Source organism: Elephas maximus, chromosome 3, assembly GCF_024166365.1.
Source record: "Elephas maximus indicus isolate mEleMax1 chromosome 3, mEleMax1 primary haplotype, whole genome shotgun sequence".
NCBI classification, from domain to species: domain Eukaryota; kingdom Metazoa; phylum Chordata; class Mammalia; order Proboscidea; family Elephantidae; genus Elephas; species Elephas maximus.
In genome coordinates this window covers 185984298-186128476 of record NC_064821.1, presented here as the reverse complement: position 1 = coordinate 186128476, position 144179 = coordinate 185984298, and the positions used below count along the sequence as shown (strand labels likewise).

Here is a 144179-nt window from a genome sequence, read left to right as displayed (position 1 = left end):
GAGTGCACCGTCCCAGTAGGGGAGCCTTGACGCTGGGCGTGGGGCTGGAAGCGGAGGATCTGACTGTGACTCCAGCGGGCCAGACCCCCCGGGGGCAATCTCCACACAGCCAGCACACATAGGCGACGCGCCCCGTGGGAATCTCAGATATAATAGTCATTCCAAGCAAGACAAGCAACTCTGGCTATATTCTGAGGTGCTACTCTCCTATCTCTCTGTTCCCTCCCCCACCTTTCCCAGGCGGCTTCATTAACATCTGAATAGCCTGAGCCAGAGGGAGAACTCTGATAGGGATCTGACTGCATTTTTTTTTAGCGGATTTTCTGGAAAAACTAGTTTTCCAGTGATGGCGCGGAGACAACAATCCATATCAAACCACTTAAAGAAGCAGACCATGACAGCTTCTCCAACCCCCCAAACAAAAGAATCAAAATCTTTCCCAAATGAAGATACAATCTTGGAATTATCAGATACAGAATATAAAAAACTAATTTACAGAATGCTTAATGATATCACAAATGAAATTAGGATAACTGCAGAAAAAGCCAAGGAACACACTGATAAAACTGTTAAAGAACTCAAAGATTATTCAAGAACATACTGGAAAAATTAATAAGTTGCAAGAATCCATAGAGAGACAACATGTAGAAATCTAAAAGATTAACAATAAAATTACAGAATTAGACAACGCACTAGGAAGTCAGAGGAGCAGACTCGAGCAATTAGAATGCAGACTGGGACATCTGGAGGACCAGGGAATCAACACCAACATAGCTGAAAAAAAATCAGATAAAAGAATTAAAAAAAATGAAGAAACCCTAAGAATTATGTGGGACTCTATCAAGAAGGATAACCTGCGGGTGATTGGAGTCCCAGAACAGGGAGGGGGGACAGAAAACACAGAGAAAATAGTTGAAGAACTCCTGACACAAAACTTCCCTGACATCATGAAAGACGAAAGGATATCTATCCAAGATGCTCATCGAACCCCATTTAAGATTGATACAAAAAGAAAAACACCAAGACACATTATCATCAAACTCACCAAAACCAAAGATAAACAGAAAATTTTAAAAGCAGCCAGGGAGAAAAGAAAGGTTTCCTTCAAGGGAGAATCAATAAGAGTATGTTCTGACTACTCAGCAGAAACCATGCAGGCAAGAAGGGAATGGGACGACATATACAGAACACTGAAGGAGAAAAACTGCCAGCCAAGGATCATATATCCAGCAAAACTCTCTCTCAAATATGAAGGCGAAATTAAGATATTTACAGACAAACACAAGTTTAGAGAATTTGCAAAAACCAAACCAAAGCTACAAGAAATACTAAAGGATATTGTTTGGTCAGAGAACCAATAATATCAGATATCAGCACAACACAAGGTCACAAAACAGAACGTCCTGATATCAACTCAAATAGGGAAATCACAAAAACAAACAAATTAAGATTAATTAAAAAAAAAAATACACATAACGGAATCATGGAAGTCAATAGGTAAAAGATCACAATAATCAAAAAGAGGGACTAAATACAGGAGGCATTGAACTGCCAGATGGAGAGTGATACAAGGCGATATAGAACAATACAAGTTAGGTTTTTACTTAGAAAAATAGGGGTAAATAATAAGGTAACCACAAAAAGGTATAACAACTCTATAACTCAAGATAAAAACCAAGAAAAACGTAACGACTCAACTAACATAAAGTCAAGCACTATGAAAATGAGGATCTCACAATTTACTAAGAAAAACGCCTCAGCACAAAAAAGTATGTGGAAAAATGAAATTGTCAACAACACACATAAGAAGGCATCAAAATGACAGCACTAAAAACTTATTTATCTATAATTACCCTGAATGTAAATGGACTAAATGCACCAATAAAGAGACAGAGAGTCACAGACTGGATAAAGAAACACAATCCATCTATATGCTGCCTACAAGAGACACACCTTAGACTTAGAGACACAAACAAACTAAAACTCAAAGGATGGAAAAAAGTATATCAAGCAAACAATAAGCAAAAAAGAAGAGGAGTAGCAATATTAATTTCTGACAAAATAGACTTTAGACTTAAATCCACCACAAAGGATAAAGAAGGACACTATATAATGATAAAAGGGACAATTGATCAGGAAGACATAACCATATTAAATATTTATGCACCCAATGACAGGGCTGCAAGATACATAAATCAAATTTTAACAGAATTGAAAAGCGAGATAGATACCTCCACAATTATAGTAGGAGACTTCAACACACCACTTTCGGAGAAGGACAGGACATCCAGTAAGAAGCTCAACAGAGACACAGAAGATCTAATTACAACAATCAACCAACTTGACCTCATTGACTTATACAGAACTCTCCACCCAACTGCTGCAAAATATACTTTTTTTTCTAGCGCACATGGAACATTCTCTAGAATAGACCACATATTAGGTCATAAAACAAACCTTTGCAGAGTCCAAAACATCGAAATATTACAAAGCATCTTCTCAGACCACAAGGCAATAAAACTAGAGATCAATAACAGAAAAACTAGGGAAAAGAAATCAAATACTTGGAAAATGAACAATACCCTCCTGAAAAAAGACTGGGTTATAGAAGACATCAAGGAGGGAATAAGGAAATTCATAGAAAGCAACGAGAATGAAAATACTTCCTATCAAAACCTCTGGGACACAGCAAAAGCAGTGCTCAGAGGCCAATTTATATCAATAAATGCACACATACAAAAAGAAGAAAGAGCCAAAATCAGAGAACTGTCCCGACAACTTGAACAAATAGAAACTGAGCAACAAAAGAAGCCATCAGGCACCAGAAGAAAACAAATAATAAAAATTAGAGCTGAACTAAATGAATTAGAGAACAGAAAAACAATTGAAAGAATTAACAAAGCCAAAAGCTGGTTCTTTGAAAAAATTAACAAAATTGATAAACCATTGGCTAGACTGACTAAAGAAATACAGGAAAGGAAACAAATAACCCGAATAAGAAATGAGAAGGACCACATCACAACAGAACCAAATGAAATTAAAAGAATCATTTCAGATTATTATGAAAAATTGTACTCTAACAAATTTGAAAACCTAGAAGAAATGGATGAATTCCTGGAAAAACACTACCTACCTAAACTAACACATTCAGAAGTAGAACAACTAAATAGACCCATAACAAAAAAAGAGATTGAAATGGTAATCAAAAAACTCCCAACAAAAAAAAGCCCTGGCCCGGACGGCTTCACTGCAGAGTTCTACCAAACTTTCAGAGAAGAGTTAACACCACTACTACTAAAGGTATTCCAAAGCATAGAAAATGACGGAATACTACCCAACTCATTCTATGAAGCCACCATCTCCCTGATACCAAAACCAGGTAAAGACATTACAAAAAAAGAAAATTATAGACCTATATCCCTCATGAACATTGATGCAAAAATCCTCAACAAAATTCTAGCCAATAGAATCCAACAACACATCAAAAAAATAATTCACCCTGATCACGTGGGATTTATACCAGCTGGTTTAATATCAGAAAAACCATTAATGTAATCCACCACATAAATAAAACAAAAGACAAAAACCACATGATCTTATCAATTGATGCAGAAAAGGCATTTGACAAAGTCCAACACCCATTCATGATAAAAACTCTTACCAAAATAGGAATTGAAGGAAAATTCCTCAACATAATCAAGGGCATCTATGCAAAGCCAACAGCCAATATCACTCTAAATGGAGAGAACCTGAAAGCATTTCCCTTGAGAACGGGAACCAGACAAGGATGCCCTTTATCACCGCTCTTATTCAACATCGTGTTGGAAGTCTTAGCCAGGGCAATTAGGCTAGACAAAGAAATAAAAGGTATCCGGATTGGCAAGGAAGAAGTAAAGTTATCACTATTTGCAGATGACATGATTATATACACAGAAAACCCTAAGGAATCCTCCAGAAAACTACTGAAACTAATAGAAGAGTTTGGCAGAGTCTCAGGTTATAAAATAAACATACAAAAATCACTTGGATTCCTCTACATCAACAAAAAGAACACCGAAGAGGAAATAACCAAATCAATACCATTCACAGTAGCCCCCAAGAAGATAAGATACTTAGGAATAAATCTTACCAAGGATGTAAAAGACCTATACAAAGAAAACTACAAAGCTCTACTACAAGAAATTCAAAAGGACATACTTAAGTGGAAAAACATACCCTGCTCATGGATAGGAAGACTTAACATAGTAAAAATGTCTATTCTACCAAAAGCCATCTATACATTTAACGCACTTCCGATCCAAATTCCAATGTCATATTTTAAGGGGAAAGAGAAACAAATCACCAAGTTCATATGGAAGGGAAAGAAGCCCTGGATAAGCAAAGCACTACTGAAAAAGAAGAAGAAAGTGGGAGGCCTCACCTTACCTGACTTCAGAACCTATTATACAGCCACAGTAGTCAAAACAGCCTGGTACTGGTACAACAACAGACACATAGACCAATGGAACAGAATTGAGAACCCAGACATAGATCCATCCACATATGAGCAGCTGATATTTGACAAAGGACCAGTGTCAATTAACTGGGGAAAAGATAGCCTTTTTAACAAATGGTGCTGGCATAACTGGATATCCATTTGCAAAAAAATGAAACAGGACCCATACCTCACACCATGCACAAAAACTAACTCCAAGTGGATCAAAGACCTAAACATAAAGACTAAAACGATAAAGATCATGGAAGAAAAAATTGGGACAACCCTAGGAGCCCTAATACAAGGTATAAACAGAATACAAAACATTACCAAAAATGATGAAGAGAAACCCGATAACTGGGAGCTCCTAAAAATCAAACACCTATGCTCATCTAGAGACTTCTCCAAAAGAGTAAAAAGACCACCTACAGACTGGGAAAGAATTTTCAGCTATGACATCTCCGACCAGCGCCTGATCTCTAAAATCTACATGATTCTGTCAAAACTCAACCACAAAAAGACAAACAACCCAATCAAGAAGTGGGCAAAGGATATGAACACACATTTCACTAAAGAAGATATTCAGGCAGCCAACAGATACATGAGAAAATGCTCTCGATCATTAGCCATTAGAGAAATGCAAATTAAAACTACAATGAGATTCCATCTCACACCAGCAAGGCTGGCATTAATCCAAAAAACACAAAATAATAAATGTTGGAGAGGCTGCGGAGAGATTGGAACTCTCATACACTGCTGGTGGGAATGTAAAATGGTACAACCACTTTGGAAATCTATCTGGCGTTATCTTAAAAAGTTAGAAATAGAACTACCATACAACCCAGAAATCCCACTCCTAGGAATATACCCTAGAGATACAAGAGCCTTCATACAAACGGATATATGCACACCCATGTTTATTGCAGCTCTGTTTACAATACCAAAAAGCTGGAAGCAACCAAGGTGTCCATCAACGGATGAATGGGTAAATAAATTGTGGTATATTCACACAATGGAATACTACACATCGATAAAGAACAGTGACGAATCTCTGAAACATTTCATAACATGGAGGAACCTGGAAGGCATTATGCTGAGCGAAATTAGTCAGAGGCAAAAGGACAAATATTGTATAAGACCACTATTATAAGATCTTGAGAAATAGTAAACCTGAGAAGAACACATACTTTTGTGGTTACGAGGGGGGGAGGGAGGGAGGGTGGGAGAGGGTTTTTTATTGATTAATCAGTAGATAAGAACTGCTTTAGGTGAAGGGAAAGACAACACTCAATACATGGAAGGTCAGCTCAATTGGACTGGACCAAAAGCAAAGAAGTTTCCGGGATAAAATGAATGCTTCAAAGGTCAGGGGAGCAAGTGCGGGGGTCTGGGGAACATGGTTTGCGGGGACTTCTAAGTCAATTGGCAAAATAATTCTATTATGAAATCATTCTGCATCCCACTTTGAAATGTGGCCTCTGGGGTCTTAAATGCTAACAAGCGGCCATCTAAGATGCATCAATTGGTCTCAACCCACCTGGAGCAAAGGAAAATGAAGAACACCAAGGCCACACGAGAACTAAGAGCCCAAGAGACAGAAAGGGCCACATGAACCAGAGACCTACATCATCCTGAGACCAGAAGAACTAGTTGGTGCCCGGGCACAATCGATGACTGCCCTGACAGGGAGCACAACAGAGGACCCCTGAGGGAGCAGGAGATCAGTGGGATACAGACCCCAAATTCTCATAAAAAGACCAAACTTAATGGTCTGACTGAGACTGGAGGAATCCCGGCGGTCATGCTCCCCAGACCTTCAGTTGACACAGGACAGGAACCATCCCCGAAGACAACTCATCAGAAATGGAAGGGACTGGTCAGCGGGTGGGAGAGAGAAGCTGATGAAGAGTGAGCTAATTATATCAGGTGGACACTTGAGATTGTGTTGGCAACTCTTGTCTGGAGGGGGGATGGGAGGATAGAGAGAGAGGGAAGCCGGCAAAATTGTCAAGAAAGGAGAGACTGAAAGGGCTGACTCAAGAGGGGGAGAGCAAGTGGGAGTAGGGAGTGAGATGTATGTAAACTTATATGTGACAGACTGATTGGATTTGTAAACGTTCACTTGAAGCTTAATAAAAGTTATTAAAAAAAAAGAAAAAACTAAACCCAGTGCCGTTGAGTCGATTCCAACTCATAGCAACCCTATAGGACAGAGTAGAACTGCCCCATAGAGTTTCCAAGGAGCGCCTGGCAGATTCGAACTGCCGATCCTTTGGTTAGCAGCAGTAGCACTTAACCACTACACCACCAGGGTTTCCATTTCTTAGGCTAAAGATATTCATATCTGATACCTGCGCTCCAATTCTCCTGTGGGGTTGTATGCCACAGGTGGTCAGACATGACAAAAGGTTATTTGCCTCAGTTTAAAACAAAGAACGAAGTCATTAACATTTGGTCAAAACAAAGTTATTAACAGAGTTATGTGGAGGAGGCTGGCAGAGGAACAACAACTTACAGGTTTATCATGGCCTTAGTTGTGTTAAGCTCTCAGTTGCCCTTTTTGAAGAAGGAGAAAACATGCTAGGGGTTATTGGGGTCACATATATCTATGTGTATATTTGGGTCTGCTAATGACTGAGTTCATTTTTGCCATTTAAATGGATTCACTGTAAGAGGTATGCAAGAAAGACAACATTTAAGAGGTTTATTAAAAAGAAATTTATTTAATATGGTCAAAAGTTTATGTCTGAATAAAGTTCAATGGTTTAATTTATGAGATTTCAGGCGCTTTAACATTAAATAAAGTATAAAACAAAGAATTGGGTTTCTTGATGTTAAAATAGCAAAATTTCCTTTGATTTCTGAGTTGAAGGGTTAATTTACTCTTCATGTAATTTTCCTAGAAGACAAAGGTTCAGTCTCAATAGAATAAGATTCCTGAGTTGAAAACCAAGGCACAGGGCCTTAGGAAAAAAAAAAGTAAGGTTTTTACTCTAAGATCTTTGGTTAAATAACTCAAGTATTGTTTCACCGTGACCTATAATAAACTCCTGATGAGTCTGAAACTTCATGGAAAGCCACAAACAGCTTTTATAAAGGAAAAGTGCTCAACAGTTTTATTTAATAAATTACATGGAACGTATTGTCAAAATCAAGAGAAATGTCTGATTCTCTTTGGTCAAAATTTATATGTTAGAATTTCCTCTTGTGTTTTTGCCTAATATTAGAGAGCAAACGCATACTATTATGTCATAATTTTATGATTATTTCTTAATCACTAATTTGGTCGCAACTTTATCAAAGCCAGTGGTTTGACTGGGGAATTCACGTCATTTACCCATGAATTTTTTTTTTTTATTACTATTCAGATATCCTTGATATATCCTGACTGTATTTTTTATGGTATTATACCTCAAGATTATTATGTATTATATCTGAAGCTCTTCAAAAATACAGTTAATAGTTATATTTAGAAATATTCTTATCTAAAGTTTTTTTTATAAACTGATTTTATTTGGCCTTATGTTATGCTTGTAATTAATTTCTATCAGGTCTTTCACTATAAGAATATTATTTTTATAAGTTAATCATAGCCATATTAAGTTTTGTCATCTGGAGATAAGTTTTTACTTTTACAGGAGAGATTTTACAGTTTTAGTTTTACAGGAGAGGTCCATCTGTATTATCTTGTTAAGTTGTGTATTCTCTAATGAAAATCTGGTTGTCACATGTGAATTTTCCTATACCTTCTGTTTCCTCTAGACAAATTTTGTGTGTGGTGGATCCAACTGTGCTGGTTTTAAATGATCCCTTTCCAACTGACACGTGGGCAATCTCTTATTTAGATTCTTGGTGAATGCATGGGCAGCCCATTCTGGAAATTTTAAGATTACCTTTAGATATTCACAGTAATGATACTAGTAAATATGGAAAAGGTAATGTTAAATTGTTACACACTAGTTTATAAAACGAGAGTCAAAAAGAAACCCATTGGTCCAACACTCAAGGTATGGTTGGTAGCTTTAATTCCTATTTATGGTATGGTTGGAGAAATCTTTCACAAACTTATCAATCATCATGGGACAAATAACAGATGAAGTTGCTAATGAGATAAAAACACAACAGTAATCTCTGACCTCAATAGCCAAGGTGACATGAGGTAACAAAATAGCCTTAAGATTTTTTTTATAAGCCCAAGAAAGTATAGTCTATGCTGCAGCAAACATGTCTTGTTGCATCTGGATAAATAACACAGGAGAAGTAGAACAGGATATACACAGAATTAGACAGCAAGCTACATGGTTACACACTGTAACACCCTTACGAACACCAGATTTATTTGGCTGGTGACCATCAGGAATAAGTACGCAGCCTAGATCACTACTGCAAGGGATAGTAACGTTCTTAGTGTGTATCCCCATAGTATTAGGCATAATAGAGCTTATCTTCTATTGTCTTACACATCTAAAAGGGGAAAAGGCGGCCTCGCGCTAAAATGTTGGCGTACTTTGAGTCTGCTCACTTTAGCAAGGCAATTGACATCGCTCTTAAGATCCTGGTGAAGAACTGTTGCCGGAATTGAATAAGATTCTTACCTCTCACTGGTCAAGAATGAACAGGTAAGATGTAAACCTACATGTGACAGACTGATTGCAATGGTAAATGTTCGCTTGAAGCTTAATAAAAATTAATTAAAAAAAAAAAAAAAAGAATGAACAGGTAAGGTACTTGGGAGAATGGCTTTGTTTCTGCACCCTGGCCCATTTCCTGTTACTTTGTTTATGTGAATTGCAGATTTGGGGGCCCCTCTGTTCCCTGTCTTAGAACCAGATGGTATCCAGTGGAAAACCAGCACCATGAGTTTAAAGAGTCTGCCATGGCCACCACCTAAGGGCTCGACTAAGTCCAGGTATTAATATCTCCAATATCTGATCAAAAGAAAAGAATGATTTAGGAGATAATATCACAGCCATTATTCCCAGTCCTTGAGCATAAAGAATGTGGCCCAGCTGGAGCTGGACACACAACGACTCATAAAGACACAACAACTGGGCCCTGAGGTATAAAGACAACAGCTAAGACAACCCAGAAAAGAACAGAGAGAACCTTTTAGGTAGACATTTATATAATCAGGGCATAAAAGCCATTCTTTTTCTTTTAATATTTAGTAAATAGTTATAAACCAACAAGAGGTCAGTAGCCACAATGAAAGGCCTAGGTCCAATATTTCCTCCTCCCCCCAAAATATGCCAAACAATTTCAAGCTGGGCTGTAGTTCAAAATGGACACTGGTCATTCAAGATGGGGAATGACCAGTGTCCAAAAAGGAATGGGAGGAGTCAGACAGAGTCCCCACAGCGCTGTAGTCTTTACCTGGCTTCCTCCTCTACAGCATTGTATTGAAAAATCCTTTTCTTTGCTGGGCCTCCCCCACTCCCAGCTTTGCATTTGAATCCTGCTTTTGCTTGAAGGTTATATGTAAACCCCATTACACCAGCTTAGTATGTATAAACTCCCAACTTGTAAACCCCTTTAAAAGTAACTGGCCTGCCCTTGGTGAGCAGCCGTGGTGGCAGTGGCAGCTCCAACTGACTCCATTTCCTTGTACAATGAAATAAAGGTGCATTTCCTGTTCTCCCACCTCAGTTTCTCGTTTACTGGCCAATATGAATCATACTGGGTAAGAACCAGGGGTTTCCACCCAGTAACATTTCCAAGGCTGTAGATCTTTACAGAAGCAGACTGCCAAATCTTCTTCCTGCAGAGCAGCTTGTGGGTTCGAACTACCGACCTTTGGGTTAGCAGCCAAGCTTAACCACTGCACCACCAGGACACCTCTTCTGATGAATAAAAGTTTTTATTTGTAATTAAGTTCAATTTATCAACTTTTGTCCTTTATGGTTAGTGATTTTCATATACTGTTAAGAAATAGTGTTTCTTATCTGAATATCTTCTTCCATGTTATCTTCTGGAAGTTTTATTGTTTTACTTTTCATGTTTATACCTACGGTCTCTCTAGAATTGATCTTTGTGTATGGCATGAGATATGGTCAAGATTTATTCTTTTCCATCTGATAGCCAATTGATCCAGCACCATTTATACAGAAGACCATATCTTCCCTGCCGCATTGCAAAGATACCTTTGTTGTAAACCAGGTGCTTGTACATGTGTGGGTCTGTGTCTGTCTTAGTCACAGTTCTCTAAAGAAACAGAACTAGTAAGATCCAGTCAGATATATATAGACAGAGATTTACTTTGAGGAATAGGCTCACGTGGTTCTGGAGGCGGGCAAGTCCAAATCCCATAGATCATGCGACAGGCTGAAAATTCTGGCAGTCCTGTGTCCCAAAATTGGCAGGTCAAGGCAGTGGGAGAGAGGGGGGAGCTCTGGCAGGATGTCTATTTATAGTCTGGAAGCTTAGCCATTATCAAACAAAGCCTTAAGTGACAGCACTGGGTATGGTACAATTGGGAGCTGCTCAGACCAACCTGTCTCTCCTGTCCATTATCCTCAAAGTGCTGGCTGTGGCTCAAGCCAGTCAAACCCAGTTTACTAGTCTACGTGCTAAAGGAAAAAATGCAACTTGTCTTACTGTGCCTGCGCACCATAGTAACGTATGTAGACCATCATGTTTGTATGTACTTCCTTGGGAGAGACGGTATAACAGGTTCTGCCTCCCTTTGTTCAGGGAGCTTGATTTGAGGTATATGCCTCCTTGTTTCTTGCCCGCATGCTTGCAATGAACACTCTTCCTCCCTCCTCACCTCTGTGTGTCTTTACTGATGAGAAACCACACTCAGCCAGACCTGCTTTCGGTAACAAAGCCACTGTCGTCTCTCACCTAGATTACTACAGTAGCCTCCCAACTGGTCTCCCTGAGAGAAGGAAGAGTTAGGGTGTCATTTAGGTTTCTGGGCTTGGATGGTGGAAGCTGCTGTCCTGTGCAAGAAATAAGAAGAAAAACCTCTTTCAGTCCCTTCTTTATCTAGCAGCCAGGATAATACCGTTAGATTAGTCCACATAAGTTAGATCATGGCCCTCCTCTGCTCAAAACCCTCCAATGGCTCCCCATCTTACTAAGAGTAAGAGCCAAAGTCTTTACAAGGCCCTATATAATGTGGCCTTCATTAGCCCTTTTCATACTAGCCTTTCCTTCACTCACTCTGATCTAGTCACAGTGGCCTCTTTGCTGTTCCTTGAAAAATCGGCATGCTCCTACCTCAGGGCCTTTGCACTACCCATTTTCTCAGATACTCAAGTGGCTAGCTAGCTCCCTCATTTTCTCCAAGTCTTTGCTCAAATGTCATCCTTTCAGCCCTCATGCATTACTGGTGGGACTGTAAAATTGTACAGCTGCTGTGGAAAACTGTCTGGTAGTTCCTCAAAAAGTTAAACATAGGACTGCCATATGATCCAGCTATTCCGGCTTCTCTCAGCTATGTAAGCAAAAGAATGGATACATGCACACCGAAGTTCATAGCAGCACTATTTCACAATAGCCAAAATGTCCATCAACAAATGAATGGATCAACAAAATGTGGAACATACATGTCATCCTTTCAGTAAGGCCTTACCCCGACTATCCTATTTAGACTATAATGCAATCCCCACTTTAGCGCTCCTTATCTGCTTCTCCTGCTTTGTTTCTTTAAGTTCTGATTACTGTTAGTGATTACATAGTAGAATTAAAAAAAGAATTTTTTTTGTATATCATTTTCAGTGCTATATCCCCAGTACCTAAATGAAAACCTGATATATAGTAGATGACCAATAAAGATTTTATTGAGTAACTGAATGAATGAATGAACCAAGTCTTTAAGACTTCTAACATTTAATGGCTGTAAAGTTGAGGAACAGTCTACAAGACCACCCTCACTTCTGACACCAACTGCAAGTTTAGGAGTCTCCAAGACTACTCTCATTTCTGACACCAATTGCAAGTGCAGGGGTCCCTAGGACCACACTCAGATTCAATTATTTGCTAGAAGGACTCACAGAACTGACTGGAAGCTATTGCACTCATGGTTATGGTTCATTACAGCAAAAGGATACAGATTAAAATCAGCCAATGGAAGGTACATGGGGCAGAGTCCAGGAGAGTTCCAAGAGTGGAGCTTCTTAGTTGTCTTCCCCCAGGGGAGTCCTGAACAGTGCTAAACTCCCTTAGTAACCATGTGTGGCAATATGCAGGGAGTATTGACAATCAAGAACACTCACCAGTTCTTTGATGTCCAGAGTTTTTATTGGATTGGCACTCACTCACATAGACATGGTTGGCCACTCACATAGCTGACCTTTCTCCAGCCCTTCCAGAGGTCAAGTGACACTGTATAACCCAAAGCCCCTACCATAAATCACATTGTTAGACAATCTGGCATGGCCCAGGGCCCACAAGCAGACAAAAATATTCTTATCAGGCAAGACCTTCCAAGGGCTTAAAGATCACCCCCAGGAGCCAGGGCAAAGGCCAGACCTTTCTCTGGCCAAGGCTAAATCATTTATTGTACAGTTGTCTTGTAAGGAAGGATGAACCTCCAAAGAAGAACTGAGAAGAGATAGCCAAAAAAGTAGAAAAAGAACCAAGAGAGTCTGATGCCCCAGATACAGAGGAAAGGGAGGGTTTCCAGAACGAGAGAGAGGTCAACCCTGCCAGATGTTGCCCAGAGGTCAAGTAAGGTGAGGACTGAAAAATGACCCTTGCTTAACTATATAGAGTTCATTGGGGATCTCAGCAGGAGCTGTTTTGGTGCAGATGAAGCTGGTAGCCAAATGGAGAAGGCTGAAAGGTGTGAGCTGAATAAATGATGATATACAAGTACTGACTACTCTTTCAAAAATCTGGTTGTGAAGAGGAGAGAAGGCAGTAGTCAGAGGTAAAGAAAGGATAGTCTAAAATAACCCAATTAAAAAATGGGCAAAGGATATGAACAGGCACTTCACTAAAGAAGACATTCAGGTAGCTAACAGATATATGAGGAAATGCTCACGATCATTAGCCATTAGAGAAATACAAATCAGAACTACAATGAGATTCCATCTCACTCCAACAAGGCTGGCATTAATGCAAAAAACTCAAAATAATAAATTTTGGAGAGGTTGTGGAGAGACTGAAACACTTATACACTGCTGATCGGAATGTAAAATGGTACAACCATTTGGAAATCAATTTGGTGCTTCCTTAAAAAACTAGAAATAGAATTACCATACAATCGAGCAATCCCACTCCTTGGAATATATCCTAGAGAAATAAGAGCCTTTACACGAACAGATATATGCACACCCGTGTTCACTGCAGCACAGTTTACAATAGCAAAAAGATGGAAGCAACCAAGGTGCCCACCAACAGATGAATAGAGAAATAAATTATGGTATATTCACTCAATGGGATACTACACATCGATAAAGAACAGTGAGGAATCTGTGAAACGTTTCATAACATGGAGGAATCTGGAAGGGATTATGCTGAGTGAAATTAGTCAGTTGCAAAAGGACAAATATTGTATGAGCCCACTATTGCAAGAGCTCAAGAAATAGTTTAAACACAGAAGAAAATATTCTTTGATGGTTATGAGAGTGGGGAGGGAAGGATGAAGAGGGGTTTTCACTAATTAGATAGTAGATAACTATTTTAGGTGAAGGGAAAGACAACACACAATACAGGAGAGGTCAACACAACTGAACTAAACCAAAAGCAAATAAGTTTCCTGAATAAACTGAATGCTTCAAAGGCCAGCATAGTAAGGGCGGGGGTTTGGAGACCATGGTTTCAGGGGACATCTAAGTCAATTGGCATAATAAAATCTATTAAGAAAACATTCTGCATCCTACTTTGGAGACTGGCGTCTGGGGTCTTAAACGCTAGCAAGCGGCCATCTGAGATGCATCCATTGGTTTCAACCCACCTGGATCAAAGGAGAATGAAGAACACCAAGGACACAAGGTAATTATGAGCCCAGGAGACAGAAAGGGCCACACAAATCAAAGACTACATCAACCTGAGACCAAAAGAACTAGATGGTGCCCGGCTACAACAGATGACTGCCATGACAGGGAACACAACAGAGAACCCCTGAGGGAGCAGGTGAGCAGTGGGATGCAGACCCCAAATTCTCATAAAAGGACCAGATTTAATGGTCTGACTGAGACTAGAAGGACCCTGGTGGTCTGGTCCCCAGACCTTCTGTTAGCCCAAGACAGGAACTGTTCCCAAAGCCAAGTCCTCAGACAAGGATTGGACTGGACAATGGGATAGAAAATGATACTGGTGAAGAAAGAGCTTCTTGGATCAAGTAGACACATGAGACTATGTTTGTATCTCCTGTCTGGAGGGGAGATGAGAGGGCAGAGGGGTCAGAAGCTGGCCAAATGGACACGAAAATAGAGAGTGGAGGGAAGGAGTGTGCTGCCTCATTAGAGGGAGAGCAACTAGGAGTATATAGCAAGGTGTATATAAATTTTTGTATGAGAGACTGACTTGATTTGTAAACTTTTACTTAAAGCACAAAATTAAAAAAAGAAAAAGGATAATTTTTTTTATTGTTTTAGTAAGTTTTTGAGAGTCAGTGACAGATTGGTAATAGTTATAGTGATTATAATAATAATAAGAAAAAACCAACCAACCAAACAAACAAAAAACAGCTGCCATCGAGTCAGTTCCAACTGATGGCAGCTCCATGAGGGTCTTCAATGGCTACGATAATTTAGAAGCAGATCATCAGGTCTTTCTTCAGAGGCACTGCTGGCTGGATTCAAACCACCAATCTTTTGGTTAGTAACCAAGAGCTAACCATTCGTGCTATCCAGGGACTCCTAATAACAATAATAATGGATAACATTTATGCAGTGTGTACTGTGGACTTTGCATATGTTAACACATCTGACCCTCACAACAACCCTATGAGGTGATACTACTATTACTCTCATTTTACAAATGAAGAAATGGAATGTGTAAGTAATTTGGCCAAAGGCACTCAGCCAGAAAGGGACAGAGCCCAATTTGTACCCAAGCTCTTTACCAGTATGTAGTTAAAGTGTTGCTAAGGTTGCCAGAAAACCATATAACATAAAAAGAAGAAAGGACAGAGGAGGGCAGAAGACAGACTTCTGAGATGTTTCTTTCTTTTTTTTTTTTTTAATTGTATTTTAGATGAAGTTTTACAGCTAGCTTCTCATTAACAATTAGTACACATATTGTTTTGTGGCATTGCTTGCCAACACCATGATATGTCAATATTCTCCCCTTCTCAGCTTTGGATTCTCTATTACCAGTTTTGCTGTCCTCTCCTGCCTTCTCATCCTTGTCCCTGGGCTGGCGTGCCCATTTAGTCTTGCTTTGTTTTATGAGCCTGTCTAATCTTTGGATGAATGGTGAACCTCAGGAGTGACTTCATTACTGAGCTAAAGGTGTGTCCGGGGCCATACTCTCAGGATTCTCCAGTCTCTATCAGACCCGTAAATCTGGTCTTTATTTGTGTGTGTGTGAATTCCAATTTTGTTCTACATTTTTCTCTAGCTCTGTCCAGGACCCTCTACTGTGATGCCTGTCAGAGCAGTCGGTGGTGGTAGCTGGGCACCATCCAGTTGTGCTGCACTCAGCCTGGTAGACACCTGAGATTTAAAAAGTAGATGATCCCACAAAGAAGCAAATTTCCAGAAACATTAGAAGTAAACTGGGATGGGCTAGCGTTTTGGAAGCCAAGAGAAAAGGAAGTTTTTTTAAAAAAATAACCAATAATATTAAGTGCTACAAAGAGACCAAATAAGATGAGGCTTGACAAGTATCCACTGAGCTTGGCAGATGTGAATGACAATTCAATCATATATGGGGCTAGAATATAAGGGCTTAAAGACTGTTTTTTCAAGAAGTTCAGCTGTGGTAGAAAGAGTGGGTAGCAGTGCATATTACAGTCAATGTTGTTTTTGTTTTGGGTGAAAGAGACTTGAGCATGTTTAAACAGGCAGGAGTCAGAAGCAGAAGGAAGTGCTTAATGGGGAGGTTCAGGCCCCACAACTCAGGAGTCTGGTCAAGAGGCAGGCTAAGAAGTTTCTCCTTTTATTTTTATAACTTCTGTGTTGTTCAAATTTTCCTAGCAGGTACAGATGACATTTTGATTGTAAAAATTAGGCTGGGGTCAATAAAAAAGCTTTATGCATGTATGTGGAAACCCTAGTAATGTAGTGGTTAAAACCTACGGCTGCTAACCAAAAGTTCAGCAGTTTGAATCCACCAGGCGCTCCACGGAAACCCTAGGGGGCAATTCTACTCCTATAGGGTTGCTGTGAGTTGGAATCGACTCGACAGCAACGGGTATTTTGTATACATTTTTTTTTTCTTTCTGTATTGAAAAAAGAACCTTATTTAAAAAAAAACAAACAGTCCTCTCTTCACCTGGTTGCTGTCCTCTCATCTCCTACAGCAAGGTTTCTGAAGGAGTAGTCAGTCCTTTCTTGTTTATGTTCATTTATTCACCTCCAATCATTCCTTGGGCCCCTCCATTCCAGCCTCCAGCCTCACCTCTCCACCAAAACAGCTCTTGCCAAGGTCTCTTGTATGTTCTGTGTTGTTGAATCAAGGAACATTTTCAGATCTTTCTCTCCAGTTCCAGATTTTTACAGGTAGTCCCCAACTTAGGACAGGGTTCCGTTCTGACGATTCCCTCATAAATCGGTTCTGACTTAAGTCGAATAGCTCACTTTTTTTTTTAGTTATTATTATTGCCTTTTGTTATCAGTATCTCTACAAATCGTAACATTGAACATCTGAGAATAACAACATCAGCAAATTACGCACTGCAACACTGAATGTAGTACATATTATTAACAATAAGGGTACAAAAAAAAAGACTTACCGCAAATTGCGGATTCATGCCGCCTGCCGCAAAGCCAATACTGACACAGGAGGAGGTAAGCAGTAAGAGGGCTTTATTGAATACCCCTATTCAAGAGACAGAGAGGGTTAAATTGCTCTCAAATTCTGTCTAAACCTAGAGGACTAATTGGAGAGCTTTTATAGGGGGAAGGTCAGGGTTTAGAGGTTTTCAGGAATGTTGGTTTTTCTTTGAGGTAGACACAATGATAAAGTGATCTATTATTGAAGTCCTGCAAGTCTCTTCATGCCATCCTGGAGTCCTGCAAGTCTCTTCATGCCATTCTGGTTTCTGTCACAAGATGGCTCTAAGCTTTGTTCAGCTACCTCAGTTTTGTGTATTTTTTTCCTTGGGAGAGGAACATAGTTTAATCAGCAGCTAAAAATTGATTACCTTATTTTTCTTTAAAGGAACGATCGTGGGACAGATTCCAGAGCAAGTAATTACGTTTCGAAGAGTAGCTTATGCAGTTATACTAAAACATTAGAAAATATATTCTCTCTACTTCAATACTAAAACACTAAAGAAAATTTGTTTTCTCTACTTCAAGATGATTCTAAGTGTGGTTCGTGGTAACTCAAAGTCCGTTGCAAGTTGAGGACTACCTGTATATCTACTTGCCCACTGGACACCTCTACAGATACCTCCAAATCAACAGAGCTGAAGCAGAAGTCCTCTTTCTTCCCTCCACACCCAAATGCATTCCTCCTTTTCCCACCTTGGAGAGCAGCTTCCACCTTTGCCCATTCAAGCTCAGAAATCTGGATGATATCCTGAAGACTCCTTCTCTTCCATGCCCCAGGATTCACCAATTACCAAGTCCCCTTACTCCTACCCACCACTCAAACAGCTCTCAAATGTATCCCCAATTCCAGTGTATTCTCCACACAGTCTCCATTCAACTTTCTACATATCAATGAACAAGGTCACTCCTCTGCTGACAGTTCCTGTGGTTCCCACTGCCTACAGAGTAAACACTGAGTGTATTAGTATGGGTATATAAGGACTTTCAGGGTCTTGAAGGCCCTGTCTGCTTCTCCAGCCTCATCTGTCACCACCTTCCCTTTTTAACAGATGCTCAAACCTCATAGAAACCATTTTGTTGTTTCCCGAACTTGCCGAGCAACTCCACGCTGTTCTTGTTCTTTAGCATGGAGAATTATTCCCAGACTCCCCACACCTACTGTGTCCTCTGTTATGGATTAAATTCTGTTCACCAAAAATAGGTGGTGGAAATCCTAACCCTTAGGCCTTTTTTATGTTAATGAGGCCATATAAGTGTAGGGTGTGTTTTAAGCCAATCACTTTTAAGATATAAAAGGAGCAGCTTAGGCTCAGAAGCAACAAGCACACATGGGGAAGACAGATGCCTTGCTAACCTAAAGATCAACAAGGAACTAAGGAACAGAAGTTGATAAGGGTCAAGGACTTTCCCCAGAGCCAACAGAGAGAGAAAGCCTTCGCCTAGAGCCCGTGTTCTGAATTCGGACTTTTAGCCTCCTAAACTGTGAGATCTGCTGCAAAAGACCTCTTTTTTTTTTTTTTTTTAGTTTTTATAATTATTGCCTTTTGTTATCAGTATCTTTATCAATCATAACATTGAACATCTGAGAATAACAACATCGGCAAATATGTACTGCAACACTGAATGTAGTACATATTATCAACAAAAGAATAAAAAAAAAGATGATTGTTTAAGTGTGGTTTGTGGTAACTCAAGTCCGTTGCAAGTGTTAAAAAGCAAAGATGTCACTTTAGGGACTAAGGTGCACCTGGCTCAAGCCATGGTGTTTTCAATCGCCTCATATGCATGCAAAAGCTGGACAATCATTAAAGAACACCGAAGTAGAATTGATGCCTTTGAATTATGGTGTTGGTGAAGAATATTGAATATACTATTTTAAAAAAACCATATATGAATATACTATGGACCGCCAGAAAAACAAACATTTGTCTTGGAAGAAGTACAGCCAGAATGCGCATTAGAAGCAAGGATGGTGAGACTCTGTCTCACGTGTTGCCAGACGAAAACCCCAGGTTTTGCTCGGCGTGACTCGTTACAGCCAATAAACAAGAGGTCGAGGTAGGAGATCAGAAAGACACCTTTATTTTGTTGTACAAGGAAAGGAGCAATCAGGGCAGCTGCCTCCAAGACTGCTTGCAGGCAGCTTGGGGAGGTAGGCTTTTACAGAGAGCAGACAAGGAAATATAAATTCATCATGAATGTTCAGGTTGACCTTCACGTAGGCACTAAGAGCTTGGGGATGACTACGGATTTTCTTTAGACAAGGGTTTGATACGCCAGGATGGAGGAAGGGATGAATTTTTCTTCATTAGGGTGTTAAGCCTCCACCCAGAGGTGCGTTGAGGCCATCTATGGCCCGTTCTGTGGTTATCTTGTCAAGGACAATTTCAGAAGCAAGGGTAGCTGGTTTTCCTCAGTGTAGGAGGATAAATCAGAGCAGGTGTCTCTTAGAATGGTTGGACTCTGAGGCTGCCTGCCTTATATACATTTTTTTTTTCTTTTTTTATTGTGCTTTAAGTGAAAGTTTACAATTCAAGTCAGTTTCTCATACAAAAATTTATACACACATTGTTATATGACCCTAGTTGCTCTCCCTACAATGTGACAGCACACTCCTTCTCTCCACCCTGTATCCTCCATGTCCATTCAACCAGTTACTCTCCCACTCTGCCTTTTCATCTTGCCTCCAGACAGGAGCTGACCACTTAGTCTCATGTGTCTACTTGAGCCAAGAAGCACACTCCTCACCAGTATCATTTTATGTCTCATAGTCCAGTCTAATCTTTGTCTGAAGAGTTGCCTTTGGGAATGGTTTTAGTTCTGGGCTAACAGGGAGTCTGGGGGCCATGTCCTCTGGGGTCCCTCCAGTCTCAGTCACAGACCATTAAGTCTGGTCTTTTACTAGTATTTGAAGTCTGCACCCCACTTTTCTCCTGCTCCATCAGGGATTCTCTGTTGTGTTCCCTGTCAGGGCAGCCATTAGTAGTAGCTGGGCACCACATAGTTCTTCCAGTTTCAGGTTGATGGAGTCTCTGGTTTATGTGGCCCTTTCTGTCTCTTAGGCTCATATTTTCCTAGTGTCTTTGGTGTTCTTCATTCTCCTTTGTCCCAGGTGGGTTGAAACCAATTGATGCATCTTAGATGGCCACTTGCTAGCTATTAAGACCCCAGACGCCACTCACCAAAGTCATCTCACATAATTCGGACATATTATCAGGAGGGACCAGTCCCTGGATAAGGACATCATGCTTGGTAAAGTAGAGGGTCAGTGAAAAAGAGGAAGACCATCAATGAGATCGACTGACACAGTGGCTGCAACAATGGGCTCAAGCATGACAACAACTGTGAGGATGGCACAGGACCAGGTAATGTTTCATTCTATTGTACAGAGGGTTGCTGAGTCAGAACTGACTCAACACCACCTAACAACAACAAAACTGTGGGAAAATAAATTTCTGTTCTTTAAAGCCACCCACTTGTGGTATTTCTGTTACAATAGCACTAAGAAACTAATATACCCTCTCTAGTCTCATTTCCTGAACTAAACTACTATTTGTTTCTCAAGACATAGCTCAGACTTCACCTCCTCAGGGGATTTAGTAACTCACATAGGGACAGTTTCACTATTAATCTATTGTAGCATTTCTTTTTGAGACTCTTAAGGCATTTGGATTAGTGTCTAATCCTAAATAGTTTTACACAATAGTAAAGAAGTGTGGCTTGTGGCAATCCCACAACTACAGAAGTGGATTTGTTTTCTCAAGTCACATGTTGTGCCTCAAAATCTGTATTGAGCATTTGAAAGTATTTATAAATGGTGCATTTTACTACACATGGCATACCAAGACAAAAATAAGCCTTCCTAAATCAGAATTCTGTAAAAAATGCTGCTTATCCAGTTCAACCCACCCCACTCATTCCCTGAATTTTCATCTACAGCTTGGTTGGGTCCACCAATCCAGGCATCTTCACAGGACTCTGAACTCAACAAAAGCAATGCTGAGAAAGACTGAGCCAGCACTCTGTAATGAAAACCATGAAGCAGAATCTTAATATCCACAAACCCTACATTTAATGATGCCACTGGAACATATAATCTTCCCCAGGTGTTTCATCTGTAAAACTGGGATAATGATAGTTGTCCCACACGATTACTATGATGAATAAGTGAAAAGAATTTTGAGTTGGAGATAAAAGATTGGGAGTCAGTAGCTCAGCAACATATAGATGGTATTGAAACTCATGGGAAGAGAGAGAGGGGGCAGAAAGAGAAAAGAAGGCCTAGCCCTCCTTCCAAGGGTTTCCTACTCATTTGTTCATTCAACAACTATTTTTTGAGTGCCTATAATCCGCCAGTTATTGTGCTAGTCACGGAAGGATGGAGGGATGAGCCAAAGAGACATGGCTGCCATTCTCATGTAGAAAGCTTATGATCTCCTGTGGCAAACAGCACACAAGTACATATTTTATTACAAACTATGATAAATGCTTTGGAAAAAAGAAAGTATCAAGTGGTATGGGAGAACTTTATGAGGACCTAGTTCAGATTCAGTGAGATAATATATGCAAAGCACTTAGCAAAGTGTCCCACACATAGTAAGCACTTTGCCCTGAAAGGCCTCGCTAAGTGACAGTTAGGGTGACACTAAAGGATTAGTAGGAATGGGCCAGGTAAAGTGTGGGAGAAAAGCATTTCAAGCAGAGGAACATAAAGAGAAGCCCTGAGACAGGAAAGAGCCAGGAGTATTCCAGAAGCTGAAAGGGAACATGTGTTTAGAGCACATAACAGTTAATAAATGACAATACCACCTCTCTGGCCACCCAAGGCAGGACTCTCCCTGTTCCCTGTGTGATTAAAATGACCTTAAGAGTCATACAATAGCTCTAATTACTAGATCAAGAGCACAGTAATGATGCCAATTAATTGCACACACCTGAAAATGGTCCTGTAGCCTGCAGGTCCCCCTTTCCAACCTCTCCTTTCTCAGTCACCCTCTTCCACTGTCAAGGAAAGGCCTGCCCCTCGTCCACCCAGAATCTCGCTTTGGTACATTGTCCTGGGAATAACAATTCCAGAAGGCATCCTCCCTGACAGAGTCCTGTGACAAATCCAATGGAGATTCAGTAAGAAATATTAAAGGGGGCAGCATCCTATCGTCGTCCAGGTTACATATAAATGCAAGGCCTGGAATTTAGCTGAAAATTCAGAAGTGTAATGGTTATCACGGGGAGACACATTAATACTATTGTTTGAAGTGAAAAATGACAAGGAGTTTTTCTAACAGAAAGTCAGTTCGATTTGGCTGACTGATTTTCCAGTGAAGACTGGATTCTTTGCCAATTAGTTCATACGGCAAACATCTTCCAAAGTGTGAATGAGTCAAAGCTGCAGCCCCAATGTTTTGATACAAATATAACATCTTCATTATACATTAAAAAAAATATGAATTTTGCAACTATCTAAATTTATGAGGAAAAAATTTAGATATCATCTTTAAAATGAGTGCGAGAGTATATAGTTTTTCAAAATTATTTTAAGGTTACACTAGCGAAAAACAAAAATGTAAAGACCACTGGCTTGCAAGGTACACTCAAGAGTACCTGGTGGATATATGCACAACCATGTTCACTGCAGCACAGTTTACAATAGCAAAAAGATGGAAGCAACCAAGGTGCCCACCAACAGATGAATGGAGAAATAAATTATGGTATATTCACTCAATGGAATACTATGCATCAAGAAAGAACAGTGATGAATCTGTGAAACATTTCATAACACGCAGGAATCTGGAAGGCATTATGCTGAGTGAAATTAGTCAGTTGCAAAAGGACAAATACTGTACAAGACCACTATTATAAGAACTCGAGAAACAGCTTAAACAGAGAAGAAAATATTCTTTGATGGTTACGAGAGGGGGGAGGCAGGAAGGGAGGAAGAGGTATATTCACTACCTAGATAGTAGATAAAACTATTTTAGGTGAAGGGAAAGATAACACACAATACGGAGAGGTCAGCACAACTGGACTAAACCAAAAGCAAGGAAGTTTCCTGAATAAACTGAACACTTCAAAGGCCAGTGTAGCAAGGGAGAGGGTTTGGGGACCACGGTTTCAATGGACATCTAAGTCAATTGGCATAATAAAATCTATTAAGAAAACATTCTGCATCCTACTTTGGAGAGTGGTGCTTGGGGTATTAAATGCTAGCAAGCGGCTATATAAGATGCATTCATTGGTCTCAACCCACCTGGATCAAAGGAGAATGAAGAACACCAAAGACATAAAGTAATTATGAGCCCAAGAGATAGAATGGGCCACATAAATCAGAGACTACATCAGCCTGAGACCAGAAGAACTAGATGGTGCCCAGCTGCAACAGATGACTGCCATGACAGGGAACACAACAGAGAACCCCTGAGGGAGCAGGAGAGCAGTGGGATGCAGACCCCAAATTCTCATAAAAGGACCAGACTTAATGGTCTGACTAAGACTAGAAGGACCCTGGTGGTCTGGTCCCCAGACCTTCTGTTAGCCCAAGACAGGAACCGTTCCCAAAGCCAAGTCCTCAGACAGGGATTGGACTAGATAATGGGATAGAAAATGATATTGGTGAAGAATGAGCTTCTTGGATCAAGTAGACACATGAGACTATGTTGGTATCTCCTGTCTGGAGGGGAGATGAGAGGGCAGGGGGGGGTCAGACGCTGGCTGAATGGACACGAAAATAGAGAGTGGAGGGAAGGAGAGTTCTGTCTCATTGAGGGGAAAGCAACTAGGAGTATATAGTTGCTTGATTTATAAACTTTCACTTAAAGCACAGTAAAAACTAAAAAAAAAAAAAGAGTACCTGGTGACTGAAGGTGCGGGAGGAGCAAAGAGAGGTCAAGGGTGAGGCCCACATTTCTAAGAAGAAAACATAAGTTTAGGATCCACTCAAAATTCCTGTATGTTCACAGTTCATTTTTTTCAGTTATACTTTATTACATTTGGGTCGGGGGGGGATGATATATTATGGCAACACTGGAAAACTTGGAGATTTGTGAAGGTCTTGGAACTTAACCTTCAAGAATATATAAGGTCTACTGTTCCTGATATTCATTTCCATTTTGGATTTTTTTTTTTTAAATAGAGAGAGACCTAAGTTCACAATTAAAAAAAAAGAAAGAAAGAAAGAAAAATGATGTAAAAGCTTAACAGGAAATTAGGACTTCGGTCCAAGACTCAAAATGAGAGGGTCTGCTCGTGGCCAAGATGAAATAACATGGACTGGATTTGCCCTCCCTCTTGAAACAAACAAAATTTTTAAAAAAAAGAGAGAGAAAATATATGAAAAAACAATTTCCAAGACACTGCAGACATCAGGCAACAAAGGGCAGTGATCCCTAAGGGACAGGGAACAAATGAGGAGAGCCCTATTATTAACTCAAGAGAGTTTCCAGGCTGGGGCACAGGAATGCAAACTGAAGTCAACCCAGTGAACTTTCTGAATTTAGGAAATGTAGTTGAAAGTCTGGGGAGACCAAGGTGGCTAGAGTTTGCCTGACAGAGTATGGGATAGGAGAAACCTACAGAGAGAAGGAACTCTGGAGATCTGCAGAGGATACTGAGCAGAGTATGGATCAGCTGAGAGGACTGCTGAGAACATTGCCCAGCATTCACATAATTGCAGAACAGTACCTGTTCCCAATAGCCAAACCCCATGAGTCACAGAACATTGGGTAAGGTATTCAAAAAAGGCCTTGACTCGGCAAAAAAAAATAAATAAATTTTTTTTTCTTTTTTTGGTAGTGGGAAATAATAAGCCCTAGACCAATGGATCAAGAGGCAGTCATTCAAACAAAACAAGGGGATACTGCATGGTTTTAAAGTCAGGAAAGGTGTACAGCAGAGTTGTATCCTTTCACCACACCTATTCAATCTGTATGCTGAGCAAATAATCCAAGATGCTGGACTATATGAAAACAACATGACATCAAGATTGGAAGAAGGCTCATTAACAACCTGTGTTAAGCGGACGACACAACCTTGCTTGCTGAAAGTGAAGAGGACTTGAAGCACTTACTGATGAAGATCAAAGATCATGACCTTCAGTATGGATTACACCTCAACATAAAGAAAACAAAAATCCTTACAACTAGACCAATAAGCAACATCATGATAAATGGAGAAAAGACTGAGGTTGTCAAGGATTTAATTTTACTTGGATTCACAATCAATACCCATGGAAGCAGCAGTCAAGAAATCAAAAGACAAACTGCACTGGGCAAATTGGCTACAAAAGATCTCTTTAAAGTGTTGAAAAGCAAAGATGTCACCTTGTGGACTAAGGTGCGCCTGACCCAAGCCATGGTGCTTTCAATTGCCTCCCATGCATGAGAAAGCTGGATAATGAATAAGGAAGACAGAAGAAGAATTGATGCCTTTGAACTGCAGTGTTTGCGAAGAATATTGAATATACCATGGACTGCCAAAAGAATGAACAAGGAGTCGGGGCCAAGATGGCGGAGTAGTCAGATGCTTCTGGTATCCCTCTTACAACAAAGGCCTGACAAAACAAACCCACCCAGTGCTGTCGAGTCGATTCCGACTCAGAGCGACCCTATAGGACAGAGTAGAACTGCCCCATAAACAAGTGAATCAATTATATATATGACAAGCTAGGAACCCTGAGCATCAAAGGCAAAGTTAAGAAATTGGACTGAGTGATGGGGGAGGAAGAGATGGTACAGAAGCAGCGAGGAGTTGCTGAGCCCAAGGCAGCATCTCAGCCCCAATTCCTTGGTGTGACTGCGGTGGGGACGATGGTAGTTTTCTGGGACATGGCCGCTTCAGTGAAAGAACCAAGCAAAGTGGTGCACCCCTGACCCTGTGGCATGACTGCAGTGGGGCTGGCCATGGCATTTAGGATGCGGCTGCTTCAGCGAAAGAAGGCAACCGAAGTGCCAGTACCCCTGACCCCCTGGTGTGATGGCCGTGGGGCTGGCAGTGGAGTTTAGGAAGCGGCTGCTTCAGCGAAAGAAGGCAAGTGTGGAACGCAGCACTAACTCCCTGGGGCAATCTCAGCGGGGACCCGGCCAATGCACACAGGCTACACACACCTCTGGAATCTGAGATAAAACAGCTCTCTTGGCACAAGATAAATGATTTTGTCTAATTGACTGCCCAGGTCTAATAGCTCCTTCTTTTGAAAGAACTCTCTCCTATCTATCTGATCCCTCCTCTCTCTACCCTAGCTGGCTTCATTAACAATTGATTTCTCTGGGCGTAAGATAAGTCCTGCTGTGCACCCTGAGCCATTCCCCTGGACTTGGAGACAGAACAAATTAACAAACAGGGGAAAATCCTCTGCCGACTCCCCTAATCTGGAAACTCAGAGCGGAAGTGGCTCCAGTCCAGGCACAAGCGACCCATAGGCTTTGTCTTCCACCCCTGCATGGGTCCAGGTGGCTCCACTAAGATCTGGCTGTTACATTGCAAAGGTGAATCTGTTTCAGGCCTGACTGTGTTCCAGATGTGCAGTGGAGAGGGAGATTTTGGACATTTGATATCACTCTGCCTATTAATCAGGGCCTTCACCTACACACAGCAGGGGCCTGAAGACTGGAGGTTCCAACCACGCCACCTAGCCACCTGCATAAGGGGTCCAAAGATAAGTGGTGCCTACCAGTTGTTACAGGTAAAAACACTGGGTGCCTAAGGTATGTCTGCAGAGCTCACCAACCAGAGCACTCTAGAGAACAAGGACGTGCCTTCCTCACAGACACTCAGCCCCACGCCTTCCTCAGAGTGTGACACCTGCTGCTACCAGAAACCTGTGTATACACCCATCACCACTACTCTAAGATAGTAGGTCAGAGCCTATACCACACGCTAGGTGAGCGACTGTCAGGACACATGAGCTGAATGGACTCCTAGGCTCATATACCTAGTAATGACTCTAGCCATCTGGTAATACGACATTAGTGCTTCAAAACATCCAATAATCAAGTTAGCTCACTCTAGTAGCCTATTTGGGTACATCAAAACAAAACAAAGCGAGGAACTAGGACACAGTGAGCAAACAAAATAAATTAATACAATTATAGATGGCTTGGAGAAAACAGTCGATATCAAATCACATAAAGAAGCGGACCATGATGTCTTCAACAAACTCCCAAAGCAAAGAATCAAGGACTCTCCCGGATGAAGCTGTATTCCTGGAATTACCACATGTAGAATACAAAAGATTAATATACAGTACTCTTCAAGACATTAGGAACGACATCTGGAATGTGATCAGGCAAAACGCGGAACAAGCCAAGGAACACACAGATAAAGCAGTTGAAGAAATTAAAAAGATTATTCAAGAACATAATGAAAATTTAATAAGCTGCAAGAATCCATAGAGAGACAGCAATCAGAAATTCAGAACATTAACAATAAAATTACAAAATTAGACAACTCAATACAAAGTCAGAGGGGTAGAATTGAGGAAATGGAAGGAACAATTAGTGAGATTCATGATAAAACACTTGGCAACAATACATTCAAAGAAAAATCAGATAAAACAATTTTTTAAAAATGAAGAAAACCTAAGAATCATGTGGGACTCTATCAAGAAGAATAACGTGTGAGTGATTGGAATACCAGAACAGGGAGGGATAACAGAAAATACGAGAGAATTGTTAAAGATTTGTTGGCAGAAAGCTTCCCTGACATGGTGAAAGATGAAAGGATATCTATCCAAGATACTAATCAAACACCATACAAAGTAGATCCCAAAAGAAAGTCACCAAGACATATTATAATCAAACTTGCCAAAACCAAAGATAAAGAGCAAATTTTAAGAGTGGCCAGGGATAAGCGAAAAGTGACCGACAAAGGAGAATCAATAAGGATAAGTTTGGACTACTCGGCAGAAACCATGCAGGCAAAAAGGCAATGGGATGACATACATAAAGCATTGAAGGAAAAAAACTGCCAGCCAAGAATCATATATCCAGCAAAACTGTCTCTCAAATATGAAGGCAAAATTAAGACATTTCCAGATAAACAGAAGCTTAGAGAATTTGCAAAAACCAAACCAAAACTACAAGAAATAATAAAGAGAATACTCTGGTTAGAAAATCAATAATCTCAAATATCGACCCAACACTAGAACACAGGACAGAACAACCAGATATCAACCCAGATAGGGAAATCACAAAAATAAATCAAGATAAAAAAAAAAATGCTCAAAACAGGGAATCAGTTGTGTCATTTTGTAAAAGATGACAACATTAAATCAGTAAAGCAGGACTAAATAAAGTAGACATAGATCTTCCATATGGAGAGGAAATCAAGGCGATATAGGCAGATACAGGTTAGGTTTAAACTTAGAAAAATAGGGGTAAATATTAAGGCAAACACAAAGAAGACTAACAATCCTACACATCAAAATAAAAAACAAGAAAAACAAGACTCAGCAAAAACAAAATCAACTATAATGAAATAGAGGAACACACAATTTACAAAGAAAAACTACTCACCAGAAAAAATCAGTGGAAAATGAAACTGTCAACAACACACAAAAAAAGGCATCAAAATGACAGCACTAAACTCATACCTATCTATAATCACACTGAATGTAAATGGACTAAATGCACCAATAAAGAGACAGAGAGTTGCAGAATGGTTAAAAAAAAAAAAAAACCAAAAAACCACAATCCGTCTATATGCTGCCTACAGGACACACACCTTAAAGACACACACTAAAACTCAAAGGATGGAAAAAATATATCAAGCAAACAACAATGAAAAAAGAGGAGGAGTGGCTATACTAATTTCTAACAAAACAGACTTCAAATACAAATCTAGCACAAAGGACAAGGAAGGAAACTATATAATGATTAAAGGGACAATATACCAGGAGGATATTACCATATTAAATATTTATGCACCCAACAACAGGGCCTCATAAAACAAACTCTAACAGTATTGAAAAGTGAGACAGATAGTGCCACAATAATAGTAGGAGTCTTCAACACACCACTTTCAGTAGAGGACAGAACATCCAGAAAGAAGTTCAGTAAAGACAAAGAAGAGCTAAATGCCACACTTAACCAACTTGACCTCATAGACATATAGAGAACACTCCACCCAACAGCAGCCAAGTATACTTTCTTTTCCAACATACATGTAACATTCTCTAGAACAGACCACATATTAGGCCATAAATCAAGTCTTAACAGAATCCAAAACATCGATATACTACAAAGCATCTTCTCTGACCATAAAGCCTAGAAGTCTTAAAACTAGAAGTCAATAACAGAAAAATCAGGGAAAAGAAATCAAACACATGGAAACTGAACCACACGTTCCTCAAAAGTGATTGGGTTATAGAACAAATTAAGGATGGAATAAAGAAATTCACTGAATCCAACGAGAATGAAAACACTTCCTATATGAACCTTTGGGACACACCGAAAGCAGTGCTCAGAGGTAAATTTATATCAATAAATGCCCATATACAAAAAGAAGACAGGGCCAAAATCCAGGAAGTATCACTACAACTTGAACAAATAGAAAGAGAGCAACAAAAGAAACCCTCAGTCACCAGAAGAAAGCAAATAATAAAAATGAGAGCAGAATTAAATGAAATGGAGAACAGAAAAACAATTCAAAGAGTTAACAAGACCAAAAGCTGATTCTTTGAAAGGATTACAAAATCAATAAACCATTGGCCAGACTGACAAAAGAAAAACAGAAGACGAAGCAAATAAATTGAATAAGAAATAAGATGGGCAATATCACAACAGACCCAACTGAAATTAAAAGAATCATAACAGAGTACTATGAACATTGTACTCTAACAAATTTGAAAATCTAGAGGAAATGGACAAATTTCTAGAAACACACTACCTACCTAAACTAACAGAAACAGAGGCACAACAACTAAACAAACCTATAACAAAAGAAGAGATTGAAAAAGTAATTTAAAAACTCCAAACAAAGAAAAGCCCTAGCCCAACGGATTCACTGGAGAATTCTACAAAATTTTCAGAGAAGAGTTAACACCACTACTACTAAAGGTACTTCAGAGCATAGAAAAGGAATACTTCCAAACTGATTCTATGAAGCCAGAATAACCCTTATACCAAAAACAGGTAAAATAAGATACACAAAAAAAGAAAATTACTGATCTATATCCCTCATGAACTTAGACACAGAAGTCCTCAACAAAATTCTAGCCAATAGAATTCAACAACATATAAAAAAAATAATTCACCACAACCAAGTAGGATTCATACCAGGTATGCAGGGATGGTTCAACATTAGAAAAACAATTAATGTAATCCATCGCATAAATAGAACAAAAGACAAGAACCACATGATATTATCAATTGATGCAGAAAAGGCATTTCACAAAGTCCAACATCCATTCATGATAAAAACTCTCAGGAAAATAGGAATAGAAGGAAAATTCCTCAACATTACAAAGGGCATTTATACAAAGCCAACAGCCAACATCATCCTAAACGGAGAGGGTCTGAAAGCATTCCCCTTGAGAACCAGAACCAAACAAGAATGCCCTTTATCACCACTCTTATTCAACATTGTGCTGGAGGTCCTAGCTAGAGCTATTAGGCTAGATAAAGAAATAAAGGGCATTCAAATTGACAAAGAAGTAGTAAAAGTATCTCTGTTTGGGAGGCGGGGCCAAGATGGCTGACTAGGGAGAAACTACCGCAGATCCGTCTTGCAACAAAGACTTGGAAAAACAAGTGAATCAATCACATACGTGACAATCTACAAACCCTGACCATCGAACACAGAACTAAGAAGTTGACCTGAGTGACAGGGGAGTGAAAAGCCTCATGGTGAAGCAGTGACTGCTTCTGGAAGTGGCGTCCCCCGCCACAGCCTTGAGCCCTTGTGGTTCCCTGGTACCGCAGTGGTTGGGCTGATTGTGGCTTACTGAGACGGGGCAAGCACAGGATGTAGCCTATCCCCTAACGCCCTGGAGTAACCTCGGCAGAGACTCGGCCAGTTCAAGTAGGCTGCACACTGACGTGGCTGACAGGAGAACAAAAACCCACGAGGAAGTAGCGACTGTTTTTGGAGCCTGGAGCCAGCATCCCACTCAGAAAACCTTGGTGCTGGGCTTTGGACTAAGTGCTCAGGAGCAGATCATGGCTTCCTGAGATGACACAAGCACAGGACGCAGCCCTAAACCCCTGGAGTAACCTTGGCCAGAAACCCAGCCAGCACACGCAGGCTGTACACCGACGCAGCTGACACAAGAACGAGAAATCACAGGGAAGCAGGCGACTGGTTTTGGAGCCTAGAGCACAGCATCCCAGCCAGAAAACCTTGGTGCTGGGCTTTGGACTAGGAGCAGAGGACCTGATCACAGCTACTTGAGATGGCACAAGGACGAGATGCAGGCCTGACCCTTTGGGGCAATCTCGACCCAGCCAGTGCACACAGGCTATAGGCCCCTCTGGAATCTCAGATAAAACAGTTTTCACCAAACAAGATAAGTAAATTTATCTATATTGCTGCACTACTCTCTCCTATCTATCTGATCCCTCCCCTCCCTACCCCAGGCGGCTTCGTTAACATTGGAATTTCCTGGGCCAGGGAGTGAAGAGCTCTGTGGGGTTTTTTTTTTTTCTAAACCATTCTCCTGGCCTGAGAGAAGCAGCAATTAACAATCCAGGAGAGAAAAATCCTTCCCTGACTTCCCTAAACTGGAATAATAATACACAACCAGCTCCAGCCAAGCAAAAGATATCCACAGTCCCTGGCTTCCATCCCTACAGGGAACCAGGTGGCTATTATAATGCAAAGGCAATTCTGATACAGATCTGACTGTAATTGTTTTAGTGAAGCAGCAAAAAGACAAGTTTTGGAGGTCTGAAACCTCTCTACCTATTAAACAGAGCCCTCACTGATCCACAGCAGGGAAATGAGGGCTAAAGCTCCACCCATACCACCTAGCCACCTCCTAAAGGGGTCTGAGGATAGTGACACCTACAAATCTTTGGGTGCCTAAGGTACAGCAGCAGAGTATTGGGTGCCTAAGGTACAGCAGCAGAGCCCACTCACCAAAGTGCTCTGGGAATAGAGACACTCCTACCTCACTGGCACATGGGGGAAGGCTGTCAGCATCCTGCCCTCCTCGGAGTGTGACTCCCTGCCGCTACTAGAATCGGGTGAATACAACCATCCCCACTACTCCTCTAAGTTAATAGGTGACAGCCTACACCACATACTAGGTGACCCACGATCAGCACACCTAAGCTGATTCTATTCAAGAATAGTGAATGGACTCATAGGCCCATATATCTGGTAACAGCTCAAACCAGCTGGTAATAGGACTTAAGTGATTCAAAACCTACAGCAATCAAGATAGCACAATCCAGTAGCCCATCTGGGTATACTGAAACAAAACAAAACAAGAAGATAAGATTCAGTGAGCAAATATAAATCATTACAATATGTTATAGATGGCTCGGAGACAGCAATCGATATCAAATCAAATAAAGAAGCAGACCATGATTGCTTCTACAAATCCCCAAATTAAAGAATTAAAATCTTAGATACAATCCTGGAATTGCCACACATAGACTATAAAAAACTAATATACAGAATGTTTCATGACATCAGGGATGACCTCAGAAATGAAATAACGCAATCTACAGAAAAAGCCAATGAACACATCGATAAAGCAGTTGAAGAAATAAAAAAGATTATTCAAGAACATAGTGGAAAAATCAATAAGCTACAAGAATCCATAGAGAGATAGCATTCAGAAATCCAAAAGATTAACAATAAAATTACAGAATTAGACAACTCGAAAGGAAGTCAAAGGAGCAGGATCAAGGAATGGGAATGCAGAGTGGGGGAGTTAGAGGATAAGGCAACTGACACCAATATAGTTGAAGAAAAATCAGATAAAAGAATTTGAAAAAATGAAGAAACCCTAAGAATCATGTGAGATTCTATCAAGAAGAACAACTTGTGTGTGATTAGAGTTCCAGAACAGGGATGGATGACAGAAAATACAGAGAGAATAGTTTAAGATTTGTTGGCAGAAAACTTCCCTGGCATCATGGAAGATGAAATCGAACACCATACAAGATAGATCTTAAAAGAAAATCACCAAGGCATATTATCATCAAACTTGCCAAAACCATACATAAAGAGAAAATTTTAAAAGCAGTCAGGGATAAACGAAAAGTCACCTACAAAGGAGAATCAATAAGAATAGGTTCAGACTACTCGGCAGAAACCATGCAAGCAAGAAGGCAATGGGACGACATATATAGAGCACTGAAGGAGAAAAACTGCCACCCAAGTATCATATATCCAGCAAAACTCTCTGAAATATGAAGGTGAAATTAAAACACTTATAGATAGACACAAGCTTAGAGAATTTGCAAAAACCAAACCAAAGCTACAAGAACTGCTAAATGAAATTCTTTTGTCAGAAAATCAATAAAATCAGATATCAACACAACACAAGGTCAAAGAAAAGAGCATCCTGATATCAACTCAAATAGGGAAATCACAAAAACAAAATAAGATTAATTTTAAAAAGAGAAAAATGCTCAAAACAGGGAATCATTGAAGTCATTATGTAAAAGATTACAATAATCAAAAAAGAGGGACTAAATACAGAAGGCATAGATCTTCCATATGGAAAGGAAACCAAGGCGATATAGGACGATACAAGTTAGGTTTTTACTTAAAAAAATAGGGGTAAATATTAACGTAACCACGAAGATGTCCAACAATTCCATACTTCAAAATAGAAACCAAGATAAACACAATGAGTCAGCAAAAATAAATTCAACTACTCTGAAAATGAGGAACACACAATTTACAAAGAAAAACTTCTCAGCATAAAAAAGGGGAAAAATGAAACTGTCAACAACACACAAAAAAAGGCATCAAAATGGCAGCACTAAACTCATACTTATCTATAATTACGCTGAATGTAAATGGACTAAATGCACCAATAAACAGACAGAAAGTCTCAGCCTGGATAAAAAAAACACGATGTGTCTATATGCTGCCTACAAGAGACACACCTTAGACTTAGAGACACAAATAAACAAAAACTCAAAGGATGGAAAAAAATATATCAAGCAAACAACAATCAAAAAAGAGCTGGAGTGGCAAAATTAATTTCTGTCAAAATAGACTTTAAAGTTAAATCCACCAAAAAGGATAAAGAAGGACACTACATAATTATTAAAGGGACAATTGACCAGGAAGATATAACCATACTAAATATTTCTGCACTCAATAACATGGCTGCAAGATACACAAAACAAACTTTAACAGAATTGAAAAGTAAGATAGACACCTCCACAATTATAGTAGGAGACTTCAACACACCACTTTTGGTGAAGGACAGGACTTCCAGTAAGAAGCTCGATAGAGACACGGAAGACCTAATTGCTACAATCAATGAACTTGACCTCAAAGACTTATACAGAACACTCCATCCAACAGCTGCAAAGTATACTTTTTTTTCTAGTGCACAGGGAACATTCTCTACGATAGACCACATATTAGGTCATAAAACAAGCCTATGCAGAATCCAAAACATCGAAATATTACAAACCATCTTCTCAGACCACAAGGCCATAAAAGTAGAAATCAGTAACAGAAAAATCAGGGAAATGAAATCACATGCTTGGAAACTGAACAATACCCTGCTCAAAAAACACTGGGTTATGGAAGACATTAAGGAGGGAATACAGAAATTCATAGAATGCAACGAGAATGAAAACACTTCTTATCAAAACCTCTGGGGCACAGCGAAAGCAGTGCTAAGAGGTCAATTTATATCGATAAATGCACACATACAAAAAGAAGAAAGAGCCAAAATCAGAGAACTGTCCCTACAACTTGAACAAATAGAAAGCGAGCAAAAAAAGAATCCATCAGGCACCAGAAGAAAACAAATAATAAAAATTAGAGCAGGATTAAATGAATTAAAAAAAAAGAGAACAGAAAAACAATTCAAAGAATTAACAAAGCCAAAAGTAGGTTCTCTGAAAAAATTAACAAAATTGATAAATCATTGGCCAGACTGACTAAAGAAATACAGGAAAGGAAACAAATAACCCGAATAAGAAATGAGATGGACCATATCACAACAGACCCAACTGAAAAAGAATCATATCAGATTATTACGAAAAATTGTACTCTAACAAAGTTGAAAACCTAGAAGATATGGATGAATTTTTAGAAACACATTACCTACCTAAACCAACACAATCAGAAATAGAACAACTAAATAGACTCACAAGAAGAAGAGATTGAAAAGGTAATCAGAAAACTCCCAACAAAAAAAAGGCCTGGCCCAGATGGCTTCACTGCAGAGTTATCCCAAACTTTCAGAGAAGAGTTAACACCACTACTACTAAAGGTATTTCAAAGCGTAGAACAGGATGGAATACTACCTAACTCATTCTATAAAGCCAGCATATTCCTGATACCAAAACCAGCTAAAGACAACACAAAAAAAGAAAATTACAGACCTATATCCCTCATGAACATAGACGCAAAAGTCCTCAACAAAATTCTAGCCAATAGAATTCAGGAACATATCAAAAAAATAATCCACCATGACCAAGTGGGATTTATACCAGGTATGCAAGGTTGGTTCGATATTAGAAAAACAATTAATGTAATCCACCATATAAATAAAACAAAAGACAAAAACCACATGATCCTATCAATTGATGCAGAAAAAGCATTTGGCAAAGTCCAACACCCATTCATGATAAAAACTCTCAGCCAGCTAGGAACACAAGGAAAATTCCTCAACATAATAAAGGGCAACTATACAAAGCCAGGAAATCCTGGTTGCATAGTGGTTAAGCGCTACAACTGCTAACTTAAAGGTTGGCAGTTCAAATCCACCAGGCGTTCCTTGGAAACTCCATGGGGTGTTTCTACTCTGTCCTGTAGGGTCGCTATGGGTCGGAATTGACTCGAAGGCAAGAGGTTTGGTATTTTGATATAAAAAGCCAATTGGAAACACTGGTGGCATAGTGGTTAAGTGCTACAGCTGCTAACCAAGAGGTCGGCAGTTCAAATTCACCAGGTGCTCCTTGGAAACTCTATGGGGCAGTTCTACTCTGTCTTATAGGGTCGTTATGAGTCGGAATTGACTCGACGGCAGTGGGTATACAAAGCCAACAGTGAACATCATCCTAAATGGACAGAGCCTGAAAGCATTTCCCTTGAGAACGGGAACCAGACAAGGATGCCCTTTATCACCGCTCTTATTCAACATAGTACTGGAAGTCCTAGCCAGAGCAATTAGGCTAGACAAAGAAATAAAGGACATCCGGATTGGCAAGGAAGAAGTAAAAATATCTCTATTTGCAGACAACATGATCTTATACACAGAAAACCCTAAGGAATCCTCCAGAAAACTACTGAAACTAATAGAAGAGTTCAGCAGAGTATCAGGTTACAAGATAAACATACAAAAATCAGTTGTATTCCTCTACATCAACAAAAAGAACATTGAAGAGGAAATCACCAAATCAATACCATTCACAGTAGCCCCCAAGAAGATAAAATACTTAGGAATAAATCTTACCAAAGACGTAAAAGACCTGTACAAAGAAAACTACAAGGTACTAATGCAGGAAACTAAAAGGGACCTACATAAGTGGAAAAACATACCTCGCTCATGGATAGGAAGACTTAATATTATAAAAATGTCTATTCTACCAAAAGCCATGTATATATACAATGCACTTCTGATCCAAACTCAAAGTACATTTTTTAATGTGACGCAGAAACAAATCACCAACTTCATATGTAAGGGAAAGAAGCCCCAGATAAGTAAAGCATCATTGAAAAAGAACACAGTGCGAGGCCTCACTCTACCTGATTTTAGAAAATATTATATAGCCACAGTAGTCAAAACAGCCTGGTACTGGTACAACAACAGACACACAGACCAATGGAAAAGGAGAGACTGAAAGGGCTGACTCAAGAAGGGGAGAGCAAGTGGGAGTAGGGAGTGAGATGTATGTAAACTTATATGTGACAGACTGATTGGATTTGTAAACGTTCACTTGAAGCTTAATAAAAGTTAATAAAAAAAAAGAATTGAGAACTCAGATATAAATCCAACCACATATGAGCACCTGATATTTGAAAAAGGCCCACTGTCGGTTAATTGGGGAAAAGATAGTCTTTTTAACAAATGGTGCTGGCATAACTGGATATCCATCTGCAAAAAAATGAAACAGGACCCATACCTCACACCGTGCACAAAAACTAACTCCAAATGGATCAAAGATCTAACCATAAAGTCTAAAATGATAAAGATCATGGGACAAAAAATAGGGACAACATTAGAAGCGCTAATACAAGGCATAAACAAATATACAAAACATTACTAAAAATGATGAAGAGAAACCTAAAAATCAAACACCTATGCTCATCTAAAGACTTCACCAAAAGAGTAAAAAGACCACCTACAGACCGGGAAAAAATTTTTAGCAACAACATCTCCGACCAGCGCCTTATCTCTAAAATCTACATGATTCTGCTAAAACTCAACCACAAAAAGACAAACAACCCAATTAAAAATTGGGCAGAGGATATGAACAAGCACTTCACTAAAGAAGACTTTCAGGCAGCTAACAGGTACATGAGGAAATGCTCTCGATCATTAGCCATTAAAGAAATGCAAATTAAAACTACAATGAGATTCCATCTCACTCCAACAAGGCTGGCATTAATCCAAAAAACACAAAATAATAAATGTTGGAGAGGATGTGGAGAGATTGGAACACTTCTACACTGCTGGTGGGAATGTAAAATGGTACAACCACTTTGGAAATCGATTTGGTGTTTCCTTAAAAAACTAGAAATAGAACTACCATACAAACCAGCAATCCCACTCCTTGGAATATATCCTAGAGAAATAAGAGCCTTTACAGGAACAGATATATGCACACCCATGTTTATTGAGGTTTACAATAGCAAAAAGATGGAAGCAACCAAGGTGTCCATCAATGGATGAATGGAAAAATAAATTATGGTATATTCACAAGATGGAATACTATGCATTGATAAAGAACAATCATGAATCTGTGAAACATTTTATAACATGGAGGAACCTGGAAGGCATTATGCTGAGTGAAATTAGTCAGTTGCAAAAGGACAAATATTGTACAAGACCACTATTATAAGAACTTGAGAAATAGTTTAAACTGAGAAGAACATATTCTTTTGTGGTTACGAGAGAGGGAGGGAGAGAAAGTGGGAGAGTGTTATTTACTGATTAGGTAGTAGATAAGACCTACTTTAGGTGAAGGGAAAGACAACACTCAATACAGGGGAGGTCAACACAACTGGACTAAACAAAAAGCAAAGAAGTTTCCTGAATAAACTGAATGCTTCAAAGGTCAGCAAAGCAGGGGCAGAGGTTTGGGGACTATGTCTTCAGGGGACATCTAAGTCAATTGGCAAAATAAAATCTATTAAGAAAACATTCTGCATCCCACTTTGAAGTGTGCTGACTGGGGTCTTAAACACTAGCAAGCGGCCATCTAAGATGCATCAATGATTCTCAACCCACCTGGATCAAAGGAGAATGAAGAACACGAAGCTCACAAGGTAATTATGAGCCCAAGAGACAGAAAGTGCTACTTGAACTAGAGACTACATCATCCTGAGACCAGAACTAGATGGTGCCCAGCCACACCGATGACTGCCCAGACAGGCAACACAACAGAGAACTCCTGAGGGAGCAGGAGAACAGTGGGACGCAGACCCTAAATTCTCATAAAAAGACCAGACTTAATGGTCTGACTGAGACTAGAAGGACCTCAGCGGTCAGGGTCCCCAAACCTTCTGTTGGCCCAGGACAGGAACCATTCCCGAAGCTAACTCGTCAGACATGGATTGGACTGGACAATGGGTTGGAGAGAGATGCTGATGAGGAGTGAGCTATTTGCATCAGGTGGACACTTGAGACTGTGTTGGTATCTCCTGTCTGGAGGGGAGATGGGAGGGTAGAGGGGGTTAGAAACTGGCAAAATGGTTATGAAAGGAGAGATTGGAAGGAGGGAGCGGACTGACTCATTAGGGGGAGAGTAAATGGGAGTATGTAGTAAGGTTTATATAAGTTTATATGTGAGAGACTGACTTGATTTGTAAACTTTCACTTAAAGCCCAATAAAAATTATTTAAAAAAAGAGAAAATATCTCTGTTTGCAGATGACATGATCTCATACACAGAAAAACCCAAAGAACCTGCAAGAAAACTACTAATAGTAATAGAAAAGTTTAACAGAGTATCACGATACAAGATAAACATACATAAATCAGTTGGATTCCTCTATACCAACAGAGAGCATTGAAGAGGAAATCACCAAATCAATACTATTTAAAATAGACCCTAAGAAGATAAAATACATAGGAATAGATCTAACCAGAGACATAAAAGACCTATACAAAGAAAACTAGAAGACACTACTGTAAGAAACCAAAACAGACCTACGTAAGCAGAAAAACATACCTTGCTCGTGGACAGGAAGACTCAACATTGTAAAAATGTCTATTCCACCCAAAGCGATCTATAGATACAATGCAATCCCGAACCAAATACCAGTGATGTTTTTTAATGAGATGGAGAAAGAAATCACCAACTTCATATGGAAGGGAAAGAGGCCCTGGATAAGTAAAGCATTACTCAAAAAGAACAAAGTGGGAGGCCTCATACTACCTGATTTTAGAGCATGTTATACCGCCACAGTAGTCAAAACAGCGTGGTACTGGTACAACAACAGATACATAGATGAATGGAACAGAATTGAGAATCCAGACAAAAATCCATCCACATATGAGCAGCTGATATTTGACAAAGGCTCAAAGTCTGTTAAATGGGGAAAAGACAGTCTCTTTAACAAATGGTGCTGGCATAACTGGATTTTTGTTGTTGTTGTTAGCTGCCGTTGAGTCAGTTCCCGCTCATAGTGACCCTATGCACAACAGAACGAAACACTGCCCTGTCCTGCGCCATCCTCACAATTGTTGTTATGCTTGACCTCATTGTTGCAGCCACTGTGTCAATCCACCTCGTCGAGGGTCTTCCTCTTTTCCGCTGACCCTGTACTCTGCCACACATGATGTCCTTCTCCAGGGACTGATCCCTCCTGACAACATGTCCAAAGTATGTAAGACGCAGTCTCACCATCCTTGCTTTTAAGGAGCATTCTGACTGTACTTCTTCCATAACTGGATATCCATCTGCAAAAAATTAAAAAATGAAATAAGACCCATACCTCGCACAATGCACAAAAATTAACTCAAAATGGATCAAAGAGCTAAATATAAAATCTAAAACGATAAACATCATGGAAGAAAAAAATAGGGACAACACTAGGAGCCCTAATATATGGCATAAACAGTATAGAAAACATTACTGGAACTGTACAAGCACCAGAAGAGAAATTAGATAACTAAGAGCTCCTAAAAAGTCAAACACCTGTGCTCTTCCAAAGACTTCACCAAAAGAGTAAAAAGATTACCTACAGACTGGGAAAAAGTTTTTAGCTATGACACTTCCAATCGGCGGCTGATCTCTAAAATCTACATGTTACTGCAAAAACTCAACTACAAAAAGAGAAATAACCCAATTGAAAAATGGGCAAAGGATATGAACAGGCACTTCACTAAAGAAGACATTCAGGTAGCTAACAGATACATGAAGAAATGCTCACAATCATTAGCCATTAAAGAAATGCAAATTAAAACTACAATGAGATTCCATCTCACTCCAACAAGGCTGGCATTAATCCAAAAAGCACAAAATAATAAATGTTGGAGAGGTGGTGGAGAGAATGGAACACTTCTACACTGCTGGTGGGAATGTCAATCGGTACGACTTTTGAAATCGATTTGGCGCTTCCTTAGAAAGCTAGAAATAGAACTACCATAAAAAAAATAGAATCCAGCAATCCCACTCCTTGGAATATATCCTAGAGAAATAAGAGCCTTTACATGAACAGATACATGCACACCCATGTTCACTGTAGCACTGTTTACAATAGCAAAAAGATGGAAGCAACCGAGGTGCCCATCAACAGAAGAATGGAGAAATAAATTATGGTATATTCACACAATGTAATACTATGGATCCATAAAGAACAATGACGAATCTGTGAAACGTTTCAAAACATGGGATAACCTGGAAGACGTTATGCTGAGTGAAATTAGTCAGTTGCAAAAGGGCAAATATTGTATGAGACCACTATTATAAGAACTCAAGAAATAGTTCAAACAGAGAAGAAAATATTCTTTGATAGGAGAGTGGGGATGGAGGGAGGGTGGAAGAGGAGTATTCACTAATTAGATTGTAGACAAGAACTACTGTAGGTGATGGGAAACGCAACACACAATACAGGCGTGGTCAGCATAACTGGACTAAACCAAAAGCAAAGAAGTTCCCAGAATAAACAGAATGCTTCGAAGGCCAACGTAGCAGAGGCGGGGGCTTAGGGACCATGGTTTCAGGAGACAACTAAGTCAATTGGCATAATAAAATCTATTAAGAAAACATTCTGCATCCCACCTTGGAGGTAGGCGTCTGGGGTCTTAAACACTAGGAAGCGGCCATGTAGGATGCAACAATTGGTCTCAACCCACCTGGATCAAAGGAGAATGAAGAACACCAAAGACACAAGGTAATTACAAGGCCAAGAGACAGAAAGGGCCACATAAACCAGAGACTACATCATCCTGAGACCAGAAGAACTACATGGTGCCTGGCTACAAGAGATGACTGCCCTGACAGGGAGCACAACAGAGAACCCCTGAGGGAGCAGGAGAACAGTGGGATGGAGGCCCCAAATTCTTGTAAAAAGACCAGACTTAATGGTCTGAGACTAGAAGATCCCTGGTGGTCATGGCCCCCAGAACTTCTGCTGGGCCAGGACAGGAATCATTCCCAAAGCAAACTCTTCAGACAAGGATTGGACTGGACAATGGGCTGGAGAGAGATGCTGGTGAGGAGTGAGCTTCTTGGATCAGGTGGACACTAGAGGCTATGTTAGCATCTTCTCCCTGGAGGGGAGATGAGAGGGTAGAGCCGGTTAGAAGCTGGCGAAATGGACAGGAAAAGAGAGTGGAGGGAAGGAGCGGGCTGTCTCATTAGGGGGAGAGCAATTGGGAGTATGTAGCAAGGTGTATATATGTTTTTGTGTGAGAGGCTGACTTGATTTGGAAACTTTCACTTAAAGCACAATAAAAATAAGAAAAGAATTTCATATTCTCATGGACTCTAGACTTCTTGGAGCCATGGAGGTTAGATGAACCCCTAAAACCATTACCCTGAGATAATCTTTAAACCTTAAACCAAAAATATCCCATTAAGTCTTCTTAAAACCAAACAATAGTTTAGCTTAACTAGCAAAAAAAAGTCTGCCTTGAGCATTACGCTCTTACAATCCATTGCCATCGAGTCGAATTCTGACTCATAGTAACCCAATAAGACAGAATAAAACTGTCCCATAGGGTTTCCACGGTTATAAACCTTCACAGAAGCAGACTGCTGCATCTTTCTGGCACAGAGCAATTGGTGGGTTCGAACCCCTGACCTTTTGGTTAGCAGGGGAGAACTTGACCACTGCATCACCAGGGCTCCTTATGCTCCTACAAGAACTATCTATATGGGATCAAATTGATAACAAAAACTTGAAAGATTAGATAGGAGACTTAGGGGGCAGTGAATTTATGTTAATGGAGGAGTAACAACTCAAAAGAAGGGGGAGAATGGTTGCACAACTCATAGAATGTAATCAGTGTCACTAAATGATACATGTAGAAACTGCTGAACTGGTGTATGTTTTGCGGTGTATATTCTCAACAACAAAATAAATAATTTTTTTTTTTTTAAAGTAAAACATACACCTACCATATAATCCATCCATTCCACTTTTAGGTATTTACCCAAGAGAAAAAATAAGTATACATTCATACAAAGACTTGCACACAAATGTACACAGCAGCTTTATTTGTAATAGACAAAAAATGGAAACAACCCAAATGGCTTTCAACAGATGAATGGATAAACAAATTATGGTATATTCATACAATAGAACATTAAAACCAAACTCATTGCTGTAGTCAATTCATGCTCCAGGCAACCCTATGTGTTACAGAGGAGAACTGCTCAACCTATGTGTTACAGAGGAGAGCTGCTCCATAGGGTTTTCTTGGCTGTAATCTTAACAGAAGCAGATCACCAGGCCTTTCTTCCACAGTACTACTGAGTGGGTTTGAACTGCCAACCTTTCGGTTAGCTCAAACCATTTCAGCCACCTAGGGGCCTGAATGGAAGAACCAAACCCACTGCCATAGAGACAATTTCAACTCATAGTGACCCCATAGGGTTTCCGAGGCTATTAATCTCTACGGAAACAGATTGCCACATCTTTCTCCTGCAGAGCTGCTGGTGGTTTCGAACCGCTGACCTTTTGGTTAGCAGTCAATCACTTCAACCATTGTGCCATCACAGCTCCTTAAGGCCAGACAAAAAGAGTACATACAGTGTGATTTCATTTATATAAAACTCTAGAAAATGTAAACTAATCCACAGTGACAGAAAGCAGATCAGTGGTTGCCTGGAGGGTAGGGGGGAATATTTACCCAAGGCAGGAGGATACTTCCGTGGGTGACAGATAACGTCCATTATCTTAATTGTGATGATAGCTTCACATGTGACACATATGTCAAAATTTATCAAGTTGTACATTTTAAATATGTGCTGTTTATTCTGTCCATTATCCCTCAATAAAGTTGTTTACAAAATTAAGAGAGAATGGTGAGGGCACTATTAGATTTCATACAGTTCACTTATATAATTAAAGCGTAGTTCTATCAAGGGCAAAGTTGAAAATTTATTCCTTGCCTAAGCTGCACACGCTTTAAAGGAAAACTCTCCCACTTCCATAGACTAGGCTTAACCAGCTCTTCTCATCACCACCACACCCTCACCTGGACTTCCAACTTGGGCCAGACATTTCACACATGGTGTCAACACAAATGACCCATACTAATGCCTGGTGAGGAAGGCCAAGTCAGAGTGTTGTAACTCAGCATTACCACTAGCTGAAAAACATGAAAATTATACTGAGTATAACTGACCTAGAATTGCCCTTCCAAAGTCCAAGTTCTTTTGAGACTAAACATGAGCTGTTGGTTATAGTAGACTTTCTTAGCAAAGGCTGAAGTCTATAGGTTTTGATCAACACTGTGTATATTATAAACTGTAAATATATACAACGTAAGGGATCTGTATGAACTATTTTCTATTCACAACCAAAAGCCGTCTTCATTTTACGGGTTTATTTCATACTTGTGTCTTTTTCTATACCACAAGGTAAGTAAGACAAGAGACACCAAAGACACTTTGGGCTCTTGCTGCTAAAAATTAGTTCACTATTATGTGAGCTATTATTAAGAAATACTACAATTAATAAGACAATATGACTTCGCCCCTGTCCCCAGGAAAATGAAATTGAAAACTATATTGAAGAGGAAAAAAAAAAAAAACCAGTTGCCATTGAGCCAATTCTGACTCACAGTGACACTAAAGGACAGAGTAGGACTGCCCCATAGGTTTTCCATGGCTGTAAATCTTTACAGAAGCAGACTGCTAAATCTTTCTACCACAGAACAGCTAGTGGGTTTGAACCAACCACCTTCCAGTTAGCAGTGGAGCGCTTAACCCACTGTGCTACCAGGGCTCCTCGTATTAAAGAAAAAAAAAAAAAACTCATTGCCACCAAGTCAATTCCAGTTCATGGCAGCCCTATAGGACAGAGTAGAGCTGCCCCATAGGGTTCCCAAGGAACAGCTGGTGGATTTGCACCACTGACCTTTTGATTAGCAGTCATAGCTCTCAATCACTGCACCACCAGGGCTCCCACTGAGAAGACAACTAAAATAAAGTGGGGGGTGGAGGGTTGGGGAAGGACATGAGAGAACAGCCTCTTAAAATAGAATCTCAACAGCTGCCCTTTATGACTGATGATCTTCAGTCCCAGCTGCTCTGGGACTTAAGTGCCGCTCTTGCCAGCACTGCCTGCTCTCTAAAACTCTGTCTCAAAATGCTCTTCCTTTCCGCAGTTAATATTACAGACTTAAAATGTGTCTGGTGTTATTTCCAGCTGACAAACTGATGGAGAGGTTAACGGGAAAGGACTCAAGGCCAAAATCTCTAACACATCCTGGTTCTTGGAATTTCAGATACTAAGAGCTCACAAAAAGGTAGAAGCGGGCTCTCGGGACATAGAGTCAAGCCGCAAAGAGATAAATCTCTACTGATAATGGTTTCTTCAGTCCACACCAGCCCCACCTTTACTATGTGGATGGTTACAGCACTATGTTGGTGAAAAAAGTTTATAAAGAGGTGTGCTGGGTATAAGCAATTCTAGTAACCCGATAGATTTTTAAAGCTTCATCTCAAAATGTACTAGGGCAGTGGTGTGATGGTAAATCGTTCCTAAAAGGAGAAAGGGGTGAGAGCCCTGATGGTGTGAATACACTCCCATAGTGTCCAACTGCAACCTATCAAGGTAATGGCATTGCATGCGGAATTGGAAAGAGATGTGCAATGGCATATGCATGGGAGTATTCCCACCAAACACAACAGATGTCAATAGCCTCAAGGGCATAAGTAATAATAAAATGTGGCAGAAAAGAAGTGATAGTTTTTAGTATCTGTTACCTTTGTTTTTAATACAATTTAATTGTAAGTTTATACAATTTAGTTTTTTCAGAATGCTAGTGTATAAGAACTGGATAACAAAATTCCTAACATTTTAACAACTGGATCCCATGAGACCATATAAGCCAATATCAACACATCCCTGGCTTAGGGGCACTTTCCTTGGAAGGTGTCTTAGGCTGGGTTCACTACAGAAGCTAAACCAGTAAAGCATATAAATATATAGAGAGAAATTTACATCAAAGAAATGGCTCACAGGACTGTAGAGGCTGGAACATCTCAAGTCTGTGGATCAGGATAAAGGCTTCTCGTGATTCACATAGCCGTCGGCAGGTCAGAAAGCAGGGCTCTTACTCACAAGCTGTGAATATTGACGAATCCCTCCCAAGACTGGCAGACAAGACTGCAAGGCTTCTGATTCACGTAGCTGCAGGGGCTGGCAAACCCAAGAATGGCAGGTCGGATTCCGGGGCTCCGCTCACAGGCTGTAAAGATCAAGGAATTCCAAGATCAGCAGATAAAACTAACAGCTCACTTCATAAGAACTGGAGGTCAGACGAACAGGAGGCAGCGCCAGGACCCAGAGCAAGCAAAAAGCCAGAACGTCTGCTTATATTCGGATGCAGACCACACCCCAAGGCAACTCCCTTTCAACTGACTGGCTACTCACAACAGATCCCATCATGGGAGTGATCACATATAAACACTGAGAATCACAGCCCAGCCAAGTTGACAGATATTTTGGGGGGACACAATCCAATCCATGACAGAGGGGGTAACATTTCTCACATAACTTCTAACTGCATGAGTCCGTAACTGAAAGAGAGCAGTAAAACTATATACATTCTCTTTAGTACTTACAACAACCCTGCTATTTCACAGATGAAGAAACAGAAGCCAGCAGAGATTAAAGAGTTTATAAAAGATAGACATGTTGTCAGGAGGCATAAGTCCCTGGAGAAAGACATGAGGCTTGGTAAAGTACAAGGTCAGCAGGAACGAGGAAGGCCCTCAACAAGATGAACTGACACAGTGGCTTCAACAATGGGCTCAAGCATAACAATTGTGAGCATCGCGCAGGACCAGGCAGTGGTTTGTTCGGTGGTATATAGGGTTGCTATTAATGGGAGCCTACCCGAGAGCACCTAACAACAAAAGATGCTAGTAAGTGGTGGAGGGGGAGTTTAAGCTCAGGTCTGACCTCCAACCCAGGGATGAACCCAGAGAAGTCAACCCACATACCCTACAAATGTTCCTGCCATTCCTATTTGAAAAAAGTCTGGCTTAGGGGCTTTTAGTCTGCCTGGAGTCTTAAGGTCCTGCCTAATAAGCTGAGTCCCTGAGTGGCACAAACGGTTAAGCACCCGGCTACTAAACGAAAAGGCTGGTGGCTCACACTCACCCTAGAGGCACCTCAGAAAAAAAGCCTAGCGATCACTTCTGTACTGACACACATGGGGTCTCCGTGAGTTTGAATGGACTAGATGGCAACAGTTTTTTTGTGTGTGTTTTTGTTTTTGGCCCAATATGCGTGTTGGGGGTGTGTGAGGAGGCCGACGAGAAAGTGGCATGTTAATTGTATAAAAGCTCTTTGCACCAATAAGACACTCAATCCGATCCCAAGGGCTTGTCCATGGCCTACAAGAACACTCTATTCATGCAATTACGTTTTTTGCGCTCCTACCCGCACAAGGAGCTTTTGTCTTCTGCAGGAGGAAAAAGCACTTGAGAACAAAAAAAGCATTGAATCCCGCCTGCTCGAGAGGAGAAGAGTGAACCTCTTTCACTCACAGCGCGCAGGCTCAAGGGCGTAGGGGGGCGTCTGCATCCGGGGCTGTAACCGATGGCAGGGCGGGCGGCGGGGGTGTGTCCCGGGCCTCCCGCTCCCCCAGACTGTTCTGGGACGCCACTGCCCGCAGGTCCTGCTCGCCCTGCACTAGCCGCCCTCTCCTGGCTTTTGCTATTTCGGAAGCGGTCCCGGGCGCTCAACGACGGCCGAAGGTCCCGAGAAGGTCTAAACCAAAAAAGCCAAAACCAAACCCACTGCTCTTGCGTCATTCCGACGCATAGCGAGCAACCTATAGGGCAGAGTTGAACTGCCCCATAGGGTTTCCACAACTGTAAACTTTACGGCACTGGGGTGGTGGTGGGTTTAACCTTTACGGAAGCACAGTGCCACATCTTTCTCCCGCACAGCAGCTAGGGAATTCGAACCACGGACCTTAACGGTTAGCAGCTCAGCAGCCGAGCTCTTTAACCACTGCGCGACCAGGCCTCCTTGGAGAAGGTCTAAGGGAACGAGCAAGCCGAGGCCAGAGGTTAGTCGGCCGTGGGCGGCGACCCTTCCGGCTCGAGGCCCAGCCAGCCTTCTCACTTCCCGACCCGCCGCCTGACTCCGGCCCCCGCCTGGCTCCAGGTTGACGGAGTCTCCACGATTAATGTGGGCGAGGAGGCGGGTGAGTGGGTGAACGGAATTGTCGTTTCGCGGCGCGGGCGAGAGGCGGCCGCAAGTCCGCCACCGACTGGGATTCCGGATTCCCGCGCTGTTCTCGGAGCCATGCTGAGGAGTTGCGCCGCGCGCTTGCGCACGCTCCGCGTTCTGCGCCGCCAGCCCGGAGATGCGCGCCTGCCTGGGAGTCACCCGGGAAGCGGGGTGCGTACCGGGGTACCCAGCGTCCGCCTGTGGGTGACCGGGGGGAAGCGGGGCGGGTACCGGCCTGGGGTGCCGGGCGGCGCTATTTGGTGAGAGGAGCGAGCCTTCGCCAATCAGAAACAAGTCAACGATGACAAGTTTATCCATTAATTCGACCAGGATTTTATTGTCAGAATAAAAGCTAACGTCAACTCCAAAAAGCATCGGTATTAACAGGATCTTTTCCAGAGTATGAACAGATAGCTTTCAGTCCTTAGATTCAAACCAAAAGAAACTGGGTGGGAAGGTGACTCAATTTTTAATCAGGGTGCTGACTCTGGCCAGCAGAAGGTCCTTTACTACTATGTGTAAAGGTTAAGAGATTTGACAGAGGTCACGCAGAAATTACATAGCAGAGCTGGAATCTTAATCTAGGTAATCAGGCTCCAGAGTCCAGGCTCATAACTCTTATATTATCCCCTCCAGTGAAGGGCACTGCCTCTTCAATGGTTTAATCCTGATTGTCTCTGACTTATTTCTGAGAAGGACAGCCAACTCTGGAAGTGAGTAGAAGACAGAAGATGCTTCTTAGTTAATCATATTCTCCCTAAACCATTTTCTTCACGATTAGAAATTGTTTTAAGATTTAAATGAGATAATGGCACATAGGAGACCCTGGTGGCTAGTGGTTAAATGCTAACCAAAAGGTCTGCAGTTTGAATCCACCAGGGGCTCCTTGGAAACTCTATGGGCCAGTTCTACTCTGTCCTGTAGGGTCACTGTGAGTTGGAATCTACTCAACAGCAACAGGTTTGGTTTGGTGTTTAATGGCATATAACTAAACAACAACAACAAAAAAAAACCAAACCCATTGCTGTCAAGTAGATCCTGACTCATAGTGACCCTGTAGGACAGAGTAGAACTGCCCCATAGAGTTTCCAAAGAGTGCCTGGTGGATTCGAACTGCTGACCTTTTGGTTAGCAACCATAGCTCTTACCACTTGCCACCAGGGTTTCCAGTGGCACATGCCCAAACCACACCCATTGCGGTCGAGTTGATTCCGACTCATAACGACCCTATGGTGGCACATAATATTATATAAATATTGCCTGTTTTTATAGCTCTATTCAGCTGATTACTGTAAGCCCCAAGAATATGGCAGACATCATTTAAAGATGAGGAAGAAACAATCTTTTCGCTCAAAGAGCTCACAATCTAAATTAGGAGAAAGGAGTGAAATTGCAAAATTAAAGTATATATGTACTATGTGCTGTATGGTGGCGTAGTGGTTAAGTGCTATGAATGCTAACCAAGATGTCAGCAGTGTGAATCCGCCAGGCGCTCCTTGGAAACTCTATGGGGCAGTTCTACTCTGTCCTATAGGGTCGCTATGAGTCCGAATTGACGGCATTCGGTTTTTTTGGTTGTGCTGTAATAAAACACTGAGGGCATGTAGAGGGGGGAACAGCTGTATTTGAGCAAGAACTGAAAGGACTTTAGTAATTTAAGTAAGCATAGTTTCTCTATTAAACTACCGTAGCTTTCTTTTAAACAATAAGGAGTGCGGGTTGGTTACTAATCTAGTACCATCTTGCACATTGATAAAGAAAAGGTACTAACCCAATCTCACAACAACAAAGATGAATTATGTTACTTTAATTATATGTTGGTGGCCTGTAATCTGTGTTACAAATATTTAAGTATTAGTGTTTATAGGCTTTACAAGTCACGCTTTCAGTAACTTAATCTTAAAAGAAGATCCATTTAAAAAAAAGTCATAAATGTAGCAAGTTCCACTTTATAAATGTATAACTAAAGATCAACAAGACCTTTCTTCTATTCAGGGTAACAAAAGGCAATAATTATTTCCTAACATCCGTCATGTATACAGTCTATGCTTTGAATTTACAGGTGCCTTTAAAATGGGTTTCAAGTATCAATTAGTTCTCACCTTTCATAATTTTTATTTCCCACAACATCATAATGTCCACTTGGGGTCTCAAACTCAACACGTCCCACACTAAAATTAATAACTTCCAGCACGTGCACACACACACACAACCCCTCCTCTTTTTCTTCTGTCCACCCCCAACCTTCAAAGCCACTGCTCTGGAATCATTCAAGACTCTTCTACTTTCTCTTCCCCTACAGACACTCCCCACATCCTTGATTCCAGTATCCTAAATATCTCTTAAATATTTTTCTTCTTATTCCTCTGTACCTAGTTTAGGTCCCAACCATATCTCGTCTGGCCCATTGGAACAGTCTTTTTAACTGGTTTTCCTACCATTCCTTCTCACCGTTTTAATTCATCTTTTATACCAGAGAGAGCCTACGCCCATGTTACTGCCTTGCTGGAAATTCCTTAAGGCTCCCCATAACTGAAAAAAGTATTTTCTAAGTATCATTCATCTACCACCTTCATGATTTCTGTCATATCTGCATTTTGTCTGTATTATTTTTCTTTAAAGACCCCTTTCTTTAACATCGTCCTAAGTAATAACATTTGTGAGATCATGAGGACGATGTGCTATTTATGTCCTTTTATGATATGCATTTAAAAATATATATATCTTTGTCCTTGTGCCACCTAAAATCATCTCTAATCTTAGCCTTTGAAAACATTGACCTAGATGATAAAATCTAAGCCTCCGTCAAGGCCAGAGAGCCTCTGTGGTCTGATTGCTCTTGTACTTTGCCCACCACATCTTGCTGCCATTCTCTTGGCACCTTACATCCATGATGACTGAGGTCTTAGCATTTCCCCAGCATGTCATAAGGTTGTTCCATTCCTCTATGGCTTTGCTTGGAGCTGCCCTCCTCATTCTGTCCTTTTTGTTGTTGTTAATTGCTGTCACCTCCAACTCCCGGCAACCTTAGCATAACAGAACAAAGCATTTTCCAGATCTGTACCATTTCGATGATCATTGGTATGTTTGAGTCCGTTGTTGCAGTTATTGTGTCAATCCATATGTCTTAGGCTGGGTTCTGTAGAGAAGGAACACCATTAAAGTGTATAAATACATAGAGAGAAAGATTTATATCAAGGAAGTGGCTCTAGCAGTTGTATAGGCTGGAATGTCCTAACTCCGTGGGTCAGCCTGGAGGCCTCTCCTGATTCACATAGCTGTAGGGGCTGGTGAACCCGAGAACAACAAATCAGACAGCAGGGCTCTGGCTCGCAGGCTGCGAAGACTGACGAATCCCAAGATGAGCAGGGGCAGGTAAACTGCTAGCTTGAGTCCCAAGAACCAGATGTCAGACAATTAGGAGCCAGCTGCAGGATCCAGAGTGAGCAAAAGCCGGAAAGCCTTGCCAGAAAGCCCACTTATATTCGATTCAGGCCACACCCCTTAGGAAACCCCCTTTCAACTGATTGGCTACTGATAGATCCCATCATGGAGGTGATCACATTATATCAAATTTCATCATGGAAGTGATCACAGTATCATACAACTACCACACTACATCATAACTGCCAAACCACAGACTCATGGCTGAGCCAAGTTGACACACAACCTTAATGATCACACCATCTCATTGAGGGTTTCCCTCATTTTCGTTGGCCCTCTACTTTACCAAACAATTTATTCTTAAGAAATAAGCTCCATCAGTCCTCACCTTTGTGAAGTTTTCCTGGAAAGTCACTCCTGGGTTTGTGTCTACTTCTGATGTGACTTTTTTCACATTAGTGACTGTAAGCACTGAGGGCAGATCTAAGTCTTCTCTCTCTGTCTCACCTGTCCCTGGCACAGAGCCAGAACATATAGTTGTTGTTACATATAGTAGATGCTCAAAAAGGCTTGTTGGGTTTAGCTGAATCCCAGACTTTGAATTTTAAAATCAGGTAGGAGAGTACACAGTTGGGGGAGTCATTCTAATTCGTAAAAGTCTTCAATTAACTCTACTTTGCTGATCTAAAAACGGACTCTGGAACTCAGAGATCCTAGGGTTGTCTATTTAAGACGAGATCCATGGAAGAGTAACAGGAGTCAAATTCACAGCTCCAAAGCCCGCTCACACTGTTCTGCCTTTCAATTGACATGTATTGGTCAATACATATTAATTTGTGACTAATTGTGTCTGTTAGATCATTTCTAGAATTTGTATATTTTAAAAGCTGCATGACTGGGACTGAATTCTAAGGGAACCCTGAAATCATCCAGAAATAGAGAAAAAGCCGTATTCATGACGTTCTTATAAACATTTTCATTTAGAACAACAAAGGATTGGAAAAAATTTAAACATTTAACTTAAATGGTTAAGTAAATTGTAGGCCGTCAGTTTAAAGCACTATTTTTCTGCTGTTGAAAATGACAATAACTGAGATTAAGGACATGAGAAAGTGAACGCTAAAGAATTCTTAAGTGGCAAAAGAGCAGAAAGTACAATTATATTTCTTACTGAGATTGTGTTGTTGTTAGCTGTCCTTCAGTCGGTTCCGACTCATAGCTACCTTATGCATAATAGAATGAAACACTGTCCCGTCCTGTGCCATCCTCACAATCATTGTTATGCTTGAGCCCGTTGTCGACGCCACTGTTGCAGTCCATCTCATTGAGGGTCTTCCTCCTTTTCATTGACCCTCTACTTTACCAAGCATGATGTCCTTCTTCAGGGACTGGTCCCTCCTCATAACATGTCCAAGTATGTGAGATGAAGTCTCGCCATCCTTGCTTCTAATGAGCATCCTGGCTGTACTTTTTCCAAGACAGATTTGTTTGTTCTTCTGGCAGTCTGTGGTATGTTCAGTATTCTTCAAAGGCATCAATTCTTCTTTGGTCTTCCTTATTCCTTCTTACTGAGATTACAGGTATATTAAGAAAAATTATATTTAAAAAGACTTGGAGGAAATATAACAAAAAATTGTTTTTGGTTGTATTAAGATCGAGAGAGATAATGATTGGGTTTTTGTTTGTTTTTCTTTTCTTTCCCATATTTTCTGATTTGGGTTCTGAAAAGATGATCTAATCCAAAGACTACAGGGGAAAAAAGGTTAAAATCCTGGACTAGGGGTAGAGTGGTCTTGAACCTGCTCACATTTCCCTTTTCTTGTGTTCCTGGGTGGTACAGACGGTTATGTGCTTGGCTACTAACCAAAAGAAAGGTTGGCAGTTTGAAACTAACCAGTGGCACCATGGAAGAAAGGTCTGGCAATCTGCTTTCATAAATATTACCACTGAGAAAACCCTATGGGGCAGTTCTGCTCTAACACATGGGGTCTCCATGAGTTGGAATGAACTTGACAGAATAGCTTTTTTTTTTTTCAGTTCTGGTAACACAAAGTCAGGACTTCTTTTGGCCTAGCCGAGTTTTACTTTTTAAATTTGAAATTTTTAATTCCATAGAATTCTTGATGCAGGTCCTCTTTATTCTTCCCATTGTGCCAGGATCAGAGTCAGCCCAGGCATCAGCAGAGGGCTGCTGCTCCCATCACCATAAGTGCAACCTCCCTGTTTCAGTTTCAGATGTATGGTTCAGGTGTTGCAGGTACACTGAATCTGAATGAGTTCATAAGGGTGACTGAAAGTAGAATGCCACAGAGTCAGTAGCTTCTGTGAGCTTCAGTGTTCCAAGATTTCTGCAGAGGTCAGAACACTGATCGTCCTTTCCGGTGCTGTTGGCGTTCACTGTTCTGCTCCTTGGTGGGTCATCTCCTGACTCCTCTGGGGCCTCTGCAATGTTCCAGTTACTCCCTGGGCCCTGGGTGTAGTGGTGCTGGCTGCTGCAGAGAAATAGGATGGGAGCTGTGGTTACCATGACACCAAAGCACTTGTCCTCTGAACCGCTTCCTCTTCCTTCTCTTCTGTAACTGGCCCTGTCACCTACCCAGGTGCACAGTTCAGAATCCTGGGACTGGTCCTTGTATTTCTCTTCTTCCCTCGTTCTCCTCGTCCAAATAATTACCAGGTTCTGCTTCATGCTCTCATAATTTCTCAGCTGGGTTACCCAGCCTCTGACTCCAGTCTTGAACATCCCCACCCTCTTATATACTATGGCCAGATCTGATCACTGTCGCTCCCCTGCTTAAAATCCCTCCAAGGACACTGAAGATCAAATTCAAACCAGCTAGCTTAGTATGGAGGCTCATCCCCATACTCAGGCCCTTGCTTACCTCTCTGCGGCCACCTCCTTCTCCCTTTGAACCATCACAATGCTCAACCTCTTTGAGGCCTTGGTTTCATCATCTGTAAAATGGTGACAGTAATTAGTACCTACTTCATACAGTTGTAGAAAGGCTTCTCAAAACTGATGCCTCCTCGCTTTTGCACACAGTGTTCATTACTACAGTACTATTTCCAACTGGCTAATTCCTACTTGTCTATCAAGATTCGAGTCAAAGAACCCCTTCCTGAACCCCCAATCTAAGATAGATGTTACTCCCCTGTGCTCCAGCTTCCTGTTCATACCACACTGGTGTCACATTTTATGTAAAGGATAATGTCTGTCCATCTCTCTTTATCTCCAGGACCTGGCTCACGTATGCTTGATTAATGTTTGAAAGAGAAGGGAACCACACTGTGCCAATTGCTAGCTAGGTGACATTAGGCAAGTCATTTGCCCTCCCTCAACCTCCCATTTCTCCCAAGGAGGTTGGACCAGGTGATCCCTGAAATTCCCTTCCCTCCAAAATGATAAGCTTCTGGGAAGAGGAAAAACAGCAAGTTAGTCTGGGAAACTAGGAGAGTATATTGTGAAATGGGATACACCTACCATTACTCTTCTCCTCTTTGTTTTTAGAGGTCATTTTCTTTTGAAGATGTCACTGAGAAGGACCAGGCTCTTCCCAAACCCAGCTGGAGCAAGGACCTTAGGCTCCTCTTTGACAAGTTCATGAAGAAATGCGAAGATGGCTCCTGGAAACGTTTGCCTTCATATAAGACCTCTTATACCACATCAACAATTCAAGACATCAGAGCCTTTTTTTCTGGTAGGAAGAACCATTCTCTCATCAAGAATATTTATTGAACTTTAGATGAAGGTTTACGGAACAATCTAGTTTCTCATCAAACACTACACACATTGTTGTATGACATTGGTTAACAACCTCACGACATGTCATCACTCTCCCTTCTCAACCCTGGGTTCCCTCTTACCAGCCATCCTGTTCCCTTCTGCCTTGCAGTCCCTGTCCCAGGGTTGGTGAGCTCCTTCAGTCTTGTTCTGTTCCATGGGCCTGTTCAATCTTTGGCTGAAGGGTGAACCTCAGGAGTGGCCTCATTACTGAGCTGAAAGGGTGTCGGAGGCCGTACTCTCAGAGTTTCTCCAGTCTCTGTCAGGCCAGCAAGTCTGGTGTTTCTGAGTGAGAATTTTGTTCTACATTTTTCTCCAGCTCTGTCTGGGACCCTCTATTGTCATCACTGTCAGAGCAGTCAGTGGTGGTAGCCAGGCACCATCTCGTTGTACTGGACTCAGTCCGGTGAAGGTGGTGGTAGATGTGGTCCATTACTTCTTTGGACTAATCTTTGCATTATGTCTTTAGTTTTCTTCATTCTTCCTTGCTCCCAAAGGGGTGAGACCAGTGGAGTATCCTAGATGGCCGCTCACAGGCTTTCAAGACCCCAGACACTACTGACCAAAGTAGAGTGTGGAACATATTCTTTATAAACTCTGTTATGCCAATTGAGCTAGATGTTCCCTGAGACCATGGTCCCCACAGCCCTCAGCCCAGCAATTCAGTCCCTCAGGGAATTTGGATGTGTCTATGGAGCTTTTTTTTTTATTTCTTTTTTTTTGTGGAGCTACCTTGGCCTTGCCTTATATAGGTTGTGCTGGCTTCCCCAGTATTGTGTACTGTCTTACCCTTCACGAAAGTTACCACTTACCTATTGTCTATTAAGTTTTTGTCCATCCCCACCCCTCCCCTCCCTTGTAACCATCAAATATTGTTTCTTTTTGTATGTAAACCTTTTCATCAATTTTTATAGTAGTGGTCTCATATGATATTTGTCCTTTTGTGACTGACTTATTTCACTTAGCATAATGTAGTGTAATTATTGATAGGTGTGAGTTTATTGCTGTCATTTTGTAGTGCTTTTTTTCTGTGGTGCTAACATTTTCTTTGTTCCTCTTACTCTCCTGTGCTGAGTTCCTTTTGTTTGTGGATTTCTTTTTCGTTTCTTTTGTTTTTGTAGATTTTGTTATGTTTTTCTTCTTTATTTTGATGAGTAGGTTTGTTAACTCTCTTTGTGGTTACATTGAAATTTACCCTTATCTTCCTAGATTTGAACCAGTCTATTACTACTTTTTTTTTATTATTATTGCTTGGTAATGCCTTGCCTTCCTCTCCATTAGAAAGTTCTATACCTGTGCCGTTTATTCCCTCTTTTATTGTTCTGACATTGTTGTCATTTACAGATTAACCTCTCTGGTTCCCTGTTGCAATTCTTTTGGTTATGGATAGTCCTTGAGAGTTCATTTCCTAGGTTGGTATCTGGCTGGTACAATCTCGTGTCCTAGATTCAGGCTGTGGTCTGATGATGTTTATTCTCAGACCTAATGACTCCCTTTAATAATTCTTGTAAATTTGGTTTGGTTTTTACATATTCCCTTAATTTCTGTTTATCTGGAAATGTCCTAATTTCGCCATCTTACTTGAGTGAGAGATGTGCAGGATATATTATTCTTTTTTTTTTTTTTAACTTTTATTGAGCTTCAAGTGAACGGTTACAAATAAGTCAAACTGTCACATATAAGTTTATATACACCTTACTCCGCACTCCCACTTGCTCTCCCCCTAATGAGTCAGCCCTTCCAGTCTCTGGTGACAATTTTGCCAGCTTCCAACTCTCTCTATCCTCCCATCCCCCCCTCCAGACAGGAGATGCCAACACAGTCTCAAGTGTCCACCTGATACAAATAGCTTACTCTTCATCAGCATCTCTCTCCTACCCACTACCCAGTCCCTTTCATGTCTGATGAGTTGTCTTCGGGAATGGTTCCTGTCCTGGGCCAACAGAAGGTTTGGGGACCATGACCGCTGGGATTCCTCTAGTCTCAGTCAGACCATTAAGTATGGTCTTTCTGTGAGAATTTGGGGTCTGCATTCCACTGATCTCCTGCTCCCTTAGGGGTTCTCTGTTGTGCTCCCTGTCAGGGCAGTCACCGGTTGTGGCCGGGCACCAACTAGTTCTTTTGGTCTCAGGATGATGTAGGTCTCTGGTTCATGTGCCCCTTTCTGTCTCTTGGGCTCTTAGTTATCGTGTGACCTTGGTGTTCTTCATTCTCCTTTGATCCAGGTGGGTTGAGACCAATTGATGCATCTTAGATGGCTGCTTGTTAGCATTTAAGACCCCAGACACCACATTTCAAAGTGGGATGCAGAATGTTTTCATAGTAGAATTATTTTGCCAATTGACTTAGAAGTCCCCTTAAACCATGGTCCCCAAACCCCTGCCCTTGCTCCACTGACCTTTGAAGCATTCAGTTTATCCCGGAAACTTCTTTGCTTTTGGTCTAGTCCAGTTGAGCTGACCTTCCATGTATTGAGTATTATCCTTCCCTTCACCTAAAGCAGTACTTATCTACTAACTAATCAGTAAAAAACCCTCTCCCACCCTCCCTCCCTCCCGACCTCGTAACCACAAAAGTATGTGTTCTTCTCAGTTTATACTATTTCATAAGATCTTATAATAGTGGTCTTATACAATATTTGTCCTTTTGCCTCTGACTAATTTCGCTCAGCATAATGCCTTCCAGGTTCCTCCATGTTATGAAATGTTTCACAGATTCGTAACTGTTCTTTATTGGTGCGTAGTATTCCATTGTGTGAATATACCACAATTTATTTAACCATTCATCCATTGATGGACACCTTGGTTGCTTCCAGCTTTTTGCTATTGTAAACAGAGCTGCAATAAACATGGGGGTGCATATATCTGTTTGTGTGAAGGCTCTTATTTCTCTAGGGTATATTCCGAGGAGTGGGATTTCTGGGTTGTGTGGTAGTTCTATTTCTAACTGTTTAGAATAACGCCATATAGATTTCCAAAGTGGTTGTACCATTTTACATTCCCACCAGCAGTGTATAAGAGTTCCAATCTCTCCGCAGCCTCTCCAACATTTATTATTTTGTGTTTTTTGGATTAATGCCAGCCTTGTTGGAGTGAGATGGAATCTCATCGTAGTTTTAATTTGCATTTCTCTAATGGCTAATGATCGAGAGCATTTTCTCATGTATCTGTCAGCTGCCTGAATATCTTCTTTAGTGAAGTGCGTGTTCATATCCTTTGCCCACTTCTTGATTGGGTTGTTTGTCTTTTTGTGGTTGAGTTTTAACAGAATCATATAGATTTTAGAGATCAGGTGCTGGTCGGAGATGTCATAGCTGAAAATTCTTTCCCAGTCTGTAGGTGGTCTTTTTATTCTTTTGGTAAAGACTTTAGATGAGCATAGGTGTTTGATTTTTAGGAGCTCCCAGTTATCTGGTTTCTCTTCATCATTTTTGGTAACGTTTTGTATTCTGTTTATGCCTTGTATTAGGGCTCCTAAGGTTGTCCCTATTTTTTCCTCCATGATCTTTATCGTTTTAGTCTTTATGTTTAGGTCTTTGATCCACTTGGAGTTAGTTTTTGTGCACGGTGTGAGGTATGGGTCCTGTTTCATTTTTTTGCAAATGGATATCCAGTTATGCCAGCACCATTTGTTAAAAAGACTATCTTTTCCCCAATTAACTGACACTGGTCCTTTGTCAAATATCAGCTGCTCATATGTGGATGCATTTATATCTGGGTTCTCAATTCTGTTCCGTTAGTCTGTGTGTCTGTTGTTGTACCAGTACCAGGCTGTTTTGACTACTGTGGCTGTATAATAGGTTCTGAAATCAGGTAGAGTGAGGCCTCCCACTTTCTTCTTCTTTTTCAGTAATGCTTTACTTATCCGAGACTTCTTTCCCTTCCATATGAAGTTGGTGATTTGTTTCTCCATCACATTAAAAAATGACATTGGAATTTGGATCGGAAGTGCATTGTATGTATAGATGGCTTTTGGTAGAATAGACATTTTTACTATGTTAAGTCTTCCTATCCATGAGCAAGGTATGTTTTTCCACTTAAGTAGGTCCTTTTTAGTTCTTGTAGTAGTACTTTGTAGTTTTCTTTGTATAGGTCTTTTACATCTTTGGTAAGATTTATTCCTAAGTATTTTATCTTCTTGGGGGCTACTGTGAATGGTATTGATTTGGTGATTTCCTCTTCGATGTTCTTTTTGTTGATGTAGAGGAATCCAAGTGAGTTTTGTATGTTTATCTTATAACCTGAGACTCTGCCAAAGTCTTCTATTAGTTTCAGTAGTTCTGGAGGATTCCTTAGGGTTTTCTGTGTATAAGATCATGTCATCTGCAAATAGAGATAATTTTACTTCCTCCTTACCAATCCGGATGCCCTTTATTTCTTTGTCTAGCCTAATTGCTCTGGCTAGGACCTCTAGCACAATGTTGAATAAGAGCGGTGATAAAGGGCATCCTTGTCTGGTTCCCGTTCTCAAGGGAAACGCTTTCAGGCTCTCTCCATTTAGAGTGGTGTTGGCTGTTGGCTTTGTATAGATGCCCTTTATTATGTTGAGGAATTTTCCTTCAATTCCTATTTTGCTGAGAGTTTTTATCATAAATGGGTGTTGGACTTTGTCAAATGCCTTTTCTGCATCAATTGATAAGATCATGTGGTTTTTGTCTTTTGTTTTATTTATATGGTGGATTACGTTAATGGTTTTTCTAATATTAAACCAGCCTTGCATACCTGGTATAAATCCCACTTGGTCATGGTGGATTAATTTTTTGATAAGCTGTTGAATTCTATTAGCTAGAATTTTGTTGAAGATTTTTGCATCTATGTTCATGAGGGATATAGGTCTGTAATTTTCTTTTTTTGTGATGTCTTTAGCTGGTTTTGGTATCAGGGTTATGCTGGCTTCATAGAATGAGTTACGTAGTATTCCGTCATTTTCTATGCTTTGAAATACCTTTAGTGGTAGTGGTGTTAACTCTTCTCTGAAAGTTTGGTAGAACTCTGCAGTAAAGCCATCCGGGCCAGGGCTTTTTTTTGTTGGGAGTTTTTTGATTACTGTTTCAATCTCTTTTTGTTATGGGTCTATTTAGTTGTTCTACCTCTGATTGTGTTAGTTTAGGTAGGTAGTGTTTTTCCAGGAATTCATCCATCTCTTCTAGGTTTGTAAATTTGTTAGAGTACAATTTTTCGTAATAATCTGATATGATTCTTTTAATTTCAGTTGGGTCTGTTGTGATGTGGCCCATCTCGTTTCTTATTCGGGTTATTTGTTTCCTTTCCTGTATTTCTTTAGTCAGTCTGGCCAGTGGTTTATCAATTTTGTTAGTTTTTTTGAAGAACCAGCTTTTGGCTTTGTTAATTCTTTCAATTGTTTTTCTGTTCTCTAATTCATTTAGTTCAGCTCTAATTTTTATTATTTGTTTTCTTCTGGTGCCTAATGGATTCTTTAGTTGCTCACTTTCTATTTGTTCAAGTTGTAGGGACAGTTCTCTGGTTTTGGCTCTTCTTTTTGTGTGTGTACATTTATCGATATAAATTGGCCTCTGAGCACTGTTTTTGCTGTGTCCCAGAGGTTTTGGTAGGAAGTATTTTCATTCTCGTTGCATTCTATGAATTTCCTTATTCCCTCCTTAATGTCTTCTATAACCCAGTCTTTTTTCAGGAGGGTGTTGTTCAGTTCCCAAGTGTTTGATTTCTTTTCCCTAATTTTTCTGTTATTGATTTCCACTGTCATGGCCTTGTGGTCTGAGAAGATGCTTTGTAATATTCTGATGTTTTGGATTCTGCAAAGGTTTGTTTTATGACCTAATATGTGGTCTATTCTAGAGAATGTTCCATGTGCGCTAGAAAAAAAAGTATACTTTGCAGCAGTTGGGTGGAGAGTTCTGTGTAAGTCAATGAGGTCAAGTTGGTTGATTGTTGTAATTAGGTCTTCCGCGTCTCTATTGAGCTTCTTACTGGAAGTCCTGTCCTTCTCTGAAAGTGGTGTGTTGAAGTCTCCTACTATGATTGTGGAGGTGTCTGTCTCACTTTTCAGTTCTGTTAAAATTTGATTTATGTATCTTGCAGCCCTGTCATTGGGTGCATAAATATTTAATAGGGTTATATCTTCTGGTCAATTGTCCCTTTTATCATTATGTAGTGTCCTTCTTTAACCTTTGTGGTGGATTTAAGTTTAAAGTCTATTTTGTCAGAAATTAATATTGCTACTCCTGCTCTTTTTTGCCTATTGTTTGCTTGATATATTTTTTCCATCCTTTGAGTGTTAGTTTGTTTGTGTCTCTAAGTCTAAGGTGTGTCTCTCGTAGGCAGCATATAGATGGATCGTGTTTCTTTATCCAGTCTGAGACTCTCTGTCTCTTTATTGGTGCATTTAGTCCATTTACATTCAGCATAATTATAGATAAGTATGTGTTTAGTGTTGTCATTTTGATGCCTTTTTATGTGTGTTGTTGACAATTTCAATTTTCCACTTACTTTTTTGTGCTGAGGCGTTTTTCTTTGTAAATTGTGTGTTCCTCATTTTCATAGTATTTGACTTTATGTTTGCTGAGTCATTACGTTTTTCTTGGTTTTTATTTTGAGTTATGGAGTTGTTATAGCTCTTTGTGGTTACCTTAATATTTACCCCTATTTTTCTAAGTAAAAACCTAAGTTGTATTGTCCTATATCGCCTTGTATCCCTCTCCATATGGCAGTTCTATGCCACCTGTATTTAGTCCCTCTTTTTGATTATTGTGATCTTTTACATATTGACTTCAATGATTCCCTGTTTTGAGCATTTTTTTGTTTTAATTAATCTTAAATTGTTTTTGTGATTTCCCTATTTGAGTTGATATCAGGATGTTCTGTTCTGTGACCTTGTGTTGTGCTGGTATCTGATATTATTGGTTTTCTGACCAAACAATTTCTGTTACTATTTCTTGTAGCTTTGGTTTGGTTTTTTGCAAATTCTCTAAGCTTGTGTTTATCTGTAAATATCTTAATTTCACCTTCATATTTGAGAGAGAGTTTTGCTGGATATATGATCCTTGGCTGGCAGTTTTTCTCCTTCAGTGCTCTATATATGTCATCCCATTGCCTTCTTGCCTGCATGGTTTCTGCTGAGTAGTCTGAACTTATTGGTTCTCCCTTGTAGGAGACCTTTGTTTTATCCCTGGCTGCTTTTAAAATTTTCTCTTTGTCTTTGGTTTTGGCAAGTTTGATGATAATATGTCTTGGTGTTTTTCTTTTTGGATCAATCTTAAACGGGGTTCGATGAGCATCTTGGATAGATATCCTTTCGTCTTTCATGATGTCAGGGAAGTTTTCTGTCAGCAGATCTTCAGCTATTCTCTCTGTGTTTTCTGTCCTCCCTCCCTGTTCTGGGACTCCAGTCACACGGAAGTTATCCTTCTTGATAGGGTCCCACATGATTCTTACGGTTTCTTCATTTTTTTTAATTCTTTTATCTGATTTTTTTTCAGCTATGTTGGTGTTAATTCCCTGGTCCTCCAGATTTCCCAGTCTGCATTCTAATTGCTCGAGTCTGCTCCTCTGACTTCCTATTGCGTTGTCTAATTCTGTAATTTTATTGTTAATCTTTTCGATTTCTGAATGCTGTCTCTCTATGGATTCTTGCAACTTACTAATTTTTCCACTATGTTCTTGAATAATCGTTTTGAGTTGTTCAACTGCTTTATCAGTGTGTTCCTTGGCTTTTTCTGCAGATTGCCTTATTTCACTTTTGAGGTCATCCCTGATGTCTTGAAGCATTCTGTAAATTAGTTTTTTATATTCTGTATCTGATAATTCCAGGATTGTATCTTCATTTGGGAAAGATTTTGATTCTTTTGTTTGGGGGGTTGTAGAAGCAGTCATGGTCTGCTTCTTTATGTGGTTTGATATCGACTGCTGTCTCCCAGCCATCACTAAAATATTGTAGTGATTTAGTCTACATTTGCTCACTGAGTCTTATCTTGTTTTGTTTTCTTTCAATATACGTGGATGGACTACTAGATTGTGCTGTCTTGATTGTTGTAGCCCTTGACTTACTTATGACCTATTACCAGCTGGTTTGGGCTGTTACCAGATATGTATGCCTGAGTCCATTCACTGTTGTTGGGTATAATCTGATTTTGGGTCATCAAGTGTGTGATACAGCCTATCACCTATCCACCTTGAGAAGTAGTGGTGATAGTTGTGTGCACCAGATTCTAGTAGCAGCTGGGGTTCACACTCCAGAGGGGGCAGGATGCTGACAGGCTACCCCAAGTGTCAGTGAGGTAGGTGTGTCTCTATTCCTAAAGCACCTTGGTGGGTGGGTTCTGCAGCTGTACCTTAGGCCCCCAATGCAAGTACCTCTACAGATTGGTAGGTGTCACTCTCCTTAGACCCCTAAGGCAGGAGGCTAGGTGGTCTGGGGGGAGCTTCAGCCCTCAGTTCCCTGTTGTGGGTCAGTGAGGGCTCTGTTGAATACACAGAGATATCAGACCTGGGAAACTTGTCTTTCCAGTAAGTCTGCTAAAAAAAATGTTGTCAGATCCCTATCAGAAATGCCTTTGCATTATAATAGCCACCTTGTTCCCTGTAGGGATGAAAGCCGGAGACTGTGGATCACATGTGCTTGGCTGGAGCTGGTTCTGTGTTTTTAGTCCAATTAGGGAAGGATTTTTGGTCCCTGGGTTTTTTGTGGTTGCTTCTCTCAGGCCAGAAGAATGGGTTAGGAAAAGACCAAAAAAAAAAAGGGGGGAAAGAAAAACCGTGGAGCAGTTCTCCCTCTGGCTCAGGAAATTCCAATGTTAATGGAGCCGCCTGGGAAGGGGAGGGGAGGGTTCAGAGAAACAGGAGAGAGTAGCACCCTGGAATATAGACAAAGTTATTTATCTTGCTTGGGATGACTATTTTATCTGAGATTCCCGAGGGGCGTGTTACCTATGTATGCTGGCTGGGTAGAGATTGCCCCCCTCCGAGGGTCAGGCCCACAGAAGCCACGGTCAGTTCCTCCACTGCCAGTCCAAAGCCCAGTGTCAAGGTTTCCCGGCTGGGACGCTGCACTCCCGGCTCCAAAAACAGTTGCTGCCTCCCGGGGACTTCTCCTCCCACCAGCTGCGTCGCCGCGCTGCCTACGCGAACCGGCTGGGCCCCCTCCTGGGGTCAGTTCAGGGGTGTAGGGCAACGCCCCGTGTTTACATCGTCACAGGGTGTGGTGCTCAGCTCCCATGCGCCCAGCCCAAAGCCCGGTGCCAAGGTTCCCTGCCTGGGATGCTGCACTCCCAACTCCCAAACCAGTCGCTGCCTCCCGGGGACTTCTCCCGCCAGCCGTGTCGCTGCGCCACCTGCGCGGACCAACTGGGCCCCCTCCCGGGGTCAGTTCAGGGGGGTAGGGCTGCCCCCCATGTTTGCACCTTCACAGGATGTCCTGCTCAGCTCCCCTGCGCCCAGTCCAAAGCTCTGCGCCAAGGTTCCCTGGCTGGGACGCTGCACTCCCGTCTCCAAAACCAGTCGCTGCCTCCCGGGGACTTCTCCTCCCGCCAGCTGTGTTGCCGCGCCACCGGCGCTGACCGGCTGGGTCCCCTCCCAAGGTCAGTTCAGGGGGGTAGGGCTGCTCCCTGTGTTTGCGCTGACACAGGATGTTGTGTTCAGCTCCCCTGCGCCCAGTCCTAAGCCCGGCACCAAGGTTACCTGACTGGGACGCTGGCTCCAGGCTCCGAAAACAGTCTCTGCTTCCCCGTAGTTCGTTCTCTGTCTCTGTCAGTCAGGTCAACTCTTTAAATCTGTGTTTGTTGGTCAGGGTTCGTAGATTGTGACGTATGTGATCGATTCCCTTGTTTTTCCGAGTCTGTTGCAAGAGGGATCCGAGGTAGCGTCTACCTAGTCAGCCATCTTGGCCGGAAAAAAAAAAAAAGGATATATTATTCTTGATCAGCAGTTTTTTTCTTTCAAGGTTTTATATACGTCATCCCATTTCCTTCTTGCCTGCGTGGTTTCTGCCAGATAATCAAAACTTAATCTTATTGTTTCTCCTCTGTATGTGACTTTTTGTTTTTCTTGAGCTGCTCACAGGATTTTTTCTTTGTCTTTGGTTTTAGTGAGTGTGATTATGATATGCCTTGGTGTTTTTCTTTTGCGGTCTAGCCTATATGGAGTTCGTTGAGCTTCTTGGATAGTCTGCTCTTCATCATTATGATATTAGGGAAGTTTTCTGTCAGCAGTTCTTCAGTGATCCTGTGTTGTCTGTTTTCTCTCCCCGTTCTGGAACTCTGATCACATGAAACTTTTTGCTTTTGATTGTATTGCACATGATTCTCAGGGTATCTTCATTTTTCTTCACTCTTTTTTCTGATTTTTCCTCAAACAGTTGTATCCAAGTGTTTGTCTTCAATTTCACTGATGCTGACTTCCAGCATTTCAGACTTGCTCCTCAGCACTTTTATGACACAGTCCATTTCTGAAATCTTGTTGTTTATCTTTTGAATTTCTAATTGTTGTTTTTGAATGATTTCTAGTTGTGAATTTATTTTGGCATTTTGTTCCTGTATTATTTTTTCTGAATTGTTCCATTTTTCTGTCTGCATTTTCCATGAATTTGTCTGCCTTTTCCATAAATTTGTCTATTTTTTCCTCATTTTCAACTCTTGCGTTGCTCTGAGTATTAGAGGTTTGAATTCCCTATCAGGTAGTTCTAGTGCCTTTTCTTCTACTAGAAAGTCGTCTGGTGTTTTATTTTAGATGACTACTGGAACCAGCCTGTCCTGTTTTTTAATATGTTTTGATATTGTCTGCTCTCTTCGGGACAGTCAGTAGTTATTTTTGTTTCTTGGTTGTAGATTTGTTTTGTCCTGCTTTTTTGTTTTATTTGGTTATGTCTGAGCAGGCAGGCTCTGTGTTTTTGTTGTTTGCTCATCTGTAGCCACAGTACTTTGCACCTCCTTGTCCAATGGGCAGGGCCAGTCATTCAGCTGTGGTGCAGCAGGGCAGATCCAGCTGAAGGGGAAGGGCTGGAATGGGTTGTTTGTGGCACGTACTAGGGCCAGCAGGGCAGGCCAGGAATTAGTGCTGGGCAGGTTCCGGTAGGCCCTGCCTGTGCTGCTTGCAGGTATGACGTTCAGTGCCTCAGCAGCCTGAGGCCAAAGCAGTTGCCTCCCAGGCAAGAGACTGCTGCTGGTGGGAAGCAGAGGAGGCCGAGGGGGGGGGGGGATGAATGAGGGAGGGGTTAGGAAAGGTATATTGCCCCTTACCGGGTGCTCTGTCTTCCTGCTGGGAACTTCATGAAGCTGCTTTCTCACTCTCCCTGTCTGCCAATCTCTGACATGGGTGGGGTTAATCCAACGGCACAGATGCTGCACTTCCTGGCAGGCCGAGCCACTGCAGCCAGCCAGGAATCTTGGAGGTAGAGCAGCGGGTAGAGAACGGGGTGGGAAAGCATGTATTGCTAGTTACTGGGTGCTCTGTCTCCTGCTGGGAATTCCACGAAGCTGCTTTCCTGTGCTCTCTGTCTGCCCTGTCCAAGATGGCAGACCCGTGCTGCATTAGCTGATGGGGCCTTCAGCACTTATCTCTCCTCACTCTCTGTCCTCTGTCAGTTTCTTATTCCATTCGGTGCTTGGCTGAGTTCTTTATCCTTTATCTCTTCATTTGACACTCCAGGTTCCAGGAATTACATTTGCCTCTGTTTTACTTAGTTTTTTGGGTCTTTGCTGTGGAGGGATGGCATAGTGCTTCTGTCTCTGGTGCCATGTTGGCCGGAAGTTGAGGCTCTGGAATATCAAGACTATTTAAACATCAAATCTTAAAATTAGGGACAGATTGAAGCATTAGTTACCACTTAAAAACATAAGGGGTGGGGGCGGAGCCAAGATGGCGGACTAGGCAGACGCTACCTCGGATCCCTCTTACAACAAAGACACGGAAAAACAAGTGAATCGATCACATACATAACAATCTACGAACCCTGAACAACAAACACAGATTTAGAGACGGAGAACGAACTAATACGGGGAAGCAGCGATTGTTTCCAGAGCCTGGAGCCAGCGTACCAGTCAGGTACGGCACAAGCACAGAGACCTGCTCCACCCCCTTGAACTAACCCCGGGAGGGGGACCAGCTGGTTCCACGGGCGGCGTGGGACGCAGCCGGTAGGAGAAGTCCCCGGGAGGCAGTGACTGATCTTGGAGCAGAAAGAGCAGCATCCGAGCCGGGGAACCGTCCCGCAGGGATTAGGACTGCACGCAGGTACGCCATAAACACGGAGAGTTGCTCCACCCCCTGAACTAACCCCGGGAAGGGGACCAGCCGGGTCGCGCGGGCAGCGTGGGACGCAGCCGGTAGGAGAAGTCCCTGGGAGGCAGCGACTGGTATTGGAGTGGGGAGAACAGCGTTCCAGCCAGGACACTCGGTCGCGGCACAAGCACAGGGAGCTACTCCACCCATCTGAACTAACCCCGGGAGGGGGCCCACCTAGTTCACGGGGGCGGCACGGCCACGCGGCTGGAGAGACGAGAAGTCCCCGGGAGGCAGCGACTGATTTTGGAGTTGAGAGTGCACCGTCCCAGTAGGGGAGCCTTGACGCTGGGCGTGGGGCTGGAAGCGGAGGATCTGACCGTGACTCCAGCGGGCCAGACCCCCCGGGGGCAATCTCCACACAGCCAGCACACATAGGCGACGCGCCCGCGGGAATCTCAGATATAACAGTCATTCCAAGCAAGACAAGCAACTCTGGCTATATTCTGAGGTGCTACTCTCCTATCTCTCTGTTCCCTCCCCCACCCTTCCCAGGCGGCTTCATTAACATCTGAATAGCCTGAGCCAAAGGGAGAACTCTGATAGGGATCTGACTGCAGTTTTTTTTTTAGCGGATTTTCTGGAAAAACTAGTTTCCCAGTGATGGCTCGGAGACAACAATCCATATCAAACCACTTAAAGAAGCAGACCGGGACAGCTTCTCCAACCCCCCAAACAAAAGAATCAAAATCTTTCCCAAATGAAGATACAATTTTGGAATTATCAGATACAGAATATAAAAAACTAATTTACAGAATGCTTAATGATATCACAAATGAAATTAGGATATCTGCAGAAAAAGCCAAGGAACACACTGATAAAACTGTTGAAGAACTCAAAAAGATTATTCAAGAACATACTGGAAAAATTAATAAGTTGCAAGAATCCATAGAGAGACAACATGTAGAAATCCAAAAGATTAACAATAAAATAACAGAATTAGACAACGTAATAGGAAGTCAGAGGAGCAGACTCGAGCAATTAGAATGCAGACTGGGACATCTGGAGGACCAGGGAATTAACACCAACATAGCTGAAAAAAAATCAGATAAAAGAATTAAAAAAAATGAAGAAACCCTAAGAATTATGTGGGACTCTATCAAGAAGGATAACCTGCGGGTGATTGGAGTCCCAGAACAGGGAGGAGGGACAGAAAACACAGAGAAAATAGTTGAAGAACTTCTGACAGAAAACTTCCCTGACATCATGAAAGACGAAAGGATATCTATCCAAGATGCTCATCGAACCCCATTTAAGATTGATCCAAAAAGAAAAACACCAAGACATATTATCATCAAACTCACCAAAACCAAAGATAAACAGAAAATTTTAAAAGCAGCCAGGGAGAAAAGAAAGGTTTCCTTCAAGGGAGAATCAATAAGAATATGTTCTGACTACTCAGCAGAAACCATGCAGGCAAGAAGGGAATGGGACGACATATACAGAACACTGAAGGAGAAAAACTGCCAGCCAAGGATCATATATCCAGCAAAACTCTCTCTGAAATATGAAGGCGAAATTAAGATATTTACAGACAAACACAAGTTTAGAGAATTTGCAAAAACCAAACCAAAGCTACAAGAAATACTAAAGGATATTGTTTGGTCAGAGAACCAATAATATCAGATATCAGCACAACACAAGGTCACAAAACAGAACGTCCTGATATCAACTCAAATAGGGAAATCACAAAAACAAACAAATTAAGATTAATTAAAAAAAAAAAATACACATAACAGGGAATCATGGAAGTCAATAGGTAAAAGATCACAATAATCAAAAAGAGGGACTAAATACAGGAGGCATTGAACTGCCATATGGAGAGTGATACAAGGCGATATAGAACAATACAAGTTAGGTTTTTACTTAGAAAAATAGGGGTATATAATGAGGTAACCACAAAAAGGTATAACAACTCTATAACTCAAGACAAAAACCAAGAAAAACGTAACGACTCAACTAACATAAAGTCAAACACTATGAAAATGAGGATCTCACAATTTACTAAGAAAAACGCCTCAGCACAAAAAAGTATGTGGAAAAATGAAATTGTCAACAACACACATAAAAAGGCATCAAAATGACAGCACTAAAAACTTATTTATCTATAATTACCCTGAATGTAAATGGACTAAATGCACCAATAAAGAGACAGAGAGTCACAGACTGGATAAAGAAACACGATCCATCTATATGCTGCCTACAAGAGACACACCTTAGACTTAGAGACTCAAATAAACTAAAACTCAAAGGATGGAAAAAAGTATATCAAGCAAACAATAAGCAAAAAAGAAGAGGAGTAGCAATATTAATTTCTGACAAAATAGACTTTAGACTTAAATCCACCACAAAGGATAAAGAAGGACACTATATAATGATAAAAGGGACAATTGATCAGGAAGACATAACCATATTAAATATTTACGCACCCAATGACAGGGCTGCAAGATACATAAATCAAATTTTAACAGAACTGAAAAGCGAGATAGATACCTCCACAATTATAGTAGGAGACTTCAACACACCACTTTCGGAGAAGGACAGGACATCCAGCAAGAAGCTCAACAGAGACACGGAAGATCTAATTACAACAATCAACCAACTTGACCTCATTGACTTATACAGAACTCTCCACCCAACTGCTGCAAAATATACTTTTTTTTCCAGCGCACATGGAACATTCTCTAGAATAGACCACATATTAGGACATAAAACAAACCTTTGCAGAGTCCAAAACATCGAAATATTACAAAGCATCTTCTCAGATCACAAGGCAATAAAACTAGAGATCAATAACAGAAAAACGAGGGAAAAGAAATCAAATACTTGGAAAATGAACAATACCCTCCTGAAAAAAGACTGGGTTATAGAAGACATCAAGGAGGGAATAAGGAAATTCATAGAAAGCAACGAGAATGAAAATACTTCCTATCAAAACCTCTGGGACACAGCAAAAGCAGTGCTCAGAGGCCAATTTATATCAATAAATGCACACATACAAAAAGAAGAAAGAGCCAAAATCAGAGAACTGTCCCTACAACTTGAACAAATAGAAAGTGAGCAACAAAAGAATCCATCAGGCACCAGAAGAAAACAAATAATAAAAATTAGAGCTGAACTAAATGAATTAGAGAACAGAAAAACAATTGAAAGAATTAACAAAGCCAAAAGCTGGTTCTTTGAAAAAATTAACAAAATTGATAAACCATTGGCTAGACTGACTAAAGAAATACAGGAAAGGAAACAAATAACCCGAATAAGAAATGAGAAGGACCACATCACAACAGAACCAAATGAAATTAAAAGAATCATTTCAGATTATTATGAAAAATTGTACTCTAACAAATTTGAAAACCTAGAAGAAATGGATGAATTCCTGGAAAAACACTACCTACCTAAACTAACACATTCAGAAGTAGAACAACTAAATAGACCCATAACAAAAAAAGAGATTGAAACGGTAATCAAAAAACTCCCAACAAAAAAAAGTCCCGGCCCGGACGGCTTCACTGCAGAGTTCTACCAAATTTTCAGAGAAGAGTTAACACCACTACTACTAAAGGTATTCCAAAGCATAGAAAATGACGGAATACTACCCAACTCATTCTATGAAGCCACCATCTCCCTGATACCAAAACCAGGTAAAGACATTACAAAAAAGGAAAATTATAGACCTATATCCCTCATGAACATTGATGCAAAAATCCTCAACAAAATTCTAGCCAATAGAATCCAACAACACATCAAAAAAATAATTCACCCTGATCAAGTGGGATTTATACCAGGTATGCAAGGCTGGTTTAATATCAGAAAAACCATTAATGTAATCCATCACATAAATAAAACAAAAGACAAAAACCACATGATCTTATCAATTGATGCAGAAAAGGCATTTGACAAAGTCCAACACCCATTCATGATAAAAACTCTTACCAAAATAGGAATTGAAGGAAAATTCCTCAACATAATAAAGGGCATCTATGCAAAGCCAACAGCCAATGTCACTCTAAATGGAGAGAACCTGAAAGCATTTCTCTTGAGAACGGGAACCAGACAAGGATGCCCTTTATCACCGCTCTTATTCAACATCGTGTTGGAAGTCTTAGCCAGGGCAATCAGGCTAGACAAAGAAATAAAAGGTATCCGGATTGGCAAGGAAGAAGTAAAGTTATCACTATTTGCAGATGACATGATTATATACACAGAAAACCCTAAGGAATCCTCCAGAAAACTACTGAAACTAATAGAAGAGTTTGGCAGAGTCTCAGGTTATAAAATAAACATACAAAAATCACTTGGATTCCTCTACATCAACAAAAAGAACACCGAAGAGGAAATAACCAAATCAATACCATTCACAATAGCCCCCAAGAAGATAAGATACTTAGGAATAAATCTTACCAAGGATGTAAAAGACCTATACAAAGAAAACTACAAAGCTCTACTACAAGAAATTCAAAAGGACATACTTAAGTGGAAAAACATACCTTGCTCATGGATAGGAAGACTTAACATAGTAAAAATGTCTATTCTACCAAAAGCCATCTACACATTTAACGCACTTCCGATCCAAATTCCAATGTCATATTTTAAGGGGATAGAGAAACAAATCACCAATTTCATATGGAACGGAAAGAAGCCCCGGATAAGCAAAGCACTACTGAAAAAGAAGAAGAAAGTGGGAGGCCTCACCTTACCTGACTTCAGAAACTATTATACAGCCACAGTAGTCAAAACAGCCTGGTATTGGTACAACAACAGACACATAGACCAATGGAACAGAATTGAGAACCCAGACATAGATCCATCCACGTATGAGCAGCTGATATTTGACAAAGGACCAGTGTCAATTAACTGGGGAAAAGATAGCCTTTTTAACAAATGGTGCTGGCATAACTGGATATCCATTTGCAAAAAAATGAAACAGGACCCATACCTCACACCATGCACAAAAACTAACTCCAAGTGGATCAAAGACCTAAACATAAAGACTAAAACGATAAAGATCATGGAAGAAAAAATTGGGACAACCCTAGGAGCCCTAATACAAGGTATAAACAGAATACAAAACATTACCAAAAATGATGAAGAGAAACCCGATAACTGGGAGCTCCTAAAAATCAAACACCTATGCTCATCTAAAGACTTCACCAAAAGAGTAAAAAGACCACCTACAGATTGGGAAAGAATTTTCAGCTATGACATCTCCGACCAGCGCCTGATCTCTAAAATCTACATGATTCTGTCAAAACTCAACCACAAAAAGACAAACAACCCAATCAAGAAGTGGGCAAAGGATATGAACACACATTTCACTAAAGAAGATATTCAGGCAGCCAACAGATACATGAGAAAATGCTCTCGATCATTAGCCATTAGAGAAATGCAAATTAAAACTATGATGAGATTCCATCTCACACCAGCAAGGCTGGCATTAATCCAAAAAACACAAAATAATAAATGTTGGAGAGGCTGCGGAGAGATTGGAACTCTCATACACTGCTGGTGGGAATGTAAAATGGTACAACCACTTTGGAAATCTATCTGGCGTTATCTTAAACAGTTAGAAATAGAACTACCATACAACCCAGAAATCCCACTCCTAGGAATATACCCTAGAGATACAAGAGCCTTCATACAAACAGATATATGCACACCCATGTTTATTGCAGCTCTGTTTACAATAGCAAAAAGTTGGAAGCAACCAAGGTGTCCATCAACGGATGAATGGGTAAATAAATTGTGGTATATTCACACAATGGAATACTACGCATCGATAAAGAACAGTGACGAATCTCTGAAACATTTCATAACATGGAGGAACCTGGAAGGCATTATGCTGAGCAAAATTAGTCAGAGGCAAAAGGACAAATATTGTATAAGACCACTATTATAAGATCTTGAGAAATAGTAAACCTGAGAAGAACACATACTTTTGTGGTTACGAGGGGGGGAGGGAGGGAGGGTGGGAGAGGGTTTTTTATTGATTAATCAGTAGATAAGAACTGCTTTAGGTGAAGGGAAAGACAACACTCAATACATGGAAGGTCAGCTCAATTGGACTGGACCAAAAGCAAAGAAGTTTCCAGGATAAAATGAATGCTTCAAAGGTCAGCGGAGCAAGCGCGGGGGTCTGGGGAACATGGTTTGCGGGGACTTCTAAGTCAATTGGCAAAATAATTCTATTATGAAATCATTCTGCATCCCACTTCGAAATGTGGCGTCTGGGGTCTTAAATGCTAACAAGCAGCCATCTAAGATGCAGCAATTGGTCTCAACCCACCTGGAGCAAAGGAAAATGAAGAACACCAAGCCCACATGACAACTAAGAGCCCAAGAGACAGAAAGGGCCACATGAACCAGAGACCTACATCATCCTGAGACCAGAAGAACTAGTTGGTGCCCGGCCACAATCGATGACTGCCCTGACAGGGAGCTCAGCAGAGGACCCCTGAGGGAGCAGGAGATCAGTGGGATGCAGACCCCAAATTCTCATAACAAGACCAAACTTAATGGTCTGACTGAGACTGGAGGAATCCCGGCGGCCATGCTCCCCAGACCTTCAGCTGACACTGGACAGGAACCATCCCCGAAGACAACTCATCAGAAATGAAAGGGACTGGTCAGCGGGTGGGAGAGAGATGCTGATGAAGAGTGAGCTAATTATATCAGGTGGACACTTGAGATTGTGTTGGCAACTCTTGCCTGGAGGGGGGATGGGAGGATAGAGAGAGAGGGAAGCCGGCAAAATTGTCAAGAAAGGAGAGACTGAAAGGGCTGACTCAAGACGGGGAGAGTAAGTGGGAGTAGGGAGTGAGATGTATGTAAACTTATATGTGACAGACTGATTGGATTTGTAAACGTTCACTTGAAGCTTAATAAAAGTTATTATAAAAAAAAAAAAAAAAAAAAAAAAAACATAAGGGGTGTATTTCAGGGATTTCTATAGCCCCCGTTTTTTTTCCCCAGTGTTACATAATTTTGCTTTAGATGAAGGTTTACAGAGCAAATTAGTTTCTCATTAAGCAATTAGTACACGTATTGTTTTCTGACATTGGTTGCCAGCCCATGACATATCAACACTCCCCACTTCTTGACGTTGGGTTCCCCATTACCAGCTTTCCTGTCCCCTCCTGCCTTCATGTCCTTGCTCCTAGTCTTGTTTTTTTCATGGGCCTATCTAATCTTTGGCTGAAGGGTGAACCTCAGGAGTGACTTTAGTATTGAGTTAAAAGGGTGTCAGGGTTTCTCCAGTCTGTCAGAACAGTAAGTCTGGTCTTTTTTTTTTTTTTTGTGAGTTAGAATTTTGTTCTACATTTTTCTCCAGCTCTGTCCAGGACTCTCTAATGTGACCCTTTATGTGTTAGAGCAGTCGGTGGTGGTAGCCAGGCACCATCTAGTTTTGCTGGACTCAGTCTGGTAGAGGCTGTGGTAGTTGTAGTCCATTAGTCCTTTGGACTTATCTTTCCCTTGTGTCTTTGGTTTTCTTCATTCTCCCTTGCTCCAGACAGGAGTATCTTACATAGATGGCCACTTTAAGACCCCAGGCGTTACTCACCCAAGTAGGATGTAGAACATTTTCTTTATAAACTATGTTATGCCAGTTGAGCTAGATGTCCCCTGAGACCATGGTCCCCAACCCTCAGCCCAGTAATTCAGTCCCTCAGTGAGTTTGGATGTGTCTGTGAAGCCTCCATGACCTTTCCTTGGTCAAGTTGTGCTGCCTTCCCTGTATTGTGTACTGTCTTACCCTTAATGTTACCACTTCTCTATTGTCTAGTTAGTATTCTTCCCTCCCCAGCTCTCCCTTCCCTCATAACCATCAAAGATCATTTCTTTCTGTGTGGAAACATTTTGATGAGTTTTTATAATAGTGATGTCATACAATATTTGTCCTTTTATGATTGATTTATTTCACTCAGCATAATGCCCTCCAGATTAATCCATGTTGTGAGAAGTCTCACAGATTGATCATTGTTCTTTATCATTGCGTAGTATTCCATTGTGTGTGTGTACCATAGTTGGTTTATCCATTCATCTGTTGATGGGCACCTAGGTTGTTTCCATCTTTTTGCTTTTGTGAATAATGCTGCAGTGAACATGGGTGTGCATATGTCTACTCGTGTGATGGCTCTTATTTTTCTAGGATATATTCCTAGGAGTGGGATAGCTGGATCATATGGTATTTCTATTTCTAGCTTTTTAAGACAGTGCCATATCATTTTCCAAGATGACTGTATCATTTTAGGTTCCCGCCAGCAGTCTCCCCACAGCCTCTCCAACATGTGTTATTTTCTGTTTTTTTTTTTTTTTTTTTGATTCGTGCCAGTAGTGTCAGGGTGAGATGGTATCTCATTGTGGTTTTGATTTGCATTTCTCTAAATGGCTAGTAATCTCGAGCATTTCCTCATGTATCTGTTAGCTGCTTGAATGTCTTCTTTGGTGAAGTGTCTGTTCATATCCTTTGCCCAACTGGATTATTTGTCTTTTTGTTGTAGAGGTGTCAGATTTACCTATAGATTTTAGAGCTTAGACCTTTGTCAAATTCTTCATAGCCCCAAATTTTTTGCTAGCCTGTAGTCTCTCTTTTTACTCTTTTGGTGAAGTCTTTTGATGAGCACAGTGTTTAATTTTTAGAAGATTCCAATTATCTAGCTTATCTTCTGGTATTTGTGTATTGTTAATTATGGTTTGTATCCTATGTATGCCATGTATTAGGGTCTCTGGCATTGACCCTATTTTTTCTTCTATGATCTTTATAGTTTTTGGTTTTATATTTAGCTCTTTGATCCATTTTGAATTCATTTTTGAGTATGGTGTGAGGTATGGGCCCTGTTTAATTTTTTTACAGATGGACATCGAATTTTGCCAGCACCATTTGTTAAAAAGACTGCCTTTTCCCCATTTAATGGACTTTGGGCTCTTGTAAAAGATCAGGAGACCATAGGTGAATGGATTTACATATGGGTTCTCAATTCTGTTGCATTGGTCAACGTATTTGTCGTTGTACCAGTGCCAGGCTGTTTTGACTACCGTAGCTGTATAGAAGGTTCTGAGGTCAGGTAGTACAAGTCCTCCTACTTTATTCTTCTTCCACAATAGTGCTTTACTTATCCAGGACCTCTTTCTTTTCCATATAAAGTAAATGATTACTTTTTCCATTTCGTTAAAGAATGCTGTTGGTATTTTGATTGGGATTCCATTTTATTTGTAGATTGCTTTGGGTAAAATTAACATTTTCACTATGTTGAGTCTACATATCCATGAGCATGGTATGTTTTTCCATTACGTAGGTCTCTCTTGGTTTTTTGTAGTGTTTTGTAGTTTTATTTCTATCTTTTATATCCCTGGTCAGATTTTTTTCCTAAGTATTTTATTTTTTAGGGGCTATTTATTATAAGTGATACTGCTTTCTTGATTTCCTTTTCATAGTTCTCTTTATTGGTGTAGGTGTACAGGAATCCAACTGATATTTGTATGTTTATCTTGTATTCTACTACTTTGCTGAATCCTTCTATTCAGTAGTTTTCTTGTGGAGTCTTTTGGGTTCTTCATGTATAGCATCATATCATCCACAAATAGGGACAGTTTTATTTCTTCCTTACCAATTTGGATGCCTTGTATCTCTTTTTCTTGCCTTATTGCTCTAGCTAAGACTTCCAACATAATGTTAAATATGAGTGGTGATAAAGGGCATCCTTGTCTTGTTCCTGTTCTCAAGGGGAATGTTTTCAGCCTCTCTCCATTAAGAATTGTGTTTGCTATGGGTTGGAGAGGGATGCTGGTGAGGAGTGAGCTTCTTGGATCAGGTGGACACTTGAGACTGTGTTGGCATCTCCTGTCTGGAGGGGAGATGAGAGAGTGGAGGGGGTTAGAAGCTGGTGAAAAGGACATGAAAAGAGAGAGTGGAGGGAGAGAGCAGGCTGTCTCATTAGGGGGAGAGTAATTGGGAGTGCGTAGCAAGGGGTATATGGGTTTTTGTGTGAAAGACTGACTTGATTTGTAAACTTTCACTTAAAGCACAATAAAAATTATTTAAAAAAAAAAGAATGGTGTTTGCTGTTGGTTTTATATAGATGCCCTTTATTATGTTGAGAAATTTCCCTTGTATACTTATTAAGAGTTTTTATCAGGAATGGGTGTTGGACTTTATCAAATGCCTTTTCTGCATCAATTGAGATGATCATGTGATTCTTTTCTTTTGTTTTATTTATGTAGTGGATTACATTGATTGGTTTTTCTAATGTCAAACCATCCTTGCATACCTGGTATGAATCCCACTTGCTTGTGGTGTATTTTTTTTTTTTAATATGGTGCTGAATTCTATTGGCTAGAATATTGTTGAGAATTTTTTCATCTGTATTCATGAGAGATTAAAAAAAGGGAGATATTGGTGTGTAATTTTCTTTTTTTGTGGTGTCTTTGCCTGGTTTTGGTATTAGGATTATGCTGGCTTCATAGAATGAATTAGGGAGTTTTCCTTCCTCTTCTAGTCTCTGAAATTTTTTGAGTAGTATTGGTGTGAGCTTTTCTCTGAATGTTTGGTGGAATTCTCCTGTGAGACCTTTCAGGCCAGGGCTTTTTTTGAAGAGAGTCTTTTAAATTACCTTTTCAATGTCTTCTCTTGTTATGGGTCTGTTCAGAAATTCTACCTCAGTTCGTGTTAGTTTAGGTAGGTAGTGTGTTTCTAGAAATTCGTCCATTTCTTCTAAGTTTTCAAATTTGTTGGGAGTATCATTTTCCATAGTACTCTGTTATGATCCTTTTTTATTTCAGTTGGATCTGTTGTAATGTCCCCCATTTCTTAATTTGGGTTATTTGCATCCTCTCCTGTTTTTCTTTTGTCAGTTTGGCCGATGGTTTGTCGATTTTGTTGATCTTTCAAAGAACCAACTTTTGATTTTGTTGATTCTATTGTTTTTCTGTTCTCTATTTCATTTATTTCTGCTCTGATCTTTATGATTGCCTTTCTTTTGGCAGCTGTGGGTTTCTTTTGCTGTTCTGTTTGTTCTAGTTGTATAGCTAATGTTTTGATTTTGTCCCTTTCTTCTTTTTGATGTGTGTATCGATTGCTGTAAATTGACCTCTGAGTACTGCCTTCACTTGTTCCAAAGATATTGGTATGATGGGTTTTCATTCTCATTTGGTTCTAGGGATTTTTTTATTCCATCTTTGATTTCTTCTATTACCAAGTAGTTTTAAAAAGCAGGGTGTTAATCACTTTCCATATATTTGATTTTTTTTCCTTGCTCTTCCTGTTATTAATTTCTACTTTTATGGCCTTATGATCAGAGAAGATGCTTTGTTTTATCTCAGTGTTTTCAGTTTTGTTGAGGGTTGCTTTGTGGCCTAAGATGTGGTCTATTCTGGAGAACAGTCCATGTGTGTTGGGAAAAAAATGTGTACTTTGCTGCTGTTGCATGGAGTATCCTGTATATGTCTATGAGGTGAAGTTGGTTGATTGTGGCCTTTAGATCGGCTGTATTTCTGTTGAGTTTCTTTCTAGATGTTTTGTCCTTTATCAAAAGTGGTGTGTTGAAGTCTCTTACATTATTGTGGAACTGTCAATTTCTCTTTTCAGTGCTGTTAGCGTTTGTTTTGTGTATCTTGAAGCCCTTTCATTGGGTGTGTAGATATTTATTATGGTTGTGTCCTTATGGTGGATTGTCCCTTTAATCATTATATAATGTCCTTCCTTGTCTTTTATGGTGATTTTGTGTTAAAGCATATTTTATTTCAGGTTAGTATTGCCACTCCTGTTCTTTTTTGGTTGCTCTTTGCTTATATATTTTTTTCCATCCTTGATTTTTAATATATTTATGTCTTTGTTTTTAAGGTATGTCCCTTATAGACAGCATATTGATGGGTCCTGTTTTTTTATCCATTCTGTCACTCTGTCTCTGTATGGGTGCATTTAAGCCATTTACGTTCAGTGTGATTATTGATAGATGTGACTTTATTGCTGTCATTTTGTAGTGCTTTTTTTGTAGCGCTAACATTTTCTTTGTTTTTCTTATCTCTTGTGCTGAATTCCTTTTGTTTGTGGATTTTTTTGTTTCTTTCATTTTTGTGGATTTTATGTTTACTGAGATTTTGTGTTTTTCTTCTTTATTTTGATGAGAAGGTTTGTTAACTTTCTTTGTGGTTACCTTGAAATTTACCCCTGTCTTTTTTTTTTTCTGGGTTTAAAGCAGTGTTTTATTACTTGATATCTTCTTGGCTTCCTGTCCAGTTGAAATTTCTATGCCTATACTGTTTATTACCTCCTTTATTGATCTGATGGTGTCATTTACAGATTGACCTCTCTGGTTCCCTGTTGTAAATCTTTTAGTTTTGTTTTATCCTTGAGAGTTCATTACCTAGGTTGGTATCTGACTGATGCTGGCCTGCGTCCTAGATTCAGATTGTTGTCTGATGTTGGTTCTCTACCAAAGGGACTCCCTTTAATAATTCTTGTAAGTTTAGTTTGGTTTTTACATATTCTCTTAATTTCTGTTTATCTGGAAATGTCCTAATTTCGCCATCATACTTGAGTGAGAGTTTTGCAGGATATATTATTCTTGGTTGGCAGTTTTTTTCTTTCAGGGTTTTATATATGTCATCCCATTGCCTTCTTACCTGCATGGTTTTTGCCGAGTAATCAGAGCTTAGTCTTACTGTTCCCCCTTTGTATATGACTTTTTATCTATCCTGTGTGGAGTTCGTTGAGCTTCTTGGATGGTCAGCTTTTCATTTTTCATGATATTAGGGAAGTTTTCAGTCAACAAATCTTCAGTGACCCTCTATTTTCTGTTTATTCCCCCTGTTCTGGAACTCCAATCACATGCAGATATTTGCTTTTGATTGTACCTCACCTTGTTCTCAGGGTTTCTTCATTTTTCTCTTTCATTTTTCCTCAAACAAATTGATTCTGTCTTCCATTGTTTCAGCTTTGCTCCTAAAAACTTCTGTTGCACTGTCCATTTCTTAAATCTTGTTGTTTCTCTTTTGGATTTCTAATTGCTGTTTTTGTATGATTTCTAGTTGTTTGTTTATTCTCACATTTTTTTCCTGAATTTTTTCATTGTTTTGTGTGTGTTTTCCTTGATTTTGTCTGTATTTTCCAAAATTTTGTCCAGTTTTTCCTTATTTTTGTCTCTGTTTTCCTTCATTTTTTGGAGAGCCCTGAATATTAGTTTTGAATTACCGATCAGGTAGTTCCAGCGCCTTTTCTTCCACTGGAAGTTCATCTGGTGTTTTATTTTGGTTGCTTTCTGGAGCCATCCTGTCATTTTTTTTTTTTATATGTTTGATATTGCCTGCTCTCTTCAGGACATTCAGGATTTGTTTTATCCCTTTATTCATTGTAGATTTGATTGTTTCATCCTGTTTTTTTGGTTATGTGTAGGCAGGCAGGCTGGGCATGCTTTGTTGCTGGCTCATCTGCGGGCACGATACTTCTCACCACCTTGTCAGCATGGGCAGGGCCAGTCACTGAGCTATGGTTCAGCAGGGGGAGAGGCAGGAACGGGTTGTTTGCCACACATTCTGGGCCCAACGGGGTGGGGCTGGGGTCATCGCAGGGCACGGTCTGGTGTTCCACACCAGTGTTGCTCAGGGGCACCACGTTCAGGAGGGAAGGGAGAGGATGTGATGTGTGGAGCTAAGTGGGTGAGAGAAAGTAGAGAAACAGAAGCAAAAAAAAAAAAAAGGCAAAAAGAAATGAGGGAAAAAGTAAATAAAATGGCAGTGCAATAGGATTCAACGGCTGGGTGCGGTACAGACCTGGGGAGGCCATGTGCCAGTGGCTCTCTAGCCCAGCAGTATAGCTCAGCCTATCAGGAAGGGGTGGAGGCAGCACAGGGCCTACATGGGAGGGAGAAGGGAAAAGGTAAAAATAAAAAATATAGCACTAAGGGAGCTGGCCTGTGAAAGCAGTGCAGACCTGGGGAGGCCACGTGCCAGAGGCTGTCTAGCCCAGCAGTACAACACAGCCTGTCAAGAAGAGGGGGCAGCGAACAGGGCTGGGTGAGTGGGAGACAGGAAAGGAAGGAAGGGAGTGAGAAAGAAGAAACAACAACGACAAAAGAAAGACAAACAAAAATGGTGCTGAGAGAGTCGGCCAGTGGGGGCAGCTTGGACCCAGGGAGGCCGTGTGCCAGTGGCTCTCTAGCCAAGTGGTGTGGCACAGCCCATCAAGAAGGGGTGGGGACAGCACACGGGGCTAGGTGGGCACGAGAAGGGACAGGAAGGAAGGGAGAGAGAGAGAAGAAACTGAAAAGAAAAAAAAAATGGTACTTACGGAGCCTGCGGTGGGGGCAGTGTGGATCTGGGGAAGCCATGTGCCAGTGGCTCTTTAGCTGAGTGGTGTGGCACAGCTCATCAAGAATGGGCAAGGACAGCACATGGTGGCTAGGTGGGCAGGAGAAGGGAGAGGAAGAGAAGAAACTGAAAAGGGGAAAAATGATGCTGAAGGAGCCTGCCTCTGGGGTGGCGCAGACGTAGGGAAGCTGTGTGCTGGTGGCTGTCTATCTGAGTGATATGGCACAGACTATCAAGAAGGGGCTAGCTGGGTGGGAGAAAGGAAAGGAAGCAAGGGAGAGAAAAAGAAGGAACAACAACAACAACAAAAAAAAGCCAAAAAAACAGTAACAACAAAAAAAAATGGCACTGAAGGAGCCAGCTGGTGGGGGCGGGGCAGACCCAGGCATAAGTTAGCTGGTATCTCTCTGGTCCAGTGACTGTGGCCTGTTGGAAAGGGGTGGAGGCTGTGTGGAGAGAAGAAGAGTAGAGGGCGGAAAGCACGTATCCCTCGTTACCGAGTGCTCTGTCTCCTGTTGGGAGCTCTGTGAAGTTGCCTTCCTGTACTCCCTGTCCACCATTCTTGGTGGCTGAGATCCAAGGTGGCAAATCCGTGCCGTGTTAGCTAGTAGGGGACTCCACTCCATAGCTCTCCTCGTTCTCTGTTCTTATTCCATTTGGTGCTTGATCAAGTTCTTTATCCCTTTATTTGGCACCTTGGGTTCCAGGATTGACATTAATATCGTTTTACTTAGTTTTTTGGGTCTTTGCATTAGAGGGACAGCATGGTGCTTCTGTCTATAGCACCATCCTGGCTCTGCCTCCCTCCCCCAGTTTTATGTGCCGAAATCTCAATGAAATTTTCAGATTGCGGGTGTCTTAGTCATCTAGTACTGCTATAACAGAAATACCACAAGTGGATGGCTTTAACAAAGAGAAGTTTATTCTCTCACAGTTTAGTAGCTTACAAGCCCCAATCCACGGTGTCAGCTCCAGGGGAAGGCTTGCCCTGTCGCCTCGGAGGAAGATTCCTTGTCATCAATCTTCCCCTGGTTGAGGAGCTTCTTAGGCACAGGGACCCCAGATCCAAAGGATGCGCTCTGCTCCTGGTGCTTCTTTCTTGGTAGTATGAGGACCCCAACACTCTGCTTGCTTCCCTTTCCTTTTATCTCTTGAGAGATAAAAGGTGGTACAGGCCACACCCCAGGGAAACCCCTTTTACCTTGGATCAGGGAGGTGACCTGAGTAAGGGTGGTGTTACAATCCTACCTTAATCCTCTTAACATAAAATTACAATCACAAAATGGACAACCACACAATACTGGGAATCATGGCCTAACCGGGTTGACAGATATTTTTGGGGGGACACAATTCAATCCATGACAGTGGGAAAGCATAAAATCTATTGTTAAGAATAAGACTACCTTCCTCTGGCCTCCTTACCACCGTTGGCAGAAGGGAAGAAGGGGTTCTACCCACCCACAACCTCATTACCTCTATCTTGCTGTCACCACTAATCTCATTTTGCCCTTTATTCCTGCATATGGGATATATGCCCTTGTATATGCCCTATATTCTGTCACCCGAAGAAGCTCAGGATGCTCAGATTACTCCTTCATCTCCCAGACCAAACCCCCGAGACAACCCACCTCATTCCCAACACATACACACTACACTTCCTATCCTAAAGTGGTTTATTTTTTCCACAGCACTTACCACTATCTGACACACTTTGTGTTTTACTTATTTAATGGTTTGTCTCTCATTTCCCACTAGAGTACACGCTCAATGAGGGTAGGAATTTTTGTGTGTTTTGTTCTTTACTGTATTTTCAGTGCCTAGAACAGTACCTGATACATAGTAAGCACCTTATAAATATTTGTGGGAAGAAGCAAGGAAGGAAGTTAGAAATTCATCAGCGGTCCTGCTCAGGATGCTATACTTCCAGTTCAGTTCCCTAGTATAAAAAAAAAAAATAGGAATTGGGAAAAATAGTGAACCACTGTTTTTCCTACCCATTGCTTTCTTCATCTCCTTCCTTAGGTCTGGTAGGAATAAAAACCATAATCAGCGCAGCTGTTGTGATTTAAAAAGGGCACATCTGGAAGATAGGAGGCCTGTTTCCAAGTCTGCCACTGGCTTATTGATTTTTCTTTAGCCAAAGAGTTAAACTGCTGTTTATAGTGTTTTTGAAATCCGACTCTTGGTCTGAATCACCTGGACCCTTTGGCCTAGAACCTGAGAATCTGTTTTTTTAACAAGCTTCCAGATGATTCAAATACAGTTGGTCCTGGAATTTGGGGACCACGGTTTTCTGTGATGATGTTAATGACTGATTAGAAATTGAAAGTTCTATAAACTGGTTTTGGTCTTCACACTGCAACAGGCAATCTTATTAAATTTGTCTTTGGTTTTATCTCCCTTTAAATGGAGATAATAATGCCCACTTTATCCACCATTTTAGAAGATACAGTAGGGCCGCTATGATTCGCAACTGACTCGACAGCAATGGGTTTGGTTTGGTGGTTTATAATGTCTAATTAGGCTCTGTGCATTTAAAAGACAAAACAAAATCGGTTTGCAACATCCTGCCCTTATGAGAATGCAAAAATTCTCAGATTCTTTCAGAGAAGCACTCAGAGATTATAGTCTCCCCTTCCTGAAGGAATGTCCATTTTTCCAGGGAGAGATCAGTAGCTTTCGTAAGATTCTCAGGAGAGGTTATGGCCTAAAAGTATTAGGAACCACTGGTTTATGGACAGTTGCACAAATGTGGATAGTTATTAAAACAAGTAGCTTAGTGAGATAAATCAAATAAAGATAACTAAACAAACAGAACCTGAGAGTTGGGACCCAGAAGATCATGTATTGTGGGGATGTAAGAGGGCCACCAGAATCACTTAAGGGGACTTCCCAGTCTCCACTGCTTCTTTCTGCTCTTCCCCCTTGAGAATAACTAGTCTTCTTCCACTGAGCACCTGTTGTGTGGCATACAGTGTGCGAGGCATTTGGGTAGAGCAGTGGAGAAAACAGATGAGGTGCACCACCTTGCTGGAGTTCAGGATCCAGCGCTCGCCTTATTAAGCATTTTTTATTGAAGAGAGGACATGGGCTCCCTCACTTGTTTTGGGATGGAAGAAAGTTGGGCACCACTACCACAGTCTCACTCTTTCTGTTTTCTCTTGCTTTCTGCAGCAACGCTTAAAAGCAGTCATCCAGACTTAGCTTGAACCCCTCCAGTCGTGTGGTACTTGGTACAAAGGGGCTTTTTCCATTTTGGACAGCTCTAAGTGATTTCTTCCATATACTGTACTGAACTCTAATCTCTCTCATGGCTTTCATTTAGTCATTGAGCTCCACAACCTTAGAAGACACAGAATAAGTATAACCCTTTTACTTGGCTTCCCTTTTCATACAGGAATTAGATGTTTGCATCTCACACCTGTACTCCTGCCAATTCTCTTTGCCAGGCCAGTCTTCTCTGTTGTTTTCAGGTATTTCTCCCAGGAAAAGGTGTTTCAGTCTCCTCACACTCCTGGTTGCTTTTCCCAGGACATGTTTTTCAGAATCCTGCTTAGTGTCTACCTCCCAGAACTAATCTTGAAACTCAAATTATGATCTGTCCAGGCAGAATAAGACATTAACTCTTGGGTAGGTAGCCACATCACACTGTTGACTTACAGTCATCTAAAAGCCTGTATCTTTCATGTGGTCTAGTTGTCACCCCTGTCCTGTACCTATGTGGCCAACTTACTGAACCTAAGTGATGAACTTTATATGTATATATATGTACGCCTAATACATTCTTCATAGTTAGAGTCAGCCTGTAAAGACTCTTTTGGTTTCTTATTTGCAGCATCCAGCATTTATTCATTCAACAAATATCTGTTGAGCATCTGTGCTGTGCCAAGCATTGTGTTCCTGTAATAGGTCTGGGCCCACAGATATGGTCCCTTCCCTCATGGAGCTTATACAGATGTTTCCTCATTTGCTTATTATCTTTTAATCATCTAAACACAGTCTTTAGGTAGTTGTTTGGAGAGTGTGGTGGTTTTGAAAAAGTGACTTCAATGGGTCCTTACGGTTGCCTGACAACCCCACTATGTTTTTCTAGTCTGTTCACTTCCTAGATGATTATTTTCTACCTTCTATTTTCTCCTCAAGCCTCTAGTACGTCCTGTCTGTGGTACAATGAATTACTTAATATGGCCCTTCTAGCCATGGTCTTTGTGACTAACGCAGTGATTGAGTGGGACTCTGCAAATATGGAACTTGTGATTTCCAGTATTGTGTGGTTGTCCTTCATTTTATGTGTTGGGGACCCTGACCTCTGCATGTTGATGAAGCAGGATTGGTATAAGGTGTGTCTCGGGTTGCAGACTTGCAGAAGGGTGTGATCTAGTTGTCACCCATGTTCTGCACCTATGTGGCCATCTTGCTGGCCTAGCCAGAGGCCCAAGGCCATATGCATATGAATGGGAAGATAGTTAAGGAGCGAGGAGAGAAGAGGAGTGTTTTAAAAAGGGTTATGTGTTTAGGATTATGTGTTTAATTGAATATACTATGGATATTGAATGCTCCTATATAGGGTTATTAAAAACAAACAAACCCATTGCCATTGAGTCGATTCTGACTCATAGTGACCCTATAGGACAGAGTAGAACTTCCCCACAGGGTTTCCAAGAAGTGGCAGGTGGATTTAAACTGCCGACCTTTTGGTTAGCTGCCAAGCTCTTAACCACTGCCCCACCAGGGCTCCCGTGTTGTAAAAATAATACAAACCCATTGGCGTCAAGTCAATTCCGACTCATAGCGACCCTATAGGACAGAGTAGAACTGCCCCATAGTGTTTCCAAGGAGCACCTGGTGGATTCGAACTGCCGACCTTTTGGTGAGCAGACATAGCTCTTAACCATTACACCACCAGGGTTTCCAAGCAGACCTAAATGTATGATAGAAATGAATATCGGGTTTTATAGATTACAGCCTTCAGCCAGTACTTGATTAGATATTCTAAAAGGGGAACTAGACTATTGGTTTGAATGCAGTAGTCCTGAGCCCCACTCAGATTTTGCATCTGAAAAGACGTGCACAACCACCCAGAACTGCTGTGAGAACTGGAGATTTGCCTTTAAAGGCAGGACCTGTAGAAGGGAGAAAAAAAAAAATGACTTTTTTTTTTTTTTTTTTTTTAATTTCAAGCAAGTGGTTTGCTGTTGGATGCATTGAGGCAGGAAAAGTCAGTGCCCATCAGATGGAACCCCTTTCCAGGACTAGAGTAGATAGCTTAGTATGCTCACTTGTGATCACCACCTGGGTCCACTCACTGAGTGGAAGTGGGGGAGGTGCAGCAATGAAGAGACAGGCTGATTTGGGACATGTTCCATTGGCGCCTGTTGACCCAGCCCACAGGGGCAAGGGATGAGAGTGAGAGGAAGGGCTGGCTGATCAGAAGTAAAGGGAGTTATGTGTGAACTCTTTAGTTTATGGGTGGTGCTCGTTGACCTAGACCAAGGGGGCTAGGGATGAGAGTGTGTGAAGGGGCTGGGAAGTGTGTATGAACTCTGGAGCCTAAGGCTGCTACCTGTTGTGACCTAGCTTGGATGGCTACGGATGAGCTGACCAGAGCTGAACTGAATGAAGAGGAAGATGTTTGACCCCATGAGCTGGTGTGATTGCTGCGGTTTGATGGCTTGCTCTGGACTGGACTTTGCTTATGGATGCAGATGCTTAAAGTTCCAACCAGAACAAAAGATTCTTCAAGACCAAGGAACATGCGTGTCTCCTCAGAGTACTGGTTTGATAGGGACAAGCAGTTTAAACACTGGCTTTCTAAAATGGGGGGACGGGGGCAATAAAGACATGAAGTGGTTGATTTACACACTTTTTTTAGTGTGCTTACATAAAATGAGGGGGACAAGGGAGTATCCCCACTGAATAGATTCCTCTTTTCCTGATGGGTCTGGAAAAGAAAGGGTGGGGGAAGATGTTGCTAGGATTATAATATTCAGCTGTGCATGTTGATTGTTAACAGGGTTAATTGTGATTGTAAAAACCGTAACTGTAGAAGCGGTAACTATGGAAGTGTGGACTGAGGGGGAGGCACTGCTGGACTAGGGTACAGTGGCCAAACCTAAAGTTCCTTGAAGTTTTTGCTCTGCTAATACCTCCTGAGGCTCAGAGCAAGGGAATAATCTTCTCTCAGTTAAATATTATCAGACACCAGAAACGGTGAAGCAGAAATGACTTTTGGAGGACCTGACCAGATCAAATGGACACCTGCAGCAAACCTGAATGGCTGGTACCTGAGTAACCTCATCCTTAGAACTCTTTGTCCTATTAAAAAAAAAAAAAAAAAACCATTGCCGCTGAGTTGATTCTGACTCATAGTGACCCTGTAGAACTGTGATGGAGTAGACCTGCTCCATAGGGTTTCCAAGGTGCAGCTGGTAGATTTGAACTGCAAACCTTTTGGTTAGTAGACAAGCTCTTAACCACTAAGCTACCAGGGATCCCTTGTGCTGTGGAAGGACTAATTGTTAATGACTGGTTTGTACTGGTAAAATGACTGGGAGGGGGAAGTTATCCTCCAAGTAGGAAAGAACCACGGCTAGAAAGGCCACACAAAAGTAATCAATTGCACGGCACTGTCCCATTCTCACTGTCAGTTGATCTAACTTCCTGTTTCACTGAGAGAAAATAAAAGCAATCAGAAGAGAACTTCCAAGCTCCTCATTTAGCCTCCTCCCCGCATCTGTGCCTGATGTTCTTTCTGCTTCTTCTGTTGTGAATGAACTGCCCACAATCTGAGCACATTCCGCACCTTCTAGTTGTGCACTGTATTCCATCTGTTTTGAATCTTCCTTTGCTAGAACTTCCCCCAGTAAAAACCCAGTGCCATCGAGTCGATTCTAACTCATAGCGACCCTATGGACAGAGTAGAACTTGCCCCATAGAGTTAGCTTTCCCATCAGCATGCAAATATGCCACCACTGCATTTCCCAGTTTCTCTTGAACCCACTCCAATCGGACACTCCCAACGCTCCATCAAAACCATTCTTGCCCCCCATGAGGGAGCAGGAGAGCAGTGGGATGCAGACCTCAAATTCTCATAAAAAGACCAGACTTAACGGTCTGACTGAGACTAGAAGGACCCCCGAGGTCACAGTCCTCAGACATTCTGTTAGCCCAAGACAGGAACCATTCCCAAAGCCAACTCTTCAGACAGGGATTGGACTGGACTATGGGATAGAAAATGATACTGGTGAGGAATGAGCTTCTTGGATCAAGTAGACACATGACACTATGTGGGCAGCTCCTGTCTGGAGGGTATATGAGAAGGCAGAGGGGGTCAGAGGCTGGCTGAATGGACACGAAAACAGAGAGTAGAGGGAAGGAGTGTGCTGTCTCATTAGGGGGAGAGCAACTAGGAGTATATAGCAAGGTGTATATAAATTTTTGTATGACAGACTGACTTGATTCGTAAACTTTCACTTAAAGCACAATAAAAATTAAAAAAAAGAAAAACTGCTCTTGCGAAGAATACCAATGGCATTCACACTGCCAAATCCAATGACCTGCCTCAGTTTTTGACACAGATGGTATCTTAGTCATCTAGTGCTGCTGTAACGGAGATACCGCTAGTGGATGGCTTTAACAAAGAGAAATTTATTTTCTTACAGTCGATAGTAGGCTAGAAGTCCAAACTCAGGGTGTCAGCTCCAGGGAAAGGCTTTCTCTCTCTCTATTGGCTCTGGAGGAAGGTCGTTGTCCTCAATCTTCCCATGGTCAAGGAGCTTCTCAGGTACAGGGACCCTGGGTCCAAAGGATGCCCTGTGCTCCTAGTGTTGCTTTCTTGGTGGTATGAGGTCCCCAACTCTCTGCTTGCTTCCCTTTCCTTTTATCTCTTGAGAGTAAAAAGGTGATACAGGCCACACCCCGGGGAAACTCTCTTCACACTGGATCATGGAGGTGACCTGAGTAACAAAATTACAATCACAAAATGGAGGACAACCACTCAATACTGGGAATCATGGCCTAATCAAGTTCATACACACATTTTTGGGGAAACATAATTCAATCTATGACATTTCTGTGGTGGCTCACCACCCCCTCACCCTTCATCTCTCCTTCTTCCACCACCTGCTTCCTTCCTGCTCACCTTGCAAAGGTTGTTGGCTTGTTCTGGATCCAGCAGCTGTTTCTTGTCTGACCTCTGGTTCTTGGGACTTGAGCTAGCAGTTTACCTGTCCATCTTGGGATTTGCGGATCTTCACAGCCTGCAAGCAAGAGTCCTGCTCCCTGACCTGCCTATCTTGGGTTCACCAGCCCCTGCAGCTAAGTGACTCAGGAGAAACCTTGCAGTCTTGCCTGCCGACCTTGGGGATTCCTGGACCACCACAACCTGTGAGCAGGATCCCTGCTCTCCAGCCTGCTCATCTTGGGTTCACCAGCTTCTGCGGCTCCATGAATTGGGAAAGGACTCTCTCCTGGTCCAAGGACTTGCAATGTTCCAACCCCAATTGTGTGAGCTGTTTTCTTTATATAAATCCCTCTATACATATTTATACACATTACTGGTTTTGCTTCTCTAGAGAACCCGGCCTAAGACAGATGGGGATTCCATTCTCCTTGAACTTGGCTTCCAGGACAACATTCTCCTTCTTCACTGGTCTCTCCTTTCCAGTTTCTTTTGCCAGTTCTTCCTCATCCTTTCAAACTCTTAATGTTAGGGTGCCCCCAACTCTCAATCCTTAGTACTCCTTTTTTCTCTATACTCGTTGGTAATCTCATGCAGTCTTGTGGCTTTAGAGAACACCCAAAAGCTGATTACTTCTGAATTTAATGGTTGGAAATTTGAATTTAGACTCCAGTTTTGGCTTCACAACTGACAAACTGTGGGACCTTGGACAAGTTACTTAACCTTTCTGTGCCTCAGTTTCCTCATAGTAAAAACCAGTTGCTGTCGAATTGATTCCAGTTCATGGTGAACCCATGTGTGTCAGAGTAGAACTGTGTTCCATAGGGTTTTCAATGGCTGATTTTTTTGGAGGTAGTTTGCCAGGCTTTTCTTCTGAGGCACCTCTGCGTAATCTTGAACCTCCAACCTTTTGGTTAGCAGCCTAGCGTGTTAACCATTTGCACCACCCATACTCGAATACTTGTTGAAGGAGTAACTGAAACAAAAATAAAATTACCTTATCCAAGAAACGTGATAGAGTTTATGAGTTTCTTTATAGAATATAAAGAAATAGAGATAAGACTTACTGTTTTTCAAGTGAAGGGAAAAAATAGTAATTTGCATGTCATTACTAATTCCATTCTCACTAATTACCATATCACACAATTAATTGAATGAGTTTAACCCAGTACAGTCTGGCATCTAACAACTCTCTGAAATTTCTTTACTTAAGCTACCAGTGACCTAAGTGCCAGATTTCTTTGGCATTTTCAGCCCATCCTTTGCTGGACTTCACTGTTGATCTCATTCTCCTTGAAACTTTCTTCTTCCTTGGCTTTCATAAACCCCTCTGACCCATTTTCCCTTTTTCCTTCTTCCACCTGCTCCTTAAATGTCAATAGTTACCAGGCTCCCATTCCCACTTGGTTCTGTTTATTCCCTCATCTGATCTACCTACCTCCACTTTACTGAAACTTGTCCCCTGAGAATTGGAAGGAGCTTGAGGTCCTCCTTGCTACAGCCATTTGCTTCCAAACCATTACTTGCCCCTCTTCTTAGGTCACACCCCCTGTTCCTTTGAGGTTTATACTGTCTGACTTGATCACCCTCCTCTTCCCCCCGTTTGTTGCTGTATCGACCAGTGTCTTCCTCATGTGTCGAGTGCATCAACACCTGATTAACTGCCTTCCCCTCTACCCAACTCCGTTCACCATTTTCAGCCGTTCCAGCATCGCACACCCTGGCTCCTTAGTTCATTTGCCTCCTCGTGACCTATGAACTTTTCTTTTGCCTCACTCCAGCCACATACACCCTTGGACATTTTGAGCCTTATTATCATTAGAAACTGCACAACCTCCAAATCTACAAATTTAGAAATCTGTTTTCTGACCACAGTCTTTTATCCTTCCAGCTCACTTGCTCAAGGGCCCCTCAGAAACAATTCTTTGGCCTTATTAAGACTTCAGTCGATTTGAGTTGTGTACTTTCTCTTTGTCCCATCTTCCTCTTCTATCTGAATTTCTCTAGCCCGCTTACCAAAAACCCCAACCCTGGGTAAATCCAACCATCTGCCATCTCTTCTTTGCATAGGCCCTTATGTAGTTGAACATTGCTGGAGAGACTCATCCCACCCAGCAGACAAGTTTGGTGATTGATCATGATAGATTTTATAGTGTTATTGTGGTCTTCTAATTCATCTCCTGCCTCCATTCTGATCCCCCTGAGATCCCTCCTTGCGCCCAGCTGGCAGAGTGATTCCAAATGCCAATCTGATCCTGTTACTCCCTTGTTACCTTCAGTGTCAGCCCATGTCTGAAAAGACCAGTGCCTCTCAGACTTTAACAAGAATCTGAAGCTCCTGGCAGTCTTGCTAAAATGCAGGTTCTGCTCAGTAGGTCAGGGGCGGAGTCTGAGATTCTGCATTCCTGACAAGCTGCCCTGGTGCTGATGCCACTGGTCGCTGGTCGGTGGACTACAGTCTCAGTAGCAAGTCACCGTGCTGTACTAAAACTTCAAGTGCTTTAACGTGGCAAGTGGTCCGGAACCTGGGCCCTGCCTCCTCCCTGAGCCTCATTGTTCACTTTTAGCTTTGCGTTTACATAGCTTCCCTAGCTTGCATCCACTGTGTTATTTCCTCCTCTCTAACTCTGCTTATACTGTCCCCTTTGCCAGAAATGTCTTTTTCCCAAGGAGCCCTGGTGGTGCAGTGGTTAAGCACTCAGCCGCCAACCAAAAGGTCGGCAGTTTGAACCCACCAGCCTCTCCATGGGAGAAAGATACGGCAGTCTGGTTCTGTAAAGATTTACAGCCCTGGAAACCCTATGTGGGGAGGGGGCAGTTCTGCTCTGTGCTGTAGGACCGCTGTGAATCGAAATCGACTTGGCAGTAGTAGGTTTGGGTTTTTTGTTTTGTTTTGGTCCTTTTCCCATTTCCCTCCAAAACCTGACTGACTTTTACTCAATTATTAACCTGTCAGTTCTTAAAGGGTTCTGTTAAGGTAACAATGTTCCCAAGGCCTCAGGCTAGTCCTGCCTACTCCCTCAGTGTCCTGTTCTATGTCTTCTAGTCTTTCACCTACGGCTTTGTATTAGGTTTATCTGTTTAAGTCTCTGGGCCCCATCAGACTATAAGCTCCTTAAAGACTAAGATCTTTTATTCACTTTTGAATTCCCCAGTGCCTAACACAATGCCTGATATCTTAGATTTGCATTGTAGGTTTACTAACGTAAAGAATATTTACTCAGAATAGCTGACACTTCTTCAGTGCTTAACCATATGTCAGTCTCAACGTTCACAGCAACTCCACAGAATAGCTTCTATGATTATTCCCTCTTATGGATGAGGAAGCTGAGGCACAAAGAGGTTACACAGTTTTTAAAAAAGAAAATTATAATGAAGATGATGAAAGAAGAGGCAAAATCAGTTCTGTTTTTTGGCTAGACTTAGGGTCATGGAATATAGTCAGGTAAAATCACACTTTCCCTGCCCCCTTCAGGACCTGAGAAGAAAACCTAAATAATCTATTTTCATTGCTTCACCACTGGAGAGATGTAAAAGTGTCAGATGAAGGGGGAGCATTCAGACTTGCCAAAAAGGGAAGTGAGAGATGAAAAATAAGAAGGAAAACTCAAATTGATCGGCTTTTGGAAGAGAAGAGGAAACCAAGTTGCTTAAACTGTTAAAAAAGTTCTTTGAATGCCAAAGAACATGTAGAAAGGAATCAGCAGATGTATTAATGGCTATAATTCTCTTGAAATCCTCTAGCAGAGACAGTGTGATGGCATGGGTAAGCCAGTTACTTTAAGCTTCAGCTCTCAGGGCAGTCAGTTGACCTAAGGAAGAATCCATATTCCAGGGCGGTCAGCCGACTTTCTATCAGAAAGCCCCATTTTGAGGTATCTTGGGTTACTACATGCATGTCAACACTCTGTCTCTCAGTCAGCAACTGAGGTTTTGCTAATTTGCAGAGTGAATGTCAGAAATAGGTTTGCGTTTATGTATAAAATTAGTGGCTTGTTAATTAGCATGATGAATTAAGAAATGGGTTGTCATTAATATTAAAGTTATTTAAGCTGTTTAGATTAGCTAAAATTTTTAGAGACGCCTCCTACCCATGCCTGAAGGATATAAGAATCTAAGAGGGCATGTAGCCTGCCCCCCTAAGAGATGGTGTGAGGCTTGATCCCTAAAAGGGCCTCTGTTGTTAAGCCATTGATTATGAGGGTTTCTGGTTTCCTGATGTCACACTAGGGGTGATGAAATTCTGCCTCTGTAATCTTGACTTTTGCCTCAACTCTTTATGCCCAAAAGGCCAGAGTCTAAAAGGAAAAATAACTGACAGCCCGTTGAGCTTACTGAGCAGGTTTTATGTACCACTTTGTACTTAATTGCTAATTTTTTTTTTTTTCTTTTACTTCTGTTTCAATAAATGACTATGTGTAGCAGAATCTGGTCTGAGACTTGCTTTAAGGAGCAGCTTCTGTGGGATAATAGTTAACCTTTACCCTCTTCAAGCTTTCTTCTGAACTTTTATCATCTACCAAAAGAATTTAAGAGTTGCACCTGACCAAATTTAGAACTCCTGAGTAAAAACTTTGGTTTGGTGCTTACCTTATCCTGAAGTCCCAGAATGTCAGATTTAGAAGAGATCTTAGAGGTCATTTAGATTTATCTCCTTATTTTGTGGGTCAAGTATGGAGCAAGGAGCAAGTTCTAGGCCAGGCTAGACCAAGAACTTAATTTTTCCAACGTCCAGGCCAAGATTCTTTCCACTATACCATAATACTGACCCCAATTTTACAGTTGTTTGAATGCATATAGTATGTTCATATCTGTGCCAGCTACTAGACATGCAGAGTTTAAAAGACAGGGTGCCTGCCCCCAGGATATTCATGGCCTTGAAAGATATCCTCCTGTTCCCTCTCCTCATTTTCCCCAAATCCACTCATCTATTTTTCCAAGTTTGTAAATATAAATTCTATGACAATAAAATAAACAGTATTATGCAAGGCAAATCATGATGAGCTAAAAAAAAAAAAGGCTGAGAGTTTTGGGAATTAAATCTTAAAATAAATATGAAAGGACAAATATGCCCTTCCTTTGGAGCAGTAGGTTTCAGTCTTTATTTTGAAGAAACCTGTATTTTGAATCATAACCCAGTACACACATACTTGTATACAGATGTATAATAGAAAGCATCTGAGTGAGTACACTAGCACTTACCCTGGATTTACGTGATGTATTCTGTTTCTTTTTAAAGGCTGCTTACAAACCACTAATTTGATTTCACGACTGCTAATGTTCTAAAGGATTCTTGGTGCAGTGGTTAAGCGCCAGGCTGCTAACCGAAAGGTTGGCAGTTCAAACCCACTAGACGCTCTGTGGGAGAAAAGACCTGGTGATCTGCTGCCGTAAAGATTGCCCGTTGCCATTGAGTGGATTCCAACTCCTAGTGACCCTATAGCAACCCTATAGGACAAAGTAGAACTGCCCCATAGGGTTTCTAAGGCTGTCATCTTTACAGAAGCAGATTGTCAGGTCTTTCTCCCATGGAGCAGCTGGTGGGTTCAAACTGTTGACCTTTTGGTTAGCAGCTAAACACTTAACCACTGTGCCACCAAAGCTTCTTCCATAAGTGTTACAGCCTGGGAAACCCTGTGGAGTTCTGCTCTGTCATAATAGAGTTGCTTTGAGTCAGAATTGACTCAGTGGCACCCAACAAGAACAACAATGGTTCTGACCCCCATTTTGTGGTCTTAGAATCACAATCACATGGAACATCGAGCTGAACTTGCACAGTTTCTATTCAGTATGATAACTGTCTTCTGCTGAGGCTAACCTCATGTCCATCAGGAAAAACCTTCTCCCTACTGTGACATTATTCATTTTCTTGAAATCCTGTTTAAACCACACTTATTCCAAGATGGGAACCCTGGTGGCGCAGTGGTTAAGCCGTCAGCTGCTAACCAAAAGGTGGACAGTTCAAATAGACCAGCTGCTCCTTGGAAACCCTCTGGGGCAGTTCTCTTCTATCATACAGGATCACTATGAGTCGAAATTGACTCCACAGCAACAAGTTTGGTTCGGTTTTGTTCCAAGGTGAGTTTCTGTCTGCACCTTGCCATTTCATTAGTGTACCCTCAGCATTTATGTACTAGGTTTTCTGATGGCCATGTCTGAGTAAGTCCTTGATTTGATTTCATTGATGTTTACCATGCCCCCAGTTAGATTATGAATTCCCAAGGGCAAAGGTCCTGTATTCTGTTCCTTTGGGACCTTCCTATTCCCTTCCATTTTGCAACCAGTTGACATTTTAATCAACAACCCATTGGCCTGTGATTCTAGCAGGTGCAGATACTTCGTTCTGTTGTGACATTTCTCTAAAACCTGTTTCTCATGTGCTGTTGCCCATCTCTTATTTCCCTACAGGCTCGATACCTCTGAAAGAAGAGCTGATATCACAGGCCAGGGTCTTCACCAGAAGCTTTGAGGATGGCCTGGGCTTTGAATATGTGATGTTCTATAATGATGATGAGAAAAGAGTGGTTTGCATATGTCAAGGAGGTCTTTATCTACAAGGACCACCCGGGTAAGAACTATAGCCTAGAAATGTGGGATCTAAGATATTTTTGTCATATAGTACTCTCTCTCCATATCCTTCAACTACAGTGAAGACAATAAAGTGATGATGTAAATGTGTATTTATTGACATGGGAAGTGTTTATATTGTTCAATGAAAAAAGCATAGGACATAGGGCAATAGAGTATAATTTGAGAGAATACCAGTAAAATGTTAACAGTGGGTATCGTTAGGTGGTAGGATTATGGACCTTAAAATTTTTTTTTCCTTTTGTTTTCTGCTGTCTGCATTTCCTAAATTTTTAAACAATAAATGTATATAGTACACATTTGTTTGTTTAATTAAAACAGAATGTATGTTTTCAACTTCAAAGGACTGAGTAGCAGGGTCAGGGGTCTGGGGACCATGGTTTCAAGGAACATGTAGGTCAATTGACATAAGAAAGTTTATGAAGAAAATGTTCTGCATCCCACTTTGGTGAGTGGTGTCTGGGGTCTTAAAAGCTAGTGAGTGGCCATCTAAGATGCATCAATTCGTCCTAACCCACCTGGAGCAAAGGATAATGAAGGACACCAAAGACACAAGGAAAATATTAGCCCAAGTGACAGAAAGGGCCACATAAACCAGAGACTTCATCAGCCTGAGACCAGAAGAACTACATGGTGCCCAGCTATCACCATTGACTGTCCTGACAAGGAACACAACAGAGAGTCCCTGACAGAGCAGGAGAAAAGTGGGGTGCAGAACTCAAATCCTAGTAAAAAGACCAGATGTAGTGGTCTGACTGAGACAAGACTGGAGGGACCCCAGAAGATATGGCCCCTGCACTCTCTGTTAGCCCAAAACTGAAACCAGTCCCGAAGCCAACTCTTCAGACAAAGATTAGACTGGACTATAAGACATAAGGTTTTCACTGGCTAATGCTTTTCAGAAGTAGACTGCCAGGTCCTTCTTCCTAGTCTGTCTTAGTCTGGAAGCTCAGCTGAAACCTGTCCTCCATGGGTAACCCTGCTGGTATCTGAATACTGGTGGCATAGCTTCCAGCATCACAGCAACACACAAGCCCCCACAGTACGACAAACTGACAGACACGTGGGGGCATTAGCCAGTGAAAACCTTATGAATAGCAGCGGAACATTGTCTGATATAGTGCTGGAAGATGAGTCCCCCTGGTTGGAAGGCACTGAAAAGATGACTGGGGAAGAGCTGCCTCCTCAAAGTAGAGTTGACCTTAATGACGTGGATGGAGTAAAGCTTTCGGGACCTTCGTTTGCTGATGTGGCACGACTCAAAATGAGAAGAAATAGCTGCAAACGTCCATTAATAATTGGAACCTGGAATGTACGAAGTATGAATCTAGGAAAATTGGAAATCGTCAAAAATGAAATGGAACGTATAAACATCGATATCCTAGGCATTAGTGAGCTGAAATGGACTGGTATTGGCCATTTTGAATTGGACAATCATTTAGTCTACTATGCTGGGAATGACAACTCGAAGAGGAATGGTGTTGCATTCATCATTAAAAAGAACGTTTCAAGATCTATCCTGAAGTACAATGCTGAGAGTGATAGGATAATGTCCATACGCCTACAAGGAAGACCAGTTAATAAGACTATTATTCAGATTTACCCACCAACCACTAGGGCCAAAAATGAAGAAATAGAAGATTTTTATCGGCTGCTACAGTCTGAAATTGATCAAACATGCAATCAAGATGCATTGATAATTACTGGCGATTGGAATGCAAAAGTTGGAAACAAAGAAGAAGGATTGGTAACTGGAAAATATGGCCTTGGTGATAGAAACAATGCCGGAGATCGAAAGATAGAATTTTGCAAGACCAACGACTTCTTCATTGCAAATACCTTCTTTCACCAACATAAACGGCGACTGTACACATGGACCTCGCCAGATGGAACACACAGAAATCAAATTGACTACATCTGTGGAAAGAAACGATGGAAAAGCTCAGTATCATCAGTCAGAACAAGGCCAGGGGCCGACTGTGGAACAGACCATCAATTGCTCATATGCAAGTTCAAGCTGAAACTGAAGAATATCAGAGCAAGTCCACGAGAGCCAAAATATGGCCTTGAATATATCCCACCTGAATTTAGAGGCCATCTCAAGAATAGATTTGACGCATTGAACACTAATGACCAAAGACCAGACGAGTTGTGGAATGATATCAAGGACATCATACAGGAAGAAAGCAAGTGGTCACTGAAAAGACAGGAAAGAAGGAAAAGACCAAGATGGATATCAGAGGAGACTCTGAAACTTGCTCTTGAGCATCGAGCAGCTAAAGCAAAAGGAAGAATCGATGAAGTAAAAGAACTGAACAGAAGATTTCAAAGGGCCTCTTGAGAAGACAAAGTAAAGTATTACAATGACATGTGCAAAGAGCTGGAGATGGAAAACCAAAAAGGAAGAACATGCTCGGCGTTTCTCAAGCTGAACTGAAGAAAAAATTCAAGCCTCGAGTTGCAATAGTGAAGGATTCTATGGGGAAAATAGTAAACAACGCAGGAAGCATCAAAAGAAGATGGAAGGAATACAGAGTCATTATACCAAAAAAAAAAAATGAGTCGATATTCAACCATTTCAAGAGGTGGGATATGATCAGGAACCGATGGTATTGAAGGAAGAAGTCCAAGCTGCTCTGAAGCACTGGTGAAAAACAAGGCTCCAGGAATTGATGGAATATCAATTGAGATGTTTCAACAAACAAATGCAGTGCTGGAGGGGCTCACTCGTCTATGCCAAGAAATATGGAAGACAGCTTCCTGGCCAACTGATTGGAAGAGATCCATATTTATGCCTATTCCCAAGAAAGGTGATCCAACCGAATGTGGAAATTATAGAACAATATCATTAATATCACGTGCAAGCAAAATTTTGCTGCAGATCATTCAAAAACAGCTGCAGCAGTATATCGACAGCGAACTGCCAGAAATTCAGGCCGGATTCAGAAGAGGACGTGGAACCAGGGGTATCATTGCTGATGTCAGATGGATCCTGGCTGAAAGCAGAGAATACCGGAAGGATGTTTACCTGTGTTTTATTGATTATGCAAAGGCATTCAACTGTGTGAATCATAACAAACTATGGATAACACTGCAAAGAACACTTAATTGTGCTCATGAGGAACCCTTACATAGATCAAGAGGCAGTTGTTCAGACAGAACAAGGGGATACTGATTGGTTTAAAGTCAGGAAAGGCATGCCTCAGGGTTGTATTCTTTCACCATACCTATTTAATCTGTATGCTGAACAAATAATACGAGAAGCTGGACTGTATGAAGAAGAACGGGGCATCAGGATTGGAGGAAGACTCATTAACAGTCTGCGTTATGCCGATGACACAACCTTGCTTGCTGAAAGTGAAGAGGACTTGAAGCACTTTTAATGAAGATCAAAGACCACAGCCTTCAGTATGGATTACACCTCAACATAAAGAAAACAAAAATCCTCACAACTGGACCAATGAGCAACATCATGATAAGCGGAGAAAAGATTGAAGTTGTCAGGGATTTCATTTTACCTGGATCCACAATCAACAGCTATGGAAGCAACAGTCAAGAAATCAAAAGACGCATTGCATTGGGTAAATCTTCTGCAAAGGACCTCTTCAAAGTGTTGAAGAACAAAGATGTCACCCTGAAGACTAAGGTGCGCCTGACCCAAGCCATGATATTTTCAATCACATCATATGCATGTGAAAGCTGGACAATGAATAAGGAAGACCAAAGAAGAGTTGATGCCTTTGAATTGTGGTGTTGGCGAAGAATATTGAATATACCATGGACTGCCAAAAGAACGAACAAATCTGTCTTGGAAGAAGTGCAACCAGAATGCTCCTTAGAGGCGAGGATGGTGAGACTGTGTCTTACATACTTTGGACATGTTGTCAGGAGGGATCAGTCCCTGGAGAAGGACATCATGCTTGGCAGAGTACAGGGTCAGTGGAAAAGAGGAAGACCCTCAATGAGGTGGATTGACACAGTGGCTGCAACAATGAGCTCAAGCATAACAACGATTCTGAGGATGGCACAGGACCGGGCAGTGTTTCATTCTGTTGTGCATAGGGTCGCTATGAGTCGAAACCAACTCGACGGCACCTAACAACATAAGGTATAAAATGATACTCGTGAAGAGAGTGCTTCTTAGCTCAAATAGATACATGAGACTAAATGGGCAGCTTCTGTCCGGAGGTGAGATGAGAAGGTAGAAAGGGACAGGAGCTGGTTGAATGGACACAGGAAATCCAGGTAGAAAGGAGGAGTATGCTGTCACATTATAGCGAGAGTAACTAGGGTCACATAACAATGTGTGTATAAATTTTTGTATGACAAATTGACTTGAACTGTAAACTTTCACTTAAAGTACAATAATAAAAGAAACAAAATATAGGTTTTCAGAATTATATTTTACCTTTGTGCTTGTGCTCTGGGTATTAAATTCCAGATTTATTACAAATGTTTAAGACTACACTATTATGCTATGAACAAAATAAATTCAGATACGTGGATATTATTTGATATTCAGTACCCTGAACACGGGCTAAATGGACCTTTCCTAAGTAAACGTATGGAGATACCAGGGTAATTTTTCTGTCAAGAGAAAGACTCTCTGTTATCAGAAGTTCTGAAAACATTTTGTCCCCTCCTTCTGTAACTAGATTCCTTCACGGAGGTGCCCTTGCGACCCTGATTGACATTACTCTTGGTACAAATGCCATGGTAGCTGGGGGACCTGTCATGACTGCTAATCTCGACATCAGTTTTAAAAGGTAAATTCATAGGAATTTTCACTTCTCCTTAGGGATCATAGGTCAGCTTCCCCAGTAGCCAACCTTTGATGAAGATTTGTGTGCAATTGATTCTTCAGGAAGCACTCCCGGGGGGTCGCTAGTAAGGGAGAGGGAGAGGCAGGACTGGGAAGGGGAGGAAGCCAGCCAAGTGTGAGCTCTCAAAGTCCTGCAAAGGGTGGCTCCAGCCTGATCATGCATGGGAACTGGGGAGTGAGATTTGTGCCTCAGAGTTGTCCCTACCCCAAGGAGGGAAGCTGGGGTCTTCATACTCTCTCACGTATGGGTTATAGAGTACAGGCCACTGTGAGGGGCCATCAATTCCCAGACATTTCTAACTCTGTGATCAGGGCAGAGCACCAATATCCAGTTTAAGGGTTTTACATAACTTTACACAGAAAAATAAAAGGGCAGCAAGCTGAATTTCATGTCTAAACTGTGCGCATAAACACACAGGTTATACTCTAAATCCCAAGCAATAGTGAAACTGCTAGGATGAGGAGTCTACTATGCTTTTTTTTATATTTTCATTTAGGATTTTTACTCTCCTTTGCCAAACATGTAAATTGTACCTGTGTTTCCATCTTTTAAGAAAATTACAAACATTAATCATGTCTGTTGTAAAAAGTTCAAGCTATCAGATTTAGAGGCAAAAGCAAAAATCCTGCTTTTACTTTCTCTCCCTGCCTCTGTAATTTCACTCTCTAGAAGAAATCTCTGTCAACATTTTAGGTGTAGCCTTCTAGATCTCTTCCTATGTATTTACAAATATATACACACATATCAGTGATCCTTTGTTTTTCTTCTTGATGTAAATGAATCATACAATATGTATTTTCTGAGTGTAGGACTTTTTTTCTTTTTTTTTAATTGTGCCTTAGATGCAGGTTTACAGAACAAACTAGCTTCTCATTAAACAGTTAGTACACGTATTGTTTTATGACATTGGTTAACAACCCCACAACATATCAACACTCTCCCCTTCGCGACCTTGGGTTCCCCATTACCAGCTTTCCTGCCTCCTCCTGCCTTCTAATCCTTGCCCCTGGGCTGATGTGCCCATTTAGTTTCAATGGACTCTACTATCCGATCTGATTGGGTCACACACACAGACACTTTACAAAGTGTTGACAGTTGAAGGCTGTTATTATTGTTTATAGAAGGTAGACAGTAAAAAACAGGAGCAGATTACTTATAGAAAGCATAGAGTAAACAACAGGAACAGATTTGAAGTGAACCAGCCTCCTCCACCCCACGAGTACCCCACTTAGCGTCATAGAAGAGGAATCCACTTGTGTCTGAAAGTGGACCCACTCACCCTTCCCAAATTACCCATGTCCATTTCTGTGTCACTGGGTGGGTGTCCTGTGGATCAGGTGTCAACAGGTTATGTCATCAGCTCAGGTCACGTGTGGCATGGCTGTGTTCTCTATCTCTCCGCAACTTTTTCTGGCCAGGTCTGGCCCCCTGTGCTTACTGGTCTACTCTCAACCGGCAGCTCCAGGATAACCCCAGCCAGTGCCAGGGTTAGGTCAGCATTACAACAGCTCTTGAGGCAAAACTGTTCTATGGGCAATCTCTGTACAGTGTATGCCCAACCCTCTGCAGGCAACCTCTTGGCCCTTTGGACAGGCCTCCAGTCGGCCCCCTGGGTAGGCCTCCTTTCAGCCCTCTGGGCAGGCCCCCTCTCAGCCTCTTCTTAGCCTTAATATTACAGCTCTCAGTACAGCCAATGTGCCTGCCACTGCCAAAGGCAGACCATCTTAGCCCCTAAGCTGCTGCTTACTCTGCTGAGGCGTCTGCCTGCATGGGCCCCAGCTGTGGCTGCTTCCCCTTTACAGGGCACCCAGCAATACTGGCAACCTCTAGCCTGGAGGTGCCCAGCTCCACACCTTGCACCGACTCTGCCCACTGGCACTATGCTCACTTGCTGGCTCTGCCACTGGGCCCTTTCTGGGCCTCTTCTGTGTTATCAGCTCAGTGTTACAGACTGTGGCCCATATTATAGTTCTTATATGTGGGACTAGGAGGTTCTCAGCACAGCCACCTCAGGTCAAAGGACACAGCCCTCTCCAGACTCTTGTTGATCGTGAAGTTCAAAAAAATCTTCTGTGAGATGGCCGCGTATTAGGAAAACTCCTTGTCAATTTCAAGATATGCCTTTCCTAAGAGGATGGTAAACCAGCCAATCCTGTTGGATGGATTGGCTATGTGCATAGCAAACCAACCAATCACGTGGCAGCTTGCAGCCCAGCCAATCATTCTGAGAGAATTGCAAAACCAGGGCCAGAAAGACCACGTAAGAGAAGCACGTTACAGCACAGTATCGATCAAACGTAAAGCTCTAATTTAATTTAATCTCATTTAATTGTTCAGCCATACCAGCTGTACTTCCACAGTCAACAGAATAGCATGGATACTGGCACAGGAATAGAGAAAGAGAACAGTGGGGCAGAATAAAGTCTAAGAACAGAGTCCAATAGATGAGGTCTCCAAGTAAGGTTTTACGGTTATTACCTCATACAGTAGGGAGCGTTTAAGTTACAAAACATCTCCATTTTATATCCCAAAGAGTTGAATGGCTTCATGTGACAGTCGTCAGGGAGCCATGCTTCATAGATTCTGTGTTTATTTACTGTAAGTAATCCTTAGCCAGATATATCCTACTAAGGGCATTCTATAGAAAAGGACTCTTTCCCCCTAGCAAATATTATTAGTTTATCTCAGGGGGTCAACAAACTTTTTCTATAAATATTTTACACTTTGTGGTCCATACATACTTCATGATAAAAGTTTCAATTCAATAGCAAACGATAACAATTCTAAATCTGTATGTATCTAATAAAGTAATACTTCATAAGCAAAACTGGTAGAACCAAATGGATCACAGGTACTACAGCCTCCACCAGCCTGAGTCCAGTACAACTAGATGGTGTAACCACCACCGACTGCTCTGACAGGAATCACAATAGAGGGTCCCAGACATAGCTGAAGAAAAATGTAGAACAAAATTCAGACTCACAAAAAAGGACAGACTTAACTGGTCTGTTAAAGACTGGAGAAATCCCACAAGTGTGGCCCCCTGACACCCTTTTAGCTCAGTAATGAAGTCATTCCTCAAGTTCACCCTTCAGCCAAAGATTAGACAGGCCCTTCAAACAAAACGAGACTAAATGGGCACATCAGCCCAGGGGCAAGGCAAGAAGGCAGAAGGGGACAGGAAAGCAGGTAATGGGAAACCCAAGGTCAAGAAGGGGAGAGTGTTGACATGGAGTTGGCAACCAGTGTCACAGAACAATATGTGTACTAATTGTTTAATGAGAAGCTAGTTCTGTAAACTTTAAAGCACAATTAAAAAAAAGTGGGTAGAACTATAGAAAGAAATTGGCTAATCCACCTTTACAGTGAGAGATTCCAGCACACTGTTCTCAATTACCGATAGGTCAGGCAGACAAAAACATTGGAAAAGAAAAGGTTTAAACACCACGAGATAACAAGCATCATTTATTGAACATACGTAGAACTTTGTTGTTGTTGTTGTTAGGTGCCATCAGGTCTGTTCTGACTCATGGCAACCCTATGTACAACAGAACGAAACACTGCCTGGGGGTCCTGCACCATCCTCACAATCGTTGCTATGCTTGAGCCCATCGTTGCAGACACTGTCAATCTATCTTGCTGAGGATCTTCTTCTTTTTCACTCATTCCCATTGCTGTCGATTGGATTCCGATTCACAGCGACCCTATAGGACAGAGTAGAACTGCCCCATAGGGTTTCGAAGGAGCAGCTGGTGGATTCAAACTGCCAACCATAGCTCTTAACCACTGCACTACCAGGGCACCTCTCTTTCACTGACCCTTTACTTTATCAAGCATAGTGTCCTTCTCCAGGGATTGGTCCCTCCTGATAACTTGTCTAGAGTACATGAGACTACGTCTCGCTATTCTCACTTGTAAGGAACATTCTGGCTATATTTCTTCCAAGACAGATTGGTTCATTCTTCTGGCAGTCTGTGGTATATTCAATATTCTTCTCCAGTACTATAATTCAAAGACATCAATTCCTCTTTGGTCTTCCTTATTCATTGTCCAGCTTTCATATGTTTATGAGGCAATTGAAAATACCATAGCTGGGGTCTGGTGCACCTTAGTCCTCAAAGTGACATCTTTGCTTTTCAACACTTTACAGAGGTCTTTTGCAGCGGATTTGCCCAACATGATAATGTTGTTTGATTTCCTGACTGCTGCTTCCATGGGCGTTGAGATCAAAGTAAAATGAAATCCTCGACAATGTCAATATTTTTTCCATTTATCATGATGTTGTTTACTGGTCCAGTTGTGATAATTTTTGTTTTCATTATGTTCGGGTGTAATCCATACTGAAGGCTAGAGTCTGTTATCTTCATCAATAAGTACTTCAAGTCCTCTTCACTTTCAGCAAGCAAGGTTGTGTCATCTACATATTGTAGGCTGTTAATAAGTCTTCCTCCAATCCTGATGCCTAGTTCCTCTTCATATAGTCCAGGTTCTCGGATTATTTGCTCAGCATACAGTTTGAGTAAGTATGGTGAAAGGATACAACCCTGATGCACGCCTTTCCTGATTTTAAACCACGAAGTATCCCTTTGTTCTGTTTGAACTACTCTTGATCTGTGTATAGGTTCCTCATGAGCACAATTAAGTGTTCCAGAATTCCCACTTTTCACAATGTTATCCATAATTTCTTATGATCCACACAGTTGAATGCCTTTGCATAGTCAATAAAACACAGGTAAACATCTTTCTGATATTCTCTGCTTTCAGCCAGGATCCCTCTGACATCAGCAATGATATCCCTGGTTCCACGTCCTCTTCTGAATCTGGCCTGAATTTCTGGCAGTTTCCTGTTGATATACTGCTGCAGCCACTTTTGGATGATCTTCAGCAAAATTTTACTTGTGTGTGATATTAATAGTATTATTTGATCATTTCCACATGCTGTTGGATCACCTTTCTTAGAAATAGGCATAAATATGGATCTCTCCCAGTCAGTTGGCAAGGTCGCTGTCTTCCAAATTTCTTGGCATAGATGAGTGAGCACTTGTTTTTAATAGCCTTGCTTTTTACCAGCGCCTCCAATGCAGCATGCTACCTCCTGAAATGGTTGAGCATCGACTAATTCTTTTTGGTACAGTGACTCTGTGTATTCCTTCTGTCTTCTTTTGATGCTTCTTGCATTGTTAAATGTTTTGCCTGTTGAAACCTTCAGTATTGCAACTCGAGGCTTGAATTTTTTTCTTCAGTCCTTTCAGCTTGAGAAATGCCAAGCCTGTTCTTCCCTTTTGGTTTTCTAACTCCAGGTCTTTGCACGTGTCGTTATAATACTTTACTTTGTCTTCTGGAGCTGCTCTTTGAAATCTGTTCAGCTCTTTTACTTCATCATTTCTTCCTTTTGGTTTAGCTGCTCTGTGTTCAAGGGCAAGTTTAAGAGTTTCTTCTGACATCCATTTTGCTCTTTTCCTTCTTTCCTTTCTTTTTAATGACCTTTTTGCTTTCTTCATGTATGGTGTCCTTGATGCCATCCCACAGCTCATCTGGTCTTTGGTCATTAATGTTCAACGAGTCAAATTTATTCTTGAGATGGTCTCTACATTCAGGTGGGATATACTCATGGTCGTACTTTGGCTGACATGAACTTGTTTTAATTTTCTTCATCTTCATTTTTTAACTTGCATATGAGCAATTGATGGCCTCTTCTGCAGTCGGCCCCTGGCCTTGTTCTGACTGATAATATTAAGCTTCTACCCTGTCTCTTCCCAAAGATGTAGTCGATTCGATTCCTTTGTTTTACATCCAGACTGCTGTTTATGTTGTTGGAAAAAGGTATTTGGTCTTGCAGAATTCTGTCATTCCATCTCTGGCTTCGTCTCGGTCACCAAGGCCATATTTTCCGACTACCGATCCTTCTTCGTTTCCAATTTTTCCCTTCCGATCACCGGTAATTATCAGTGCATCTTAGTTGCATGTTTGATCAATTTCAGGCTGCAGAAGTTGGTAAAAATCTTCAGTTTCTTCATCTTTGGCATTAGTGGTTGGTGCATAAATTTGAATACTGGTCCTATTAACTGGTCTTCCAGTTTGATAATTGAAAAATAAGGGTATTTTTTAAAAATCTGCAGTAAATTAGTGTAACACTAGCTGCTGTAATAATCTCCATATTGTACAAGCTTAAACCAATTGACGTTTTGTTTAAATAATAATCCTGTGCCGTTATCCCAGGTCAGTGAGGGACTTTACCCTATGAAGTGATTTAGAGATCCAGGCTCCTTCCTGAGTATGGCTCCACTATCTTTCAGGGTCCATGCCATTTTGTGTGTGTGATAAATAGGTAACCAAAACATTTGCCCTTTCCACAGTCTTCACATGTACAGTTCACAGTGTCTTCTTTATCCAACCATTCAAGCTTTATCTTTTTTTTGTTAATTATGGTTACATGTTTTTTTGCAAATGTTTCCATTTTATCTGTTTTTAGATTTATTGACATGAAGTTACTCATACTACTCTCGATTTTTCTATCTCTTCCAAATCTATAGTTATGTTTGTTTTGGCTCCAGTAGTATTTATTTATGCTGTAATTTTTCTTGATCTGTCTTGCCAGACAGGAGCCCTGGTGGGACAGTGGTTAGGCACTCAGCTGCTAACTGAAAGGTTGGCAGTTCAAACCCACCAATTGCTCTGTGGGAGAAAGATGTGGCAGTCTGCTTCCATAAAGACTGACAGCCTTGGAAACCCTATGGGACAGGTCTACTCTGTCCTATAGGGTTGCCATGAGTTAGAATCACTTCAATGGCAATGAGTTGGGTTTTTTTTTTTCTTTTTTTGTTATCTTGCCAGAGAGTATTTAGTCTTGTCAAAGAGCTAACTTTTGGCTTTGATAAATCTGTGTTTTCTCTTAATTTTATTTTCAGTTTTGCTGATACCTTTATTATCACCTTTCTGCCTCTAATACAAATCTAAGTAAGTTGTCTAGTAAAACTGGATTGAGGAAAATTATCTGAAGCCTATTTTTTTTTTTTTTTCAGTCTGTCACATATAAGTTTATATACACCTTACTCCATACTCCCACTTGCTGTCCCCAATGAGTCAGCCCTTCCAGTCTCTCCTTTCGTAACAATTTTGCCAGCTTCCAACCCTCTCTACCCTTCCATCCCCCCTCCAGACAGGAGATGCCAACACAGTCTCAAGTGTCCACCTGATACAAGTAGCTCACTCTTCATCAGCATCTCTCTCCTACCCACTGTCCAGTCCCTCCCATGTCTGATGAGTTGTCTTCGGGAATGGTTCCTGTCCTGTGCCAACAGAAGGTTTGGGGACCATGACCGCCAGGATTCCTCTAGTTTCAGTCAGACCATTAAATATGGTCTTTTTGTGAGAATTTGGGGTCTGCATCCCGCTGATCTCCTGCTCCCTCAGGGGTTCTCCGTTGTGCTCAGGGCAGTCATCGGTTGTGGCCGGGCACCATCTAGTTCTTCTGGTCTCAGGATGATGTAAGTCTCTGGTTCATGTGGCCCTTTCTGTCTCTTGGGCTCATACTTATCGTGTGACCTTGGTGTTCTTCATTCTTCTTTGATCCAGGTGGGTTGAGACCAACTGATGCATCTTAGATGGCCGCCTGTTAGCATTTAAGACCCCAGACGCCACATTTCAAAGTGGGATGCAGAATGTTTTCATAATAGAATTATTTTGCCAATTGACTTAGAAGTCCCCTTAAACCATGGTCCCCAAACCCCCGCCCTTGCTCCGCTGACCTTTGAAGCATTCAGTTTATCCCAGAAACTTCTTTGCTTTTGGTCCAGTCCAGTTGAGCTGACCTTCCATGTATTGAGTATTGTCCTTCCCTTCACCTAAAGTAGTTCTTATCTATTAACTAATCAGTAAAAAACCCTCTCCCACCCTCCCTCCCTCCCCACCTCGTAACCACAAAAGTATGTGTTCTTCTCAGTTTATACTATTTCTCAAGATCTTATAATAGTGGTCTTATACAATATTTGTCCTTTTACCTCTGACTGATTTCACTCAGCATAATGCCTTCCAGGTTCCTCCATGTTATGAAGTGTTTCACAGATTCGTCACTGTTCTTTATCGATGCGTAGTATTGCACTGTGTGAATATACCACAATTTATTTAACCATTCATCTGTCGATGGACACCTTGGTTGCTTCCAGCTTTTTGCTATTGTAAACAGCTGCAGTAAACATGGGTGTGCATATATCTGTTCGGGTAAAGGCCCTTATTTCTCTAGGGTATATTCCAAGGAGTGGGATTTCTGGGTTGTATGGTAGTTCTATTTCTAACTGTTTAGAATAACGCCATATAGATTTCCAAAGTGGTTGTACCATTTTACATTCCCACCAGCAGTGTATAAGAGTTCCAATCTCTCCGCAGCCTCTCCAACATTTATTATTTTGTGTTTTTTGGATTCATGCCAGCCTCGTTGGAGTGAGATGGAATCTCATCGTAGTTTTAATTTGCATTTCTCTAATGGCTAATGATCGAGAGCATTTTCTCATGTATCTGTTAGCAGCCTGAATATCTTCTTTAGTGAAGTGCGTGTTCATATCCTTTGCCCACTTCTTGATTGGGTTGTTTGTCTTTCTGTGGTTGAGTTTTAACAGAATCATATAGATTTTAGAGATCAGGCGCTGGTTGGAGATGTCATAGCTGAAAATTTTTTCCCAATCTGTAGGAGGTCTTCTTACTCATTTGGTGAAGTCTGTAGATGAGCATAGGTGTTTGATTTTTAGGAGCTCCCAGTTATCTGGTTTCTCTTCGTCATTTTTGGTAATGTTTTGTATTCTGTTTATGCCTTGTATTAGGGCTCCTAAGGTTGTCCCTATTTTTTCTTCCATGATCTTTATCGTTTTGGTCTTTATGTTTAGGTCTTTGATCCACTTGGAGTTAGTTTTTGTGCATGGTGTGAGGTATGGGTCTTGTTTCATTTCTTTGCAAATGGATATCCAGTTATGCTAGCACCATTTGTTAAAAAGACTATCTTTTCCCCAATTAACTGACACTGGTCCTTTGTCAAATATCGGCTGCTCATATGTGGATGGATTTATATCTGGGTTCTCAATTCTGTTCCATTGGTCTATGTGCCTGTTGTTGTACCAGTACCAGGCTGTTTTGACTACTGTGGCTGTATAATAGGTTCTGAAATCAGGTAGAGTGAGGCCTCCCACTTTCTTCTTCTTTTTCAGTAATGCTTTTTTTTTTTTTTTTTTACTTATTCGAGGCTTCTTTCCCTTCCATATGAAGTTGGTGATTTGTTTCTCCATCACATTAAAAAATGACATTGGAATTTGGATCGGAAGTGCATTGTATGTATAGATGGCTTTTGGTAGAATAGACATTTTTATAATATTAAGTCTTCCTATCCATGAGCAAGGTATGTTTTTCTACTTAAGTAGGTCCTTTTTAGTTCTTGTAGTAGTACTTTGTAGTTTTCTTTGTATAGGTCTTTTACATCTTTGGTAAGATTTATTCCTACGTATTTTATCTTCTTGGGGGCTACTGTGAATGGTATTGATTTGGTGATTTCCTCTTCGAGGTTCTTTTTGTTGATGTAGAGGAATCCAAGTGAGTTTTGTATGTTTATCTTATAACCTGAGACTCTGCCAAAGTCTTCTATTAGTTTCAGTAGTTTTCTGGAGGATTCCTTAGGGTTTTCTGTGTATAAGATCATGTCATCTGCAAATAGAGATAATTTTACTTCCTCCTTGCCAATCCGGATGCCTTTTATTTCTTTGTCTAGCCTAACTGCTCTGGCTAGGACCTCTAGCACAATGTTGAATAAGAGCGGTGATAAAGGACATCCTTGTCTGGTTGCTGTTCTTAAGGGAAATTGAAGCCTGTTTTTTATGCTAATAAAACTAATCTGTGCCTAAGTATGAGTTACATTTAGAAAATTGTACTCTACATAGGTAGTATATTATTTTGTTTTTTCTGAGATCCTTTCTCTTATCCTGTCTGTTAATCAAGGACTCTTTCCATTGCAAGGGCTAGAACTCCTAACTCACACTAGCCTAAACAAAAAAGGGAACGTGTTGGCTTTTGTGGTTGAGAAGATATGCGTGACTGGATGTCAGTGCCCGACAATGTTATTAGTAGTCTGTTTCTATGTCTCAGCCATGCTTTCCTGTGCATTTCCTTCATCCACATGACGGCACAATGGCCACCAGCCAGGCTTGTTTCTGCAAGCCTAGCAACCCCAGCAGAAGAACAACTGAGCCCTGAGAACTCCATCAAAGTCCCAGGATTGACTGATCAGAGGGTGGGGTCAACTCTAGTCAACCCCCATGGGCTAAGAATGGGGGAGAGGTGATTCTCCACAGAAAGGGCTGTGTGAGTGTATGAAAGAAACAGAGGTGAGGGGTAGGGCGTAGATAAATGAAGGGGGTAGTATTGGTAGGAAAGTGAGATGCCGGGCAGGTAAGAACACCTGATGTCCCCTAGGTCTTAGTACATCTTGAATTGGCTCAACAAAGGAACAAAGCTTGGTTGTTCCATCTTGAGGTTCGGGAAAGGCTGATGGGAATAATAAAAGATCATGAAGCAAAAACTAGGCAGGGAGGCAGTCACATTGATTGCTGTCTTCTCACCTAGTAGTTTCTTCGTCCTCTTGGTGGTGCTGTAGAAGCACGAAAAACATCCTCCTGCTCTGCTTTACTTTTCTGCCAACTGAAATTTCACCTTTAAAGAGATAATCTTTTCATCATGGCACTGAGTCTCCAGGATTCCCATTGGTGACTGTAGCCATTAGTCACATGTAGCTATTTAAATAAAATTAATTTAAATTAAAGATTGCATTTCTCATTCACACTAGCCACATTTCAAATGCTTAGTAGCTATGTGTGGCTACCATATTGGCCAGATATAGAACATTTCTATCAGCATAGAAAGTTCTGTTGGTGAGCGCTGACTTAACACATTAAGCTGTTATCACCAGTGACACCAGTGCAGGGTGTCAGTTACTCTAAAGAGGATTAGTGAGAAATTTTTGTTGTGACAGAGGTACTGAGAGTAGCTGACTGGAGCCATCCTGTGGCCCTGTTTTCACAGCTTTAAAAGATTTCAGCTCCTTCAGACTTTGCTCTGGACCTCCAGAGAGTCTGCCGTCACAGAGCTGAAATTGCTGGCAGTCTCTTTTAACCTAATCCAGAAGGGCAGTGTGGTTCCATGTGCCCAGCAGCCACTTGAGAGCGCTGGTAGCCGAGAGCTGTGCTTCATCTAAGGCAGTCAGCGCCCGTTAACATCAGCTAGCATATATTTCCACCCCTTGTCATGAACTCAGTTATCTCTCAGTATTACAAAAATATGGTAAAAACTGATTTTTTTCCTTCTGCAGACCTGTCCCACTTTGCTCTGTTGTTGTGATAAATAGCCAACTTGATAAAGTTGAAGGAAGGAAATTTTTTGTTTCCTGTAATGTTCGAAGTGCTGATGAGCAGACCCTACACACAGAGGGAACAGGTAAGAAGCTGCTGTTATCTTTCTACCTAGCTAGCTCTCTATCTCTATCCCCTCTTTTTTTTTTGCTTTGGTTTATAACCCACACGTGCCCAGAAATTTTAAATCCCTGTCATGCAAAGAACAAGTCAAAGGTATTCTTATACATGGCTGGTAGAGAGTTATTTGCCATTAGCTTTCAAAATTACAAAGTCATATACCTTTTGACCCATTTTCAGGACTTGATCCAACGTGTCTACTAACATGCACATGGCTGGTAACCAAAAGGTTGGAGGTTATAAAGGCCACCCAGATGCACCATCGAAGAAAGGCCTGGCAATCTACTTTGAAAAAATCAGCCATTGAAAACACTATGGAGCACAGCTTTACTGTGACACGCATGAGCCGAGGTCGACTTGATCGCAGCTGGCTTTTGTAGTCAACACGTGCAAAATTCCAGTGTATCTGTGTTACTCATTGCGATGTTATTTGCATTAGCAAAAGATGGGAAAACATAGCTATCCATCAATAGGAGACTGGTTAAGTAGACTGCAGTTCAGCCATAAAATAGAACCAGGAAGCTTTTTATGTATGATATGGAGCAACCTCTAATAAGTGTTGAATGGAAAATGCAAGGTGCAGGATAATGAATATAGCATGTTATCATTAGTGTAAAAAAGGGAGGGACCATCCCAATTTCCCTATTGTCTTCTCCTTCCCTTCTTTTTCCCCTTTTCTCCTTCTTTCCATTTCACCCCTTCCTTCATTTCTGAATAATTTATTCCAAAGCCATTAGGTGGGTTTGGCACAGTGGGGGGCTCAGAGATGAGGGGGAGGCTACATGCAGGGAGGGGCATGGAAGGCCCAGCAGAGCGTCTGAGCCAGAGTGGTGTGAGGGGGGGCATCCGCACAGGGTGTGGCCCAGTGCAGGGTGTCGGAGCCCAAGGAGGGAAGGAAGGAGAGTGGCATGGGGTGTCAGAGCCAATGCAGCGGGAGGATGGGTGGCACATGCTGGGGGACTGATAAATAAGTAAATACACTGTCAGAAAAGGGAGCTGCAGGTATGCAGAGAGAGAAAACTAGAATGAGCTCTGGTGCTGGAGCGAGCTTGGAAGTATTGGACATTTATGTTTTCCCGATCTTGCTCTTGCAAGTAATGTTCTAACAAATAACAGACATATATTATCACTTGGCACACATTTCGGCAAGTAACTCTCCAAGGGTCTGGGGGGAAATAGTTGTTTGTACTATTCTTGCAGTTTTTCTGTAAGCCTGAAATTATTTCAAAATGAAAAGTAAAAAATTGAATATATATATATATATATGTATAAAAAAAATTTTTTTTTTCTATATATGCATAGACTGTCCCAGGCAAGTTACACATTTTTATTGGTTGTCTCAGAAGGGAACTGGGTAGGCTGGAAGGGAGATTCCACTGTATGTCCTTTTGTACCTTTTGAATGTGGCCAGGTGACTATTACCAGGCTTTGTGGAGCCTAAGGCTTATACAATTCAAGAAGCTCACTTTAAGAAAAAGAATACAAAATGGGGAACAAAAGTGAATATTGACTATTTAAAAGGAGAAAAGAAATCTCACCATATCCCTGCTCTCTTGGAGCCCTGCCTTCAGGTCCCTTCCTTCAGAGGTCTCTATAGGCAGTTTACCAGAAATGCATCCGTGGAAATGCTTGCTGAGCACACCTGCTTCCTCTCCCCAACGTGAGCACCCACAGCTCCCAGCTCTCTCACAGGGCTGTGCCTAGAGGAGCCGCTGGAGCCTCGCCTTCGTTAGCTTCAGATTTAGACAAATTGAGTTAGATACTCAGTGTTTTTGTTTTTTCTTTTTTCTTTTAATGGCCCTCAGATACACAGGTTTGGAGTAATCATCATCCTTGATTTAGGACACACAGTTATTATTGGTATATGGATGGTCATCTTTTATTTGTCTTTATTCATTCACTAATGTACTTATATTTTTAACTAATGAAAAACGAACACCCTGGAGCCTACCAACAAACAAGAACCAAAATCTTAATATTGTCTTTGACATACCACCCCCGCATCTCACCCTCCTGCTTTTACCCCAGAAGTAACTGCAATCCAGAATTTTAGTTTTCACTCCTGTAGGCCTTTTTATTTTTATCAAAAATATATATATGCCTAAAGAATACGAATCCACCAGGTGCTCCTTGGAAACCCTCTGGGGCAGTTCTACTCTGTACTATAGGGTCACTATGAGTTGGAATTGACTCGATGGCAACGAGTTTGGTTTTGGCTTCAGGTTTGTTTTATATAGGAAAAATGCTGTATGTGTTCTTCTGGGATTTTTTTTTTTTTTTTCACTCAGCTTTATATTAACTGAGGTTCATCCATGTTGTTGGCTGCGTAGTTCACTCATACTACTGCTGTGTGCTATTTCACCATGTAGCTGTACCACAGTGGGTTTATCTTTTCTCTTGACGATGGGCTCCGGCTATGTGAATGGGGCGGCTGTGAACATTATTGTTCATGTCTCCTGGTAGTGCACACAGTGGAGAGCTTGGCACATACTTAAAAGGAGAATTTCTGGGTATGTGAGTGTTCAGCTTAACAGGAGAATGTCAGACTGATTTCTAAAGTTATACCAAATTACACTCCCACCGGCAATATAGGAGATTCTTTTGATCCCTGTCTTCTCCAGCAACTGGTAAAAGTCAGACTTCTTGATTTTTGCCAGGCAAATAGTTATAAAATGGTATCTCGTTGTGCTCTTGATTTGTATTTCCCCGATCACATATAGGGTGGGGTATCCTCTTTGTATGTTTATTGACCATATATATTTCCCATTCCGTGAAATCCCTATTTGTGTGTTCAATCTCTTTTTCTATTTGTTTTTTCTTAACATTTTCTTACTGATTTACAGAAGTTCTTTACATGTTTTGTATTAAATCAGTCCTTTTGTTGGTTATGTAAGTCGCACATATCTCCTTCCAGTAGGTGAGTTGTCTGTTTCTTTCTTTTAAGGTATCTTTTTGATGAACAAAAAGTTTTAATGTTAGTGTAGTTGCATTTATTAATTTTTTTCCTTTATGATTAGTGCTATATGTGTCTTGTCTAAGAAATTTGTTTTTCTCCTAAGGATCAACTGTTAACAGGAATGATGTATTAAAGGAGCAAGACGGAGGAGATAGTGGATAATTTGAATGCACAGTCAGTATAAAAACTCCATTCTAGGTTGTGGTTTCTACCTCCTGTCTCACTAAATTTTTCAATTTTTCAATAAAGGTGCCTGATCGCTCAATTTTAGTTTTAACTCCTTCTACTTCCATATCTCTCATGAAAGTGGCAGTGAACCATGAAACGGCCAAAAGAGAGAGGACTGGTCATCCAGGGTGAGGTAATACGGTACTGAGATAGTCAGAAGTTGATTCTTAATTTGACTGAAGAAAATAAGAATGGGCAGACAGAATGAAGTCCAAATGTGAATCTATGTGCCTTTATTTCTGTGTCTGTCCTCTTAGAGCAGTCCCACCAGGTTGAAATCAGAAGACTTATAATCGTTTTCTGTTATTTTCTTTCTTTGTTTAGGCTTATTTATAAAGCTGGAGCCTGGTAAAAGTTTGATATAAAAGAGCTTCTGGTGAATTCCTCACCATCCTGCCTAAGGTTCTCCCTCCTCCAGGAGAAGCTGTGGTCTCCACTCCACCCTTTCTGCCCACAGCCACATTCCCCACAGGAAGAAGCCTGCTAACACCAACCTGCCCCCAAAGTCCCCCGGATACCACTCCAGAAACTCAGTCTCCACTTCTGACCTTTTGACCCAGAAGCCCTTCCTGTGAAAGTCTCAGCAGTTCTTTGTGTCTCCTTAGGATAATTGTCCAGTTCTTCTGAAATTTCAGTGAGCTCCTTAAGGTTGTACCAGCCGGAGGTCTGCTCCATTGCAGACAGGAGAAAAAATTCTTATTAAAACTGTTACTGCAAACTTGGACATGCTAGAAAGGAGTAAATATCCAGTTGCATGTATGTGTGCATGTATGTCTCTGTGTGCACTGTAAATTATAAAGCTTTGTTGTATCTGAACAAACTAGTTGTTTTGGCTAGATTAGGAAACTAGCTCCTCTAGGAACAGATACCTCAAATCTGATGCCCGGGATTCCAGGCATTAAGCCACTGATCATTGTCAATATAACCTATGCTGTTGTGTCTTACCAACAGCACAGCTTATCGTCAGTGAAGGAACCTTGACAAGGCCAACAATGAATTGGGAGACTAATATTCCGGAAAACACAGAAAGTAGATTCTGCATCCAAATACAGACAGTAGATTCTTTGGTTTTCAGTTTTGGCCTTTCTTTACCCATAGTAAAAGTTAGGTGGAATCACATGCAATCACCATTTTTGAAGGTCAGAATGGTTGAATATTGACAGTCTTCTTTGGCTCAACCTAATAAGTGAGGGACAGCTTTGTGATACCCTTGCCAGTCATCTTTCCACAGCCAAGAGATCAACTGGGAGACCTGCATTGCCAGAGCCGACTGACCCTAGGATAACCAAGCCCGAGGAAGACCCAAATCCTAGAAGCTGCTGCCCCCCTGCAGTCCCTGAGCTACAAGAAAGGCCACAGCAGAAGGGGCCCTGCAGACATAAGGCTGGCGGTGCCTGCCCTCTGGAATCTCTGGTAGAGTTTGCAGAAGTGCCCTGGAGGTGGCTGGGCCCGCAGCTCTGCAGCTCACACGTCTGGCAGCAGCCACCCTTTCTTCCCAGCCTTCCTTTTGTGTCCAATCCTGAAAGTACAGAGAAAGCGGGCACTTTTTGCAGCTTTATCCCACAGCTTGCTTTCCATGGAAACCAGGCGTGTTAAAAACATGAGGCTAACGGAGCGAGTCATCGCCGCTGTCTGGTTTCATGTACCTGGCAGAGAGGAAGTTTAGATGGTGAAGGTACTTTACTCTCATCCCTTGCGGTACTGGAACAGGCTTGCAAAGCTGCTCAAACCTGCCAGACCTTCCAGGCAAAAGAATCTAATGGAAAGAATGCCAGATGGCCAGTTTTTCATCTTTCTAAGTTTGCTCATAGCTCTTTCTGTCCACTTTTACAGGTTTAGTTCTCACACTGGCTTGGTCGTGTCCAGGGTACGCTGCAGCACCTGAGTGAGACTCTCTGAATTAGATCAACTGAGGAAAAAGCTCAGTAGCTGTTAGCACAGGTTTTCCCCATAGCCAGTGAGTTAAAAATGGTCTCCCTGCTTTGCATACCTTGCAGCAGACTGTATTCTAGGCTTGACCAAGCCCTGGCATCTTTGCCTTCATCAGGTTGTATTTTGATAAATACGTAAGATCTTGGAAAAGGTGGCTGAACAGTCAGAAAGGAGGAGAAAGGTACGGTCAGCATTGTCACCAGCTGCACTCCAGCTCCACTGTGTAGCCCAATCGAGTGATTCCTCATTGCCCGTTTCCCCCTCTGTACAATGATGGCAAATAATATTTTGAGTGAAGATTTAGGAGTTGGTGCCATTAGTGTTAAAATATCTTTGAACTATCAGTACAAACATAACCAGGCAGTGAATTTTTGCTCCTACCACCAGGTTTCTAAGTGTTTGAGAGGGACAACAGAAAGATAGTCGTGGCACAGAAATAACATTGTTGGAGGAATAAAAAATAATGTTAAAATAACATTAAGCTGTGTCTGTAATGGGAAGGTGAGATGAAACATAAAAAGAAGTCAAGAAAAAGCCTTTTGTCCTGTGTCAAAGAAGCCCATCTCTCCCATGTTCCTGTGTCTCCCACCCCATGACCTTCTCAGGACCCTGGATCTTCCCTCCATCCTGGGGAGTCGTGAGGCCCAATTATTGTTCTAACTAGTAGCTGGCCATCATGGAGCCCTAGACAAACATATTTTTCAATGCCAAGCATATAATACTGTATGGTGGAGACAAGTTTGGCATTGAAACCTATGTTTAAATCACTGAAAATAACTTAGGGATTTTATGGGTCAGAAAAGTAAATAAAATTTGTTTTGCTAGTTTCCCTGGTCCGGCACTACTATGATTAGTTCAGAGTTCCAGAATTGGCTTATTCCTCATCTCAATTGTGGATTTAAAATTAAGTGTGGTAGTAAATGGGTCAATCTTATGTTTGCAATAAGTTTTTTTTTTTTTTTTTTTTTTTTTGGTGTTCTTCGTTTTTTTGCTTAGATGAAGTTAAAATTGCCCAAACAAGATACCGTGAAAAGGTTTCATTTTCTTCCATTTCTGCCTTCTCAGACAGGTTCTTCTTGGCTACATCCATTCCCTGCCTCCGTGCCCCTGTCTCTAGCAGAACTTCTCAAACTCTTTATGAATCACCTTACCTTGTCCTTGGTTCCTGAGAGACAACCCTTGGAATTTCCTGAGTAGTTGAGGTATCTTTATTATCTAAAATCTCCAGACCACACCTGAGGATTTGTGCTAATGGGTGAGAGCTGGCCAAACCAGAAAGACCCCCTATCAGCTAACCTCAGGAGGCATGATTTAACCCACATTATATATATATATGCAGTGAGGCCTCAATCATGACTATGTAATGAAGCCAGTGAAGGTACTGAGCATGGAGGCTACAAGAGCTTCATGGTTGGCAAACAGAGGGCGATACGGCCTCTGTGGGATATGGAAGCTGCATGTTGGGAACCCTCCCGAGCCTCACCCACACATCTTTTCCTTATGCTGATCCTGATTTGTATGCTTTTGCTATAATAAATCCATAATCATAAGTATAGTAGTTCCTGTGAGTTCTGTGAGTCATTCCAGCCAATTACCAAACCCAAAGGAGTAGTGAGAGCCAGCAGGTGAAAGTGAGGGAGGCCAGGGGAGGTCCCCAAGCTTGCAGCCAGCATCCTAAAGGGGTAGTGGGAAAAACTTGAATTTGTGGCCAGCAGATCAGAAGTAAGAGTGTCATGTGGACTACAAGTTTGCAGCTGCTGTCTGCCCATTTGGCAGCCTGAAGGAAAGTGTCCTTTCAGCTCGGGAGCACTGACCTAGCTCGAGGTGGCTCGGGGCAGAGGGAGAGTGCTGCATGGGTGGCTGGTGTCAGAGATAATTGGGGAAGTAGGGATTTGAATAATCTTTACATTCGGGGATTAGATTTATGTCGATTTTTATCCACAAACTTTAACTCTCAAAAACCTTCGGTACTGTGATTTGAATCTTAGCTAATTGTCTAACAAGTTAATAAGAAACTAAAAAGTTCCCCCACTGATGTCTGAGCTCAAACTCTATTTTAATAAAACTTAAGCCCTGAAGGAAGATGAGGAATAGGAACAACTGGGGGTATTTTGCTTTGGGGGAGGGGGAAGGGTGGTCTGTTTCTTTTTCACACCGGGATTTCCTGTCTCCCTGTGAGTCCAGGGGGCACTGAGGTGTGAAGCAAGAGCGATGCCTTGTAGCCAGCTCCTGCAGAAGAAATCTCCTTCATCACTGGACTTAAGACCAGAATTTTCAAACTTGAATCTTGAAAAATTCATATTTTATAAAGAATCATACCCTGATCAATAAATTGATAAAGTTTTAATAAGGCAAAACTTGATAGCAGTATGTCATCCATGTCCATTTTAAGATTAGAAAAAAAAACTGAAATAATAACATACATAAATGAGTGAGTGTGTGGGCTCGCGTGTGAATGCGTATGTGTGTCCATGCACCGGTCTTGTGCTTGCGGGTGATATTTGTGTTAGTGTGTATGTATGTGAGTGTCATGGATTGAATTATGTCCCCCGAAAGGTGTGTATCAACTTGGTTAGGCCATGATTCCCAGTATTCTGGGGTTGTCCTCCATTTTGTGGTTGTAATTTTATGTTAAAGAGGATTAGAGTGGGATGGTAACACCCTTAGCAGGTCATCTCCCTGATCCAATGTACAGGGAGTTTCCCTGGGGTGTGGCCTGCACCGCCTTTTCTCTCTCAAGAGATGAAAGGGAAGCAAGCCGAGAGTTGGGGACCTAATACCACCAAGAAAGCACCACCAGGAGCAGGTCATGTCCTTTGGACGCAGGGTCCCTGCGCCTGAGAAGCTCCCCGACCAGGGGAAGACTGAGGTCAAGGACCTTCCTCCAGAGCCGACAGAGAGAGGAAGCCTCCCCCTGGAGCTGACCTGGAATTTGGACTTCTGGCCTACTTTACTGTGAAGAAATAAATTCTTTGTTAAAGTTATCCACTTGTGGTATTTCTGTTACAGCAGCACTAGATGACCAAGACAATGAGTATATGTGCTTGGGCCATGTGTGCATGTGTGTGCATTTGTGTGTCTCTGTAAGTGTGTGGCATCCATGTATTGGTGTATGCATCTGTGTGTTTGTGACTGTGTGTGTATGCACCTGCATGAATGTTGTGTATACTGGTGTATACAAGTGTGCATGTGCGTGTGTGTATGTAGGTGTGTATATTTCTGAGTATGTCCACATCTGTGTATGTGTGAATGTTTATGCTCAAATCCATGTATACGTGCGAGTGTGCACATGTGCACATATGTGAGTGTGTGCGGATGCGAGTGTGCTGTGAATATGCGTGCGTGGGGGATGCGTATGTGTGTTTGTGAATGTGTGTGTGTACTGAAAGAGCCAGGTAATTCGGGGCAGCAGTTGCCCAAGGTGGGGGAGGGGAGATGTGGTGCAATGGATTGCTTTTGTGTGGCCTTTCTCTCCACGGTCTTGTAACTCCCACCGAAGCAGTATGACAAAACCGACCAATCCCCTTGGTGGGCCACAATTACCTTATTTATACAGGTAATCGTGGCCCACCAAGGGGATTGGTCCGTTTTGTCATACTGCTAGGCTTAAAATGAGCCACCCCAGAGGTGGGAGGAGAGGATCTTACCACCACCAAGAAAGAAGAACCAGGAGTGGATGCTTTCTCTGGATCTGGGATCCCTGAGCTGAGAAGTTCCTAGAGGCAGGAGACCAGAAGAAAGAGCCATAACATCGAGTACAGCGAGAAGTGGTGGCAGAGAAACAGTAGTAGCAGAGGCAGGAGACAGCAAGGGACGGCACAGTGGGTTTCCCGGCCCATCAAACCAAAAAACCAAGCCCATTGTCGTCGAGTCAATTCCAACTCATAGCGACCCTACAGGACAGAATAGAACTACACCATAGAGTTTCCAAGGAGCGCTTGGTGGGTTTGAACTCCCAACCTCTTGGTTAGCAGCCAGACTTTTAAACACTACACCACCAGGGCTTCTTTCTGGCCCACTGAGCGAGAAAAGTACGTGCCTTTGGACAGGAGGCTGGCTGGCAGAGTACAGTGCTTCAGGGTACGGGGTACTTACTAGCAGAGCTAAAAACCTTTGTAACACTTCCCCAAGCAGGACAGAGGCTAAAGGACCAGAGAGAGGCATGCCAGCAGGCACTGCTGAGAAGAGGCTGTCCTGATGGAAGGACTGGATCCTGAGCATTCCTGAACCTGAGTTGTAACCCATTTTCCCTAATGAAGCTCATAATCTTGAGTATTGTCTGTGAGTTCTGTGTGGCCACTGCAGTGAAATTATCAAACCCAGCAGAGAAGTAGAGGGTTGTTAAAGATGGTGGACAGAGGAGGCATGTCTGACCTCCACCTCATAAGAATCAGCCTTGGGCTGTTGATCTTGGTCCTCCTTCCACCTCGTGAAGTCAGAGTAGGTCAGAGGCCATCTCCAGCCATTCTTACCAGAGAAAAGTCCACAGTGCCAAAGAACCAGGTGAGCTCAGCCTACAACAGAGGGCACGGGGAGGGAGCAAGGCTTACTCTGGCACCTTTGCACCAAGGGACTCTGCAGTAGAGCAGGGACAACATTGTGCTTTGCTGACGGGGTCACGAGGGCACAATGTCAATACTGTCATGGACAGGTGAGCTGCCCCTCCAAGGAGGCCACCTCTCTAGTGCTTCACTGCCCCACTAAAGGTCAGCGGAAAGGAAGGAACCTACCAATGGATTTTTTTTTTCAGCCTTTGTAGTCAGAAACCAGGACATAGCCCCAGAACCAGGCACTCCTGCTTCCAGGAGAGAAATTCACTATCAGACGGGTTTAGTGAGAAACTTTTTGGAGGCAGTCAAAGGGTGGGGTGCCAGTGTTTTGTCATCCTTCAGAAGGGTGACCACGGAGCCTTCTCCCCACCCCCCAGGGAAAGAGGAACTGGTGTTTCAGACGCTTATCATTCCAGCCTGGGTTTTATGGATTTTGGGAAACTCTTGTGAAATAAATATCTGGAGAATCCCGAGACAGAGGGTCTCCCCCTACCTAGTAAAAGGAGAGCCAAGGCTGGTTGGGGTGGGAGAAGAACGATGACAGGGAATATAGCAGGGAAATTGCCCTAAAAGGGAGAGAACTGAGAAGCAAGTGGTGGGGGTGGAGATGGGAGCCACCCGTGTGAGGGGTATTGTTCAAGAGCTTTTCCTGGAGACACTTGGGAGCTGAACCAACTAGGCAGCACCCCACTCCACCTGCTCCCAAGGCCTGGCAGCTGTTCCTCCCGTGGGCTGAAGAACACGTGCCCACACAGGCCCTTGCCCCACTCCAGGCCCTCCTGTCAGCAAGGTCAATGCCCCATCATGGCTGTGGGCCTTAGCTCCATACACATCTGATTATCCTGCAGGGACACACACATACCACCCCCAGGACACCTGTGGCCCTGACGACAGGAGGCTGGGCACCCAACAGCAGCTGATAAAATCACTATCACCTGTGCTCAGAGGGCTCACGAGCTTAGCACCAGAGGAGGTTCCAAAGTTAGTGACACCCCTGTTCAGAGTTCTCAGGAAAGAAAGGTGCTCAGGATATCACAGCCAGGGTGAGAAGTCAGTCATCTAATATGCCGGTTAGAAGGAATTTGGCCTTACTTTGCAGCTGAAGCTGGGAAGCAGGATATGCCAATGGCACTAACTACCTATCCAATTGGTTTGAAGGCAGTCAGTTAACCTGTTGCCATGAAGTTGATTCTGACTCATGGTGACCCCGCGTGTGTCAGAGTAGAACTGTGCTCCACAAAGTTTTCAATGGCTGGTTTTTTGGAAGTAGATAGCCAGGCCTTTCTTCCTAGGTGCCTCTGGATGGACTCTTAACAGCCAACCTTTTGTTAGCAGCCAAGCATGTTAACTGCTGGCACTGCCCAGGGACTTGGTTCAAAGGTACTGCCTCTCAAGTTACTGTCTAAATTTGAGGAGAGGGAGTTGCAGGTATTGGTCTGGCCAGGGCCTATCAGCCCTACCCTGAGTGTACACACACACACACACACACGCACACACACACATATCCCTTCAGGATTTGTTATTTCACCTCTCTGACCTTAGAAGCTCTGCTTCTCTGCCTTGTAGCATTTCACAGATAGGAATTCAGATCCAGCAGAGCAGTGGTTGGGCTCTGACATTTCTGGAAAGTATTCTCAAAGTTTAGCAGGTTCTTGTCCCTGTACTCTGCTGGCTGCCCTCTATCAGCCCTGATCATGCCCAGTAGCAGCACCTGGAGCCAGCACCGCTTATCAGCTGTTCCTGTCACCTGCCCTTTCCCCCCTTCCACCACCCCCAGCACAAGGTCCTGCCCTCCATGTGTTGTTCTTCACGAGGTGGGCACTTCACTCAGCCTGCCTACCCAGGGCCCCTCTTCTTTCAGCTCCCATGTCATGCCCCAGACCTGTCAAGACAGGCCTTTACCCATCTCAGCTAGTCCTCAGCCAGGCCTACACTTCGTGAGCTCAGCTTTTGCCATCCCCCAAGCTGCCTACGACACTTCCCGCCCGCAGCAAACATCAGAAAACCTTAGAAGCTGGGTGAAGCCAAACAGCCTGAGGCAAGAGCACAGCCAATTGATTTGCTGGTTTCAATACGTGACCATGATTTTCCTTTCCAAAAGGCCCACTGTGGGCATTCAGGCTGTAGAATGAATCTCAGGAAGGTCCCTCCCAGCAGGAATCAGGGAAAGACAGGCTTATCTGAGAGCAGAGAGACTAGCTCTGGGGCAGGTGGTGAGACAGGGACAGAAGGCTGGACAGCCTCAAGACCAGAATAACAGGCCCATTGATCTGGGACTCTATCCCATGGGTAGTGTTACAAGACAACCCATACATGCAGCCCGTGACACACAAAGTCTTACGTATCTCTCTCAAGTTGTTTCTCAAGACCCCACTATAGGGGTGGCATCTTACAGATCTCAAGTTGTTTTTCAGGACCCCACCATAGGAGTGGCATCCTGCATATCTCACGTGTAAGTTGTTTTTCAGGACTCTATCATAGGGGGTGGTGTTACAAGATAACCCACATCCTGGACTCTGAGGCATGAAGTTCCACATATCTTCCCTACAAGCTGTTTTCCAAAGAATCAGCCGATCCCTGGGGCATGCATAGTGAGAATGGGTGTGGCCTTACAGTCTTTTCAAGTGGCCACCGAGACTGCGCAGTGGTGACCTAACATTGTCCAAACTGACTCCACCTTGGATTCCAGATGGGCACGCACCTAATTTCTTAACCCCTCTATTTCTTCAGAAAGCCCCAGCTTTTTCCCCAGAAAGCAATGAATAAAACATGAGATCCTTCCCGCCTAAAACCCCTTATAAACTCCAGGAAAACCTCCATTCAGAGAGAGACTGGAGGCTAGCAGAAGCCCCTCTCCATCCCTCCCTCATGAGCCTCTGCTTTCTTTCTGTCACTAATAAACCTTTGTTCGTGTGGAAACTCTGAGCCTCTCTTGGTCATTCGTGGTCAGTAGAAGGCAAGAACCTAGGCAGGACTTGGTCCCAAGCTGGGAAGCCTTGCCCTGCAACACTGGCATACTCCTAGAAAGGTGCTCTGTGGCGAAGGGCCCAGGAGGACAAGATCAAATCAAAGATGTTTGGTTTGGCTCATGCAATTTTTTTTTTTTAATTAAATGGAACATTTAAAAATTAGAAAATTTCACATTAAATCTGGATTTGTGGCTGGCTGTTCTTGAAAAAAGGAGACCTGGTGGTGCAGTGATTAAGCACTCAGCTGCTAACCAAAAGGTCAATGATTCAAACCCACCAGCTGCTCCACAGGAGAAAAGATGTAGCAGTCTACTTCCGTAAAGATTTACAACCTTGGAAACCCTGTGGGGCAGTTCTACTTTGTCCTATAGTGTCGCCATGAGTCGGAATCGACTCGACAGCCACTGGTTTTAACTGGCTCCTTGAAAAATTAGAAGAGTTGGCACACTGAGCCAGCCTTCCCTCATGGCAACTCCTGCGTAGAGCAAGCCAGGACTACCCCCTCTGAGGGTCTCCAGGCTTGCCTGCCACTTCTGCTGTGCACAACCCCTCTCCTCCAACACCAACCTAGCCTCTAATCCCTAGCTCAGAAGAATATCAAGAATATCAAGACACCAAGCTTCCCCTGAGGGCAGGTCCAGCCTTGGCAGGGCTGATAGGGAAACAACCAGTCTGGGAGCCTTTTCAGGGCTAAGTCTTCAGGAGGGACTTGAGTTCACAGTGGCCTAGTCAGGAATGGCATCTAGGAAGACCATTAGGGAAATTCCTAATCCAGAAAGGCCAGATGGTGGTGGAAATCCCACCATCAAAGCAGGAAGCCAGCAGGCCCACATCAGGGGACGCTCTACCCATGCCCAGAATGATCTGAGAGGGGCTTCCAGGACCACCCAAGATAAGGAGGACTTGGTAAGATTTCTGGAAATGTGAATAATTTTCCTGTTTCTCCTTAGTGATTAACAGTAAATATGTTTAAACAAAAGTCCTGTAAGCTTGTTTGGGGAACAGCAAGGGAGGCAGACAGGCTGGGGAGACTAAGTTCTACTCCATAGTCAGTTTTATAAGGGAAGAAAAATCCAGAAGATAGAGAAGTGGGAGCAAGATTAGTTCTGGGGACCTGCTTGTTGTTGTTAGGTGCCATCGAGTCGGTTCTGACTCACAGCGACCCTATGCACAATAGAACGAAACACTGCCTGGTCCTGCATCATCCTTACAATCGTTATTATGCTTGAGCTCATTGTTGCAGCCACTGTGTCAATCCACCTCATTGAGGGTCTTCCTCTTTTCCACTGACCCTGTACTCTGCTAAGCATGATGTCCTTCTCCAGCGACTGATCCCTCCTGAAAACATGTCCAAACTATATAAGACGCAGTCTCGCCATCCTTGCCTCTAAGGAGCATTCTGGCCGCGCTTCTTCCAAGACAGATTTGTTCGTTCTTTTGGCAGTCCATATGGTATATTCACTATTCTTCGCCAACACCACAATTCGAAGGAGTCAGCTCTTCTTCGGTCTTATTCATTGTCCAGCTTTCACATGCATATGATGCAATTGAAAATACCATGGCTTGGGTGAGGCGCACCTTAGTCTTCAGGGTGACATCTTTGCTCTTCAACACTTTGAAGAGGCCCTTTGCAGCAGAGTTACCCGATGCAGTGCGTCTTTTGATTTCTTGACTGCTGCTTCCATGGCTGTTGATTGTGGATCCAAGTAAAATGAAATCCTTGACAACTTCAATCTTTTCTCCGTTTATCATGATGTTGCTCATTGGTCCAGTTGTGAGGGTTTTTGTTTTCTTTATGTTGAGGTGCAATCTATACTGAAGGCTGTGGTCTTTGATCTTCATTAAAAGTGCTTCAAGTCCTCTTCACTTTCAGCAGGCAAGGTTGTGTCATCTGCATAATGCAGGTTGTTAATGAGTCTTCCTCCAATCTTGATGCCCCGTTCTTCTTCATATAGTCCAGCTTCTCGTGTTATTTGTTCAGCATACAGATTAAATAGGTATGGTGAAAGAATACAACCTGGTGCACACCCTTCCTGACTTTAAACCAATCACTATCCCCTTGTTCTGACCGAGCAACTGCCTCTTGATCTATGTAAGGGTTCCTCGTGAGCACAATTAAGTGTTCTGGAATTCCCGTTCTTCGCAATGTTATCCATAGTTTATTATGATCCACACAGTCGAATGCCTTTGCATAGTCAATAAAACACAGGTAAACATCCTTCCGGTATTGTCTGCTTTCAGCCAGGATCCATCTGACATCCACAATGATATCCCCGGTTCCACGCCCTCTTCTGAAACCGGCCTGAATTTCTGGCAGTACCTTGTGGATATACTACTGCAGCCATTTTTGAATGATCTTCAGCAAAATTTTGCTTGCGTGTGATATTAATGATATTGTTCTATAATTTCCACATTCGGTTGGATCAACTTTCTTGGGAATAGGCATGAATATGGATCTCTTCCAGTCAGTTGGCCAGGAAGCTGTCTTCCATATTTCTTGGCACAGACCAGTGAGCACCTCCAGCGCTGCATTTGTTTGTTGAAACATCTCAGTTGGTAATTACATCATTTCCTGGAGCCTTGTTTTTCGCCAGTGCCTTCAGAGCAGCTTGGACTTCTTCCTTCAATACCATCGGTTCCTGATCATATCCCACCTCTTGAAATGGTTGAATATCAACTAATTTTTTTTGGTATAATGACTCTGTGTATTCCTTCCATCTTCTTTTGATGCTTCCTGCGTCATTTAGTATTTTTCCCATGGAATCCTTCACTATTGCAACTCGAGGCTTGAATTTTTTCTTCAGTTCTTTCAGCTTGAGAAACGCCGAGCATGTTCTTCTTTTTGGTTTTCCATCTCCAGCTCTTTGCACATGTCATTATAATACTTTACTTTGTCTTCTCAAGAGGCCCTTTGAAATCTTCTGCTCAGTTTTTTCTCTTTGAATAATTTTTATTGTGCTTTAAGTGAAAGTTTACAAATCAAGTCAGTCTGACACATATAAGCTTATATACACCTTACTCCATACTCCCACTTACTCGCCCCAATGAGTCAGCCCGCTCCCTCCTTCTAGTCTCTCCTTTCGTGACGGTTTTGTCAGTTTCTAACCCTCCCTACCCTCTCATCTCCCCTCCAGACAGGAGATGCCAATACAGTCTCAAGTGTCCACCTGATACAAGTAGCTCACTCTTCATCAGCGTCTCTCTCCAACCCATTGTCCAGTCCCTTCCATGTCTTATGGGTTGTCTTTGGGAATGGTTCCTGTCCTGGGCCAACAGAAGGTTTGGGGACCATGACTGTCAGGATTCTTCTAGTCTCAGTCAGACCATTAAGTCTGGTCTTTTTATGAGAATTTGGGGTCTGCATCCCACTGTTCTCCTGCTCCCTCAGGGGTTCTCTGTTGTGCTCCCTGTCAGGGCAGTCATCGGTTGTGGCCGGGCACCGTCTAGTTCTTCTGGTCTCAGGATGATGTAAGTCTCTGGTTCATGTGGCCCTTTCTGTCTCTTGGGCTCATACTTATCGTGTGACCTTGGTGTTCTTCATTCTCCTTTGATCCAGGTGGGTTGAGACCAATTGATGCATCGTAGATGGCCGCTTGTTAACATTTAAGACCCCAGATGCCACACTTCAAAGTGGGATGCAGAATGTTTTCATACTAGAATTATTTTGTCAATTGACTTAGAAGTCCCCTTAAGCCATGATCCCCAAACCCCCGCCCTTGCTCTGCTGACCTTTGAAGCATTCAGTTTATCCCGGAAACTTCTTTGCTTTTGGTCCAGTCCAGTTGAGCTGACCTTCCATGTATTGAGTATTGTCCTTCCCTTCACCTAAAGTAGTTCTTATCTATTAACTAATCAGTAAATAACCCTCTCCCACCCTCCCTCCCTCTCCCCCTCCTAACCACAAAAGAATGTGTTCTTCTCAGTTTATACTATTTCTCAAGATCTTATAGTAGTGGTCTTATACAATATTTGTCCTTTTACCTCTGACTAATTTCACTCAGCATAATGCCTTTCAGGTTCCTCCATGTTATGAAATGTTTCACAGGTTCATCACTGTTCTTTATCGATGCGCAGTATTCCATTGTGTGAATGTACCACAATTTATTTAACCATTCATCTGCTGATGGACACCTTGGTTGCTTCCAGCTTTTTACTATTGTAAACTGTGCTGCAATAAACATGGGTGTGCATATATCTGTTCGGGTAAAGGCCCTTATTTCTCTAGGGTATATTCCGAGGAGTGGGATTTCTGGGTTGTATGGTAGTTCTATTTCTAACTTTTTAAGAAAACGTCAGATAGATTTCCCAAGTTGTTGTACTATTTTACGTTTCCACCAGCAGTGTATAAGAGTTCCAATCTCTCCGCAGCCTCTCCAACATTTATTATTTTGTGTTTTTTGGATTCATGCCAGCCTTGTTGGAGTGAGATGGAATCTCATCGTAGTTTTAATTTGCATTTCCCTAATGGCTAATGATCGAGAGCATTTTCTCATGTATCTGTTAGCTGCCTGAATACCTTCTTTAGTGAAGTGCGTGTTCATATCCTTTGCCAACTTCTTGATTGGGTTGTTTGTCTTTTTGTGGTTGAGTTTTAACAGAATCATATAGATTTTAGAGATCAGGCGCTGGTTGGAGATGTCATAGCTGAAAATTTTTTCCCAATCTGTAGGAGGTCTTTTTACTCATTTGGTGAAGTCTGTAGATGAGCATAGGTGTTTGATTTTTAGGAGCTCCCAGTTATCTGGTTTCTCTTCGTCATTTTTGGTAATGTTTTGTATTCTGTTTATGCCTTGTATTAGGGCTCCTAAAGTTGTCCCTATTTTTTCTTCCATGATCTTTATCGTTTTGGTCTTTATGTTTAGGTCTTTGATCCACTTGGAGTTACTTTTTGTGCATGGTGTGAGGTATGGGTCCTGTTTCATTTTTTTGCAAATGGATATCCAGTTATGCCAGCACCATTTGTTAAAAAGACTATCTTTTCCCCAATTAACTGACATTCGGCCTTTGTCAAATATCAGCTGCTCATGTGTGGATGGTTTTATATCTTGGTTCTCAATTCTGTTCCGTTGGTCTATGTGTCTGTTGTTGTACCAGTACAAGGCTGTTTTGACTATTGTGGCTGTATAATAGGTTCTAAAATCAGGTAGAGTGAAGCCTCCCACTTTCTTCTTCTTTTTCAGTAATGCTTTACTTATCCGGGGCATCTTTCCCTCTCATATGAAGTTGGTGATTTGTTTCTCCATCACATTAAAAAATGTCATTGGAATTTGGATCGAAGTGCATTGTATGTATAGACAGCTTTTGGTAGAATAGACATTTTTACTATGTTAAGTCTTCCTATCTATGAGCAAGGTATGTTTTTCTACTTATGCAGGTCCTTTTTAGTTTCTTGCAGTAGTCCTCTGTAGTTTTCTTTGTATAGGTCTTTTACATCTTTGGTAAGATTTATTCCTAAGTATTTTATCTTCTTGGGGGCTACTGTGAATGGTATTGATTTCGTGATTTCCTCTTCGATGTTCTTTTTGTTGATGTAGAGGAATCCAAGTGATTTTTGTATATTTATCTTACAACCTGAGACTCTGCCAAAGTCTTCTATTAGTTTCAGTAGTTTTCTGGAGGATTCCTTAGGGTTTTCTGTGTATAAGATCATGTCATCTGCAAATAGAGATAATTTTACTTCTTCCTTACCAATCCGGATGCCCTTTATTTCTTTGTCTAGCCTAACTGCTCTGGCTAGGACCTCTAGCACAATGTTGAATAAGAGTGGTGATAAAGGGCATCCTTGTCTGGTTCCTGTTCTCAAGGGAAATGCTTTCAGGCTCTCTCCATTTAGAGTGATATTGGCTGTTGGCTTTGTATAGATGCCCTTTATTATGTTGAGGAATTTTCCTCCAATTCCTATTTTGGTGAGAGTTTTTATCAGAATGGGTGTTGGACTTTGTCAAATGCCTTTTCTGCATCAATTCATAAGATCATGTGGTTTTTGTCTTTTGTTTTATTTATATGGTGGATTACATTAATGGTTTTTCTAATATTAAACCAGCTTTGCATACCTGGTATAAATCCCACTTGGTCGTGGTGGATTATTTTTTTGATATGTTGTTGAATTCTATTGACCAGAATTTTGTTGAGGATTTTTGCATCTATGTTCATTAGCGACATAGGTCTGTAATTTTCTTTTTTTGTGATGTCTTTACCTGGCTTTGGTATCAGGGATATGGTGGCTTCATAGAATGAGTTAGGTAGCATTCCATCCTGTTCTATGCTTTGAAATACCTTTAGTAGTTGTGGCGTTAACTCTTCTCTGAAAGTTTGGTACAACTCTGCAGTGAAGCCATCCGGGCCAGGGCTTTTTTTTTGTTGGGAGTTTTTTAATTGCCTTTTCTATCTCTTTTTTTGTTATGGGTCTATTTAGTTGTTCTACTTCTGATTGTGTTACTTTAGGTAGGTAGTGTTTTTCTAGGAATTCATCCATTTCTTCTAGGTTTGAAAATTTGTTAGAGTACAATTTTTCGTAATAATCTGATACGATTCTTTTAATTTCAGTTGGGTCTGTTGTGATGTGGCCCATCTCGTTTCTTATTCGGGTTATTTGTTTCCTTTCCTGTATTTCTTTAGTCAGTCTGGCCAATGGTTTATCAATTTTGTTAATTTTTTCAAAGAACCAGCTTTTGGCTTTGTTAATTCTTTCCTGTTCTCTAATTCATTTAGTTCAGCTCTAATTTTTATTATTTGTTTTCTTCTGGTGCCTGATGGATTCTTTTGTTGCTCACTTTCTATTTGTTCAAGTTGTCGGGACAGTTCTCTGATTTTGGCTCTTTCTTCTTTTTGTATGTGTGCATTTATCGATATAAATTGGCCTCTGAGCACTGTTTTTGCTGTGTCCCAGAGGTTTTGATAGGAAGTGTTTTCATTCTCATTGCATTCTATGAATTTCTTTATTCCCTCCTTAATTTCTTCTATAACCCAGTCTTTTTTCAGGAGGGTATTGTTCAGTTTCCAAGTATTTGATTTCTTTTCCCTGATTTTTCTGTTATTGATTTCCACTTTTATGGCCTTGTGGTCTGAGAAGATGCTTTGTAATATTTCGATGTTTTGGATTCTGCAAAGGTTTGTTTTATGACCTAATATGTAGTCTATTCTAGAGAATGTTCCATGTGCGCTACAAAAAAAAGTATACTTTGCAGCTGTTGGGTGGAGTGTTCTGTATAAGTCTATGAGGTCAAGTGGGTTGACTGTAGCAATTAGGTCTTCCGTGTCTCTATTGAGCTTCTTATTGGAAGTCCTGTTCTTCTCCGAAAGTGGTGTGTTGAAGCCTCCTACTATAATTGCGGAGGTGTTTATCTCACTTTTCAGTTCTGTTAAAGTTTGTTTTATGTATCTTGCAGCCCTGTCATTGGGTGCATAAATATTTAATATGGTTATATCTTCCTGATCAATTGTCCCTTTAATCATTATGTAGTGTCCTTCTTTATTCTTTGTGGTGGATTTAACTTTAAAGTCTATTTTGTCAGAAATTAATATTGCTACTCCTGCTATTTTTTTGCTTGTTGTTTGCTCAATAAATTTTTTTTTCCATCCTTTGAGTGTTAGTTTGTTTGTGTCTCTAAGTCTAAGGTGTGTCTCTTGTAGGCAGCATATAGATGAATCGTGTTTCTTTAACCGGTCTGAGACTCTCTGTCTCTTTATTGGTGCACTTAGTCCATTTACATTCAGCCTAATTATAGATAAGTATGTGTTTAGTGCTGTCATTTTGATGCCTTTTTGCGTGTGTCGTTGGCAATTTCATTTTTCCACTTACTTTTTTGTGCTGAGATGTTTTTCTTTGTAAATTGTGTGTTCCTCGTTTTCATAGTAGTTGAATTTATGTTTGCTGAGTCATTTTGTTTTTCTTGGTTTTTATTTTGAGTTATGGAATTGTTATACCTCTTTGTGGTTACCGTAATATTTACCCCTATTTTTCTAAGTAAAAACCTAACTTGTATTGCCCTATATCGCCTTGTTTCCCTCTCTATATGGCAGTTCTGTGCCTCCTGTATTTAGTCCATCTTTTTGATTATTGTGATCTTTTACCTATTGACTTCAATGATTCCCTGTTTTGAGTGTTTTTTTCTTTTTAAAATTAATCTTAATTTGTTTTTGTGATTTCCCCGTTTGAGTTGATATCAGGATGTTCTGTTCTGTGACCTTGTGTTGTGCTGGTATTTGATATTACTGATTTTCTGACCAATTTCCTTTAGTATTTCTTGTAGCTTTGGTTTGGTTTTTGTAAATTCTCTAAGCTTTTGTTTATCTGTAAATGTTTTAATTTCACCTTCATATTTGAGAGAGAGTTTTGCTGGATTTTTCTCCTTCAGTGCTCTATATATGCCATCCCATTGCCTTCTTCACTGCATGGTTTCTGCTGAGTAGTCTGAACTTATTCTTATTGATTCTCCTTTGTAGGAGACCTTTCTTTTATCCCTGGCTGCTTTTAAAATTTTCTCTTTATCTGTGGTTTTGGCAGGTTTGATGATAATATGTCTTGGTGATTTTCTTTTTGGATCAATCTTATATGGGGTTCGGTGAGCATCATGGATAGATATCCTTTCATCTTTCATGATGTCAGGGAAGTTTTCTGCCAACAGATCTTCAACTATTCTGTCTGTATTTTCTGTTATCCCTCCCTGTTCTGGAACTCCAATTACACACAAGTTATTCTTCATGATAGAGTCCCACATGATTCTTAGGGTTTCTTCATTTTTTAAAATTCTTTTATCTGATTTTTTTTCCAACTATATTGGTGTCAATTGCCTTATCCTCCAGCTCCCCCACTCTGCATTCCAATTGCTCAATTCTGCTCCTCTGACTTCCTATTGGGTTGGCTAATTCTGTAATTTTACTGTTAATCTTTTGGATTTCTGAATGCTGTCTCTCTATGGATTCTTGCAACTTATTAAGTTTTCCACTATGTTCTTGAATAATCGTTTTGAGTTCTTCAACTGTTTTATCAGTGTGTTCCTTGGCTTTTTCTGTAGATTGCCTTATTTCATTTCTGAGGTCATCCCTGATGTCTTGAAGCATTCTGTAAATTAGTTTTTTATATTCTGCATCTGGCAATTCCAGGATTGTATCTTCATTTGAGAAAGATTTTGATTCTTTAATTTGAGGAGTTGTGGAAGCAATCATGGTCTGCTTCTTTATGTGGTTTGATATCAACTGCTGCCTCCGAGCCATCTATAAGATATTGTAATGATTTATTTTATATTTGCTCACTGAGTTTTATCTTGTTTTGTTTTCTTTCAATATACGTAGATGGGCTACGAGATTGCGCTGTCTTGATTGTTGTAGCCCTTGAATCACTTATGTTCTATTACTAGCTGGTTTGGGCTGTTACCAGATATATAAGCCTAAGAGGCCATTAACTACCCTTGAGTAGAATCTGATTTTGGGTCACCAAGTGTGCGGTGCAGACTGTCACCTATCCACCTAGAGGAGTAGTGGTGATAGTTGTGTGCACCAGATTCTAGTAGCAGCAGGGGGTCACACTCCAGGGGGGGCAGAGTGCTGACTGGCTTCCCCCAAGTGCCAGTGAGGTAGGTGTGTCTCTATTCCTAAAGCACTTTGGTGGGTGGGCTCTGCAGCTGTACTTTAGGCACCCAATGTAGGTACCTCTACAGATTGGTAGGTGTCACCATCCTCAGACCCCTAAGGCACGAGGCTAGGTGGTCTGGGGGGAGCTTCAGCCCTCAGTTCCCTGTTGTGGGTCAGTGAGGGCTCTGTTTAATACGCAGAGATATCAGACCTGGGAAACTTGTCTTTCCAATAATCCACTAAAACAATTACAGTCAGATCCCTACCAGAATTGCCTTTGCATTATAATAGCCACCTTGTTCCCTGTAAGGATGAAAGCCCAAGACTGTGGATCTCGTATGCTTGGCTGGATCTGGTTCTGTATTTTTAGTCCAATTTCGGGAAGTCAGGGAAGGATTTTTGGTCCCTGGGTTTTTTGTAGCTGCTTCTCTCAGGCCAGGAGAATGGGTTAGGAAAAGACAAAAAAAAAAAAACACAGAGCTCTTCACTCTCTGGCTCAGGAAATTCCAATGTTAATGAAGCCGCCTGGGAAGGGGAGGGGAGGGATCAGATAGATAGGAGAGAGTAGCACCCTGGAATATAGACAAAGTTACTTATCTTGCTTGGTGATGACTGTTTTATCTGAGATTCCCAAGGGGTGTGTAGCCTGTGTGCGTTGGCTGGGTCAAGATTGCCACCGAGGGTCAGGCCCACGTCCTGTGCTTGTGCTGTCTCAGAAGCCATGGTCAGTTCCTCCGCTCCCAGGCCAAAGCCCAGCACCAAGGTTCTCCGGCTGGGACGCCACACTCCAAGCTCCAAAATCAGTTGCTGCCTCCCGGTGACTTCTCCTCCTGTCAGCCGCATCGCTGCGCTGCCTGCGTGCACTGGCTGGGCTTCCCCCGAGGTCACTTCTGGGGGCTAGGGCTGTGTCCTGTGTTTGCGCCATCTCAGGATGCCGTGCTCAGCTCCCCTGCGCCCAGTCCAAAGCCCAGCGCCAAGGTTTTCTGACTGGGATGTGGGCTCCAGGCTCCGAAAACAGTCGCTGCTTCCCCGTGTTTGCTCATTCTCAGTCTCTGTCACTCAGGTCAACTCTTTAGATCTGTGTTTGATGGTCAAAGTTCATAGATTGTCATGTATGTGATCCATTCACTTGTTTTTCCGAGTCTTTGTTGCAAGAGGGATCCGAGGTAGCTTCTACCTAGTCAGCCACCTTGGCCTCCCAACCTTCTGTTCAGTTCTTTTACTTCATCAATTCTTCCTTTTGCTTTAGCTGCTCAATGCTCAAGAGCAAGTTTCAGAGTCTCCTCTGACATCCATCTTGGTCTTTTCTTTCCTTTCTTTTCAGTGACTTCTTGCTTTCTTCATGGATGATGTCCTTGATGTCATTCAACAACTCATCCAGTCTTCGGTCACTAGTGTTCAATGTGTCAAATCTATTCTTGAGATGGTCTCTAAATTCAGGTGGGATATACTCAAGGTCATATTTTGGCTCTCATGGACTTGCTCTGATTTTCTTCAGTTTCAGCTTGAACTTGTATATGAGCAATTGATGGTCTGTTCCACAGTCGGCCCCTGGCCTTGTTCTGACTGATGATATTGAGCTTTTCCATCGTTTCTTTCCACAGATGTAGTCAATTTGATTTCTGTGTGTTCCATCTGGTGAGGTCCATGTGTATAGTCGCCATTTATGTTGGTGAAAGAAGGTATTTGCAATGAAGAAGTCATCGGTCTTGCAAAATTCTGTCGTTCAATCTCTGGCTTTGTCACCAAGGCCATATTTTCCAACTACTAATCCTTCTTCCTTTCCAACTTTCACATTCCAATTGCCAGTAATTATCAATGCATCTTGATTGCATGTTTGATCAATTTCAGACTGCAGCAGCTGATAAAAATCTTCTATTTCTTCATCTTTGGCTCTAGTGGTTGGAGCATATATTTGAATAATAGTCGTATTAACTGGTCTTCCTTGTAGGCATATGGATATTATCCTATCACTGACAGCGTTGTACTTCAGGATAGATCTTGAAACGTTCTTTTTGACGATGAATGCAACACCATTCCTCTTCGAGTTGTCATTGCCAGCATAGTAGACTATATGATTGTCTGATTCAAAATGGCCAATACCAGTCCATTTCAGCTCATTAATGCCTAGGATATCGATGTTAATGGGTTCCATTTCATTTTTGTTGATTTCCAATTTTCCTAGATTCATACTTTGTACATTCGAGGCTCCGATTATTAAAGGATGTTTGCAGCTGTTTCTTCTCATTTTGAGTCACGCCACATCAGCAAATGAAGGAAGAAAACACCTGGGACCAAGAAGAAATCTGTTGAACCCTACCAAAACCTTGGTTACCCCTGTTGCTTTGCTCTAAGCCAATGAGCCCACTTCAGCCAAGAAGCTTACTCCTCACCAGTATCATTTTCTATCCCATAGTCCAGTCCAATGCCTGTCTGAAGAGTTGGCTTTGGGAATGGTTCCAGTCTTGGGCTAACAGAAGGTCTGGGGACCATGACCTCTGGGGTCCCCGTCTAGTCTCAGTCAGACCATTAAGTCTGGTCTTTTTATGAGAATTTGAGGTCTGCATCTCACTGTTCTCCTGCTCCATCAGGGATTTTCTGTTGTGTTCTCTGTCAGGGCAGTCATCGGTTGTAGCCAGGCACCATCTTGTTCTTCTGCTCTCAGACTGGTGTAGTCTCTAATTTATGTAGCCCTTTCTGTCTCTTGGGCTCATAATTACCTTGTATCTTTGGTGTTCTTCATTCTCCTTTGCTCCAGGTGGATTGAGACCAATTGATGCATCTTAGGTGGCCGCTTGCTAGTGTTTAAGACCCCAGACACCACTTACCAAAGTGGGATGCAGAATGTTTTCTTAATATATTTTGTTATGCCAATTAATCTAGGCATCTCCTGAAACCATGGCCCCCAGACTCCCACCCCTGCTACTCTGGCCTTTGAAGCATTCGGTTTATTCAAGAAACTTCTTTGCTTTTGATTTAGTCCAGTTGTGCTGACCTCTTCTGTGTTGTGTGTTGTCTTTCCCTTCACCTAAAATAGTTCTTATCTACTAATTAGTGAATACCCCTCTTCCTCCCTCCCTCCCCACCCTCTGTAACCATTAAAGAATATTTTCTTCTGTTTAAACTATTTGAGTTCTTATAATAGTGGCCTCGTACAATATTTGTCCTTTTGCAACTGACTAATTTCACGCAGCATAATGCCTTCCAGATTCCTCCGCGTTATGAAATGTTTCACGGATTCATCATTGTTCTTTATTGATGTGTAGTATTCCATTGTGTGACTGTACCATAATTTTTTTATCCATGCATCCATTGATGGGCACCTTGGTTGCTTCCACCTTTTTGCTATCATAAACAATGCTGAAATGAACATGGATGTGCATATATCTGTTCATGTAAAGGCTCTTATTACTCTAGGATATATTCCAAGGAGTGGGGCTGCTGGATCATATGGTACCTCTATTTCTAGAGTTTTAAGGAAGCACCAAATTGATTTCCAAATTGGTCGTACCATTTGACATTCCCACCAGCAGTGTATAAGTGTTCTAGTCTTTCCACAACCTCTCCAACGTTTATTATTTTGAGTTTTTTGGATTAATGCCAGCCTTGTTGGAGGGAGATAATATTTCATTGTAGTTTTGATTTGCATTTCTCTAATGGCTAATGATAGTGAACATTTCCTCATGTATCTGTTAGCTGTCTGAATGTCTTCTTTGGTGAAGTGCCCGTTCATATCCTTTGTCCGTTTTTTAATCAGGTTATTTGTCTTTTCATTGTTGAGTTTTTGCAGTATCACGTAGATTTTAGAGATCAGATGCTGATTGGAATTGTCATAGCTAAAAACTTTTTCCCAGTCTGTAGGTAATCTTTTTACCCTTTTGGTGAAGTCTTTGGGTGAGCATAGGTGTTTGATTTTTAGGAGCTCCCAGTTATCCAGTTTCTCTTCTGGTGTTTGTGCATTGTTGGTAATGTTTTGTAGTTTCCTAGTGTTGTTCCTACTTTTTCTTCCATGATCTTTATCATTTTAGATTTTATATTTAGGCCTTTGATCCATTTTGAGTTAGTTTTTGTGCATGGCGTGAGGAATGGGTCTTGTTTCATTTTTTTGCAGATGGATATCTAGTTATGCCAGCACCACTTGTTAAAGAGACTATCTTTTCCCCATTTAACTGACTTTGGGCCTTTGTCAAATATTAACTGCTCATATGTGAATGTATTTATGTCTGGATTCTCAAGTCTGTTCCATTGGTCTATGTGTCAGTTGTAGTACCAGTACCAGATTGTTTTGACTACTGTAGCAGTATGTTTTAAAATCAGGTATTTCCCTAATCTTGAGCCACTAAAGTTAGATTCTGTCCAGCGGGAGAAAAGTTCCAGGGTCACCCAGAGGGTTGATGATTCTATGCATGTCAGGCAGGCCAGACTTGGTCTTAACTGGTTCTGTGGTCTGCAGACCCCAGCCTCTTGTTTTTCTTATATTGGGCAAGAAGTTGGCCGACTGCCTAAAAAACATCTGGAGAAACCAGTTAGAAGGGGAGGTGGCTCATGCTACTCTACGTACAAGTTGGGGATTGGTATTGGTGCCCGGAGACTGGGGTCTCACATCTCTTCCCAACTTCACAGTCAGGGTCAGTGACATCGTATTAGTAGCTTGATATCAGCCATGGTGGGAATTTTTACTCCACATAAATTGGCAAATGCCAATTAAATCCTCCTAGTTCCCACTCCCACCTCAGAGAGCCTGTTGTTAAATGTTTATCAGCACACCACTGCTGGTTCTCGTATGAGTCACAAATCAGATCAGGCCCAGGCTATGCTTCTGATATAGGTTACACATCAGAGAAGCCCTTGGGTTCCAAAGTGGAAATGAACCAGGCAGGCAACAAGCGAAGTCAGAATGCAGCAGGAGCTCTGAATTATGCTGAACTTTCACCAACTTTCCTCTTTTTTTAGTTACCTCTCCAGAAGTCCAGATATGGGGAGAAGCTGTGGTCAGGGGCAGGCAGGGGGTAAGCAACAGAGTCCTTTGTTTCCTCTGAGCTGAGTTCACACAGAAGGAGTTGCATTGGGGCCAAAGTTCATGTTGTAACAAAACACTTAAGGCATTAGCCAACTATCTTTCCATCTCCCTGGATAGCAGGCCTGTCAGCTCACTCCCGAGAAGGCTCAATGTGGCAGAAAGAATCTACAAAATGAGTACAAAGAATAAACCAAATCCATTGCCATCAACTATATTCTGACTCACAGTGACTCTATAGGACAGATTAGAATTGCCCCACAGGATTTCTAAGGAGCGGCTGGTGGATTCAAATTGCTGACCTTTTGTTAGCAGCCAAGCTCTTAACCACTGTGCCACCAGGGCTCTAAAAATAAGTAATGTTAAAAGGAGTCAGAAAGGAAGAAAGGAGTGCCTTTCCCATAATCCTAATCTCTTGCTCCCTGGGTGGCTTTAGGCAACTTCACTCTACTCCAATAATCCTAATTCAGGGCCACCCCCATCATCTAAAGATGTTTTCCTCAGATCTCTCTTTCTAATGACCTTCAGTCTTTCATGTCCACGATCCCACCATATCTACTCTTGAATATCACAGACATCATCAGAGCCTCATTTCTTTTTTCCTTCCTGGACTCTCTTCCCTCCCTCCTGGGAAATCAGTTAATCATTTCAACCACTGATCCACTCCTCCAACCCACCTCTGTTCCCCTGAACCACATTGTCCAGCTAAACCTTGTCAACTTGAGGAAAATAAAAGTTCTTCTAGAAAGGAAATATAACAATGATACACTACACGGCAAGGCTGAGAACGAAATTGACGTGATCATAGTGATGCAAATATTTGAAAGTTGATTAAACCTAAAACTGCGGTATAACTAAATTGGGAGGGTGTCACTCCCGTTGGCAGAAAACAAGAGCGGTACTGCATGTGGATCTCACCCAGAGGTACAGCCTGCAGGGAAGGCCTGGCCGTGCAAGGTGTCAACCCAGCCACCCGTTGCTCTCAGGAAATGAAACAATCATGTCCTCTCCCACTGACTTTTCGTGGGAGGACGGCCCTTCCCTCCTCCTGAAACAACCTTGCTGGGGTCAGCTACCACGCTTCAGGGTCCCTGCTGACCCCTTACTTCTCCCCACACCTTCTTCCTCTGAATTCTCTTCAGTCCTACCCTTTCTAATATTCCTCTTTTTCCCTCCTGCCTCCCCCTCAAGCCCTATTGTCGCTGCAACAGAAATAGCACAAGCCTGTGGCTTTAACAAACAGAAACGTATTTTCTCATAGTTTCAGAGGCTACAAGACCAAATTCAGAGCACCAGCTCCAGGGGAAGATTCTCTCCCTGTCCATTCTGGGGGGAAATCCTTGTTCGGGCATCTCTACCCCAGTGTTCCTCAGTTCCTTGGGAATCATCACGTGGCATCTATCTTTCCCTGTTTGTGCTTGCTTGTCTTTGTGCCTAATCTGCTCTTTTTATATCTCAAAAGTGGTTAGATTTAAGACACACCCTATACTAATATGGAGCCCTGGTGGTGTAAATGGTTAAGCGCTTGGCTGCTAACCAAAAGGTCAGCAGTTTGACTCCACTAGCCGCTCCTTGGAAACCCTATGGGACAGTTCTACTCTGCCCTATAGGGTGGCTATGAGACGGAATCAACTCGAAGGCAAGGGATTTGGTTTGGTTTCTACACTGATATTGTTACCAGAATAAGGTTCTTGCCTCTCACTGGTTAAGAATGAACAGGTAAGGCACTTAGTTTTCCACATGAGCAAAGCTTTATTGAAGAGGCTTGCAAGCAGAGACGAATAGGGCCTAGAACAACGCATACTCTCATCTAACAGAACAAAAGACAGGCCTGAGTTTTTAAAAGTTCTTGGGAAGGAAAAGATTCATGTGTATTCATAGACACAGACTTATTATGGGGTGTCGCACCTGCACAGTCTATCACCCCCTGGGTTCAATTCCCCAGCTGGAGCTGCAGCCCCTCACTGCCCCTGGTAGAAGGTCACACAGTGGTCACAGTTGGATATTCTGCACATGTCCCTGGGCCTGGTTTTCTCCAGCTGCTTCTGAAAGGCAACTTCAAAGAAGTTTGCGGGCTATTTTTAGATACCCTGCCCCATTGTTCTGAGGAATGGCTTTGTTTCTGTGCCCTGGCCCATTTCTTGTTACTTTGTAGATTTGAGGGCCCCTCTGTTCCCTGTCTTACTAAGTCTCTAGGTTCCACACGCAACACTCTAATACTTCTCTGATAAAAAATAGTATACCCTATTTCTCTTTTACTTGCTTCTCCTCTAACCACACCAGTCTCTTCGCTATTTCTCAAACAGGCACCCTCCAATCTCAGGGCCTTTGCTCCCTGTCTTACTCCCCACTGAGAGACTTCAACCCCATAAATCTCTATGGCAATGTGGATGGAGGTCTCTGTTTTCTCCTAAATTATCTAACTTCTTCATGTTGGACTGGGGTGTTGTTCTTGCCTAACCAAGTAGAATTCTCTGGCACCATTGGGACCCCTTCTTGGGGAATCAGTTGGTAGTCTAAATCAGGGAATTATTTCTTTTAATAGCCCTTTTCTTTTTATACATTTAGACGATAGTTCTAGGAGGGCATCCCTGCCCTCCTAGTGTATGGCATCATGAAAGATTTTTACTATTTTCTATAATAAATACTCAGGCACATATAATACTCTCTCATTATTCTTCATCCATCTTGTCTCATCATAAGAAAAACCTTTTCCTTTCTCTTAAGGCCCATCTGTATAGCAAGAGGGTAAGAGTTTGATTACAAACATTAGACAGGTACCTCATGCAACATTGTCTAAAAGACTGATTAAAACGATTATTGATTTACCCTAAACGTAATTCTCAGTCTAATCTTTGGAGTCAGTTTTTCAAAACAGACTGAATTCTTCAAAAAAAAAAAGCACAATGTCCAGAGCAAAATGGTCTTGTTAGTTTATCTGGACAATTGTTTGTTAAGGACACCCAAAGGCGATGGCCTGTGTGGGTTACCTCAACCTCTATGAAGGTCAGAAATCTGGATTCCAGGAGAATTACATACAACTCTTTCATGGTTCCCTCTTTTGGATCATGATCTTGTTATACAATCTTTGATTAAAAATGTTCAATACTATCTGTTTTTAAGATCTCAGACACCATACAGTAAATCAGGAGGTAGAATAGAAACACTAACAGTAGGCCAATTGTCTGAAATCACCAATGAAACCATGACCCTAAGGCCTTTGAACCAAGGAAACAAATTTCATGAGGTGTTTGTTCATGTATAAGCAGCATCAGTAACTGTCTTTCCTGTGCCTCAGCAACAACTACATTCTGTCAAGCCTAAGATTGCTATTCTAATTTGTAAAATCATAGTTCAAATTTCAGACACCTTTCTGGTCATGACATTTATAACTTTGTTAAGTTTACCAACAGGAACTTCTAATTCAAGAGTTAAAATATTTCAACCCGCTAGTTAGATAATTTAGGAGAAAAGAGGAATATGGTTTCTTATCTCCAGAAAGTAAGACCTTAAAGCATCAAGGATATTCTCACATAAAATCCATAGTACC

The 144179-nt window shown here is 41.7% G+C and overlaps 1 protein-coding gene across 4 annotated transcripts; it reads left to right on the top strand.

Annotated features, from left to right (window-relative positions):
* Positions 1-47994: 47994 nt before the first annotated feature.
* On the top strand, positions 47995-120690 carry THEM4 (thioesterase superfamily member 4). Of its 4 annotated transcripts, none has more exons than XM_049880503.1 (7): positions 47995-48764; positions 55486-55675; positions 96898-97057; positions 101733-101843; positions 113245-113369; positions 113585-113804; positions 116913-120683. In XM_049880503.1, exons 1-6 carry the CDS (start codon positions 48669-48671, stop codon positions 113782-113784), a joined length of 882 nt encoding a protein of 293 aa, XP_049736460.1. In that variant the 5' UTR covers positions 47995-48668; the 3' UTR covers positions 113785-113804; positions 116913-120683. The 4 variants fall into 4 exon arrangements, 3 of the variants coding, with proteins under 3 accessions (XP_049736460.1, XP_049736459.1, XP_049736461.1); XM_049880502.1 differs by having other exon boundaries at positions 113585-113755; positions 116913-120682; XR_007516795.1 differs by having other exon boundaries at positions 47996-48764; positions 113585-116721; positions 116913-120690.
* The last annotated feature ends 23489 nt before the right edge of the window (positions 120691-144179 follow it).

Coding starts and splice junctions, on each gene's coding strand:
- THEM4 (XM_049880502.1), top strand. CDS start 48,669: ATGCTGAGGAGTTGCGCCGCGCGCTTGCGCACGCTCCGCGTTCTGCGC. Junction 48,765..55,485: donor GGAGTCACCCGGGAAGCGGG/GTGCGTACCGGG, acceptor CTTTGTTTTTAG/AGGTCATTTTCTTTTGAAGA. Junction 55,676..96,897: donor CATCAGAGCCTTTTTTTCTG/GTAGGAAGAACC, acceptor ATTTCCCTACAG/GCTCGATACCTCTGAAAGAA.